At 53.1% G+C, this 124,557-nt stretch overlaps 6 protein-coding genes and 1 non-coding gene across 16 annotated transcripts in view; 4 read left to right on the forward strand and 3 right to left on the reverse strand.

Annotated features, from left to right (window-relative positions):
• Window positions 1-7,518: 7,518 nt before the first annotated feature.
• LOC121045216 (small nucleolar RNA SNORA61) lies at window positions 7,519-7,651 on the forward strand. Its single transcript, XR_005797643.1, has one exon. It is a non-coding gene; the product is annotated as a small nucleolar RNA SNORA61 (small nucleolar RNA).
• Window positions 7,652-8,305: 654 nt separating this feature from the next.
• NAGS (N-acetylglutamate synthase) lies at window positions 8,306-13,696 on the forward strand. Of its 2 annotated transcripts, none has more exons than XM_040497737.1 (7): window positions 8,306-8,840; window positions 9,406-9,680; window positions 9,796-10,009; window positions 10,279-10,459; window positions 11,001-11,172; window positions 11,264-11,446; window positions 12,053-13,696. In XM_040497737.1, exons 1-7 carry the CDS (start codon window positions 8,424-8,426, stop codon window positions 12,204-12,206), a joined length of 1,596 nt encoding a protein of 531 aa, XP_040353671.1. In that variant the 5' UTR covers window positions 8,306-8,423; the 3' UTR covers window positions 12,207-13,696. The 2 variants fall into 2 exon arrangements, with proteins under 2 accessions (XP_040353671.1, XP_040353670.1); XM_040497736.1 differs by lacking the exon at window positions 12,053-13,696 and adding an exon at window positions 11,715-12,044.
• On the reverse strand, window positions 13,672-17,171 carry TMEM101 (transmembrane protein 101). Its single transcript, XM_040497738.1, has 4 exons — window positions 16,980-17,171; window positions 16,501-16,681; window positions 15,477-15,623; window positions 13,672-14,700 (listed from the first exon to the last, which is right to left on the reverse strand). The coding sequence occupies exons 1-4, from the start codon at window positions 17,114-17,116 to the stop codon at window positions 14,392-14,394; spliced, it is 774 nt and encodes a 257-aa protein (XP_040353672.1). The 5' UTR covers window positions 17,117-17,171; the 3' UTR covers window positions 13,672-14,391.
• Window positions 17,172-29,779: 12,608 nt separating this feature from the next.
• Window positions 29,780-48,824, reverse strand: LSM12 (LSM12 homolog). The gene is made up of 5 exons (XM_040497747.1): window positions 48,632-48,824; window positions 46,724-46,857; window positions 32,629-32,738; window positions 31,098-31,224; window positions 29,780-30,313 (listed from the first exon to the last, which is right to left on the reverse strand). Exons 1-5 carry the CDS (start codon window positions 48,753-48,755, stop codon window positions 30,221-30,223), a joined length of 588 nt encoding a protein of 195 aa, XP_040353681.1. The 5' UTR covers window positions 48,756-48,824; the 3' UTR covers window positions 29,780-30,220.
• Window positions 48,825-51,350: 2,526 nt separating this feature from the next.
• On the forward strand, window positions 51,351-55,746 carry G6PC3 (glucose-6-phosphatase catalytic subunit 3). Of its 2 annotated transcripts, XM_040497745.1 has the most exons (6): window positions 51,360-51,732; window positions 53,613-53,719; window positions 54,100-54,190; window positions 54,390-54,508; window positions 54,703-54,844; window positions 55,078-55,746. In XM_040497745.1, exons 1-6 carry the CDS (start codon window positions 51,515-51,517, stop codon window positions 55,439-55,441), a joined length of 1,041 nt encoding a protein of 346 aa, XP_040353679.1. In that variant the 5' UTR covers window positions 51,360-51,514; the 3' UTR covers window positions 55,442-55,746. The 2 variants fall into 2 exon arrangements, with proteins under 2 accessions (XP_040353680.1, XP_040353679.1); XM_040497746.1 differs by lacking the exon at window positions 54,390-54,508 and having other exon boundaries at window positions 51,351-51,732; window positions 55,078-55,226.
• A 1,899-nt stretch (window positions 55,747-57,645) lies between these two features.
• Window positions 57,646-94,695, reverse strand: HDAC5 (histone deacetylase 5). Of its 5 annotated transcripts, XM_040497742.1 has the most exons (28): window positions 94,555-94,694; window positions 89,052-89,262; window positions 82,651-82,808; window positions 81,377-81,448; window positions 69,957-70,216; window positions 69,707-69,851; window positions 69,489-69,603; window positions 69,058-69,188; window positions 68,780-68,926; window positions 68,578-68,690; window positions 68,130-68,261; window positions 67,681-67,903; window positions 65,673-65,884; window positions 65,114-65,407; window positions 64,231-64,396; window positions 63,234-63,367; window positions 62,510-62,630; window positions 61,989-62,038; window positions 61,712-61,819; window positions 61,251-61,306; window positions 61,015-61,102; window positions 59,942-60,061; window positions 59,587-59,684; window positions 59,289-59,407; window positions 58,529-58,662; window positions 58,143-58,227; window positions 57,847-58,012; window positions 57,646-57,767 (listed from the first exon to the last, which is right to left on the reverse strand). In XM_040497742.1, exons 4-28 carry the CDS (start codon window positions 81,441-81,443, stop codon window positions 57,728-57,730), a joined length of 3,324 nt encoding a protein of 1,107 aa, XP_040353676.1. In that variant the 5' UTR covers window positions 81,444-81,448; window positions 82,651-82,808; window positions 89,052-89,262; window positions 94,555-94,694; the 3' UTR covers window positions 57,646-57,727. The 5 variants fall into 5 exon arrangements, with proteins under 5 accessions (XP_040353676.1, XP_040353674.1, XP_040353673.1 ...); XM_040497740.1 differs by lacking the exon at window positions 82,651-82,808 and having other exon boundaries at window positions 94,555-94,695; XM_040497739.1 differs by lacking the exon at window positions 82,651-82,808 and having other exon boundaries at window positions 81,377-81,451.
• Window positions 94,696-109,687: 14,992 nt separating this feature from the next.
• Window positions 109,688-124,557, forward strand: part of HROB (homologous recombination factor with OB-fold) — a 15,738-nt gene continuing 868 nt past the window's right edge. The window contains exons 1-10 of one of the 4 annotated variants that reach the window (XM_040497749.1): window positions 109,688-109,933; window positions 110,911-110,961; window positions 115,235-116,410; window positions 117,833-117,916; window positions 119,584-119,724; window positions 120,316-120,424; window positions 120,612-120,697; window positions 121,044-121,169; window positions 122,532-122,649; window positions 124,057-124,557. The exon at window positions 124,057-124,557 is cut by the window's right edge and continues 45 nt beyond it. In XM_040497749.1, the coding sequence (XP_040353683.1) occupies window positions 109,931-109,933; window positions 110,911-110,961; window positions 115,235-116,410; window positions 117,833-117,916; window positions 119,584-119,724; window positions 120,316-120,424; window positions 120,612-120,697; window positions 121,044-121,169; window positions 122,532-122,649; window positions 124,057-124,133 (1,971 nt within the window). In that variant the 5' untranslated portion in view covers window positions 109,688-109,930 and the 3' untranslated portion in view covers window positions 124,134-124,557. Of the gene's footprint in view, window positions 109,934-110,910; window positions 110,962-115,234; window positions 116,411-117,832; window positions 117,917-119,583; window positions 119,725-120,315; window positions 120,425-120,509; window positions 120,698-121,043; window positions 121,170-122,531; window positions 122,650-124,056 lie in introns of those variants that run through there. The other 3 variants (XM_040497748.1, XM_040497750.1, XM_040497751.1) reach the window with 3 other exon arrangements.

Here is a 124,557-nt window from a genome sequence, read left to right on the forward strand (position 1 = left end):
ACTGAGCCACCCAGGTGCCCTTGTTTCTGCCATCCTAAGTGAAGATGAGGAAAATAATTATAGGTGCACAATAACACAGCCATATTTGTTTGTTTGTTTAATGTAGAAGAAGAGCTTGGAAAGAAATAGACCAAAGGCAAACAGCAGCTATATTAGTAGACTAGGGAGGTTTTATTTATCCAGTTTTCAGTAATTTTCCTAGATTACTTACAAAAAATGCTTTTAATGTTTATTTGTGAGAGAGAGGGAGCGCGCAGGGGAGGGGCAGAGAGAGGGAGACAGAGGTTCCAAGGCGGAAGTTTCCACGTGTGGACAGCAGAGAGCCCCATGTGGGGCTGGAACTCACCGACGGGGGAGCAGGCTCCAGGTTCTGAGCTCTCAGCACGGGGCCTGACACGAGGCTCAAACCCACAAACCGAGAGATCATGACCTGAGCCAAAGTAGGCTGCTTAACCGACTGAGCTACCCAGGCGCCCCCTAAATTACTTTTATGATGAAAAAAAAAGAAGTGTTTGGTTTGTTTGTTTGTTTGTTTGCTCTTAAGTATACCCTAAACACGTAACCACCAGCTCCTCTTCCAGCCCCACCCTCAGGCCTCCAGTCTCTGCCTGGGGTCCCCCACCTCCGCCCCACCCCTGAACTTGCAGGAGCCCAACTGAGGTCGGGCCACTCTGCTCCTCCAAGCCCTGGTCTCCTCAAGCCGCACCCACACCACTGGCCTCCCTTCCCTGGGCTTTTCCCTTCCGTGCCCTGGCCTGGCCCTGCCACGCTAGCGGGCTCAGGAACGCTGGTACTTTCCCTGGGGTTTCTCAGTCCCACAGGCAAAGACCAGCGAGTCACCGGTGAATGGAAGGGAAGCCAGCTTTCTCCCCACAGAGAACAGGAAACAAAAGATCCCTGCAGTGGGAGGGACCATCTTGCTCTAAGCAAGCCCGAGGCCACTCTGTGAGGCTGGGACTCCAACGCATGGGGTCTGACCCCAGATGAAGGCAAGGGGGCCCGAGCCCTGCCCCCGGATTCACTCACCCAGCACCCTGCCCAGTCCATACTGGGAGAGCCCTTCGTGTGTCCCGACTGAGGACGGCTGAGCCCCTTCTTCCCACCTTTGCTCCCGGTAAAACCTCCCCCTCCTCTCAATGCCTTTACCCCGACTCTCCCTTTGGCTGCACCCTCAATCGCCCACCCTCCCCTACCCTCCCCACCTCCCCTACCCTCCCCTACCCTCCCCACCTCCCTTGCCCTCTCGGGCAAGTGCCCACCCCGGCTGGTGGTCTTCAAGCAGGAGGGTTGGGGTTTCAAGATGCGATGCAAGAGCGACGCGTGAAGATGGGGTGGCTCTGGAAGGGTGTTGGCTGGGATGGGGGCAGCCAGAACCCGGAGGGAGGGGCGGCAAGCCTGGGCACCAGGGAACCAAAAGTCAACACCCCCCCCCCCCCCCCCCCCAACCCGCTGCCCAGGGCGGGTTTTCACTCGCCCCCTCGAGCAGAGCGGATCGCTGTAACTTCAGAAGGAGCGCACCTCGTGCCTCCAGGCCGGGCCGACACTGCCCTCTCGTGGCAAGAGTGTGTAATTACAATCTGCGGGCGCACGACGGAACCCGCGTCCTTATCCACTGAGGACAGGTGGGGTACCGCCCAGAGTTCCCTGAGTCCAGGAGGCTGGCTGTTCAACTCCAGGACAGTATCCTAAGCCCTGATACCCCACAATCGCTGCCTACACGTTAACTTCACCTTGGGACATGCGTATATTAAGATGAGCCATATGAAACGTCCATTTGCTGACTTCTGGCATATAAAAACACAAAAATATACAAAAGTCACACATGAACTCTGCCCCACACCTCACCCTTCACACATGCTAAACCCTCAAACACACACACACACACACACACACACACACACAGAGCGCCTCTACACATTCCTCTTTCCTCTGGGGGACACACACATGGGTATCCCTCCAGAGCTCTCATCCGTGGGCCAGAAAGTACCACCCAGAACTACTGTCTCACCCACGAGCCCCACACAACACCCAACCCCCACAAAGCCGTAACCACGTCACCCCTGAGTCCAGCTCCTCCCCAGCGTCTTCACCTCTTCCTTGGCCTCAAACTCACCAGGGACATCCCCATATTGAATGCCACCTCTCTTGACCTCTAGGGGCCAGCCCACATCTCTGCTCCAAATACTTTTCAGATTTTAATGCCCATAGAATCCCCTGGGGACCTCATTAAAATGCAGATGCTAATTCAGTAAGCCTAGAGAGGGCCCCAGATTCCTCATTTCCAACCAGCTCCCAGGTGATGCCGTGAACCATACTTTGAACAACGAGGTTCTGTTTCTTTCTCCAGCCACAATTCCCCCAGAATTTCCTATGGACTCAGCCTAGGCCCCTCTCCAACCAGTTGCTCCCTGGCTTTCCCACCCTATGTCCCCTTCCCATCCCACTGAAATGGAAAAGTCACGTGTGAGTGAAGCCAATAGCCTTTTCTCAGGATTTGAAGCATCTGTGCCCCTTCCTTCTTGAAACATCTCCCCCTATGGATTCTGGGTGATTTCTGGTGGGCCCCCTTCTACCTCTCCATGTGTTCTCCCCTTTCTACAGCCCCTCCCTGGCAGCTCCTGGCCACACTCAGGGCTTCATCCATCACCTGCTCCAGGGCCTCGCCAGCCCTGACCTCTCTCCTGAGCTCCAGGATCCTTTTCCACCCGTCTGCTAGGAAGCTCCACTTGTGCCCTGAAAGCATTTGACCTCCACTTGTCTAAAATCCACTCCTAGGATCTCTGTACTAATGGTAACACCTACTTCATGGTGTTAGTGTGGGAATTAAATTACGTGAACATGTATCATGGGCTTAGAATAGCACCTGAGGCAGGGTTTGCCATTATTACCTTCAAGACAGTAGCCTTTTCTAAATACCCCCAACCCCCAGAGATGCTAAACTGTAGGAAGACTTCCTATCATAGGGTTATCATAAGGTATGGACAAATTCTCCCCCCGCCCCCGCCCCTGCTTTCTGTGTGTGTGTGTGTGTGTGTGTGTGTGTGTGTGTGTGTGTGTTCTGTCACCTCAGAGGTCTCAACGCTAACGGGTCTGCAGGTCTGCAATAACTCCCTCACACTGCTGATGGTTTCCTCCTTTTAGCAACCCCCCAGAGCAGCAGCCACAAAGAGAGGCAGAGAATAGGGAGCCCCCTGCTGGACAAGAGGCTCATGGCACACTTGGAATTGAAACACTCATAAATTATGTATTTGTGGAGTATTTACCATTTCACACATTTGTGCCTTGAAGGCAAACTACTCATGGAAGAAGCAAACTAGCTTTTACTGAGTGTTTATGCATCAGGCTGGTAACTTGCGCATATGGGAATTCACCGAACTTTTTTTTCATCCGTCTCATCATACATAGGAGTCAAGAGATAGTATAATGAATCCCCTGTGCCCGCTGTCCAGTTTCAACAGATATCAACTTCTGACTCATAGCCAGCCCCGTTGCACCTGTTCCGCTACCCTGCCTTCTCCCCTCCAGGGGTATTTTCAAGCAAATGCAAGACATGTTACTATTTCATCTATAAATATTCAGTATGCACGCTAAAATCCTTGGAGTAGTTTAAAAAAAACATAACACACAATCATAGCACACCTAAAAATTAATAGCTCAAATATCCTATGTGCAAAAAATTTTTCCAATTGTCGAATTTTTTACGGCTTGTTTCAGTCAGAATCCAAACATGGATTAAAAGAGACTTTTTTTTTTAAGTTATTTATTTTGAGAGAGAGAGAAAGAGAGCCGGTGTGCATGAGCAGGGGAGGGGCAGAGAGAGAGGGAGAAAGAGAGAATCCCAAGCAGGCCCTGCACTGTCAATGCAGAGCCCGATGCGGGGCTCAAACCCACACACCATGAGATCATGACCTGAGCCCAAATCAAGAGTCAGATGCTTATCCAACTGAGCAACCCGGGTGCCCGGAGACTTTCAAAAACATCTTTTTGGGGCACTCAGCTGGCTCAGTCTGTAGAGCATACAACCCTCCATCTCAGAGTCGTGAGTTCAAGCCCCACGTTGGGTTTAGAAATTACTTCATTGAAAAAAACACATCTTTTCATCCAATTCCACCTTTCCTACTCTTATAATTTACTGGTTGAAGAAACCAGGGCGTTTGTGTCCCACAGGGGGGATTTTGCTGACTGTATGCCCACAGAGAACTTTTCGTCTTCACTACTATGTAAAGAGACGAAGCTTTGTTCTCTTCCCCCCTTTTACAGGTGACAAAAGGGAGGCTCAGAGAAGTCAAACCTTTGCAGCCAAGGAAGTGGCAGATCCCAGCCTCCTGAGCCAGGGCAAAGTGGGACTACATCTTCAGAGCGCCCCGCTCACTACCTGATGCATAGCGCGTGCTCACAAGACTGCGGCTGGTGCAGGAGGCCTTCGTACATTCCCACTGGGCTCGGCCCCCTCACAGATGGAGAGCCACCTTGGGGCCACCTGGGCAGTCCTGGGGCCAGTCCCATGACACAGACTCCACAGAGCCAGGTCTCCCTTTCCACAAGCCCCCACCTCTTTTTTTCTGCCTTCTGCTTGTTCATTCATTCGTTCGTTCGTTCCATAAACGTCTACTGGACAGTTGTCCCGCGCCAGGCACCATTGAGGCCCGTGAACGAGTACGGCTCTGTGCCTCTGCACGTGGGTGGATGGATGTGCTCTCAGGAAGGGTGTCTGTTTCTACCTCTGTATGGGGTGTGTGTGTGTGTGTGTGTGTGTGTGTGTGTGTACAAAAGTCTGTACATTCATGTCCCAGATCTGAGTGTCCCTGTAGCTGTCCATGACGACAGCTGGGTGTTGTGCTCAAGGCTGAGGGCCCCCCGCTGAGGGGAAGTATCCGGAGGGGTCGGAAGGTTGTGTCTGTTCCCCAGCATCTCCAGGACCCAGGGCCTGGTGGGGGAAGACCGGAGCCCGATTCCGGGCACGGTGACAACATTTTTTGCCCGCTTCAGAGGGGAACAAAGAAAATTCGAGCTGCGGGGAGCACCTGGGTGGCTCAGTCGGTTGAGCATCTGACTTCGGCTCGGGTCATGATCTCACGGTCTGTAAGTTCGAGCCCCGCGTCCGGCTCTGTGCTGATGGCTCGGAGCCTGGAGCCTGCTTCGGATTCGATTCTGTGGCTCCCTCTCTCTCTGCCCCTCCCCTGCTCATGCTCTGTCTGTCTCTCTCTCTCTCTGTCAAAAATAAATAAACATTAAAAAAAAAAAAAAAACGTAAAGAAAATTCGAGCTGGAACCCCAGACCGACAGTGATCCTGCAGGCCTTCTATTCAGAGCGGTAGGGTCAGGTAGGGGTGTTGACTTCATACACCCACATTCATCCCCCCCCACAAAGCAGGGCCAGTTTTCCAACCAGAGGCTGGCCTTACCCCAGGGAGAGGCAGTGGGGACACAGTGGCCCCAGGGTCATTGGGCCTGGAGTTAATCATCTACCCAGGGTATCCCTGGGCCCATTGGCTGCCTGGGGACACGGCCCTCTGGGCTAACACCCAAAGCAGTGGGAAGCAGCTCCCCAGCCAGGGTCTGCCCCACTGGCCCAGGGGCAATGGGGTTGATGCTGTTGGCTACTGAAATGAGTGATCCCCAGTCTGAGGAGGGAGACAATCATCCCTGCCCTCAGGGGAGCCCCAGTCTGAAGGGAGAAACTCATCCTTGACCTCACATAGGCCCTGAGTTGGCAGGAGGCAGGCCTCAGCTGCAGCGCGGCGGGGAGCGGGGGGCCTGGAAGGGGCGTACATTTGGGAGGAGAGGAATGAAGAGAGGCCAGGGCTCAGGCGGAGAGACCCAGCCAGCGTAGCAGAGGTGGGAGAAATAGAGAAGGAGGAATCCTGTGCGGGATGGGGCCAGGGAGGGTGGGAGCTCAGATGAGGGGCTTGGAAAATGATTAGGTCCCCTGGAGCTAGGACCACCTCTTCTGATGGACTCTGGGAAGTGTAGGAAAGTAGGGAGTGGGCAGCAGTAAAGTGGGAAGAGAAAGAAGGCCCTAGAGGTGACCCCACAGTAGGGGGTACAGACTCTCCATGCTTCACTGTCTAATGAAACCCGGAATTTCCAAGTAGAAAAATGGAAAAGTCAGTGGAAGAGGTCACAAGTTCAACTCCGACCCCTCTGCCAGGAGTCTCCTGCCTGGGACAGTGCATGCATGTGCTGGCCGTGCACACGTGTTGGTGCGTGCATGAGGGTGTTGGCAGGAGATCCCGGGAAGGGTGTGCTCACCCAGCATCCTCCGGGATACTCAGGAGAGAAGCAGCTCAGGCCACGACTCGCCATTCAGGAAGCACCCCGAGAGTCCTGACTCCCGGCACCGGGAGCGTAGAGCTGGGTAGAAGGAAGGGAAGAGCAGTGGTGAGAACTCAGGATGACTAGCCTCTGGCCATGACACTAACAGCTGGGTGACCTTGGTCAAGTCACTGCTCCTCTACAGTTGGTGTCCTACTCTACAACAGCAGAGAGTGGGACTCCCAGTGTACCTGAATGCAGATGTGTCCAACTGATAGCGTACCCCGAGCTTTCTCGGGCAGGGGGTGGATACAATATCAAGTAACAATGAATCATACTCTGTGAAAGTTTTCCCTGTCCTTTTCAACTCTTAAGAGCATGGATCTGGAGCAGACCTGCTTTGTTTGAAAGAGCAGCTCCACTGCTAATGAGCTGAATGACCTTGACCCTCACATATTTCTGTGCCTTGATTTTCTCATCTATAAAATGGGCATTATAATACCCATCCTGGAGTCATTGTGAGGACTACATATGAAGCGCTTTGCCCAGTGCCTGCCATTCTACATGTGTTGGCTGTTTTTCGACCCAGGAGAAAGTCTCTCAGGGGCCCAGGGGACCTCTGACATTGGGCACCTGCCAGCCTTCTGTGTTACCAGCAGAGCAGGAAACACTATCCAGCTAGAATTTAATAATATTTTATTCTGGCTTTATTCTTTTTTTTTTTTTTTAACGTTTTATTTATTTTTGAGACAGGGAGAGACGGAGCATGAACAGGGGAGGGTCAGAGAGAGGGAGACACAGAATCTGAAACAGGCTCCAGGCTCTGAGCTGTCAGCACAGAGCCCGACGCGGGGCTCGAACTCACGGACCGCGAGATCATGACCTGAGCTGAAGTTGGCCGCCCAACCGACTGAGCCACCCAGGTGCCCCAATTCTGGCTTTATTCTTAAGGCTTTCTTCTGTTTAGAGCAAGTGATACTGGCCTTCTAGTTACAATTTCAATAGGGATAAATTTTAAACTTGAAAACTTTAAAACTAAGGGTGCCTGGGTGGCTCAGTTAAGCATTGGACTCTTGGTTTTGGCTCAGGTCATGATCTCGTGGGTTCAGGGGTTCCAGCCCCAAGTAGAGCTCCACGCTGGCAATGTGGAGCCTGTTTAGGATTCTCTCTCTCTCCGACACCCCGTTTCAAAATAAATAAATAAACTTTTAGATAGATAGATAGATAGATAGATAAAAACTGTATTACTAATAGGGATAATTTACCCTCCAGTTCCCTTTCCCATCAAATCTGAACACTGGTTTTGGTGGTCATAAGAGGAGGAAGAGAAACACTGAAGCTGGCCTCACAGTGCTTATGGTCTGGTATATAACCCATGGGCTAGTTTCAAACAAGGTAAAAAAAAAAAAAAATAGGGCTGGCTGAGTCGGTTGAGCCTGGGACTTTGGGTGGGAGGGGGCACTTCGGGTCCTCGGTCCCCCTCTCTCTGCCCCTTCCCTGCTCCCTCTCTCAAAAATAAACGTGTTTTTTTTTTTTAATTTAAAAAAATAAGGGGTGATCTGAGGATATGACAAAATTCTTCAAAGTGGTACCCAACGTCTGGAGCTTGGCATACCCTGGTAATCCCATAATTCCTGATCTTCTTTGAACTCAGAGGACAGGACAGAGGCACACCCGACCTCCAGCAGAGAGCTGGCACTCCCCCACTCTCCTTCCACTCTTCCCCACCTCTCCTTCAGGTCTCCTTCCTCAGTCCCACGGTAACTGCCACTTTGCTCTCCCCTCCTGCCCTCATCGGACTCCCCTTTAATCATCCAGAACCCCGCAGACTGCCAAAGCCACTCAGGGTCCCCCGAGCCCTTCCTGGAACCGGCCTTGGCAACAGATTAAAGACGCCCCACCACGGTTTATCTCTGCCTCGTGACCCGCACTAGTGGGTTCCGTCCCCCGCGGGGGCGGGGGTTTCTGTTGGCCCCGCCCCCTGACCCATGGCCTGACCCTCTTCAAAGGCACCCAGAGACTACTCTGCGCCCCCAGTCTGCGCCCCGCCCCGGCTGGTCCAGCCCCTCCTTGTAGCAGGTTAAGAGCCCCCCAGAGCCGGGAGAAGCTGTTCTGCGGACAGAAGCGCACTCGTTGGGGGGTGGGGGTGGCCAGTCGTTCTCGTTGTCATGGCGACGGCGCGGGTGGCCTGGGCCCTGCGAGCCACCTCTGTGGGCGGAAGGCTGCGCGGTCCCCGAGGCACCGGGGGCGCCCGGAGGCTGAGTGGCAGTGCGCGACGGCGGGCGGCCAGGGGCACCAGCCCGGGGCGCCGGCTCAGCACCGCCTGGGCGCCCGCCCAGCCCGCGCGAGAAGCGGCCGGGTACGACACCCACTCGCCTGCCGCGGAGGAGCCTGAGTGGACACCGCCCCCCGCGCCCCCGCTGCCCTCCGAGCCCCCCGGGCGCGCGGCCGGCCGCTCGCTGGTGCAGCGGGACATCCAGGCCTTCCTGAACCAGTGCGGGGCCAGCCCCGGGGAGGCGCGCCACTGGCTCACGCAGTTCCAGACCTGCTACCACTCCGCAGACAGGCCCTTCGCGGTCATCGAGGTGAGCGGAGCCCGGCGCCGGCCGTGTCACAGCGAGGGGATCGGGGTTGTGCGGCAACGTGTCACCAGGCAGGGCGGGACCGACCGCAGACTCTGCGCAGCAGAAGCGGGAAGGGGCGCGACGGAGCCGGGACAAGTGCCCCGCGGACTGGGTGAGGCTGCGCGCTCCTCCAGCAGTCTCACGCCCGGCCCCGGGTGAGGAGCCTGAGGCCCCTGATCAGCCAAGTGTGATGCGCTGGAGAACTCCCCTTCGCCGCGGGCGCAGTTAGGGGTTCAGATGGCAAGTGGGGAACCTGGATGGGAGCCGCCTGTGTTACCCCTCCCCCCAAGGAGTCCTAGAGTCCAAGGTCGCAGGGAGGCACAGAGGGAGGAACACCAGTGTGAGATAAGAGGATGGCAAGACCCAACAGGGCAAAGGGCGGAGCAGGTGCTCGCCGTTGGCCAGAAATGGGACCTGACTGCTCCTGGGCAGGGAAGGGGCACCACGGGCCCCTGCTGCTGGAGTGAGCAGGTTCGGCAGGAGTCGGGGCCAATGTCGCGGCTCCTGAACGCTCACTCCTCCTCAGGTGGACGAGGAGGTCCTCAAGTGCCGGCGGGCGGTAACCAGTCTGGCCTTCGCCCTGGCATTCCTGCAGCGCATGGACATGAAGCCGCTAGTCGTCCTCGGGCTGCCGGCTCCCACGGCGCCCTCTGGCTGCCTCTCCTTCTGGGAGGCCAAGGCACAGCTTGCCCAGAACTGCAAGGTGCTGGTGGATGAGCTGCGGCACAACGCTGCCACTGCCGTGCCTTTTTTTGGTGGCGGGTCGGTGCTGAGCGCGGCTGAGCCAGCCCCACATGCCAGGTTAGTGCGGGTCTTCCCTGCCCGGCGTCTTTAGACCTCGCTACCCCGCCCGCCCGCCCCTGCCAGCCCGGCAGGCCTGGTGGGAGCCTTCTTGAGCACCACGTCTGGCCCACAGCTATGGCGGCATCGTCTCGGTGGAGACCGACCTGCTACAGTGGTGCCTGGAATCGGGCAGCATCCCCATCCTGTGCCCCATCGGGGAGACGACCGCACGCCGCTCCGTGCTCCTCGACTCACTGGAGGTGACCGCGGCTCTAGCCAAGGCGCTCCAGCCCACCAAAATCATCTTCCTCAATACCACAGGCGGCTTGCGCGACAGCAGTCAAAAGGTGTGTCCCCTCTTTACCGGCCCCATTCTCACGATTCTGGGCCTGGCCGAACCCCTCTTGTGCTCCCTGCTCGCCTCCCAGACGGTCCCCAGAGTCATTCTCCAGCCGGGTGGGTCGGGAGTGGAGTGGTGCTCAAATCTGAGCCCTCCCCGGCCTAGGACTCCGAGAGGAAGGGAGGGTAAAGGGGTCAGTGAGGAAGGGTCTGTGGGGCAGGAGCACAGTCGTGGCCGGCTACGGGCCAGAGGCTCACCCCCTGGCCCTGGACGCAGGTCCTGAGTAACGTGAACCTGCCCGCCGATCTGGACCTGGTGACCAATGCTGAGTGGGTGAGCACCAAAGAACGGCAGCAGATGCGGCTCATCGTGGACGTGCTCAGCCGCCTGCCGCACCACTCCTCTGCCGTCATCACCGCCGCCAGCACACTACTCACCGAGCTCTTCAGCAACAAGGGTGAGGGCCTCGCCTCGGAGGGGGGGGGGGGAAGGGGGGCTGGGTCCCAGGAGTGAGCAGGGGAGGTGGCTGTCTGCCAGTCAGGAAGCCGCAGGGGGCCGCCACCCCACAAGCTCTCCGCTCTGGCTGCACCTGGGGGAGGTGAGCGCGGAGCAGGTGGGCAGGGTGGATAGACACCGGCGCCAAGTGGGAGGACCAGGCTAGGAACCTGGGGCGGGAACTGGAGGAGGGGTGGGGAGACCAGGGGCTGGAGACAGGGTTTCCGCGAGGTAGGCGGGTCTAGGGGAAGTAAGTGGGACCACAGGCGATGGACGGACGTTGAGGGACAAACTGCCAGGGAAGAGCATCTCCCAGTGTGAAAATCACCGACGTATCTATGCAGTCCGCAGAACGCATTTCACTGTGGAGGTCTTCCAAAGAGGGTCACTGTCCCACGAGCCCCTGTCCTACCTGGAACCCCCGCCAGGACGCGCAAATGCAAGAGCGGATGGGACCTGGCTCTTGGGCGAAACTAACACCTCCTCTTCCATCCCACCCCCAGGGTCCGGGACCCTGTTCAAGAACGCCGAGCGGATGCTGCGAGTGCGCAGCCTGGACAGCCTGGACCAGGGCCGCCTAGTGAACCTGGTCAACGCCAGCTTCGGCAAGAAGCTCCGGGACGACTACTTGGCCTCGTTGCGCCCGCGGCTGCACTCTGTCTACGTCTCTGAGGGGTGAGCCTGCGAGCCCCAGAGGGCGAGGGACAGAGCTGGGCAGCTTGGGGCCGAAGGGAGGTCCCAGCCTGCCTCTCCCCTGCTGCGCCAGGTACAACGCGGCCGCCATTCTGACCACGGAGCCCGTACTGGGGGGCACCCCCTATCTAGACAAGTTTGTGGTGAGCTCCAGCCGCCAGGGCCAAGGCTCCGGGCAGATGTTGTGGGAGTGCCTGCGGCGGGACCTGCAGACGCTTTTCTGGCGCTCCCGGGTCACCAACCCCATCAATCCCTGGTAGGTCCCGCCCCTCCCGCCTCCGGGCCGCCCCACCCCCCGCCCTCCACAGCCACGCCCCAGAAGGCCGGGCTTCCCCCAAGGAAAAGGCCCCATTCTGTGAGGCCCGACATTCCCCAAGGGAGCAGACCACACACGGAGCCTGAGCTTTCCCCCTCGAGCAGAGCACACTTAACCCCGCTCTGCCCCGCTGCAGTGGATTCCTTGAAGACACTCCCCGACTCTCCCGGAGTCTTGAGAAATCCTGACCCTCCAGGCTTCATTCTAGGTCCAGTTGCCAAGCTCTGACCCCAGGCCCACTGCATCTCCAGCGGAGCATTTTCTCCTCTTTTTCCTTCTGCAACTATCCCTTCACCGGGGTCTGTGGGCACCAAGAGGTGAACAAGAACCCCACCCCTGGGGGGCGCCTGGGGGGCTCAGTCAGTTGAGGGTTGAGCGTCTGACTCTTGGTTTTGGCTCAGGTCATGATCGTGGGATAGAACCCCGCCCTCAGGCTCAGATAATAGCAGGGTGTCTAGCATGTAGTAGGTCCTCAAAATAACCAGTGAGTAGTGAGCACTGGCCTTGCCCTAAAAGATCCTTCCTCCCCCCCGCCCCCCCAATCAGGTACTTCAAACACAGTGATGGCAGCTTCTCCAACAAGCAGTGGATCTTCTTCTGGTTTGGCCTGGCTGACATCCGGGACTCTTATGAGCTGGTCAACCATGCCAAGGGGCTGCCCGACTCCTTCTGCAAGCCGGCTTCTGACCCAGGCAGCTGACCCTCACCACCAGCCCCGCAGGCCCTGGGATAACCAGGGTGAACCAAAAGCCATGCCTGCTGGAGGTGACCCCAGGCAGCCGCAGGCTGGACCAGGCTTGTTGGCTAAGGATCTGCAGAGGAGGAAGCAGCCCCTACTCTACTCTGCCCAGAGGGGGGCACCCAAGTGGGGACAAGCACAGGAAGAAGGGTGTGCCCAAGACACCCCCCCCCCCCCCCCCCGCCACTGGCTCCAAAGCTAGAACCAGACAGCCTTCAATTTTCAGTCTAGAGATCTTGGGGCGGGGGGGGGGGGAGTGGGGGGCTTGCCTTCCAGGACTCCACTCAGGGCTAATCTTATAGGTGGGCCAGACTTCTGGCCGCTGTGCTGTCTTGAGGCGCCCTTGCCCACAATATTACCCTCATTTGCTTGATATTCCACCACTTATTTTAATTCTTTTGGGTCTTACAACTTTCCAGGAGGCCTCGATTAAAACACAAACACTTGTCTTGAGAGTGAAGTAAAACACACTTGAAAAGAAATGAGCAGTGACCCTCTGAGAGCAAGATCCCGAGGGCCGGGGAACCAGGGGACTCCCAGGGGGAAGAGGAGAGCTCAAGGAGACGGGGTGCCCCCAAGATCAATGCTGCCACCGTCTCCCTCAGCTGGGTGTCAGCAGCCCCCCAAGGGGCTCCCTTACTCTGGAGTTAGGAAGCGTCCTCCACCCCACAGACCAGACCGACAGCAGCCGCAGCTGTCTCTCCAAGCCAGGCTCTGAGCCAAGCGCAGACTTGCATGTTTTCCCCTAGGCCCCACTGGAGGCTGTCTGCATCTGTGCGAGGGGAACACCTCAGCCTCCCGGAGCCCAAAGTCAGAGGTTTCATTCCGCATTTTTGGCCCCCACGATGCACCAGGCCCCAGGCTGGCCGCCAGGCTACTTTCAATCAGGAAGTGCATGGACAAGTAGGGGAAAGACCACCACGGCACAGCAGGGGCCACGACAGAACCAAACCCCCAGAGCAGCCTCTGACTTCCCTCGGGAGAGGGGTGGCGTGGGGGGCACGGCTGTGCATGGGCATCAGACAGGCCTGACCTAGAATCCAGCTCTGCGGTTGGAGGCAAGCTGCTTGCCTTCTTGGAGCTTCCATTTCCTCATCTGTAAGATGTCAAACCCTCATAGGGGAACCTTAACGTTAGCTCTCCCCCTCTCGTTGCCCTCCAAGAATTCTTCAAAAGAAAGCAGGAGGACCGAAAAGGGGAGGACAAGACAACCTACAACACAGGGACCGAGGGGATGGGTCAAAAGCAGACCACAGGGAGGGTCTTGACCAGACAGCCAAGGATTGTGGGAACTCTCAGAACAGGGCAGAGATCACGGGAGGACTAAAGTGGGGCTTAACCAGATGTGGTCTTTCAAGAAACCCAAGATCAATCCCAGCCAATGGCAAAGTGCCCTGTGGGGAGAGCGGAGAAGCAAAGCCAAACATCTATATAAAATGTTTATTTTTGGAGGACTGTGTGGTCTGGTGTTTGGGAGGGCACTCACCCCAACCAGGCCAACCGTACGGGTGGAAACAGAAGGCAGGAGGTGGGAAGTTGGCCGATGCCCACCCTACCCCTGCACACCCCAGACTGGGGCCTGCTCTGCTTTCAAGGTGGGGCAACAGCTAGTGCGGTTTCTGCCCCTGGCATACCCTGAGAACTCACGTGACTCCTGTGGTGCCCCGCCCCTCAGCATCTCCCGGCCCGAACCACACATCAACACACATATATGCACTCTCAGTCTCCAAAAAAGCACTGTAGGGCCCAGCTGCTCTTGCCAGGTTCGAAAAGGAATTTTTCACATTTGCTCACTTCCAGTTCGTGAGCAGTCTTCCTTCCTCTGTCTCCCACTCTCGGTACCCCCACCCGAGCCCTGCCTTACTCCCTTCTCTGGGACAGCAGACCCAGGGAGCAGTCGGCCTCAGCTCTCCTCCTAACGAACAGGAAAAAACAACCCCGTAAGGCATCATCCTCAGGGCTCCCACCCCCAAGGGCTGAGCCCAGGCACTGGGGAAGAGACCTGCGTCTTACCGACACATACACACATAGCAAAGAACCAAACCAACAGAGCAGAAAGCATAAAGAAACAACTGGGCCAGCAAGGAGGAAGGCAGGGTGGCCCTCAGTGGCTCCCTGCACCCGTCTCAGCCTCTTGTCGTGCAACTCAGCCATCAGTGGCCAGGATGACAGCGGCCCCGAAGATGCCCACGCTCTCTCCAAGGAGCTTCATCTGGTTCCAGAACTCAACGCGCCGTGTGTTGTGCCAGTAGGCAACGTTGCCGTCAATGAGCAGCATGACTGGGGGTAGCAGGACAGCCAGGATCTGGGCGGCCAACGTCACGTAGTAGCCCGACAGGAAGGCCAGCGCCAGGACGCCGTAGAGCACAAAGAACAGCTGGATCATCAGCTCCCCTCCCGGGAGATGGTTCAGATACGCCAGCCGGTCCTCCTTGCTGTGCTGCAGTGAGTAGGCCTAGGGACACACATCTGCTAAGTCTCTCCAACGGGCGGGGGAGCCTGTCTGGGGAGCGCTGCCCCTGAGATGGCACCTGAAAGTCAGCCTCTGCAAGCTGGGCTCCTGGCTCCCATCTCGGACTTGGGGCTCTCTGAAAAGTAGGACCTGCATCTCCCTCACAGACTCGGGAGCTCACGAGATTAGGGCCTGTCTCTCCTCACCCTGGGGGGGTGCCGCTCAGAAGGACGGAAGTGTGTCTCCACAGCCAGACTGGGGCTCTCACCTCTGAATACACAGCGCTGCGTGTGGAATATGGTGCCCAGTAACTGAGATGGGGCCAAGCGACCCGGAGCCTGTCCAGGTCCCCACCCACACTGGCCCACCCCTAGGTCCTCCACTAGTACCATAACTGGCTACCCTAGTCAACCTCCATCAACTCTGAGTGGTAGAGCCCCATCTGGGGCCTGGACCCCACCAAACCTCTCCTTGGCCCCCTCTCCCAGCCCTCTGGGGGCTGAATCCACGAGAGGACCGGTCCATCTCATTCTCCTCACTCTCGGGCTTGGGACTGACAGGTCAAGCCAATGTCTTCTCTCCCCAGTGCAACGATGTTGGAAGAAGGGACTCTCAGCCAGGTCTCAGGCCCTGGAAACCTGAGGCCCAGAAGCTGACTGAGGCAATTCCCAGGAGGCAGACCATCGGGAACTACATGCCCACGTCCCTGGGCTCTGCCAGGCATGGGCTCAAACCTCACGCCCAGGCAAGCGCTTCCAGCCAGCAGTCCCCCAACCTACCACGCAGATGAGGTAGATGCCCAGGAACACCTGGCCGGTGGACTGGAGGGAGCGGCTGCGGGGCTTCCGGCGGTACAGCTCCCCAGCGCCGCTGGCCAGCACGAGAAAGCCGCCGATGATAGCAACCGTCCGCGAGTACATACGGACCTAGGCCGAGGTGAGGGGACCCAGTCAGAAACTGCAGCCACCACATTTCTCCCGGCTGTCCAGAGCACTGAACTGCCCACCTCTATACACCCCATTCCATCTGATAAACCCTTTCACCAATTCCAAGTGTGGTGGGCAGGTGCAGCAGACAAAGATAACTCTTTTAATCAGAGTGGAAACTGAGGCCTGGCAGGGTTCATAAAATTGGCCAAGGTCCTACAGAAAGTGGCAGAATCCAGATGCCAAGTGTTGCCCCATCCATCTCTACTCGCAGGTGTGCAGACTCGAATCCCAATGTTCCTTCTCTTATATAGTACAGAGTCTGTGCCATTAAGAAAACCATTGGTCTCACTATCCTGTTCACACTTCTGCCTCCTCTACTGGATTGACAGTGCATTCCTTAAGGGTGGGTAGTGCCTTTGTCCAGGCTTATCTCCAAGGCTGCATTCTGGCGTTTTAAGGTTTAAATGCTGCACGAAGATTAATTAAACTTCATAAAAATCAGATGGTTGCAACCGGTTACTCTCCAAGGTCCCTTTTGCCCTATAGTCTGAAATTACTAAACTAATGCTTTAAAGGGTTCTGGGAACTAGGTGACCTGGGTTCTGGTCTCACCTGCAATGCTATCTGTGATGTGACCCTGGGAAAATCTGTTTCTCATCTTCCCACCTCGGTTTTCACACTCTGAAAGGCAGTCCTGTGTGGTCCCTAAGTTCCTTTCATTCTTCCAGTCTGTAATAATGTCCACAAGCCCGGGGGTTCTGCCTTCCCAGGCTTCACACTGTGCACCTAGCTGGCACCATGCATTACCCAACTGCCCCGGGGGCACTGGCCTCTGGCTCCCTATCCCCATCTCCCCTTAGGCCGAGGTGCTCACCTTCAGCCAGTCCCCGTAGTGGACGTAGCCCCCGATGTAGGCGGCGTAGGTGCTAATGGCCAGCTGGAGTGCGGCCCCCAGCGCGAACCAACGCCGCTTCACTCCAAAGGACATGAAGCTGGCGCACAGTACGGCCGCCCCCAAGTCGAAGTACAAGTAGGGCACTGGGATGTCGGGCTTCCTGCGAGCCGGAGAGGAAAAGAAGCAACGGGGACAGGATGAAGCGGGAGAAGAGCCTTGCGACCCCTTGAGTTCCCACAAGCTCCAAGCTCCCCGAAACCGGAGACCCTTCTCACGGCCAGGACCCCGGCACTACGCCCGATGCCCACCTTGCCCCACCAGAGCCCTTAACAAGTCTAAGGTCCCAATCCCTCCCCAGCCCAAGGGTCCCAACTTCTTCCCCACCTCACCGCACCCCTGTTCCTGGGGCGGGCCGTACCGCCCCCCACCGCGTTCGGCGGCCGCGTGGGCCCGCTCACCGGCGCGCCTCGGCCCTTTCAGCGTACAGCATGAGCTGGCTGAAGCAGCCCCAGAAGGGGCAGCGTGTGAGCAACACCGAACCCAGCTGCATGATCAGCTGCAGCATCCACCGTCGCGAACCCATCTTCGACGCCATCTTGGAGAAGGGCAGTCCGCTGCGGCGTCACTCCCGACGGGGAGGCCGGCGCCGGGATGCGACACGCAGCTTCCGGGTCCCGAGGAGCGGAGGAGGGTGAGGGGGCAGCATCTTTCCCTTCCGACGGGAAACAACGCTCTCGCTTTCTAGTTCCGGACCGAAGGAGGTGTTCCAACTGGGAGTTCGGCCTTAATCGCCGCTCATGGAGACTAAAGGATCCCTTGTGTGGCTGCAAAATTGAAAACTAGACTAGAGGAAGGTCCCTTATCAGAACCATGGGCAATAACTTGATGTAATGAAGCGAACTAGTCTTTGACTGATGCTAGACCTGGGCTCAATCCTAACTCCCAACTCTGTGACTTTGAGTATATCACCTACACTTTCCAAGACCCGTCTCTAAAATGGAGAGGACATCTACCTCAGGGTTGTTCTGATGTGTACATGTGGCAGTGTGGGTACTAGCTCATAGTAGGGTGCAACACACACACACAAAATCTCTCTACTTTGGTTTAATTTCAGAGTAAGGTGTTCCCTTGGCTAGGTCACTTGTAGACAAGTCTGGCTTTCCCTCTGTCCCCTGAGAGGAATAAAATCTGATGTGGATATATGGGACATCTTAAATCAGTGTATTCTCTCTAGCTCCAATGCTCCTGCTCTAGCCCAAACTACCATCTTTTGTTGGTTTGACTGCAGCAGGCTTCCAACTGGCCTCCTGGCTTCCCCTTTGGCCTCCTTGTTTATTCTCAGCTCCTCTATGTTTTCATAACTATCAGGTACCCTTCTGCTGAATCCCTGAGCACATTGTTAATTATATATTTGGGATTCTTTGCTAATGACCAGATTAACAATAGATTGTGAGTTTCATTAGGGCAAGGTTTCTGCTCACAGCCTAGTGTAAGATGCATTCAGGAAACATGTGCTAAATAGATACAAGAACAAAGGATGTCGCCACTATGTCTCATTCATAGTACTCAGTGAGTATTAGTTGAATAAGTGGGCAAAATTTCCCGGCCCTCCAGGATTGCCACCACAAAGCCACCCCACTCATCTCTCTGCACCCTCCTACCACGCTGCAACACAAATTCTTCTTCCCATATTGAAGTTAAGACTCTACAAGCACTCCCACTAGACTGTTTAATTCAGGTCTGATTGTTTCCAGTTCCCTGGGGTCGGGAGAGGGGCCTCGTGTCCAAACAGTATTTCTGACAATGTGAATTAAAAATTCCCAATCAGCCAGTGAAAGCTGACAAAACACCTCTCACATTTTTTACAAAGTCACTGGGATAAACAGTGGGTATAACAGAAATGTGATGGAGGGATAGATATATTCATGCAAAAAACAAAAAACAAAACAAAACAAAACTAGGGAACAGGATTGTGTATGTGCATGCTGGGATTGGGGGTGGGGGAAAGGAATCTCCAGGCAAAGGGAATGAGAAAAGGCCTGGATTAAAGGCCATTTTGTCTATCTCTGCCCACGTGCCAGTGACAAACACATGACGTTAAGTTTTCCACAGGCACATAGCATAGAATCAAGTTTTCAATTGTTTTTGTTTTGTTTTGTTTTGTTTTTCCCAGGCTCCATCCTTGAGTTAAATGTGACAAGATGCACAGCCCTTGGAAAGGAGCTAAGGTATTGAGGACAACTGGAACGGACTGGGGTGTTGCCCACGGGAGCAGTACCCCTACCCCATCCCACCATCCTCATGACTTTAGCAACAACAGAGGCCAAGGAGAGGTGTGGGGAGGGGCAGGAGACCAGGATTAACCAAGCTTCCCTTGGTTCCCAGCCCACCCCCCAGTTCCCTCTGGTCTTGTCTCCACCTTTTACTGCCCTAGTCCCCAGAGGGTTGTTGAGAAGCACTAAGGGCCAAATCCTTCTTTCTCGGGTTGAGAAAGATGCTGACATTGTGCTAGGTCAGAGAATAGATGAATGGGCGGGTCAGAGGCTCTGGGAGAGGAACACAGCCATTTGTCCCCCTGCCCCCCACTCCTCCCACTCCTGCCTGGGGTGGCAACTGAGCTGTAAAGACTTCTGAAGAACAGCCCTTCCCCATCTCTATCCGCTCTCCCTCCTCCAGCTGCCTCCACTTCTCTCTGCAGCGCCCCTCCCCCACCTCTCCAGAGGGCTCTCCCACCCCCCAGCTCCTCTGAACCCCTGCCTGCACTTGCGCTCTGCCACGACCAGAGCCACAGTGGCCAGCATGGTGCCCAGGATACCCAGCATGGTAGTCGTCTCAGCCAGGCAGAGCCGGGCCTCCGCGCTGCTCAGCACCACCCCTGACTGCCAAGGGCCAGCATGTATCAGGTTGCCCAGGTCGGCCACCCATAAAAGTGCCACAGGTGGACCAAGCTTCCCAAAGGCCCACTGCACGTCACAGTCGTGCAACCCAGTTTTTGGCCAGCAGCAGCTGCGTGCCCACCATCCAGATGTCCGCTGTCACCTTGAAACCAAAGTGCTACAGCCAGTCACCTATGAGAGGGGACGCCCAGCACCAACAAGGCCACAAAGGCCTCAGCCTCTAGCTCACTGATGTTATCCCCAGTCAGAGAGAGGACCTCCAGGCCTGGCATGGTGGCCAGGCCCCAGATAGCGGTTCCCAGCCTGCAAGAGTCAGCGTAGACAGAAGAGGCCCCCGAGCCTGGCTGTGCCCAACTTGGTCAGCCAGTCGTGACTCAGGTCCAACTGCTCTAGGTGCCCCAGGCCCCACAGGCTGCAGGGGTCCCGGGTGACAAGCAGGTTGCGAGAGCAGTCCAGGCGGCGTACAAAGCCCAGGCTGGCAAAGAAGTCCAGGGGCAGGCAGGCCAGCTGGTTGTGGCTGAGGCGCAGCCGCTCCAGGAAACCCAGGCGCCCCAGGGCTCCAGCAGCTGGATCCCACAGGACACTGTGAGAAACAGCAGCACCCGGTCACCACAGGCTCTGGAAGGAGCCTCCTGGCAGGCGACTCGGATTATCGTGGCGCAGCTACGACAGCCACTCTGCCAGGGAGCCTGGGAGGGAGCCTCAGAGGGTAGAGGCCCCCGCAGTCCACAACACTGCCGGCAGCTGGACGGGTGCGTGGTGCTGGGCATGCTGCCGCCGGATACCCAAGGAAGGCCGATGCCACCACCGTGGCCATGGCCACTGTGAGGAAGCGGCCACACCAGCCCCAGGCACTCGTGGATGCATCGATCTTCGTGCCTCACTCCTTCACCCAGGACTCTGGGGAAGCATGGGCATGCTAGGGGGAGAAAAATAAAGGCACCATTCAGGGGTCTCACCGTTTGCCACGTGCCCCAACATGGTCTTAAGGACACCTGCCTCCATCTCCCACAAATTTACGTGCTACTGAGGCTTCTGGCAAGAGCCGTCACAGCCTGAGACCCCAGCACCCTGATCCCCCACCCCAGCCACTTCTCATTCCCTTCTTCCTACTAGAATGAAAAGCAATCAGGGAAGATGGCCTTTTTAATCCCCGGCGCCCCTTCTTTACTCCCTCTCCATACCCACCCTCACCCCCACTTATTTCCCACACAGCCCAGGAGCTACTCTGCCTTCTCCTGTCCCTAAACATGCCCTTGGTCACTCAACCAGCTAACATTCGCAGAGTCGTTGTTCTGCAAGAGGACACAGCCTCGCCGAGATCCTGGCCCTATCTGACCACCTAGATGCTGGCCTAATCTGACCACCGAGGTCAGGGCCTCAGGCCACGGAAGTTCAACACACTCACCAGTGTTCCTGGCACCACCGCCTGCCGAGCGCAGCCCCAGCCCGGGAATGACAGTGGAGAGGTCTCAGCTCTAGTTACCTGCCCTCCTGCCCTCCCCCCAGCCCCAAGCAGTAAGGAGATAAGCTCTCAGGGTAGCCACAGCGCTGAGCGAGGATTGGGGGGCGAAGGGGGGGTCAGGTTGAGGAAATCTCCAAGGCCTTGTGGCCTTATACGCAGGGGAACAGGACTTTGCCCCGCTTTTCTAAGAACGCCACTCTCATGCCACCGTATAGCCTTCTCCCCGAGCCCCACACCCTGCTCTATCTCTTGTCCAGACGGCAGCTTGGAGGAACTTGGAGGCCTCAAGTCACCACATCACAGGTGCACAAGTCAGGAAAGAGCCAGGCATCTCCTCTTTCATTCTATATATACTATACTGTCTGCCTAAGACATCTGCCACCATCTATAATTCAGCTAGGTCTTGTCTAGACACAAAGGAAGACGTTCTCTCTTGTTCTCACTAGGCCGAAGGTTGAGATACCCCGTTCTGGTCTTCGAGAAGTGTCCAGCATCACCTTCTGAAATAGAGAGGGATCTGGGGCCAGGTTGTCTGTACCCAGCTCTTCTGCCTTGCCCTAGGAGGCCAACCAAACAAGTTACTTTCTAGGTTTCCTAGTGTGTGTGCTCACCAGCCCCACCCAGCAAACTCTTAAGAGAATCATAATGGCCATATGGAAGAGCTGGTTACCAAGGGCCTGGCGTCTCATTAAAGGCTTCATTTAATCCTCAACTGAGACATTCATTTTACGAAGGAAACTAATGCTTGGCAAGGATACAGAAGTTGCCAAGTCATACCGCTAATTAGTGGCTGAGGTGCAATCTTCTACAACCTCGACCTGTCTGAATCCAGCCATGCTCCTGACCACTTTGGACCACTGCTCCAAAGACTGGGCCACTGTCCCGCATGCCAGCCAAACACCCCTCGAAGAAGTTAAGGTCTACAGGTGAATAACACAGACGATCTTCAGAAAGGGAAGAAGAGCTGAGCCACCATCAACTTAGGATATGAATCTGACCCATCGGTTGATCAGATCTGAGCCCCTTTGAATTAATTCAAGGGATCTGGCTCAGAGAAATTATGGTGAAAATTTTGAAAACTGTCAATAATCTTTGAGGGGTGCCTGGCTGGCTGAGTTGATAGAGTTTGAGCCCCACATTTGGGTAGAGATTACATAAATCCTTTTTAAAAAAATTAAAAGGGGATTCTGTCACTCTCTCGCACTCCCCCCACCCCTGCTTGCATGTGCTCTCTCAATATAATTTTTTTAATGTTTAATATTTTTTTAAATCTTTTTAACATTTATTCATTTTTGAGAGACAGAGAGAGACAGAGTACAAGCAGGGGAAGGACAGAGAAGAGAGGGAGACATTCCAAGGCAGGATCCAGGCTTTGAGTTGTCAGCACAGAGACTGACATGGGGCTCGAACTCACGAACTGTGAGATCATGAGCTGAGCCAAAGTCAGACACTTAACCAACTGAGCCACCCAGGCGCCCCTCAATATAATAAACATTACAAATTTTTATAGTAAGAGTGCCTGGGTGGCTCAGTTGGTTAAGCACCTGATTTCAGTTCAGGTCACAATCTCATGGTCTGTGAGTTCGGGCCCCGCATCAGGCTCTGTGCTGACAGCTCAGAGCCTGGAGCCTGTTTCAGATTCTGTGTCTCCCTCTCTCTCTGACCCTCCCCCATTCATGCTGTCTCTCCCTGTCTCAAAAATAAATAAACGTTAAAAAAAATAAAAAAAAAAATAATAAAGTCTCTCATCATATCCCTCGGGATAATGAAAACACAGAAGACGGTTTATACAAATTGGAACTAATACAACACTGGGATGGATAAATGCTAAATTACAGAGTTAAGATTTTTTAAAAACTCTTAACAGGTTGGAAAAGCTGGCTGAAAAAAAAAAAAGCCATTTCACTGGAGAAAACAAGACAGCTCCCAGTCACATCTGTGTGCCCCTTACCCAGGGGCTGCGAGGAAAAGGAAACCTCCTGAAGAGCAAGGGCTAGCATGCAGGAGACCTAAGCTCCAGCCACAGTTCTAGAAATGAGCTGCTGCTTAGGACAAAAGGGCAGAGTACCATGTGTTGCTTCTCAAAGCAACTGAGCTCCCCCATCAAGGAAAGTGTTCAAGTAGAAGGGTGCCTGGGGGGCTCAGTCGGTTGAGCGTCCGACTCTTGATTTTGGCTCAGGTCATGATCTCACGGTTTGGGAGTTCGAGCCCCGCGTCGGGCTCTATGCTAACAGTGCAGAGCCTGCCTGGGATTCTCCCTCCCTCCCTCTCTCTCTCCCCGCCCCTCCCCACTTGCGTGCACACATCTCTCAAAATAAACTTTTAAAAAACGTTAAAAAAAAAAAAAAAGCGTTCAAGTAGAGACAAGTTGTCAAGGATGCTACGGAGGAGGATATTTCAACTGGAAGGCTGGACTATTCCATATGAACTCTAACATCCCTGGTGTCTCTAAGTGCTGAGCTTCTGATACTGTCTGGGCCATCCCTGGCACTGGAAGCATCCTCTATTTGCACAATATTCACACACTGACTTCTGGATTTACACGGCTGCATATCCTTCCTATAGCCAGGACCTGAGGATGACAGCAGGACGCTTTCAGAAAGCCTAATCTGAACAAAAACCAAAGTGTATCTGATGACAGCCTCCATCTGTAGGGGTGAAGGGTCCCATTACTATAACCACTCCCTTGCAGATATCCTCAGCGGAACTCCCGTCTCCCTCCATCGTACAGACCTGAAGAACACCCTTGGTTGTACCCAGCTACCCACCTTCTGTGTCTGCACCTAAGTCACTTGACGTGACGAACATGAAGTCACACAATGGGCATCTGGTTAAACCCTAAATGCACGAGTACGGACCTGAGCAATCATGGCATTACCCGTGTTTACTGAACTACTGGACACGTGCTCCTTCACCCTCACCTCCCTGCCAAATCTACGAACCCACCAGCAACTGTATTGTCTTCTCCTGCCTTCTTCATGGTGGGAGAAAGGCACCCTCCTGTCAGAGACCAAAACATCTTCTGTGGCCACGGTTCTCACCTCCCATCTTCGCGGAGTTTGCAATAAGACAGTAACTCCTAAACACCTGGCTCCAGCCCAGTCCTCCCCACTGGACGCCAGGCTTGTCATTCAGCTGCCCATCTGCCAGCTGCTCTTTAGTTTCATGGGCAAGACAAAAATGACAAAATAAGGCTTGATTTTTCCACGAACCTCTTCCTCTCCCACCATTCACCATCCACACACAAGCCACTCTCCGTTCCTCTCCCCCTCACCACCTTGGCCTCAAACCATATCCATCAGCAAGCCCTGTCAGTCGTGAAGTCATCTGTCACCACCGCGTCTTACCTGGGTTTCTGCAACAGGCTCTTACTGCAGCGGTCTTTCTGCTTCCCTTTGCCACCTGACACCAGACTAAAGCCTTCAGCAGCTTAAAACCCCCTTACAGCTCCCCATTGTGCCCAGGACAGACTCCAATACCTACAATGGCAAGAAGGCCTTGCATGATCGAGCTCCTGCCAATTCCTCCTTCTGGCTCACTAGGCTTTAGCCAACCTATCTTCTAGCATTTCCTAAACACCCCAAGTTCTTATCACCTTCAACTTAGCACTAGCTCTTCCCTCTCTCCAAGTACTCTTGGCTGGCACCTCATTCAGATTTCTACTTAAATGGTATCTCAGAGACCATCCCAGAATACTCTCTTCAGAGCAGTACACGTACACCCCTATACTAGGCATGAGCAGCTGCTCGAAACTCCGATAGAGACCAGAAAAAAAGGGGCCGGATTAGAAAAAGTAGGGGCCAGCCACTATAGCCCCTCTGCTAAAACTAACTGCTAGAAGGGCACCTGGGTGGCTCAGTCAGTCGGGTGACCCTTGGTTTCAGCTCAGGTCATGGTCCCAGGGTGGTGGGATTGAGCCCTACGTTGGGCTCTGCGCTGAGCATAGAACCTGCTTAACATTCTCTCCCTCTCTCCCTCTCCTCAACTGACATTTGTGCTCTCTAAAATTAAAAAAAAAAAAAAAAAAAAAAAAAATTTTTAATTAGGGGCGCCTGGGTGGCTCAGTCAGTTAAGCAACCGACTCTTAATTTTGGCTCCGGTCACGATATCATGGTTGGTGAGATCAAGCCCCGTGTCAAGCTCTGCACTGACAGTATGGAGCCTGCTTGGGATTCTCTCTCTTCCTCTCTGCCCCTTCCCCACTGGTGCTCCCTGGGTCTCTCTCAAAATAAATAAACTTAAAAAAAAAAAACAAAAAACAAAAAAACAAAACTGTTGAAGTCAGCATCAGAAGGGTTAATTGGGAGAAAAGGAAGAGAAGTTAGTTGAGAGAGAAGTCACTAGAAATCTACTTCCCCCTCACCTCTCTTTGCCTGTTTAGGAAGAGATTTAGTTCCACTTTAGACCTTTCAACAAAATTGAGAGTTGCAGGGAAAATGGGACAGGAAGGCCACAACCTGACCAGGGCTGGTCCCAGCTGCCAAAGTTTGCTCTCCATAAACCTGAGGGACAGCCCTGCTGCTTCCACCTCGCTCATCTCCCACGTCCTTTACTGGTCCCTTGTCCTCTTGCCATGCTTGACTTCAGGCGTTCCTCAAATCACGGTCAGTCCTGGATCACTTGTCAACATGACTCAGGCAACTCATCTAGTTATTGAACTGGTAACTTTCAAAGGTCTACCTTCAGTCATACAATGGCTGGGTGCTGGGGAATAATACAAAAATGAGTTAGTCACTATTTCTGCCTTGGAGCCTCAAAATCCCCCCATTAGACCACTCAAGAGAAACCTGAACAAGTTACTATAAGTAAGTCATACATGCCACATGAGTGCTACAAAACAATTCTAGGAATAACTTTCTACTAATTAAAAAGTCAAGGATGACTTCACAGGTGGCTTTGAAGCAAGGCATTGTAGGGTAAGACAGATGAGATAAGATAGGCTGGGAGTCATCTGAGAGATCACCTAGCCCCATACCTTTCCTAGAGAACAATTCCTGAGATGCTAATATTACAGAGCAAGGCAACCAACTGGCAAGTTTCTTCTGACATTGTGAAGCACCCCGCACTGTCAGAAACACAAGGGGCAGGGAGAAAGAAGTGTCTTAGAATCCGGAGGGCATGAAAGACGTTAACAATGGGGGGGAGGGGGCTGCTGGAGGGAAAATGTTTGCCTCATCTTCTAGTGTCCGTATTATGAGCCAGGTAAGGCTTTTAGAATATAAAAGAACAAACTCGTTTTGAAACTTGATTACCTAGCAGCAGTCTACGACCAGTGGATCAGCCCAAACTGTTAGGCTGTTTTCACCTGTTAAGTACTTGGGGCTGTTATGTCAAACCCCTTAAGTTTACGCAGTACATGGCGGTGACTTCGAGGTTCTCAAAGGGGAATTCTCTGGCACGAGCAGACTCCAGCAGCGATGAGAAAGCAAATCCACCACGCAGAGCAGACAATGGCCAATCCCAGTTCCCAAACTTGCCCCTGCCACTCTCCCCACTGCTTACCCTGCAACGTGGCAGGTCCTGGCCTTATACATTCTTACCACAGTATCCTCTCAACGGACAGCCGAGTCTATCCAGGTGTAGGACTGAAAGCTCTCTACATCTTTTACTAACTAGTAGGTCTTGTGGAAGAACAGATTGCGACACACACATTCTTAGCTTCAAAAACGTCAAGGAGCCTTTACCCTGAATCACTGGCTCCGGGCTGAAGCCCCTGACCTAATACTGAAGTGCCTGAGCAATTTTCAAAGCAGCCAAGAAGCTGCTCAGACTCTTAACAGCACAGACTCAGTATCAACTCACCACAGGAAAGCTACGTATGCCCTACAGACAGTTCTACGCAGCAGTAAACTCAAAGGCATGTGGCAGTGGGAGGTCATCAGGTGCTGGGGAGGAGAGGTCCGTGTGCACTGGGGTGGGGGTGGGGGTGGGGGAGAATGCCACAAAACCAAGGAGACATTGCAAAACCTGTACATGTGTCATCAGAGACGCGAGCCCCCCGCACTATACTCTTCAACAGTTCAGGGTGCTTCCAACCTAGCAGGCAACCTCACCCAGTCCTGTGTTCCATCCTACACCTGGCAAACAAGTGAGCGACGCACAAGCCATCAGTTTGGAAAGTCACAGAGCAGTGACAGGAGTCCACGAGTGGATAAAAGGCTGGGGTTTTGCTCCAGCTCCACCACGACAGGCAGCAGTCATTTAACCCTGCGAAACCCACTCTCCTTTTGTAAGATGAGGGCTTTTCAAAATACGATCAAAGGAATTCCCTGGGACTCCAGAGCAGCGATACAGTAAGATCTGTGAGAGACAGAGGGCAGAGCTCTGAGACCCCTTCCCCACTTGCCTGACTGCTTTATGTATTAGCTTCACTTAAAACGCCATCTAAGAAAGACCTCAGGGGAACCTAGGTGGCTCAGTAGGTTAAGTGTCCGAAATCTTGATTTCGGCTGAGATCATGATCTCACGGTTCATGAGTTCAAGCCCCGTGTTAGACTCTGTGCTGTCAGTGCAGAGCCTGCTTGGGATTCTCTCTCCCTCTCTCTCTGGCCCTCCCTCCTCACTCTCTCTCAAAATAAATACTTAAAAAAATTTTTTTTTAATAAAAATCAAGACTTCGACAGCAAAGCTGGAGCCTCTGACAATCACCTAGTCCAAACTCAACCCCAGACTCAACCATCCCAGGATCCAGCTAACATTTCTATTAACATTTACCCAGCACCTTCTAGGTATCAAGCAGTTGAAGTATCTTTAACTTCCACACCAATCCTAGGAAATGGGTAGGTGTTCCATGTGTACAGTTGGGGAAGCTAAGGTTCAGACTCATGAACTGACTTACCCACAGCCTCAAAGTGAAGAATGGGAGGTGTGGGGATCTGAGCTCAACTATTCATGCTGCCAAAGCCCTTGTTCTTTCTTCACCTCCCTGCCTTTCACTCGACCTTAATTCCACCTCTTGAAGTGCTTCCTACCAGAAACCGTTGCTACCTACTGTCTCCCATTCATAGACCTAAAGGGGAGGAAGTGATGGTGTGGGACATGTGACACGGAGCTTCCTTCCAGCCTTCCAGTTTCCATGATTCACACTACTTTAACGGCATCTCTTAGCATTTCTGGAGCTTACAAGGTCCCTCTCCTTTCTCCCTTTTACCTTCTCCAGAAGCTTATACTTCTGTGCAGACTAAATTGAAGGCCTGGTACTTTAAATCTAGCTCTGGCCAGGGGCGTCTTGGGTGGTTGATTCAGTTAAGCATCTGATTTGGCTCAGGTCGTGATCTCACGGCTCGTGAGTTCAAGCCACCCATCGGGCTCTATGCTGACAGCTCAGAGCCTGGAGCCTGCTTTGGATTCTGTGTCCCTCTCTCCTCTGCTCCTCCCCCACTCATGCTCTGTCTCTCTCTCAAAAATAAACATTAAAAAAAATAATCTAGATCTTGCCAATGGCAAGCGGGTATGCAAGTACACGTATCAGTCTTCTCTTTTCTTCCAAACAGCCGTAACAAACAGCCCTGCATACGTGCCCACCCCTCTGTGCCCCTACCCCACTCACACACACCTCCCAACCCAGGATCCCTTTCTTAAATTATATCCTTTGCACTATATCACTGGGAGAGCTCCAGGAGATGGAAGGAGAGAGAATAAAGAGTAGGAAGCAGAGAATCTAAAGGGAAAGATTACCACTTACTCCCCCCTCACACCGCTCCCCCCTGGGGTCTCTAAAGCACGTACAAACCTGAGACATGAGTGATGGTTAAAAAAATTTGGGTTTTATTGTTTTTGCTAAACAATACTAAAAAAAAAAAAAAAATTCATTTTGAAGGCAGGGCTTGAATTATTTAATTTTGATCCATTTATTTAATTAAAAAAAAAAAAGGAAGGGGAAAGAGATCATGGCCAAAAAGATAGTAGTTACCCCCCACCCCACCCCCAAAGCTCTAGCCAGTCACATGAGCATCACCCACTTCCCACTCGGTGCCTGACATTCAGCTGGTGGCACACTCTGCCCCCCTGGGCTGCCCTGAAGGCATGGGGGCAACAGGTGCCAGTTTTAGCACTCAGCAGGTTAGTCAAACCAGACAAACTGGTGGGCTAAAGTCCAGAAATTCTCTCCAGGTTTTCTGCCCATTGGCTGAGCACATACAAACTATCATAAGCTTGTAAAATTTCAGGGGGGTGGGGAAGGGCATAAAAGCAGGAGGTTGGTGGAAGCAGAGAAACTACAGGTCACCCAAGCTTTCTCCTGGGCTACTGGCTCTGGATACAGACTCTGAGAGACTGGGAGAGGTGGGCTCCAGGTTTCTTAGGAAGAAAATCATCCTTCGAGGAGGAGCTGAGACGTGCCATGCAAAATAGTTCTTCCTGCAGAGGGCACAGGAGACAGGGCAGCTGACTCTCCCATCTAGGAGACAGGAGTGTGGTGAGGAAGTTCTTCTAGTACCATGAAGTAAGACAAAAGGCAGAGGGAGAATCCTGAGGTTTTGGCCAAATGTGAGACTGGTACACACACACAGTTAAAGACTAAAAAGCCATCAGGAACCCTCACAGCCGAATCCCACCTGCAAACACCGGCTCTAGAAAGTGCTGCAGAAGATTCTTGCTGTGAACCAAGTCAAGTTAGTTGCCTGGCTATAGGTGGTGGGGAGGGGAATACATTTTTTATTTTCGAAGGGAGGAGGTGGGAAGAGCGGCCATGATCTAGTAAAAAGAGACCTGCAAGAAGCAGAAAATATTTAGAGAACATTTTAATATATATTTTCATATATATATTTAAAGTTAAGAAAAATAAAACTAATTCAAGCCATGCCCTGTGCAAAAAAAAAGAAAAAAAAAAAAAAAAGAAAAAGAAAACCAAAGACAAATTTAAAGTGAGACCTCTGTCTGCTGCTCTAGTCTCGACTTCAGTGTCACAGTCAACTTGTTACTTTTATTTTGGAAGAGATGTAAAAGTTTCTTTCAATCACTCAGAAGGCAAGTGAAGCCACTTATAAAAACAGAATGGCAGGGACAGACTAGGAAAGTCAAAGGTGAAAGGGCAGAGCAGGAAAGGAATTTTCAAAAATAAAATTAACAAAGTGACTGTTCCAGAAGGGGACTGTGAAAAGGACATGGTGGACCGAAGTCTGTTAGTCAAGTAATGATTCAACTTTTAAATTATTCTCTTGTTCTTTTTTGTTGGGTGTTTTGTTTGTTCAAGTCTAAGATTTGGAAATGCTGACCCTTTGTTAACAAGAGCCAACAGGAAATATAGGATCCCTTCCCTCCCCCGGCCTGCCTCCGCCGAAGCCACCACCATCGCCTCGCTGGCTGGATGCTGGAAGAGTCCTCCGTGTGTGTGGACTCAGGATGACAGGGCAGCCTCCTTCTGTGGTTGCTGGGCTTGTGAACGCTGCAGTATCTTTTGGCTTTCCACGTCTCTAAAATGTTTTTCAACCTGAAAGAGACCAGTTCAGCCTAGGTCAGAACAGGAGATGGGCACCGAGGCCTCCCCAACAGTTCACTCCAGGTCTCCACAGCCTCATGGACTATTCAGGCATCTCTGCCCTTGCTGTCTGCTGGTCTTGCCAGCCAAAGGTAGGCAGGGGCCTCTTGTTTCAACCACATTTGTTGCAGCTTTGGCCAAGACTATCTAGAAGAAAGTGAGTCTGTAAGCTAAAACACAGTAGGAAAGGAGATTATTATGTCCCAAACTGCCTCGCCCCTCTTCATCTAAGTGCAGAATGAAAAGCTAACAGGGAATTAGCAGTCTTGGACTTTTTACATCCACAACATTGGTCCCTCAACCCTCAGAGCGTTTTTTCCTAAATGCTACAACGCAACCTAGATAGTCATGTGACATATGCAGGGTCAGAGACCCAACAGCAACTGACTTATACCAACCAGCTCCTCCCGAGAGGAACCCAGACTGGGATGAGAGGAACTGCTCAGGTGCAATACCACAGAATGGTCTGGCTAATTCCAAAAAGCCATGCCAGGGAGGACATGGGGCTGGCCACTTGCTTTACTGCATGCTGCCCAGCGGGTTCCATCCCCACAGAAGTGGCCAAACCATAAGCTCCAGAGCACTGCAGTGCAGGGGGCAGGTGGCTAGGCAGGGCTGCTCTCAGGCTGGTAGGTCGGAGGCAGGGATCTCAGCACAGTGTCCTGCCCTGATGCTGGGGAGGGGTGAAGGTCAAGGAATCATCCTCTCTCTAAAGGTTCATGGCTCCTTTACTTACTATTTTGCGTACATGGCTCAGTGCACTCCCCTCTTTGCCTTTACAGTTTTCCACTTGATATGGGGGTGTAATAACAACTTCTTCCATGACTACGATGTTTTTTTCTTGCCATTTACAGTCTTTAATGCTGGAAGGAGAAGAGAGCAGGTGAAAGTTGCCTCTTGCGGCATCCCACACCTCCTGCCTGATGAATAAGTAACTCCAGGAAACTGACCCCAAGTTCTCAGCTCACAACTCAGCCAACAACTAGATGCCAGCAGCCTACAGGGAAGAGTAGCCACGACACATTTCCTGGGCACCAGTGGCTAGGAAAAGCAATGACCTGACGTGTACTTATTCTGAGAAGGGCCCAGAAGAGGCACTCTGAAGCATCAGGGACCTGGAAAACCAGAAAAAACTTGGTGGCAGCCTCAGAAGTCCAAACCAAATTGAATTCAAATAAAGAGCTAGGCTCAGGCCACTAGATGCAACTTAAGTAGCAGCCTAGGGCAGGGGGTTGGCAAACTTTTTCTATAAAGAGTCAGCCAGCAAATATTTTAGGCTCTGAGGGTCATACAACCTCTGTCACAACTACTGAACTCTGCTGCTGTACTACGCAAGCAGCCACAGGTAATACAATACATAAACAAATGAACAGATGTGCCCACTACCTGGAGTTTGCCAGCCTTTGGCCTGGGGGGAAACAGCACCTTTAGAAAGACAGGAAAAGAAATCCCCCCCATCTTCCTGTGATCTGTACTCTGCCACCCACCTCCTGAAACAGTAACTGCTCCTCAAACTGGCCCCTCTCAGTTATCAGACAGCTGGGCACTTGCCAGACTGGGAAAACCCATTCCAGTTCACACTCGGGGAAACACAGGGCAGCTGATATTCCTAAGAGTTCCTTCACATACCTGTAAATGTTCAGATACTCATACCATGGCCTCGAACAGCTCTGATGCCAGCTGCCATCTGTGCACCAGACCCAGGTGGTTAAATAGGGTAACAGAAGGCAGCAGGGGGGAGGGGGAGTGTCAAATGTTTCAGTGTTTCGGCAGCTAGGGAAGCTAGTGGAGAGTCAAATGACTTCTGCTGTGACAAAATGTCTTTTAGGAGGTGGTAATAAGGTGGCCTTCTGCTCTCCCTAACTCCTTATGTTTCTCCCAGTGTACAATCAGAGACAGACTTGTAACTCCCTTAATAAAACCCCATCAGCTTCTGGAGAAAGGCATGACAAGGTCAAAATAATGAAAGAGAAAGAAGCCCCGTGTTCTAAATTATGGAATACCAGTTCTGAAAGGGACTCAGGATAATCTAATCCCAAACCAAGTTTTACACATGAAGAAACCGAAGCCCCAAAAAACCAACTTGTCCATGATTACACCATTCTCCTGTATGGAAGGGCAACAGACACCCACATCCCTGGACACCAAGGTGCTGCAGACACACTAACCAGCATCTCTGCTGACTTTCGGGAACACAACTACCCACACAGCACAGCCTGGCAGCGCTGCCCCCGGGGACAAGGGACCCCTATGCTCCCCCAACTCACGTCTTGTGTATGGTCTGGAAGAGCTGCTGGCCCTCTAGGGAAACACCAGCGCTGATTGCATAGGCCTGGCTCAGCTTCTCCTCCTTCTCTGTCCGTGCTTTGCTGGCAAGCTAGGGTGGGGGAGAGGAAAGAGACTCAGAAAAGCATTCACCTTCATTCTTCCCAACAGTCAGGACCTGTTGAGGAAAGGAGGCTGGAAGAGACTAGTTTGGTAGATTCAATTCTCTCAGAGTTCAAAAGCGAAACATACACATACATAATATGCCTGAGGGGTTATTGCCACTGCGGCAGACATTCCTTCCATCCAGTACTTACTAAGTGCCTACACATACCAGACATGCACTGTGCTGAACTAGGTACAGCACTGCCGCCGGGACTGGACAGACTACGAACTACAGATAGTGCCAAGGAGCTGGGAAGAAAATAAAGCAGGGCAACCTTACACAGTGGGACTGGGAAGTGACCATCAGATAAAAGGTAATGCACACATCTCTATGAAAGGAGAGAATGAAGACCTTTTATCAGCCACTGCTAGTCTCAGTTTTAGAAATCAACGTCTACAACACCTTCAGAGACCAGAATATGAGGTTCAAAAGACTATCTTTCTGGTACCACACTATCTGTGCTCACATGGGGAGCCAAGACCCAAGTAAACCTAACCCAATACTGTCCACCTTCAACTTGAGCTACCGTTACCCTGCTCTTTAGAAAAAGGAATGGTCCACATTCTACCTTATGTCTTTCCCTAACTGCCCTCTAGTGGAATGCTCACAGACTGATCAAAAGAAATTCTAGTAAAATCTAGTACAGTAGTCACTCCCCACCCACCCCCGGCCCTGATCCAGAGTCAACCTCGGTCTAGAAGCAGATGATCCTCCTCCAGACATATCATCAGGTCAACAGTAACCCAACGCTACACCACAGCTCCTACATCATTCACCTCACTTCATCTCCTCACGTAGGCATTTTATCACCTCACATCATCACAAGAAGGGTAACTAAGAACAGTACAATGAGGTATTTAGAGAGAGACAACCATATTCACGTAACTGTCAGGACAGCACACGGTTATAATTTTTCCATTTTATAGCTATTGTTGTTGATCTTTACTGCGCCTAATTATAAATTAAACTATCATAGGTAAGTATGTACAGGAAAAAAGCCAGTAGATACAGGGCTCGGTACTATGCATGGTTTCAGGCATCCTCCAGGGTCTTGGAATGCACACCCTGCAGGTAAGGGGGGAATACCGCAGTCTACTAAAATCTAGGAAATCCCTCCCAACAGGGGTGGGTTGCCCCATCAACCCCTACTGCCCCTCTAACACACTTCTAGTCCCCACCCTACACTACTGGTTGCTAGAGACTCCAGAAGGGCAAATTCGCTAGAGCATAAGACACAACAAATATGCTGGACAAGACAGTTAAAATGAAAGGCAGACAATGCATCTGAAAGTCAAACAAATGAGTTAGAGATTTTTCAGACCCATTAAGGGCTTAGTATACTGATGCTGCAGCTCACCAAACACAGACACACAAACACACACGTGAACACACATAATTTGTCCCCAAATACCAGCTCCTTAAGATAGAGATCATACCTCTTGCACATCCCCAAAGTACCTAGACATTTGGAATTCTTAAACATTTATATTCCGCCTAACAGTGACCCTTCAAACCACAGATCAAATTTAGTTCTACAGGCAAAGTGTCTAATTGCTTGTCAGCAAAATGAAGCACTTTATTAAGGTGTGGGTTTGACTATGAAGAAGAGAAAAGGAGACCTTCAACTGGGTCATGGGGAGCCCTGTCTCTGAGCTTCAAAGATCTGAGGGGGGGAGGGGTGTGAGCACCGAAGAGAGAGGTCACACGCAGGGTCATTTCAGTCTCCCTAGGGCAGAGAGGGAAGAAAGGCCAAAACTACAGTGATTGGAAGCTGGAGATCCTTTCTCACATGGTCCCCGGTACATGGAGAGAGAGAGATAAAGCAGGAGTAAATAAATAATCTTTCAAGCCTGGTCCTGCCAATCTGGCCTCACCAGGCCAGAGTCTGCAGAGAAATCAATGCACAGGGCTGACAGTATCCCCTGGAGCCTGGGCAATCCCAGCGGCAGCAAGAAAGCACACTCGGTCTCTCTGCAGAGAGAGCTGCTGCCGGTGTGATTTAAGCAGCAACAGGCAAAACTTACTCAATCACCAAGAAAACCCTGATAACAAGGAGGTTCCTTGACTCTCATTTTTCAAACACCCTGTACAAATCTGAAGTCTCCAAAGACAGAAGGTAAAACCAGGGGCAACAAAAGCTCCCCTGGATTAACCACACTGCTACGGGGCTCCTGGGAAGCACAAGTGACCAAGCAGATGTTTATCTTACCCCATGAACAAGCAGGAGGGTCTCACATTTTGAGGTTTTTTTTAAAAAAAATGTTTATCCCCGAAAACCAAAAACATCTCCCAGTGTTGGGTCTGACAAAGCTGCGTCTATAAAGCTTGTGTTGACTAGACAATACGGATACCAGAGCAAAACATCCTTGTCATCCACCTAGTAGATAGATTAAAAACCTAACAAGACCCATTCAGTGGGAGGAACTGGCTCAGGGAAACCAGGCACCTATGCAGAATGGTTAAGAATGGAATGGACAAATTAAGCTAGAAGAGGAGGTAGAAAGGCTGGGAGCCACTTTTGAATTTTTGCCAGAGGCATAATGAAATACATATGAATCTTAGCCAGAGTGATTCGTTTGGACAGCCTGAGTAATAGCAACACAATGACTAGAGAACAATGATTTCAAAATACACTTCTAGCCCCCCAAAACACCTCTTCTAAAGGCTCTGCAAGCAAAGGAGAATAAACTGGGCAATTCTCCATTTCAAGTCACAGTGCAAACAGATCCCAAATGCTAAATGATATACAAACCTCAGAAAAGTCAACAGAAATCAGAGTAAGCTGTTATTTCAATTTGCCCCAATATCCTCAACTACTCTACCTGGACCTGCAATTGTGCTTTGGGGGGGTCTGGATGCACTGCAAACCCTGAATCCTCCAGCTGTCAGTTTATGAACTGTATTTTCACGGCAATCTGAAAAAGGCTTAAATCTGACATTCAGCTCTACAGATATGCTTTCACCAGGAACTTGTACAAATGGGGTAAATTTCTTCTACAAAGGATCCAATCGATTAGGCACAAGGAAGGTTACCCTCACAAAAGGAATCTAGAAGTCTTTCTTCTCTCAAAATTGGAGTTGAGAAGGGAAGAAGATTACCTTGTTCTTTTTAGGCAGGTTCCTTAAAACCCATGAAAAGTATAGATAAGCGTCCCTTTGTAAAGCAAATAACTATCACTCCACCCTCAAGTTAGCAGTTACACAGATGTAAATTTCCCCACATTTTTGTAAACTAACGCATACGTATAGATGGTCCAGTTATTCCAAGATAGTAAGTTTACAGTTTTTGTCAAACCACTAGAGGGAACCAATGGAAGCTGCCCTCGGTAGAGGTGGAGAGTGTGCCTTCTCAGCTTGGGAAGGTTAGCAGGATCATGATTTTTTAAATTCAATGCCCGTCACCACACTACATCTATTTTCAATGCAAACATGCTAGCTGCTGGCCTCTCTTCCAATCAAATCTGAAGCACTAACTGGTTAGAATCTCAGAGAATACTAAAGGCACCACTTTACAAACACTGGGTTCGGGCAAACTGAGAAGCAAAACCCCACAAATATGTGTCACTAACATGCATGTGGCTTAAATGAAATGACTGCACAAGACAACCTGTGCTAACATGCCTCTCCTTTTATTTTGTACGAGACCCGGTGAAAAAGTGATTCCCTGTCTACTAACCAGCACTTCCTCCTGTGGCCATTTTATATATAGCAACTTGACACGGGCTACAGAGAGAAGTACAGGAACTTGACACCAGAGCACATCAATATTAAAAGGCATCCAGTCACGCCTGCTGTTGGGTAACCCTTGAGTGAGTGAACTAATGAACACCAGTGACACACACCTCCTGCACTCAGTGACACGGGGAAAAGGAAGCAGCCACAACAACAAAATCCAAGCACCATGCACTTCATCTTGTTATTCAGTCACCAGCTGGGCCATCTTATTTCCACACACCCAGACCAGGAAAGCACAGGTGCTGTGGGGAACCCAGAGGGATTCCTACCGCAAGTATTTAACAGGCTGTGACAGCTGATACAACAAGGGAAGCAGAGTCCAAAGGAGGAACATGCTGGATGTGACCTACTGACTCCGATGAGCCACTCTCAGTTTGTCTTCTCTGTGTACACGGGCTTTCCAACCAGCTGCCCTCACAGAGAGGTTAGGAAACACCGCAGCTGCTGCCCGCACAGCCTGGTGGAGGCTGAGGGAAGACAGACTGCAGCAACGAAGGACAATTGTCATCAGGAGGGCCCACGCTTGTTTCTGTGGCTTCAATTCTGGGGTGCACTCTTAGAAAGCCCTCCTTCCTAGCCAGCAATAAGCGGGCTCGCAAAAATATTTCTTCCAACTATCAAATCAATATCCCCAAGTTTTCTTGTTCCCTAGCTGAAAGCTCCTGTCTGCTGGTTTCAATAAAATACAGTTCTTTACAAACAGTAAAGAAGAACCGTACTTTGCATGGTTGGGAACTCCAAAAATAGAGTATCCCACTTGCCGTTGTGTCCTAGAATACATAATAATGAATCAAAACACTGAATCAAACAGGAACCGCAGAGCCCAAGAGGCCCGGCAGTGAATATTAAAATTCTAAGAACCAACTTGTTGAGTGAGAGCTTACTCCGCCCTAAGCACCAAGCTACACACTTTACATGTATTCAGCATTTAATCTGCACAACAAGCCTATGAAATAGGGACTAAAATTCCTCCTACTTAATAGATGGAGAATCTAATCACAGCTGTTAAGAAACCTGCCCAGGTCTACCAAGCCACAAGTGGGAGAGTGGATTGGAACCCAGTCTGACTCAAAGCTTGCATTCTTAACCCTGTCACTATAAACAGTTCCACCTAAGGAAGTCTAAATGACTGCTGAAAATATAAATTTAAATGCAAAAGAAAGTATTTTCAGAAAGGAAAAAAGTTTTTTTTCCAGAAAGGAAAAATATTTTAAAACTTAGCTGCCACCTTCTCTTTTTGTCAGCGCATTCTGGCATTTCCATCAATGTCCCCAGTGCAGAACACAGCTGTCTGCTTTCTAGTAAAGGGTATCTCTTCTGAAAAGGGCCTCAGTCTCACCCTAAACTTCAAGGACATCCTTTATTTCTTTTGTTAAAGGTAACTTGCAGGAATGCTTTTCAGAAAACAGACATTATATAAGAAAGCAGTTCAGACCAATAATGACAGGTATTCTCTGGATCCATCTTTTTTTTTTTTTTTTTTTTTTTAATATTTAAGTAATCTCTACACCCAATGTGGGGCTTGAACTCATGACCCCAAGATCAAAAGCTGCATGCTCCTCTGACTGAGCAAGCCAGCCAGCCAGATGCCCCATGGACCCATCATTTTCTGACTGGGCTGAGACTAGGGAAGCTAAGTCAAGCAAGTCTCTTGTACTTGCACGTTAAGGTATGTTGAGTGCTTTGAACTACGAGGAAAAACAACGTGCAAATCCAGGGGCCGCAGCCCCACCTAAAATCTCCAAGCTTCAACACCATCCTTGTTACCATGATGTAGCTGCTGCACAATACAGACCAGCCTGGAGTCACAGTCCCCTCCATAGGCAAAGCTTTTTCTTTCACTGGGTTTAAAACAAACACCAGTTGTCAATAAGTCAAGAGTTTGTCAGCTATTTCTAAGTTATGTCACCAAACACAATTCATAGCTACAACAGAAAACTAAACCTCCAGGACAATGAGTAATTTCCTAGTCCTGAGACCCTGAAACCAGCACTGCCATGGAACCTGCACATGGCCCTGTCAGAGAGAAAACTGGCTGGGATATAGGCTGAAATTTGATCTCAACAACCCATCTCTGAGAATGTGCGCTCAAATTAGCCAGCTCACACATGGCAGTGAGGATTAAGGGAGACAGTCTGGGTGAAAGCACTAGGTGTAAAGCACTGGGCAAATATTAGCTGTTAACATTGTTATTAAAACATCATTACTGTTAGCACAGAGAAGGTGGCCTGTGGGTCATTTCAGGAAAACTCATACAATCCAACCTTCCTTTAGCCAATGGGCTCAGTGCTTCCCTTTCTGGTTTCTGTAAGAGCTGCTAGATAGGTTGTAAGTCCTAAAGAAGACATCTTTCAAAATATAACTGGAATAATCTATTGGAAATCCCTTTCCCCTTCACATGCCAAAATGGGTGCACTATCTAGTGAGTAAAGAGTTGATCTTATTCATGATAGTGAAAGAGCCATGCACTGTTCTTTCCTGGGCTCTGAAAAGAGAGAAAGCAGAGTAAAATAGAAGAGCCACCCCCTTACGCCTAGATTCCAGCTCAAACCCCTGCCTACCACGCCCTAGCTGCACGAACCTGAGCAAGATGCATAACCTCTCCAGAGCCTCAGTTCATTCATCTGGGGCCCATCCTGAAGGGTTACTGTTGGGAGTTCAGTAAGCATGGAAAGCACCTAACACCAATATGGCACACAACTCATCCCTTTACTCCCTGAGAACAACCAACCTCCGGGTTAGCTTACTAAAAGAAGTTTCCCAATTGCAGAGATGGACAAAGTGAGCACCTTCCAAATCCGCTGGATTCCATTTAACTTCCTTCCTTTTATCGAATATTCTTCAAGACCCTACTCCATTGTTACATCAGAAAAGCCTTCCCTAAAATGTTTACTACTCTATGCCAGGGACTGGCAAACTATAGCCTGTGGGCCAAATTCAGCCCAACACCTGTTTTAGTTATGCTTTATTGGAAAGACCATGACCATTTGTTTACATATCATCTATGCCTGCTTTTGCTACAAAGGCAAAGTTGAGTAGTTGTGACAGAATGTACAGCCCACAAACCTAAAACATTTGCTATCTGGCCCTTCCAGGAGTTTGCTGCCCCCTTGCTCTATGCTCTCACAGCACCTCGCTCACACCCCCACTAACACTGACCCTGCTACATTGTCAGCACTAGTTAAATGCAGCTCTCCCTCACCCTGCCAACAAACAGGAGATTCTTTTTTTTTTTAATTTATTTTTGAGAGAGAGCAAGAGAGGAGGAGGGGCAGAGAGAGAGGGAGAGAGAGGGAGAGAGAGAATCCCAAGCAGGCTCCATGCTGTCGGTGCAAAGCCTGACACGGGGCTCAATCTCATGAACTGTGAGATCATAACCTGAGCTGAAATCAAGAGTCAGACGCTTAACTGACTGAGCCACCCAGGCGCCCCCAAACAGGAGATTCTTGTGGGCAAAGGCAGTGTTAATCATCTTGACATTCCCAGCACCTGGAAGGAAGGGGGAGCAAGAGGAAAGGAGGATAAAAGGAACAGAAACTATTAGACTATTAGAGATTCATAGAACTAACAGATCCAGGTTCCAGTTAAGTGACTAACACCGGGTCACACAAATTACTAACAGCCCAGCTGCAAAAAGAACCCAGTTCTTTAAATTCCCCACATTCTACCACACATACTGCTAGCTTCTGACACAGCGTGCAGATCCTTTCATTTCCCACCTCAGGTACAATTTGCTTCCCTCTCCAGGGTAGTGTCTGGTATTTACCTAAGCTAGTCTCAAAATTCCAATGCTAGAACTTGGCTGCATCACCTTTCCCCCCAGCCTTTTCCCCTCAAGCCTGTTCTGTAGCAGGAAGACCAAACCAGTTAGAATGCCCCTTTCTTAAAGCAGAAGAGATACCACCACTGACCCACCAGAAAAATCCTTATTGCCAATCATCTCTGTGTCAAAGAGTGCAGACATGCCTTCAATAACACACCTGTGGCACACCTCCGCTAGTCACTCGAGCACAGCAATTTGTCTTTTCAGGTGGACAGCGATTGTCCCCACACCCTGTAATGTCAAGAAAGCCCCCTTCCAAAGCAAAACCGTAACCTAACGAGGGCTCACAGAGTCAGCTGGCAGCCATGCACCCTAGCTTGAATGGAGTCATGAGCCCTCGCCTAGAGCACCGCATCCCCCACTAGGGGGGTCAGTCTGACCCCAAAGTTTAAATGCCACAGAACGTGACATCCTTCAACAGACTAGTGATTTCTGAAATGGTAGTCAATCATTCTACCTCTCTGACTCCATCTGACACCACTCACTACTTAACATGTCCCGTCACTCAGCAGTCACCCCCCACCTCTACCTTCATGACACTTTCATGAAGAACAGCTGTGTCTGTTCACAGCCAGGTGCAAAACTTACTGGTGGACTCTAACCTAATACTGGGCACTTGACAATATATTCTAATCGAGGAGCCAATAGGTTAGTCGCGATTCCTAGAGGCTAGAAAAATTTTATCTGACAAAAAAATCCTGCTTTCTCTAGAAAAGTAGTTCTTTCCCTTCCCATTTACACATACTATGAACACCTTCTACCTCCTACCAATATACACATAACCTAAAATCAGGCCATCTGATTCTTTTTTTTTTTTTTTTAATTTTTTTTTTTTCCAACGTTTATTTATTTTTGGGACAGAGAGAGACAGAGCATGAACGGGGGAGGGGCAGAGAGAGAGGGAGACACAGAATCGGAAACAGGCTCCAGGCTCTGAGCCATCAGCCCAGAGCCTGACGTGGGGCTCGAACTCACGGACCGCGAGATCGTGACCTGGTTGAAGTCGGACGCTTAACCGACTGCGCCACCCAGGCGCCCCAGGCCATCTGATTCTACTTGGTGTGAACTCCATACCCCAATACATTAGGGTCACAATACGGTCAAGGACCTGGCTAACAGGATAGGTCCATGAACGCAGGCCACAATGCAGTAGCTATTAACTACCCCAGGAGTTTACTCACACTGAGAATTAACCCTCACATCACTGGAAAGTCTATGGTTATGCTAAATATTAGCTTTGAACTGGGAGAACTCAAAACAAAAAGTCAGCGTCAGGTCTTCCCTCAGTGTGACATCATACCTAAAGGTGAGCACTGAGGTCAGGTTTAAAAAAAATTTTTTTTTTTAATGTTTATTTACTTTTGAGAGAGAGACAGAGTACAAGCGGGAGAGGGGCAGAGAGAGAGAGATACGCAGAATCGGAAAGGGCGGGGGGGGGGGGGAGGGGGAGAGAGACAGCGGGAGGGAGGGATACACAGAATCGGATGCAGGATCCAGGCACTGAGCTGTCAGCACAGAGCCCAACACGGGGCTCGAACTCACGAACCCTGAGATCATGACCTGAGCCAAAGTAGGATGCTTATCCAACTGAGCCATCCAAGGTCCCCGAGGTCAGTTTTTTTAAAAAGTCAACTTTGTGACTCTTCCATTTTCTCAGCCTTTCTTTCCAGACCTCCCCACAATCACCACCAATATCCAAATACCCTTCTTATTCAAAGGCAGCCAACTCATTCTTCATTACCAAGGGCTAATGATAAGCCCTTTCAATCTCTTTCTTCTTCCTGGTTGCATCAGATAACTCACTGCTTGTTAGTAAGGTATAAATGGGTAATAAATGGATAAAAGAAGCTAAAAAATTAGTCAGTGGTCTGGTAAGGGAGGTGGACACCTTAACTGTGGATTTCAATTTTTGATGTTTTGTCACTTTCCCTGCCTCCCCCCACAACATACAACTATCTCAAGAAAGTCTTCTCCGACTCAGCAAAGTGAGAACTTACATCTCATTCAATGCAGATGATTTATTTAAACAAATACATACACGTGCCTTGGCTGTGTCGGTGAGTTCTTTCCCAGGAATCTCAGAGGCTAAAAAAGCACAGCCTCCTTCGCTGTGTGACTGCTCACTCTAAACTCCAGTACTCGGCCAAGTGTTCACTTAACTATGCCACCTGATAACACTGCTCTGGAAGTTCAAGTTAATTCTGGTCACCAAGAAGACATCTCTTAAAAACACGTTTTAACTACATTACATATTAATGGTATTCAATACAATTTTGATTTTCCCCAGTCCTGGCTTGGCAAGTTTGGATATCTGAATGAATGTCAGACCAAATCCAGGCTAGAATGACATAGCAATGGCATTCATGTTCTTAGCTGCCTTCCCGCTGTCATACTGCCCCTTTTTCCCCATCTTGCACCCATGCCATAATTCAAGGAACATCAGTTGGCTACACAAAGCTAATACAAAAGAACAGAACTAACATTTGCCAATTCCAGTCAACGTGACCTAATCCCCATAACAACTCTATGAGACAGACACTAACATTATCCCATTTTTATCATGAGAAAACTGATGTTCAGTAAGGTTAAGAGGCAGAGAAGTGACTTTTAAAGACTTACCCATGTAGCCCGTTTTTTCTACTAGACCGCACTCCTCCTGACCACACAATACAGAGGTTCTCTCTACGTAGAAACGTTACTTAACATGGGACTTCGCAGTCAAAATATTAGACCCGAGTTCAAATGCCAGCTCCATCACAAGTTGCAGGACACTGAGCTAGTGACTCATTTTCTCTGAGCCTCCAGTTTACTCTTCTCTAAGATGGTGATGGTAGCCACACCATAAGAACTATCGTTAGCATTAAATGAGACATCTACCAATTGCTAATTCAGAGAATGGCACATAAAAACATGAGCTCCCACACTACTGGCCATATAACCTAGACAAGTCACTTAAACTAATAAGCCTGTTAAATGAAAAGGAAAAGAATATACTACAAAGATCACATGGTGGTGGTGAGAATGAAATGAGAGGTGTCAAAGCTCTTTGTAATCTGTAAAGCTCTAGAAAAATAAATGTGGTCCCCGACAGAGCTTACCACAACACCTACACAAAACAGATTTCAGGAAATGTTTTATAATGCTACATAAAAGAGACCCTTGTTAATGTTGACATGTCCCAAATCATCTCCTGAGAGCACTACTAATCCATGGGCAGTCTTCATCCCCAGGAAACAAGATGGTGAGTCAATGCAAAAGAACTTGTTAAGAAACACCCAACTTCATTCTGCCACAGGGACCCTAGGGTTCTTCTCACCCTAAAGCAGTATTTAAGTTCCTCATGACGGAATAAACTAATAAGCCACATAGTGAGTAATCTGAACCTCACTTATGACTGGCTTTGATGTGCTTTTGTATTTTTGCTGAAATGCTTCTGTCTTATAGTCAGGACACTCAGAACACTTTAAAAGTACAACAGTACCGTGGAGTAGATCGAGTGATACTCATGAACTTCAGCAACCCCACTGTCCTCTTCCAAGCTGCCTCTCACATCCCACATCCCTGTAGACACAGGACTTCTTAGCCTGCAGTACACTGTCAACTGAAAACAAAACAGGCTCATCTCTAAGAACTGCTAGTTCGTACCTTCTCTAGTTGGGCTGGAATTAAGTATTTTCTTTTATTGAAGGACCTTCTCTTCCAGTTCCTGCTGGGTCAGAGTAAACAAATACCCATTTTATATCAACAGGATTAAACAGAGCGCTTACTATGTCAGCAACATGAGCCAACATGTGACGGTATCTTCCACTGGAAGTGGTACACACAGGTGGTGCTTCCCCACACTGTGAGCAGCAAGTTTTCTTCCAGGGATCTCTGAGCACTTTAGTTCTAACATGCTTAAACAATCCTCCATCTTTAGAAAAAAACCCAAGTCCATGCTCTTCCATGGGATGAACTTTCCATGGCATTCAATCAATAGGTAAACAGCTGCCCAGATTAAGTTTTCAATAACAGTGCAGAAGGCTCTTCTAACTGAATCCAGGGAGGAATCGCAAAGCATCCTCAAACGCTGGGTTTCAGAAAGCCAATATAAGCTTACTCATAAACATCTCTGCAAATGAAAGAGGGAATAAATGAAATCCAAAGATAGCCCTCCAACCTAATTTTAGTTTTTAGTTTGACTCCTCTCCCCAGAAAACAAACCCTTTTCAAGACTTGGCAAGCAGGCCACAAAGAAAAGTAAAAATTTCTGATATTCCCCAACCTATGACACAACCACTTTCTTGAAAGAGTGGGTAAACAACTAGTTTACAACAATGCTAATAAGCTAAAACTGAGCAGCAGAAAGCAAAACCCCAAAGGTAAAGATTATCTGCAAAATTAAATAACCAAGAACTATTTCTATTTGAGGTCAAACATAAGAGAGTAACCTTTAACAGTCCCACCCATAACACTCCAAGCCCTCTCAGATAAATGGTGGCACTTACTGGTCACAAGAGCAGAAACTTATTATGTTTTACATTAGAGAAAATCATCCCTTTCAGATAACCTTTCCTCTACTACTCACTAAAGATTTAGTTATTTAGTGACAGACTTCTCCTACCCTATAAAAACTAACTCAGAGCCTATTTTCAACATATGAGGAATAAACTATTTCACTTGAATCTTTTAAAATCTCTTCAGCCAAAAGAAGACGATGCAAAAAACTCCTACACTCTAGAAGGTACCTAAGCCAGGGTTTCAAAAATCTACAAGTTTCTAAGAATGGAAATATTTTTTTATGTTTATTTATTCATTTTTAAGGAGAGAGAAAGAGAGAGAGACAATTCCAAGCAAGCTCCACACTATCAGTGCAGAGCCCAACACAGGGCTCGAACCCACGAACCGAGAGATCATGACCTGAGCCAAAATCAGGAGTCGGACACTTAACTGACTGAGCCACCCAGGCACCCAAGACTGGGACGTTCTATATGCAATAGCCTTTAATACGGAACCCAAGACCTTTCTGAATCTGTCCTCAGCCATCACTAAAAAAACGAGTGGCATTTCTCTGGAACCTGAAAGGGAGCTCCCAATCTGAGGTAAGTATATTCTGCCAGCCTCAGTTACCCTCTATTGTTTCAGCTGCCTGAGTGTTTCCTTGCTTTGCTGAATTGTAGCCAACACACCACATTCCCAAGAGAGGTAAGAGAATATACATTATTACAAGACTCCTCTAGAGGGAAAAACTTCCACCATACGAATTCAAGAGACTAAAGGAAAGGCAGCTGCTATTAAAATCAAAGGTCTTACTTATTTATTCAAAGAATATTAAGCACCTATCCTGTGCAAGGCTCTGTATATTCAGCCATGAGCAAAACAGGTATGGTTCCCATCCTCACAGAACAAAGTTTGGTGAGATAAAAAAGTAAACAAATGACACACAATTATAATTATACAAAGACTACGAATAGGTAACCTTAAAGTTCCAATTTGCCCAGGATACACTGATCTATGCTTGTCTCAGTGTAAAACAAAAGCACTCTGCTTTCCTCTCAAAAATGTTCCAAGTTGGACTATAAATGCTATGTCACCTGAACTCTGGAAGATAAGGTACTGTAAAGAGAATGGGGGCAAATTCCTTTAGCCTCTGTGATCAGAGAAGACTTCTCAGAAGAGGTGCCATTTAACTAAGTCCTGAAGGATGAGGCTCCAGACACTCTGGAAGAAAGAGCATTCCAAATACAAGGACAGCAAAGACTACAAGGCATGGAGTGGTATTATTATTACAATACGTGAACTCTGGCTGATAGAAGGGAAGAGTCAAAAAAAGTGATTTGAGGGTTCCCAGATATCAGTACGTACATCCAAGATTAAAATATCCTAAGCCTCTAATTTTATCAGACCTCAAAATGCAAACATAAAGACAAAAATGAAGCTTGAAGGCAGTAGTTTTCAATTTTTTGTATGTCATGAATTGAGAATCTCCAAAATACTCCATGTGTTCACCCAAAACCACATACACACATACACACAATTTCAGGAGGTTCACAGGCAACGCCCCTACCCAACCCCACAAACACCAAAAGTTCGCACATGGACTCCAGGTTTAAAAAAAAAAAAAAAAAAAAAAAAGCCCTCTTTCACAAAGGACAAAAGCAAGCTTGCAACTTTATTTCTTTATTTGGGCATTAAAAGGTTTCTTAAATTTTTTTAAGGCATGCAGGAATAAAAAGAAAACTTAAATTGGTGTTTCTTCAAAAAGGTTATCAGAACAAACCGTTAAGTCAATGAAAACGTGAAAAACAATGGACAACGTATGTACCACCAGGGGTCAATGAGTCTCAATTTTTCCCACCATTTTAAAGAGCCAGAACTGCCCTCAAGTCCTTACCTTACTAACATTGAGTGAAGCTAGGGGAGGAGGGGTTTCTGTTCGGTCATTAATTATTTCCACTTCTGAAACATACTGTAAGTTTATGAGCAAGATGTCTGCATGGTTGGGCTTTCCACTGGAAGAGGGACATTCTGGTGAGAAAATAAAGTTAAGGAAAATAGGGGCATGGAGAACACAACTCACACAAGGCTGGTGTAAAAGGTATGTCACGAGCAAGAGGGGGGCAGGGGAGCCTCACAAGAATCACAGCTCTCCTCAGGAAATCTCTGCCTGTCACCTTCCACCCGCTCAAAACCCCAGAACCAAAAGATCTCAAGCTTTTCAAAGCCAAGTATTATCTAAAATTGGAAGCCTCAGAAAGGGTTTCTGTCACCTCTCTACTGGTCGTATGGAGGCTTAATGCTGTATATATAGTTTTTCTTGAACCTAAGGAATCACACAGGAGAGGCGGTACTTTCTGTTCCTGGTATAATAGGTCTTATATCTAGATACTGCTCTTTTCACTTTTTTAGATTTCAGATTTCCCATTCTGCAGAAGAGAAAACTACAGCACTGGGAATGAGGGTCACTCAAGGTGACCCAGCCAGTTAACCCACTTGTTTATGTATCCATTCATTCATTCACGCACCCATCCTCCGACTATTTATCAAGAGCATATCACATGCCAATTAAAAGTAATTCCTCATTCCAAAACCCTTCCACTAATGTAAAAGGTCTCACAGGATCTAGGTCTGTGTTTTTTTATTTTAAAAAAAAAAAAAAAAAAAAAAAAAGATGTTCAGAGGACATCTTCCTAAACTGGAAATCTACAACTAGTGGTTAAATAAATTAAAATACTTGCCACTCAAATGCAGCACTCAGTAGGAAACTTCCTTTTGAAAGATGCCATAAAGGATTACGCCTCAAAAAAAAAAAAAAAAAAAAAATCCAAATAAACCCACCTGTGGCTTAAAAAGAAGGGGAAAGGGTGGCACATTTATTACAACCAGGAAGTATTTTGTTTCCAAGACTGAGTTTCCTGGAGTAACTCAGAAATCATTTCCACCCCCAAAGAAGCAGGCCTTCTCTTCCATTCTGTTTAACACCGCCACTTCCCAAAGGGGAGGCAACTACTATGGAAAAGTCAGGACTCCATGTGCTGGGCTGAGCAAGAGAAGATTAACTTACTCTTTCACCTGTAACCCACACAACCCCACATAAGCCCCTAAAAAACGTGGTCTTCTCTCTGGACCAGGTTTCCAGTGCAAACATCCTCAAAACAGCAATCTTCAAATGACTGAGGAACCTAATTCAGTACTCCCCGCCCCCAACAGCACCCCGCATACACACGCACCAGCAAAACAAGCCCCTATCCCCATTTCAAATACAAACTGTCCTGCAGTTAGTCTTCCCCAAAGCAGGCAAGGCCCATTTGATCACCACCCCACCGCCCTTCCTTGGACTAAATCCCACCAGGAGACACCCCCTCGTAAACTCCATAGCCTTGCCCCACTAGCAGATCCTTACTCTACACACCCCCTCCCCACATGATCCTACCCGCCCCCCTTCCATCCGGGCTCCAATCCACCAGCCCCCTCCCACGACCACCCTCTCTCCTGATGACTGTGTCCCCTCTCATAGCGTTTCCCCCCAAAAAGCATCCGCGTGTCAAGCCCCCCTCCACCCACTGACCCTCGCTCGGGGCCCAGCTCCCACAAGGGGTGGGAGACAGGGTCCCCAAAGCGGACCGAGGGACACACGAAGAGGGGGAGGGGAGCTCAGGGCCGTGCGCATGCGCTCCGGGCGCCGCGGTAGCCGGTCGCCCCTAGGCCCGGAGAGGGCCCCAGCCGCCGCCGTCGTCCCCCACCCCCCCACCACCGCACATACACGCCGGCCCGGCCTCGGGCTCCGCGCAGCGAAGGATACTTAAAGCCAGCATTTTGGACTGGTAGTCGAAGGCTACCACCTCGCCCTGCAGCCGCTGCTCCTGGCACGTCCGGCACGACACCTGGCTCCCAACGCTGAAGTACTCGCCCGGAGGAGCCGCCATCTTGGGAGAGCAGCCGCGGCCGGCGGCGGCGGCGGCAGCAGCGGGCGAAAGCCGGGCCCCCAGTGAGCGCCGCGACGCGACGCACGAGGCGTGCTGACGTCACACGCCAGGGCGTGGCCTGGCGCTGGGTGGGGCGGGAGCCTAGGTGGAAAAGGAAAGAAGAGGAAATAAAGGAGAATCTGAGTGTTTGTGCGAGTGCGCCCGCTTGGTAAAGTGCTTGCAGAGTCCATTTTAGAAGTTAAAGATGAATAACCTACGTTGAATGAGAAGGGGAAGGTGGAGGGAGCTGCAGTCTCCATTATGTGCCCACGTTGACACAAGAGTTTAATGAATGAACTCTGTATTTTACATATGAGGAATCCCAGACCCGGGGGACTTAAGGAAATTTGCTCAGAATGATTATACCCAGTTACAAAGTGGCAGTGGAAAGAACACTGGCTATAGGATTAGCTAAACTGGGATTGGGATCCCAGGTCTGCCACTTTATTAAATTCTATGACCTTGAGAAAATTACTAAACCTGACCCTGTATCTTTATTTCTTCTGTATTATCACTTACTGATGATCCAACGATCTTTTGAGGTAGGAATCAACATCTTCCTTTTACAGATGAAGAAACTGAAGTCTTAGACTAAACTTGGCCAGGGTCGCACAACCAAAAAGAATTCGGTCTACCTGTTCCCCAAGATGGTTCTATTTGATGCTTTACTGTATTAGATAATACCTTCTAGAGTCGTTAGGTTAAGTGACATAATGTGTACAAATGAATGGCATGTAGTAGGTCTTTAATAAATGATCCTCCATGATCACCCATCACCCTTGGAACTCAAGATGCTTCCCCATCTCCCTTCTTGCCCTCTCTAGAAAGCCAGGCAAAGGGCAGGAATTACAAAGATGGCCTTGGGGCAGGAGTTTTGCCCCTCCCCCTACTAGTGTCCATTCTGATCTGTGACAGTTTTAACACGTTAAGTGTATTTTCCAGCCCTGTCACGACCAGTTTCCATCCCTAACCCACCTACCTGCCCACATCCCACCCCCACCACCCCCCTAGAAATTCTGGAGCCTCATATATGAGTAACAGTAGGTTGAACTTTCTCTAGGTGGAGGCAAAGACCAGCCCTGGCACTACTTAACTTGAACACAGTTCGAAAGTGTTTCCTTGCCCTTCAAGAGACATCAACTTCCTGACGTTGGGCATATATTAGTCCAATCATTTAATAGGAATAAATATACTGATGCCTCTTAGTTGTGGTATTTCGGAGAACTTTCAACTCTGACCCCCACAAGTCACTTGTAACTGCTGCTCCACTTTTTATATGGCATTGTGATTATAGTTTTCATATATATGACTGCCAGGTACTGTTAGGGAAAGCTTCCTGGAGAAAGTGAAAAAATCTGAGACCTGAAGGACATGCAAGATCTCTAAAAGGAGACAGAGCCTGTGGATTTCAAGGAACATAAAGTAGCTCAGAAATATTATGAAATGGAGTTGTGGGGGTAGGCTGGTAAAGGTTGTCTGGCTAGAACCTGGGCAAACTTTCAAAGACCTAGAAAATGTAGGCTTTCTCCTTGGGACAAATGAAAAACAGCAAGGGAGTGAAGTGACGTTTATATCCAGCTTCCGTTCCCCACACCTTTTCAATTAGTGAAATTAATTTCTCCCCAAGAAGAACCATATTTACATTCTCATTTTCATTCACCCAAGGAACAAAGTTGCTTGAGGTGGGAAGGAACTGGGGAGCCACTCAACAGTCTCCTCCCACCCCAACTCTGCCTCTAGGCAGGACCTCACCTAGAATAGGTGAGGATTCTATTTCGTGTGTGTTCCCAGAGAGGATTATTCCAGATTTTGCCGTGGGTGTGTGCCCTTCCTCTTCCCATACCAACCCAGCTACTACCTCATGGTTTACCTGCCCAGCGGGGTTTTGGAAGGCAAGGAGGGAGGTAAGGCAAGCTTAGAAGTGGAAGTGAGACTTGGACTGCTTGCTATGTGTAAGAATTCGCAAGCGTTTAGGTTAGACGCCTCAGAATCAAGAGGCTTATCTGTCAGCTTCCAAATCAATAGCGGACGAATTCGGGCGGGAGATTCTTGGGCTGGGGGAGAAAGGCAAGGGCCGATTAACGGTGTCTGAAAATGTAGAGCCCCGCTTCAGCGCCGACCGGAGATGCCTGGCTCCTCGGAGGAGTCTCCGTAGCGCTCTCTCCAAGAAATCTCAGAGTATCTTTGGAGGGCAGCGATACTGGAGAAAAGAGGTCTGGTCTGGAAGGAATCCTGACCTTGGAGATTACACATCCATCTTCGCAGTAGCAAAGCAAGAACCCTGGGCACGTCGCCCACCCGCAGGTTAGTCCTTCCCTTGACCCGGAACAGCAGCGGGAGCCGACTCTGCGCCCAATGCCCACGTGCCGGCAACAGCAGCCACGTGGGGCTTTACGGAAACGCCTTCGCAAAGATTTGTCCCCTGCGCTGCCCAGTAGAAAGGAAGACCCGGGTGGAACACCAGAGGAAACGGTACCGGCTAGAGGCCGGGCTCGCGCGAGTCAGGGACTACCGGGGGAGGGGGGAGGGGGGGGACGGGGGAGGGGCGGAGCTTGTGCCGGTCGCTGGCAGGGGGCGGGGCCTAGGGCTCCGAAAGGTGGGCTTTTGGACGGCAGCGGGGAGAGCAGCACCCTCGTCTCCGAGGCGTCTCCGACGCGTCTCCGACACTCCTCGGCTTCCACCATAGAGCAAACCCCCGCCCGGCCGGTCCCTCGGTCGCCATGGAGTCCACGCTGGGCGCGGGCATCGCAATGGCCGAGGCGCTGCAGAACCAGCTGCCTTGGCTGGAAAACGTGTGGCTCTGGGTCACCTTTCTGGGCGATCCCAAGAGCCTCTTTCTGTTCTACTTCCCCGCGGCCTACTACGCCTCCCGCCGCGTGGGCATCGCAGTGCTCTGGATCAGCCTCATCACCGAGTGGCTCAACCTCGTCTTCAAGTGGTGAGACACCGAAGCCCTCGGCGTCCTGGTCCCCCACCCCCAAAGGCCCTGAGTCCTGGGCAAGCCCTGATCTCCCTCAGCAGGTGCCTCAAAGGCTCGGACCTCCCCCACCACCCCGCCCCACTGAACCCATGGCCTTAAGATCTCTTCACCCCTACCCCCGGGTCCCTGACTTTTTCCTTTGAGCATCTTCATGCATTTTGGACTCAGACCTAAGAGTCCCCATCTTCTCATGAGACCAGTGTTTCTCAAACAGGCCTGATGGGAGAAATCACCTAAGGGGTGCAATGCAATATTTAAAACGCAAATACCTCATCCCACCGCAGACATACTGACTTAGAAATTTAAGGGAAGGGGTTGGGAATCTGTATTTTAAGAAGCATCTGTGGTGACTTAAGTAGCAAAAGGTCCTGCTTGTCAGCTCACTCTTTCATTCATCTATTCATTCATTTGACATAGTTGTTAAGAAGCATGCTTTGTGCCAGGCTTTACACTAGCAGCTAAGGGCAGAGGGCTCAAAATTTAAGGTATGTTTCCCCAGACCATGACCAGCAGCATAGGAAGCACTTTGACAACTTGCGAGAAATGCAAGATCTCAGGCCCCAGGCCAGAGCTTCTGAATCAGAATCTGCATTTTAACAGGGACCTCAGGTGATTGCAGTGCATAGTAAGACTTGAAAAGCACTGCCTTCCAGGGAACACTTTTCTTCCTTCTCTCCTTCATTCACTGGTAGACTTCACACAGACTTAGAAGCCAGGAATCCCAGGCAAGTGGGTGGGGCCCCCAGGCCTTATCTCTTTGTGACACCAGGTCTCTCTTGGGTGCAGCGGGGAGCTGTGCCTCCCCTCACCTCAACCTCTGCTGCCTGGGGGAGGGAAGGGAGTTCATAGGAGACACTTGAATGGGCTGGAATGACTTTGCTGAAAAACAAAATAGGAATTACCTTCCCTCCCACTCTTCCCTGCAAAGGCTTCATTCCTCCTGAAAATGGAAAAACAGCTGTCTACTCATTTCCTTCTTGCCTAATTGCCCTTTGCTTTGTGCTCTCTCCCCGCTCAGAGTCCGTATAAGCCTCCCCCTCTACTGTTCCCGACAGGACAGACCACTCCCTTGGGTAGACATTCTCAATGCCCCCCCCCCCCCCCAACAAGTGACAAAGCTCCTATTCATTTCCTAAGTGTGTTTTGAGCACCTGGCGTGCGAACCTAGTGGTGAGGAGAGGCAGGTGCCTTTTGTCTCCCTCCCCAGCAGCATCTTTCGGCTCTCCTGCCTTTCCTCTTTCTGGCCACAGCAGCCTCGCCTCTTCAGGATGTGGTTTCCCAGGGTCCAGTGAAGTCACCAGCCAGGGGACTTTGAGCTTTTTGTCCTCTTTATTCTTTCTCAGCCTCCTCTGTCCATTTCCCACTCCCATTCTCAAACAAGAGAGTCTCACCCAAGGAGTTCACGTGTGGGTAATTCAGACTGGAGTTTGGGAACTGGAGGGAGGAAGATTCAGGAGGGTCAGTGGGGAGTCTGGGAGCAACAGAAAGAGTCAAGTCCTGGGCTCTCTAGGAAGAGCAGAGCTGGCCCTGCAGTGGGAGGAGTAAGAGCGGGACTAGTGAGCATTTCAGAGCATTTCAGAGTGTGCATGTGCATACGCACACACACACACACACACACACACACACACGATCTCTTTCCTCCTTATCACTTCTTTAAAAATAGCATGTGTTCTTCTGTTCCAAGGTGAAAACTCATGGCAAGGTAATGCACAGACTTGGACTCCCTTTCCGACTCCACCCTGCAGGCCCTCCAGAGTACTCCCGGGGATCCTTCTGCTCCCGCCTGTTCCCCTGGCTGCGTGCGCATATAATGTCATCTTCTGTCTGTTCTCTTCTAGGCTTCTGTTTGGAGACAGGCCCTTTTGGTGGGTCCATGAGTCTGGCTACTACAGCCAGGCCCCAGCCCAGGTCCACCAGTTCCCTGCTTCTTGTGAAACTGGTCCAGGTGGGAAGCCCCAAATCTCCCTGTCCCAGTGTGGTTAGTGTTCAGTGAGTGTTTCAGAGTACTTTTCAGCCAGGGTGGCCTAACCAGAGGCCCAGCCTCTCAGTTACTGACCCAGAGAACTAAGAAACCCCAGGAAGAATGATTTGAATTCCAGAGGAGGGCACCCATGCTAGAGTGCCAGCTGCCCACCTTGTTTAGAGTAGATCCGAGAGACAAAGCAGAAGCCTGAGAGCAGTGGCCTCAGGCAGGGGTGAAGAAGGCTTCAGGGCAGAGAGAGCCATGGACCAATGCAGGGGGTGGGCAGCGGGGTTCAGCTATTGCCAGGGGCTCCTGGGTTCCACTCTCATCCTCTCACCTCAATCTTCTGGATCCTCCGGCAGGCAGCCCTTCTGGGCATTGCATGATCACAGGAGCAGCGCTCTGGCCCATAATGACGGCCATCTCTTCCCAGGTGGCCACTCGGGCCCACAGGTACACGTTGGCATTGCCTACCAAGGAGGAGAGGGGTGATGGTGCCCTGGACCCAAAAAACGCAGCAGCAGGGCAGCCTGGGAGCTGGAGGTCTGGGGACCCTGGGGGCATTTGGTCAAACCATGAAGTGCTTGGGTGCTGAGGGAAGCCAAGCTGTGTGTGGACACCCCCTGAACCATTTTGCTTTTCTTCTTTGTAGCCGCTGGGTGAGGGTGATACCTAGTCTGGCTTACTGCACCTTCCTACTGGCGGTCGGCCTGTCCCGGGTCTTCCTCTTAGCACATTTCCCCCACCAGGTGCTGGCTGGCCTAATAACTGGTGAGCAACTGGGGCAACATGGTGGGCCTACGGGGTGCCACTGGCAGTGGGAGGACCCGTATAGGATCCTCCCATCGTATAGCTGACCCCAAGGCCCTTTTTTTTATACCTGTCTATTCTGCCGAGCTGTCCTTCAGCTCAGGGGGCTCATATCCCCCAAACTCCCTGAAGCTGCTGTCACCTTACTTCCCTAGGTGCTGCGCTGGGCTGGCTGATGGCCCCCCGGGTACCCATGGAGCGGGAGCTAAGCTTCTATGGATTGACCTCACTGGCCCTCTTGCTGGGTGCCAGCCTCATCTATTGGACCCTTTTTACACTGGGCCTGGATCTTTCTTGGTAAGTCCTGCTTTGAAGTTTGGGCAGGCCGGAGCCCGTTCTGCCTCACCCGTACCCAGCCCGGTGGGTCCCTGGTTTGTTGTAGCCAAAAAGGAACATGTGACCTGTTCACACAGACTCTCCTGGGGTCACAGCACAACATGGGGGTAGACTCCAAAGGGGCTGAGAGCCATTGGCCCTCTAGGTTCCAGAGGGGGGAGGTCTCTCCTGCAAAGACCCCCTCCTCCCCACAGGTCCATCAGTCTGGCCTCCAAGTGGTGTGAGCGGCCTGAGTGGGTGCACTTGGATAGCCGGCCCTTTGCCTCCCTGAGCCGTGACTCAGGGGCCGCCCTGGGTCTGGGCATTGCCCTGCACTCTCCCTGCTATGCCCAGGTACGGCGAGCATACCTGGGACATGGCCAGAAGATAGTCTGTCTTGTGCTGGCCGTGGGGCTGCTGGGCCCCCTGGACTGGCTGGGCTACCCACCTCAGATCAGCCTTTTCTATATCTTCAATTTCCTCAAGTACACCCTCTGGCCATGCCTCGTCCTGGCCCTTGTGCCCTGGGTGGTGCACATGTTCAGTGCCCAGGAAATACCACCCATCCGCTCTTCCTGATTTCAAGTGCCTCCTATTGCCACTTGCCCCGCCCCCCCCAAAGCCAACACTCCGTGATCTGTGACCTCCCTCCCCACTCCAGGAGGCAGCCCCATCCCCTTCCAGCTCCCACAGGCCCTGGTCATCCTCAGTCTCCCACTTCCCCAGCATCTGGTCTTCACCCCAAAGGGCCTTCTTTCTCCCAAAAATGCTGGTCCTTTTGCCTTCCCCTGAGTCCCCGGAGAGCTAAGGCAACATCAAGACCAGTGGGGTCCTGTAACACTGTGAGGGGTTCACAGAGGCCCCAATAAAAGCCCTTGAATACATCTGGATTTCTTTTTTGCCTATGCGCACATTTCTGTTAAACTTGCCTGTGTGTGTGCAAGTGAGACCCTTGCCAGGCCACCTGTTGTACACTCCCCCTCCCCCCACAACGCTTGTTTCCAGAGACCCTCAGCCTGGGCCCAGCATCATTGGCTAGGCCACAAGAGAGGTCCCATGAGATGCTATGGCTACATTCAGTGACACCTTGTCTTTAATCTACAGGACAGAGACTCCACTCCCTCCCACCTCAGCCTCCTGTTTCCTAAATTGGCCAGTCCAGGGGCTGGAGAAAAGAAGAGCCGTTTTTTTGGCCAGGGTGGGGAATGGGAACCTCTACTCCATTTGGAAGCCCAGAGAAGAGAGACATCAGCCCCAGAAGGCACTGCCAGAAACAAGTTTATTTACATAAGGACACACAGTTTAACAGATTACAAAATACTTAACTGAAATCCATATCCAGGGAGACAAAGCAAGGAGTGGGTTTACATGAGAACCAGACCAGCCATGGGAGAGAGAGAGAAGGGCCTGGAGCTGGGGCTCGGCACGGAGAGGCCTGGTACACTGGGCCTAGCCCCATCCACATCCCCCAGGAGGATCTAGAATACACTAACAACACACAGGACACAAGCACGCAACGAACCAGTGGTGGTGGGGCTCCTGCCCCTCCCCTGGCTCCCTCAACCCTACTCAGGCCCCCCGTTAGGATAATATGTAAACAGACGGGGCGGGGGGACCCTCGGGATGGGGCAGAAAAGAAGTGTATGTGGTGTTGACAGGAGGACCGAGGAAGACGCAGCCCCCTAGGAGCCACTTCCCATCTTTGGTTTCCTACAGGCTAGACGGCATTCCCTAGGCCTTGAGGGCCCCCAGCCCCTCCTGGTCTTAGCTCCCTTGGGCTAGTGGCCAGGAGAGGCAGCCCAGGAGGAAGGGAAGCTACGGGTGAGGGCAGACTCCTGCGTTCTGGCCCTGCCCCCTTCTAGAAACCCCACTCTCACCATCCCCAGGCTTCAACGTAAAAGGCCCCAGAAGGGAGGTGGGCCAGTGACCACTGGATAGCTGGGGAAATCTGGTCCTGAACAGCAAGGGGGCTCTCACCAGCCTGGAGGCTCCACCACCCCCGGCCCTTGCAGGGACCACCTGCCCATCCCCAGGCTGTGCCAGCAGAGGGGCAGGGAAGCCCACAGAGTAAGGCTGAGAGCAAGCCTGGTTCTAAGACTCCTCCTGGTCCCTCCGAACCCAGGAGTCCAGCCCCATCCCTCCCCACACACTTTGACCCTCTCCAACCCCTGGGAAGGGCAAAGAGGTCCTGAGGAGTACGAGGCCAGACAGCCCTGCCCACAGACCACAGGCCCACATTCTAGGGCACAAGTCTTCCCCCGGTGCTGAGGCCAGGAGAAAGGAGGAGGAGAAGGGGTCTATGCAGAGATGGTGAGGACAACAAAGAGGGAAAAGGGTGGGGAATCACGGGGTGGGAGCCCACCTCCCCTCCACTCTGTATCTTAGACTATAGAGCAACCTTCCGGATCTTCCCCTGAGGTTGGAGAGGGGAGGAGGGTGAAATTAAGGCATTTCCCCCAGTTAGCTGAAGCCAAGGCACCAAACTTACTGTTCCCTCCTCACTTAGCGAGACTCCAAAACTAGAAGGTACTATCTGGGCCCCACACCCACTTTAAGCCGGCCCAGTCTCCAAGGTAGAAAAGGACAGAATGCAGAGAAGCGGGTACGGGACACAGCATGGAGGTGAGGCTGGAAAGGGTACCTCCGTACCTTTCAGGGGGAGCAAACTTCTAGAGTGGAGACGTGGGTCTTGCTGGGGGGAGTTGGGCAGGAGGCCTGAGGCGGCTTAGAGGAGCGGGGGCCGCGGCGCCCCCGAGGCTGAGAGACCCACACAGCACACGTTGTTGAATGTGTGACTTTTTGTTTTTAATAGAAAAAATAAACAAAATCACAATGATGAAGCCCAGAGGGACGGGGGCCAGGGTGTCACAGGGCAGGCTCCTGTTCCATGGGCTCCTCTGCCGGCCTGTGGGAACAAGCACAGGGAGGGGCATTGAGGTGGGGGCACCGGCTTGGGTGAGGGCAGAGGTCAGGAGGAACCTTACCTGGGGCTGTGCTCCCGGGCTGCAGCAGCCTGGGCCTGCTCGGCCCCCACCGACAGCAAGGCCATGGCGCTCACAGTCTCAGCCTCCTCCGTCTCCCCTGCCTGGGCCTCCCGCAGGGAACGGCCTAGACCAGCAGCGAACCTCTGTACGCAGCTCCAGTGTTTGCCTGTGGACGAGGGGTAGACGGGGATCAGGCAGGACAGAAAGCATACTACATCCCCAGCCCTGGCAGGCCCACAAGCTTCTGCCCCTTTGGCAAGCCGAGGTCTGAGCCTCTCTGCCTTGTCCCCACGCACTCTGGATCTCGATGACTTTCTCTAGCGTGGCCACTGCGTTGATGTTGGGCTTTTGTTGCAAGACTGCCTCGTCCAAGGGCTGCAGCTGGCAGGGGAAAGAAGAGAAGGCGTACGGCTTATGGTGGCGGTGCCTGGCCCTCTGAGCACCCCATTCAGCCCCAACCATCTCCCGTGACAAGGGTAAACAGCAGAAAGGAACCCAGGAGGAACCCTGAGTCAGAAAGCCCTCCCTAGCCACCGGGTGTCTTTGGAACCCAGGAAAACCTTCCCAAGGGCGCTCAGTGCTGCTTAATCAGGAAAGGGGCCCTCCCTTACTGGCCTCTCCCTGGGCCCTCACCCCCTGGCTTACTAGTCCACTTCCCCCGGTGCCTCCCTGCATCCCTTACCTCCACGCTGAGCAGGGCTGAGACACAGGCCTCAGAGGCATCACAGATGGCGGTCAAGTCGTGGCCTCCCTCCAGGGCCAGCACCACCCGGCCCCCTGCCAGCGTCATCAGCTGCCTGGTTAAGTGGCCAAAACCTTTAGGGATGGGCGAAGTGAGGAAACCAAAATGGTTTGGAAAAAAAAAAAATTCAAGAGAAGATAAGAAAGGAGAGAAAAAGCAACGTGAGAGGCGGAACAAACAGTACAAAATAAAATAGTAGATTTAAACCCAGATATACATCCACGATAAAATTCAATGTCAACGGACTAAATGCTCCGTTAAAAGCAAAAGAGAACAGGGGAGCCTGACTGGCTCAGTCGGTGGAGCATGCGGCTCTTGATCTCAGGGTCGTGAGTTTGAGACCCACATTGGGTGTAGAGATTGCTTAAATAAATAATCTTTTTAAACATCTTAATAAATAAATAAAGACAAAACAGAACGAGTGGGCTAAAAGAAATTCCATTTATGTCCTAAGGAGCACCACCGAAACATAGGGATCAACAAGTCCCACCCCTGTGACTCTGGGAGGAGATCTACCCTCTGTTACCCCACACCCACATGCCTGCCCTCCGCCCCAAGGCCAAGGCTGGCAAAGGGAGTGGGAAGCCCCTGCCAAGACGATTCCACGTCTTGGACCTGCCCCTCCGCTTTCCTCCTCCCAACCTCCGCAACGCCAGTCTATTCCTGCTCCACGCCCTCCCTCAATCCCCCAGCAGCTCACATCTGGCGGTGACAGAGTAGCCACCCAGTGGAGACAGGTGTCCCTCAACAGCATCAAACCCGGCAGAGACCAGGACCACGTCAGGTGAGAACTCGTGGGCAATGGGCATCACCACTGTCCTGCAAAGGGAGGGCCCAAGCTGACCCTGGCAGGTGGCTAGGCCAGGCCTCCCCTCACTCTGTGCTCCCCCCCCCCCGAGACAAGACCCCTCACCCACACCAACCTGAATGCCTTCTGCCCCTCCCATGGCAGGGCCCAGGGGGCTCCCACCCTGCCCTTGGCCCTTCTCAGTGCCCACCTGAAAGCTGTTAGGTACTCCACATCTCCGATGGGGGGATCCACACCTCCTGTCCATGCCACGTTCACATTGTACCCCACACCTGGCCCTCCGCCAACCTGGCAGCGTGGTGGGGAGGGGTTATTCTCACTGCCTGGGGATCCCAGACATCGGCCCCGCCCTCAGCCCTGATTCCAGCCCTTACTCCACTCACTGCTGCTCTTGGTGGAGGGACAGTTGGCCTGCGTGGTCCTCCCGCTAGAAGCCCGGACTCCCTGGATATCAGCACCACCACAGGCCTCCCTGGCTCCCTGCTAGGTCCCATTCTGCTACCTCCCCAAGGGGCCCTATATTTGATTGAACCCAGGAACTGTACCTCTTCAGGAGCCCCAGAGCCTGGAAAGAAGTTCCCGTTGTCATAGCGATGCAGGGAGATGTAGAGCACAGACGGGTCATTGTAAAAGGCTTGTTGGGTGCCATTGCCGTGGTGAATGTCCTAGATGGCAGAGTCGTGGGAGTGTCAGAAAAAAGGCCCAGTCTCGGGCCCAATGGTCAAAATTCCACTTGCTCCCCACCTCCACCCTATGGTGAACTCTGGGGGTGCAAGGCAGCATGTTCTGTCCGCAACAGTATCGCCCCACACTTCTCTACCCAGGGTCTGTGGGCCAGAACGTGGCACGGTACAGAAGAGATACAAAGCCGTGGGACGAATACGGCGGGTCGCCCTGCACCATTGTCCTCAACAGCGTGGAGGGAAACCTTAAGGCTAGTAAGGAACCGAAAGCAGATACACTCCGAAGGACCCAACTTACGTTGAGTTTTTAAGCCAAAGTTGGGCTTCAAAGAGTCCTCATCTTTGATGAGCACTGCTCCTGGCTACTTCCCAGTTATGGGGGAGTGGAGGGTGCCTTTCCCTCTGCCGTGAGAGGCGGGGTTTGAGAAGTGGCGCCCAGGAGCAAGAGCAGAAGTGCTGGGGCCAAAAGGTCTCATCCGAAGCACAGTGCCAACATCCCAAACTCTGTGACTTTGGTCGGCTATTTCACCCAACGGCTCAGTGTCTCTCCGTTTATAGAAATGCACATCCTAACTCCTACCACTCGATACGAACCACGAGCAGTACCGTGTGTCCTGGCACACAGCCAACCCCAGTCAAGAGTACCTCTAGCAACGGTGGCAACAGTCTACACTGTTCACAGTAGAAAATCTTGGTTGCTTGAGGCTACAAGGTCGGGGCCAAGGTGGACTGGGGCTCAGGCCACTTTTGAGTCTCTCTTAGCAAGGAGGGAGGCCCATGGGAATGGGAGGGCTGGGCTGATGCTCCAGCAGGAAGATACAAGGTAAGTCATCAGGCCCAGCAGCAGTGTGGGCACCTAAGGAATAGGTGGCAGTGTTGGGGGGGGGGGGTGCCTTCCTGAAGGCTGACCCTGGTCCCACCAGCCCCCTGCCTACCCAGTCCACGATGAGAACCTTGCCCACGTTCAGCTTCTGCTGTAGGAGTTTGGCTGTGATGGCTACAGAGTTGAAGAAGCAGAATCCCCTGGTGTGTGGGGGGAGAAAAGGATGGGGGAGGTCAGCTTTAGCAGATTGTTTGCTGCATGAGCAAAAGATACACATCAGCTCAGCTGAGAGGGAGAGGGGAAGGGAGGAGGGCCGCGGGTCTAGGGCAGGGCGGGTGTGGCACTCACATGGCTGTGGATTCCTCTGCGTGGTGTCCTGGGGGCCGGATGATGGCAAATCCATTCTGAAGAGGTGCAGACAGGAGGACGGGGACGACAGATAGACAGGCAAGGTGGCCACAGAAGGGGTGGACGCAGAGGAGAGAAACACAAACCAGGCAGGGAAGAGAACACAGGTCAAAAACATGTAGCCCGCGCACTAAGAACACAGCCGCAGGCCCCGTGGGCAAGTAGACACCACCTCTGATCTCAAGAGACCCACGAGAGCATCAGATATTAGTGCCTCTTTGCCAGTCCCTCTTTACCACTCACCCCCCCGGCTGGCCCGGGAGCCATCACCTCCCCCCCACTCTGGCACCTGAGAGTTAAGGTTGCCTGCTTGCTCAGGGGAAAGCCAAGGCTGCCCCCGTCCTCCACCCGAGGATGCAGGACCAGGCCACGTGATGCCGAGGCCCCAGGCACACACTCACCTTGAGCTCTCCTGCTGCCACCTTGAAAGCCAGCTCTACCAGGCAGCCCACTGCCATGCGCACAGCACTGGAGGAGTGCATCTCGTTCCACACAGTGTCACTGTCCACCTGCGGGGGCAGGAGAGCAGGCTTCAGCGTGCCCCCTGCAGGGGGAGGGCAAGAATGGGGGTGGGCACCTGGACAGTGGGCCAGCGGCCATGCTGGGCGGGAAAGGGGGGTGGGGGGCAAGAGCTGGGAGTGCCGCCCATCCATCCCTACTGGCAGGTGCCCTACTCACCCCAATGCCCCCACAAGGCAGCATGGCATACATCTTCTGGCTGATGGGGCCTGCAAGGAAGAGGGACAAAGCTACTCTGGAAGTTGCCTCAAGTGCCAAGGCTACAGGCGGGGGCCTCCAGAGGGCAGTGAGCTCCAGCACCAAAAAAAGAAGGCCAGACCCAAGCACAGGACAGGCCTCTGCACCCCACGCCAGTTGGGAGAGGTCTGTCCCCTGTCCTCAGGCGGGAACACCTTACCTCTGGGGCAGACGGCAGGGAAAAAGGGGCATGGATCGATTAGGGAGACGAGCAAAGCCCTCCCCCATCACTAAGCCTGACCTGCCACCCTCCACCCTCCTGCAATGCACCCCACCCACACGGTGGTCTATGTGAATGGCGCCCCCTGGAGGTGTGCAATGTGGCGGCTGTGCCACCTCGGCCAAGGGTATGATCTGTGCCCACTGGGACCCACTTGTCTATGCTGACAGCTCCCTATCCCCCAGGGCAGCGCACGCAGCCTGCCCCATGACTGCTGGCTCACCAAGCAGCTTCTTGCTGTCAAGCTTCTGTCGGTTGAGGGGGCTGGTCCCATAGAGCAGGGTGTGGTATTCGGAGTGCACCGTCTGGATCTCGTCCAGTGTGGCTTTGCGACCCCGGATCCGCTGTACGGGGAGCGCAGAAGAGGCCAGTAAGGGGATGCACTGAAGGCCCAGCTCTCCCTGATGCCCAGACCCTCTCTCTGTCCTACCGCCCGGGACACATGAAGCTGCTTTCTGGCCTTAAGAGATCCAAAGGATTTTGAGAGACTACAGTAAGACCTTGCTTTGGGAACATACTTTGTTCCGGAAACATGCTTATAATCCAAAGCACTTGTATATCAAAGCGAATTTCAAGAACCATTGGCTCAGTGGTGATCATGTGACGTTCGGCGTCCCGTACCACTCGTATTGCAAGACATCGCTTGTTTATCAAGTTCAAATTGATTAGAGGCGTCTTGTGGAACACTCGCAGAACAAGTTCCTCACAATCCCAGGTTTTACTGTATGCCCTGGCCCCCCACATACCCCAGTCCGGGACCACCCCCGCTCAGCAAAATGCGCTATGAGGGATGGAACCGAGAGGTGGCTGAAGGGACTGACCCTGAGGTCAGGGGTTGAAAGAAAAATGAGGAAGACACAGAGAGAGGCCTCATGGACACAGAGACACAAAGGCCTTGGCTGGGTTTGGGGGGAGCAGGGAGCTGGAAGAAGGAGAGGCTCCCTCACCTCACACTTGCTAAGCAGGCCTGTCTCCTGCAGCCGAGACCAGATGCTCTGGATCCGGCCGGCATGCTCAGGGTGCACGTGTGTGTTCCCGCACATGCACTGATGCTTCAGCATGAACGTGTCGTAGACCACACCTGGACCGGAGACATACCCATCAGCCAGCACCGCTCTGGGCCATGGCAGCCTAGCCACTGCCATCCCCGGCAGAGCACACCAAGCTCTCCCCAGTCAGCCCTGGCCCCAGTACCTCCCCATGGCCACCCCGGCCCCACCCCAGCCGCCTTCCCACACACCGGCCCCTCTCCTCTCCTCCCGAGGTTCCTTTCTCCCATTACCGCCCATCAAAAGCCCCCCCACCCCTCCTCAAGCCTCAACCAGCCTGCCCCTGAATATTTATGTATTTATTTGGAGAGAAGAGAGACAGAGGGAGAGAATCCCAAGCAGGCTCTGTGCGGTCAGCGCACAGTCTGATGCGGGGCTGGATCTCAGGTGAGATCATAGACCTGAGCTGAAATCAAGAGTCAGACGCTTAACTGACTGAGCCACCCAGGCGGCGGGGGGGGGGGGCGCCCACCGCCACTGGTTTTGATTTCTGCACATCATGCTCTCAACACTCTACTCCCTTCAGGGCACATCCACCTTTCCCCCTTCTGTCACAGCCCGTGTGCCGTTCCCCCAGCCCCCCACACCCCACTGGTGAGGCAGGACCATCCCCAGGCAACTGTGCCCCCTCAGAGCCCAGCATAGGGCAGCTTCATGTGGGAAAGCTTTCTGGAATGGACTGAGGCCTCACTTTTGACCCCACAGGGAGGAGGACAGGAAGCTAGAAGGGTAGGGACCAACTGAGACAGTGAGCTCTCTTCACCCAGGGCCCCAAGGGCTTATGCGGCCATGGTGCGAAAAACAGGTGGTCCCTCAGCGGGTCGCACGAGGCTAGACATGATGCACAGGCACCCTGGCACACGGTGGAAGGACAGCTGGCGGGGGTGGGGCTCACCTGTGGTGAAGAGGTGCTTGGTGGGCTGGTCTGGGGGGCTCTTCATGCCCCCAGGGGCAGCAGGTGAGGACTGGGTGCGGCCCAGGGCCTGGTGGGGCACAGTGGCCAGGCTGAGGGGTGCCTGATACACCTGAAGGGGCTGCAGCTGCTGGGCATCTGAGAACACCTGGGCAGGAGGAGAGTGGGAGGGAGCGTGAGACGCAAGTGAGGGCAAATGTCCCGGGCCCCCCAAAGGGGCCCCTGTTCCAGTCCTTCTCTTCCAAACCTCCCCCTTCCCCCATCTCCTCCCACCAGGGACAGGAGGCACTCCAGCCTTCACCATCTCCACCTCCCAGGAGATAGGGGGGTGGGGGGAAGGGATGAGTCACGCCAGAGTAGCATTGAGGTAAGAGGCTGGGAGGGACGGGGGCGTGGGAGGGGGCAGGATGAGTCAGGCCCGGAGGGCTCGGCTGTGTCCGCAATGAATGGAGCGCGTTCTAGGTGCAGGGGGACTGTAGTAACAGCGGGGGTGTGTGTGTACACACGCGCATGCTCGCAGAGACCAATGCGCAACCGGCCCTACGCAAGCAGAAACGCAGATACACAGGCCATGTGCGCGCGCGCGCGCACACACACACACACACACACACACACACACACACACAAGCAGCCTGTGGCAAGGGCAGACACAGACACAGGGAGGGGCTGGCAGACTGGGGCACAGATGGCTCTGAGACCAACACAAGCAGCGCCCCCTTCCATAGCCCCTTGTCTCTTTCCCACTCTGCTTTGGCTCTCTTCAGAAAGCCTGGGAAGTGCAGACCAGGGAGAGGGAAAGGCAAAGATGGGAAGGGGCTGCAGGGGACAGAGGAGTGGCGATCAAGGGCCGGGGTGGAGGGAGCACCTTCTTGTAACCAGCACTGGACTCCTCCGAGTCGGGCCCCTCCTCGGTGCCACTCTCGCCCTCCTCGTCCTTGACCTGGATGCAGTCCTCCTCCTCCTCTTCCTCCTCCTCCTCCTCCTCCTCTTCCTCCTCCTCCAGGTCTTCCTGTGTACTCTCACTCTCCGTGGAGCCTTCCCGGGGGATGGTCAGGGCCCCCTCCCCAAGCAAGGCCTCCTGCTGCTCAGTCAGCTCCTCCTCTGTCTCCTCGGGGTGGGTGGTGGGCTGCCGTGGCAGCTCCCCAGTCTTGGTGAGGATCTGGGAGCAGAGCAAAGGGACACGCCAGCTGGGAGGGGGAGCAACCAGGTGGCCCGTGGCCCAGGAGGGTCCGTCCTCCCCTTGCCTCTCCCTGGTAGCCGCCCTGCCTGTACAGAGCTTCCGCGTGAGGCAAGGTGGCAACTCGGAGCAGATACGGCGTGGGGAGTGGCCCCGGGCGTCAGCCCCGGCTCCCTGCCTGCCAGCCCGGTGCCGTCCGGTGTCCTGCCCCCAGCACAGCCCTGGCCATTCGCCTCCCCCAGCTCACCTTGCCCAGCTGCAGCTGCTGTTGCTTCTGTTTCTCCAGGAACTGCTGGTGCTGCTGCTGCATGACCAGCTGCTGCAGGGCCTGGGGGCTCTGGGGTAGCGGGGAGGACTGAGTGCGGCTCAAGGGCCGGTGCCGCGGGAGCTTGCCCACTGTCCGCATGCTGGTGGCCACACGTTCACCTGTCACCAGCGGGGACTGCCCGTGGAGTGGCACTGTGCAGTGGGGAAAGGCGAGTAACCATCACTGTCGGGGCTCCGGGCTGCCCCCCCCTACCCCGAGGCTCTCCCCCTCCTGGAACACCACCACCGATATGATCAGGAGAAACCTTGGAGGGGCCTGGGGCACCCTGCCCCCAAACCTGAGCCCCCTTCTTCCTCCTCCCCACAATGCAACAGTTTTGTAGCTCAGAGCCACTGCCTCCTGCAAGCCATCCTGGATTCACCACTCTCTCTCTTTGATTCCCTTAGGACTACACATACAGTCTTAGGCCCTCAGTACGGCTGAACAAGGACTAGCTTTCTCCAATGGCAACGAGACCCCCTCTGATCATAGACAAGGATCCCATCAGGTGGGGAAGTCTGGGGGCCAGGATCACTTGTCTTTTAAGCAGAACCTCTTCTGATGCCACCAGCTGCTTATGGTCTGACTGCCCAAAGCCGTGCCATCCAATCCCACAGCTGCAGCCACATGCGACTCCTGAGCACTTAAAATGTGGCCTGAGTTGAGATGGGCTCTAAACATGAAATACACAACTGGATTTCCAAGACAGTATGAAGCACAAAGTAAATGGTCTCATAGGTAACCCTTTATACTGATTATATGTTGAAATGGTAATATTCCAGACCTAGCGAATTAAACATATATCAAAGTTGGGGCACTCAGCTGGTTCAGTCAGAGGAGCGTGAGACTCTTGATCTCAGGGTTGTGAGTTCAAGCCCTTCGCTGGATGTGCAGAATAACTAAATAAATAAAATTTTAAAAATATGTATGTGTACGTATATATATTAAAGTTAATTTCACCTGTTTCCTTTCACAATTTTTTTAAAGCTTTTATTTTTGGGGTGCCTCAGTCGGTTGAGGGTCTAACTCTTGATTTCAGCTCAGGTCATGATCCCAGGGTCATGGGATCAAGCCCCATGTCAGGCTCTACACTAAGCATGAAGCCTGCTTAAAGATTCTCTCTGATTCTCTCTCTCTCTCTCTCTCTCTCTCTCTCTCTCTCTCCCTCTGCCCCACTTGTGTGCTCTCTAAAATAAAATAAAAAAAAATGAAAAATAAAAATGAAAAGATTCTGGGGCACCTGGATGGCTCAGTTGGTTAAGTGTCCAACTCCTGATTTTGGCTCAGGTCACGATTTCACGGTTCGGGAGATCAAGCCCTTCACTGGGCTCTGCACTGACAACATGGAGCCTGCTTGGGAGTCTCTCTCCCCCTCTCTCTCCTTCTCCCTCCCTTGCTCACGAGCTCACGTGCACACCTGTGCATGTGTGTGTGCTCTCTCTCTCTCAAAATAAACTTTAAAACAATGAAATGAAATGAAATGAAATGAAATGAAATGAAATGAAATGAAATGAAATGAAATTCAAATTAAAAAAAGATTTTAAGTAAGCTCTACACCCAACACGGGACTCAAACTTACAATCCCGAGATCAAGAGTCACATGCTCCGCTGATCGAGCCAGCCAGGCGCCCCTCTTTTTATATATATTTTTAACGCGGTTCTAGAAAACTTTAAGTTGCACATGTGGCTTGTGTTGTATTTCTACTGGATGGCACTGCTCTGGAACCTGAGCACATCGCAGCAATCGATGTCGTCGAGAACAGCACCTGGCGGGCTGGAGGTGCTCGATAATGTCCGAGCAACGCGATACAGAAGAAATCAACGATGCCATGGAGGGGAGCTGTGGTAGAGCTGAAGAGTGTCCCCGGCTACTCCCTGGTGGTTGCCTCGCACCCTTGGAGGAGGAGCCTGACACCCACTCCCTCGCACAGCTGCCGCCCCCACTCACCAGCGATGAGGGTGCTTTGCTGCCGAGCCTGCTCCAGCAGCAGCACGTGCTGCAGCAGGGAGGCATGCCCGTGGGGGCTGGTGTCACCCTCCAGCGCCACGCCCAGCAGGCAGCCGGGGATGGAGGATGTGCTCATGAACTTGCCCGTCAGCGCGCCACCCTGCCGCAGGGACTGGAGGGCCTGCCTCTCGGCCTCCTGCTGCGTTGACAGCTTCGGGGAGGCCTGGGGGAGGGAAAGAGAGACGGAAATGAAGGAGAGGCACATACCATCCCCAGTCCCGCCAACTTTGGATCGGCATCCCTCACCCACCCACCTCCCACCCCCCAACTCTGAGGAAGGCCATCTGATCTCCTTCGGGGCCTTGTGAGGACAAAAACCCCAGCTGGGGGCACCCAGGACCACAAACCTAGACACCAGAGGGAGGATGGGGCGTGTGCCTCATACTTACCGTGAGGTGCGAGTTGGTGACAGTGACTGTGGCCTGCAGCCCTAGGGAGATGTTGGGCAGAGAGGGAGACGTGTAGAGGCTGAACTGGTTGGGGGAGCTGTCCAGAGGGAGGGCCCGGTGCTGGGGGAGCATCTAGGGAGCAGTCGGGAGAGACAGGCATGAGAGCAGGCAAAGGGGGGGCCACCTGGGGCCGAGGGCTCTGAATGGTGCCTCGCTCCCCGCTCCCCACACCAAGCCCCACCTGGGCAGTACTGAGAGATCATAGTCCTTCAGAGGCCCATGGGACAAATCCCACTTAGAGGCAACAGGTCCCTCTAGCCTGTCCACATGGGCGGAGAGGTCCCTGCCGGGTACTCTCAGCAAGACAGACAGGAAGGAGCTGCCCTCCTTCTTCCAAGGGAAACAGAGCAGCTCTGGCCCGCCCGCCCAGCCCTCAGCAGGCCTGTACCTCAGTGGGGATGTTGGGGACTGAGCCAGTAAAGCCATTCTCAGCAATGGTGCTGTGGGAGCTGTTGGGAGAGCTGGGGCCGGAGCCTGGTGCGCTGTTACACACGGACGACACTATGGGAGAACTGGCTGTCACCTGGGCTTGCTCAGAGCCACCCCCCACTCCCAGGACCTCAGAACAGGAACAAAAGAGGAGCCCTTACCTCCAGGCCCAGCACCAGTGATCTCAACAGCTCTCTTCTTAAAGGTGCTAATGACTGTCCCATCCTTGCGACGCAGGAGGGGACTGCTTCTCCGCTCAGCCACCTTCTGCTTTAGCCTCGAACGCACTTTCAAGTTGGGTTCAGAGGCTAGGGAGAAGGCAGGCAGGGCTCAGATACAGCTACACGGATGCGCACACACCTGCAGCCTGGCCCCTTCACACTCCCACCCCTACGTCCAAGGAGCCATACTCTGGGAGGCCAGGTTGGGCACTGCTCACCTGTTTTGCGGAGGGGGAAGTCATCGCGGCTGTCATAGGGCCCAAGCAAAGGCAGTTTGTAGGAGGGAGGCGTCCCAGGGGGGCCACTCTGGGGAGGGGAACTCTGGTCCAAAGAAGCATGGTGGGCTCCCCTGGGGGGTGTGGGGTGGGGATGGAAACAGACCTAGGTTATTACCCAGCCAGCTGGGCCTGCCACCTAGTGGCAGTCACATTTAGGAAATACCCACTGCATGAAGGGACAGGAAGTGGATCTGGGGAGGGGAACAAGGAGGGAAGCCAGGGGTGGCAATCTCGTCTTCCGAGAGAGATCGCAGGGCCTGTATCTGGCTTCCGGCCAGGAGCCCCCTGCCATCCTGCAACCGGGCAGCCCCTGATGGGGGGGGAGGAGGGGGACGCACCTCTGAGACCCATGCCCGCCCAGGGCCTATTACCAGCATTTGGGATGCTGTGGGAGGGAATGGTTGAGGCCGCCTGGCGTGGGCTCCTTTGACTTCGACAAGAGGAATTCCTGGAGCCTCAGCTTCACCTCAGTGCTGGCGATGGCACCTGCAGGACAGGGCGCCGCTGACCTGGGTGCTCAGGGCCAGGAGCCCACAGCTCGGGGGCGGGGGGTGGGGGGGCGGCAGGAGCGGGAGGCCCCAGGCCTTACTCTCTTTGCTCTTCTCCTTGTTTCGCAGGATGAGCAGCTGCTGCTCCAGCCGCTGCTTCTCCAGCTCTTCCTGCCGCTGCTGCTCCCGCTGCCGCTGCTGCTCCAGCTCCTGCTGCCTCTTGGCCGCCAGCATCTCCTGCTGCTGCTGCAGAGGCACAGGGAGGGGGGCAGGGGGAAGGAGGGATGGGGTGAGCCAGGTCCGGGCGGGGGTCGGAGGTTTGGGCAGCCCCCCCGCGCCCCCCTCGCTCACCTTGAGGTGCTTCTGCAGCTGGACCTCATGCTGCCGCGTCAGGTGGTCGTGCTGTTTCTGGAACTCGGCGAACAGGAGCTGCTTCTGCAGCTGCTGCTGCTGCTTGAGTGCCAGGAGCTCCTGCTGCAGCTGCTGCTCCCTCAGTGAGGGGTCCACAGGGCCCGCCAGGGCACCCCGCAGCTCCGCGGGGCTGGGGCTGCCTCCACCCCCGCCCCCCATGGAGCTGGGCATGGCTCCCGGCAGCACCGGCTTCACCTCCACTGCAGGGAGAAGAGACAGGCGTCAGTGAGCCCGATCCTACCGCTACTAGGCCGCTGGGGGCCCAGAAAGCTCCCCGGCAGGCCCACTAGACCCACTAGAGAATAGATGGCAGGCGGGGTGGGGGGTGGAGGCAGTCAAAGCCCTCTGCTCCACAGAATCAGTGTTCTTCCGTAATTGAGGTCCAAACCATGAACTTCAATAAGAAAATACGCAAAAGCGTGAAGCACGCCACCTGGAAGATTGTGAGTGCTCAACGCGTAATAAATTGTCTTGTATTGTTAACACCACTGGGCATCTTACATGAGTTACCTTCCTAACGAGAAAGCCGGGCTTTAGAAAGGTTCAAGTACAAGAACACCTGGGTGGCTCAGTCGGTTAGGTTAAGCGTCTGACCCTTGATTTCAGCTCAGATCGTGATCCCGCCGTTCGTGAGATCAAGCCCCGACTCGGGCTCCACGCTGAGTGTGGAACCTGCTTGGGATTCTCTCTCTGTCTCTGTCTCCCCACCCCCCAAAATAAATAAATAAACTTAAAAAGAGAAAGAAAATAGGTTGTTGTGGTTTTTAAATTTTTTAAAAATATTTGTTTATTTTTGAGAGAGAGAGAGACAGAGAGACACAGAGCGTGAGCAGGGAAGGGTCAGAGAGAGAGGGAGACACAGAATCCGAAGCAGGCTCCAGGCTCGGAGCTGTCAGCACAGAGCCTGACGCAAAGCTCGAACTCACAAACTGTGAGATCGTGACCTGAGCCTAAGTTGGCCGCTCAACCAACTGAGCCACCCGGGTGCCCCGAAAGAAAAAAAGGTTTAAGTACATGACCAAACACACACAGCCAGGTGATCAAAGAACCAGAATGTGAATCCAAACCCTATGCTTCTAACCACTATCCTTCCCATGCCTCCTCCCCACCTCTCAGCATCACACATTCCCTGCCAAGAAACCTAAAGAAACTGAAGCACAGAGGCTGGTTCTAGAACTGATGGGGCTGGCAGCCAGGGCCCTTGGGAAACCCAGGAGAAGCCTGTGGGGACCTCAGGACACCCGTACCCTCTCCCCTTTTCTCTGCCCCACACCCAGCTAGGGAAGATGGGGCCCAAGGGAGAGGCTGTAAGAATGGGGCGGGGGGGGGGGGGTTGGAGCAGGAGGACTCAGGGAAAGGGGGTGCAGGGCTGCAACAAACCAGGGACAGGAGGGGGCTGGGAGTCAGACTCTGCTTCCTTTGCTGGATTATCTCCTTTCAACAGTTTTATTGTAATTACCCCGAAAATGCCGCTATATATAGAGTGAGCCAAACAGCAGCTGTGCCTGGGGGGAGGGGGAATGAGAGAATGGGCGGGCAGGCGCAGGGAGGAGGTGGGAGGAGGAGACAGGAAAGGAAAGGGAATCAGACAGGAAGAAGGGTAATGGCAAGGGGGGCGGAGGCTGGAGCTCAGGCAGAGATCTCAGAACTCTGGTCTCAGGGAGAACCCGCTGGGGAGGGGAAAGGGGTGGAGCGGTCTGCTGGGTCCCAAGACTTCGGGTCCAGGCCCCCATGTGGGCAATGGGCTGAGGGGGCCCCAGGGAGAGGCAAATGTTCCAATGGGCTTATGGGAAGCATGGGTCTCGACCTCTTGATCCCTGTACACTGTCCTCTGGTCACTGAATGTCACTCCCCACCACTGCCCCGTGGTTGCCAGGGCAACTGGGCAAACACCACCCCAGCAGGGAGCCCCAAGCCCAACCCACACTCCACAGAGCCTCCAGCAGGAAGGGGAAGGCAGGCTACCCACTGCCTAGGAAGGAGGAAGTGAGAGAGGCAGGGCCGACCCACCTTGTTTCTTTTCCATTTCATTCTCCAAAGAAAGCCCTCACTTTTCTCACTCCAGCCCAGGGAGGCCACAGGGAGCTGGGAAGACCTTCCTGTGGCAAGGAAGGGCCTGGAGAAGGAAGGACCCCAACATCTTGGTGGCTACCAGTGTCTCCTCCCCTCGTAAGCAGGGGTCTGCCCAGGCCCCCATCATCGATCCTCATCGGGAGTGGAGAGGGAGCTGGGAGAGGACTAAGGGCTGAGCTAAGAGAGGCTTCTAGACCCTGTGCAACTCATGGGCCTGGATCTCTCCAGGGAACCTATACTGAATGAGTGTCACCCAGGCAGGGGCAAAGCCTGCTGAAGGCTAAGGCCCTGCTACCACCCTTATGCCTGAATATGGCCCCTGGGACCCAGTGGAGGTGGGGATGGGACGGTAAAGCCTGAGCAGAGTATCTCGGTCCCCACCAGCCCCTTCTCCGCCCAGCACTGCTAGGCACATTCCTCTGCGGTTTGCCCGCCAGCCACACTGACGACTCTGTGGCCACGAGGCCAGAGCCACATGTGCAGGAGTGGCCAGATGTGGCCAGGAGGGTGGGGTTCCATACACAGACACACACACACTCGCTCACTTTCCCTCCCAACCCACGTCCTGCCCCAGCACCAGGAGGAAGCGCCCTCGGAAAGGCCCTGCAAAGGGCTTTTCTGGAGGTGGCCGACCCCACCCAGGGTGCAAAGCAGGGTGACAGCAAGGAATCAGCAGCCAGCCTCAGGTCTCCCCAGTGCTAGAAGTGCTCAACAAAGCCCCAAGCCGGCTGAGAGTTATCTATTCCTCAGTGAGGCTGGCTTGGCCCGTGGCACTCTGACCACTCAGCCAAGAGGAGGACAGGCTTCAACCTGCTGCTCCCGGCGGTGCTGGGGCTGCTGGGGCTGCAGGAGCCGGATGCCTGCCAGCCTGCCCGCCCAGGGAAGGGCAGGGGTCCAAGCACTCCTGGCTCCCAGCAGATAACCCTGCTAGGGATGGAACTACAGCCAGCAGTGCTGGCTTCCCTTGCAGGAGCCCTGCAGAGAGGGCACGGGCTCAGGCAAGGGGAATCTCCCACCAGGGCTGCCACGCAGCCTCCACCACAGCAGAGATGCTAGGCCCCAATGCAGTGGGAGCCACAGCCCCATTGGTATGCAGGTGGCAGGACGGCCAACGGGCTCCGGGAACAGCCTTGTTCCCATGCAAGCAGGAAGCACAGCCAACTAGAGAATGTTAACCTGCAGGCCCTGGGAGGGCCTCGACAAAATGCAGCACCCCAGGGCTCTGCCGGGTCATAACCTGGCTCCATCTATGATGGAAGGGGTGACGGCCAGGCAGCTGGAGTCAGGGAAAGGATGTGGGGGAGGCACAGAACCTCCTGGGTGAAGTCTGCTGGGCACAAAACCTAGAGCCCGGCTGGCCTTGCACCCCCTAGAGGATTTGTGCCCTCTGCCAGCTTGGCATGAGCAGAGCAGGTGGCAGTGGCTGCCATTAGAACCAAGCACCTGGCAGGAGAAATGGGTGTGTCAAGATAGAAGGCTCTCGACCGCCTCCTGGTGGACCAAGAAAGTGGGAGGACGTTGGAAAGGGAAGAGAGGGGGGTGGGGTGGAATTTTCCCTAAGAGGAAAGGCTGGGAGCTCTGGCTAGCAAAGAGCCCCCTGAAAGGCCAGGAGAGGGATCAGTTGGGAGGGCAAGGCCCTGGGTCCTTCCCCCAGCCCCCATGCCTCCTTCTGACAGAGAGCTGTAGAGAACAGAGTGGAAGCCAGACAGCCCACACAGTAATCTCTCCTACAGAGGGAAGCTAGAAGGGTCCAGGTCTACCCTGCTCCATACTCTACTCCTGAAGGACTCTGCCCCCTCTGCCTGGGAGTGGTGGCCTTAGGAAAAAGTGGCAATACCATCCTGTCCTCGGCCTTCTGCAAGACTGACTCACACTGCCTCCGTGGAGAAGCCCCAGCCCAGGTAGGTGAGTGGGCAGGGCTGCGTATTTCTAGCCATCAGAGTGGCCCCACACATACCAGGCGCTGGCTCAGAAGGGGCCACCCTGCCTAGCTCACAGGCACACCTGGGCAGTGGCGAAATCTTAACGATGATACTTCTCTCCCATCCATCTGGGCCTCCCACCTCTCCGTGAACCCTGGCAGCCCAGTTGGGGCTCCCACGGCAGATGGTTCGGGCGGCGCAAGCAGAGATAGCCTGGCTCCTCAGGGGGAGATAGTACAGGTGCTGACGGGACAACTTCTGGGACGGCCACCAGCACAGCCTTAGACCAAAAGGAGCGTCCAGACAAAGAGGGACACTGCCCCCGAGCGGGCAGGAGCTCTGGGACAGGAGGAGCAGGTTTTCGCGGTACTTTGGGAACAAGGGTTCAACGGAAAACAAATCTGGTTGCTCTAGGGCACGGCCAAGCTGTCCTCCTGCTCTGAGCATACTGCAAGCCATGCCCCAGCTCCAAGCCCTCAAATGGAGAAATCACCAACTCCAGAATACCTGTCACCCAAACCCTGGCAGCGGAGAGATGGCACCTTTCATTCCCCCTGGAGAAGATGTAGATGGAAGGGGCCAGCACAGCGAGTAGACCCGTCCAACAGACCTAAAAAGCTTAACGCTGGGGGCGCCTGGATGGCGCAGTCGGTTAAGCGTCCGACTTCAGCCAGGTCACGATCTCGCGGTCCGGGAGTTCGAGCCCCGCGTCGGGCTCTGGGCTGATGGCTCAGAGCCTGGAGCCTGTTTCCGATTCTGTGTCTCCCTCTCTCTCTGCCCCTCCCCCGTTCATGCTCTGTCTCTCTCTGTCCCAAAAATAAATAAAAAAAAAAAAAAACGTTGAAAAAAAAAATTTTTTTTAAATAAAAAAAAATAAAAAGCTTAACGCTGGGCTCTAAAAAGACCCTGCTCCCAGGAGCCACCAGCCACAGGAGGCTAGGGGAGAAGGAAGGGACCCAGGGTACACAGAGTGTGAGAGAGGGGCGTGCTGAGCTGTTTGGGACAAACAGGACCAAAAAAAAAAAAAAAAAAATGAGGCCTCTGCAGATATGCCCTGGATCTAAGGAGCTACCCTATCAAAAGAGGGGAAGGGGGGAAAAAGGCCTTTGAGATCATTTGTTTCGGCCCCCTCTTTTGCACAAACCTCTTAGGCCGCTGTGTAGAAGATTCCACCGGCTAAGTAGCAGGGAATCACACCCTCTGAACGCTAGCCTAAACAGCCTGGCTCCAATGCAGGGCATCCCGGGCCCTCCACACCAGCCAGCCTGGATAACTGGCCCCACTGGAGAGCAACGTGCGGGCGGCACCTTCCACCAGCACCCCGTACCCTCAGGAGCTCCCTCTCCACGCGGGGCAGTCAGCAGCTTCCTTAAATGGCTAATGCCCTCGTTCTGTCCCTCCGGAGAATGGGAAAAGGGGTTTGTCCTTTCCCCGGCCTTTGGGAAGGAGGCAGGGAACAGCCTTTCACACTCCTCCCCGTGATGCCGATGACTCCTCCCCACCGAGGACGGTTTCCCATGATCTATTTCTGTGCTCTTACGTGACTAGCGAGGCCAATTTAGGCTCAACAGGTTCTACCACAATTCAGACGGTATTTCCACATGTGCGAGCTGGGGAAGACTCTCACCTAGCAATCGTCACAGCTCCTCATGTAACGCAAGCAGACACATCACATAATGGTTAAGAGCCAGGGCTCTGGAGCAAGAGAATGCCAGGGTTCAAGTCAGGCTCCGCCACTTCCCAGGGCAAGGCACCGAGCACCTTCTCGGTGCTCCGTGCGGGCATCTGTGAAATGGGAGTAAGACTAGTACCTTCCTCCCAGAGCGCTTAGGCTCAGGGGAGGACACGCCGGGGAGCTTGGCGCTGTGCCAGGGAAGATCTCAGGAGATGCCAGTCAGGGCTGTTACTAATGGCTCCTGGTATCTGTTTCTATCCTCGACCCCTCTGGCAGTCTAGGTGAAGATTTCGGGACCACTTCTCAGAATGTTTCTAAAGTGCATGATACAAAATACTTCGCGCTACGCCAAGCTCAGACCTCCGCCAGAGCAAGGCCTCAGCTCTCTCATTTCAGCCCGCTGCAAGGTCACTCTGTGGTCCTGTCCCGATCAAAGCCCTGCCTGTGGGGCACAACGTGAACTGGACCGGCCAGCGGCGAGAGATCCCAGCGCCAGAGAAGGAATCCTGGGAACGGCCTCCTCCCAACCACAGCACATCCAGGCTGTTTCTGCTGCTTTGCTACCTCCAAGAAGGGCCGCTCTGTCCTCTGCGGCTCAGCCCACGGCCGTGGCATCCCTCTGGTCCCTCAAAAGCATTGCTTAGCACAGAGGAGCAAAGGTTTTGATCCCTGCTCTGGGGGTCCCGACTCCAAGCAGTCAGAAAGCCTTCTCTGGTATCTAACCTCACTCCACTGCAGGCTCCAACTGTCTCCCCAGTACCATCCCACATCTTCCTGGGCCCCTCTTCTGGAAAGGCAGAAGCAACGTGCAATTGACTTCAGAGACTCTCAGAATATCAGTGCAGGAAGGGCTCGCAGATCAGCAACTCAACTTCCCAAAGTGACAGAGGACAGTGAGGCCACAGATCAAGGAGATCTGTCCAACATCATCTGGAAGGGAGGCAGGGGAGCTAAGGCTTAGCTCAGGTCTTCTGGCTCTCCATCTGCCTCCCACTAAAAAAGAAGAAAAAACAAACAAACAAACAAACAGGAGAAACCTTGAGGGCTGTTCCTGCACTTAATGAGAGATGGGGCGAGGAGCCAAACTTTGCATTAAGGATGCAGGGATCTAGACGGGGCACCCCGTTGGCCTCCAGAACACCAGAGTCCAGGAGCACCAGTGAGAACGGGGCTGAGTGGTTGGAACCCCCAGAAATCTTGAGGCAGACCGGGCCTCTGATGGACCTTAAGCCTAGGGGGTGCAGAGAGTCCTGGTGCAAGGCACGAGCATCTCTCACTGGTGAAGAGAGAGTTACTCGCTCATCTCAGACGGCTATCTGGAAGAGAAACAGACTCACTTCTCCCAGCCCCACCATTTCCAGGAAACACTGGGGCACCAAGCGAGAAGCAGTTAAAAGGCGCATTAATCGCAAAGCCTGCAGCTGTCGCTGGGACTGCTCACTCCACACCTGGGGTGGACAGCAGGGGCCCCAGGGCAGGGGCTCTGCCTCCACCCCCCCCCCCCCCCACCAACCCACCGCAAGTACAACGCAGCCCTGAGCCTCCAGCGGGGTGCCCTGCCCACCTGGCCACTTGCCATAATCCTCCACCCCAGCTGGGGTTCACACACCTGCTGCCCAGCGTCTCAAGACATACCCCCTCCGCAGACCGCCAGGCGGCCGGGGGCTGTGTTTGACTCTGACCGGGGCCACAGCCTTCCTCCCGGCGCGGTCAACCCTTCTCCGAGGAGTCCCAGAGCCCACTGAGGCCTTCCGGGGAGGCTGGTGACATCCACAGGCAGGCTGCCGGGCCCCACGACCCCGTCCACATGATTCCTGTCCACACAGCCCTTATTCCAAGCGTAGGCCGGGTCTACACACATCAGAACCATTTGACATGCGTCCCAAATCCTGGTTCCCGGGTTGCCCTACAGAATCCAAACCCTTCAGTGGCGGGGGGCAGGGGCGAAGCCTTGGAGCTCTGCATTTTAATATATTCCCTTGGTATTTTGGATACGACTGAAAGTTGGAGAACTACTTTTTCTCACCGTGTCCCCGGTCCGGCTACACTCATTTCTGCTGCAAACCTGACAGCTGTTACAGCTGTGTGTGTGGACACAGTTAATCTGATTTCCTGTCTGGCAGCTGTGCAGCAGGGAAGGGACAGCTGAGGGTCTCAAAAACAAGAAGAGGTGATGAAGTCGGAGGGGCTGGGGGGGCGGGGCGGGGGAGGGGAGGCTGTCTGAATGCTATGGAGTGTTCAACTTTGTTCCTGAGCCCGCTTCTCTCCTGAAATCCCTGCAGGGAGGGGGAGAGCTGCCCAAGTGGCTCCCCACTACTCACAGAGAACAAAGTCTCCTCTCAGAAACCTCAGAAGTCCCCCCAAAGCCAGACTGGTCTCTTACTCTCCAGGAGCACAAACTGGAGAGGCACAAAGGCAGGTTGTGTATACACGCTGTGTATACAAAGAGCAACCAACTTAAAAGGGCAAGTTGGGGCTGAAATCTAGCCCACGCTCCAATTGCTAAGCCACGTGCCCTGGCATGAAGATGTATCCACCTGGAAGAAGGGCCCCCTCTAAAAAAAGGTGCACAAAGGAACGCTTGTGTGGGTTGGCCGCAGCCCTTCACAGAGACCTGAATCTGAATCCCAGCTGTCACTTACTCTGTGACCTTGGGCGAGTTCCTTAACCTCTCTGATCTTTCTCAATCGTACAACATGGCTAATGATATCTTCCTAAAAGAGACGAGGCAAGGAAAGCACCTGATACTCTTGTCACTTAGTGCATTATAATATTAGTTCCCTTCCCACCTGAGCCTCGCCCTTCCTACCTTCCCCGCACCCCTACACCTACACACCCACACACCCAGCCAAGCTGGGAATGGCCTGAAGAACGTGAATAAGAATATCCAGGGGAAACCCCAATACCAAACCCCAACCCCATGGCACTTCCCAGCATTCAGAGCATCCCTTCCTGGCACAGGCAGGATTCACACCCTCCCTCACTGGGTAAAGGAGAGTCCTCTTCCATGCCTGCTCAGAAAATCCGGCACGATGCCCAAGCATCAGCTCTGTCCAGTCCAGGCCACAGGGGAATCCAGAGCCCACAGAAGGGTGACGGGGGATCCCCCAGAACCGCATCTTTGGGAATCCCACACAGGGGTGCAAGCTCCAAGGCTCCCCAAGCTGCAACCAGGCCTGAGTGAGGGGAGTGCCCACTGTGGGCTGGGCTATTGTAGAGGGGCCAGGCAGAGACCGCGCCCATCAAGGAAGACCTCTGATGGCACCATTGGCAACTGCAATCTGTGCCCCTCATCAAGCAGCAACAGCAAAGAGTGCCCTGCATCCCCCGGGAGCACCCCCTGCCAAGGCTCTGGCTCTCCCATGGGGGCAACTCACCGTATCTGTCTACTCACCCAGAGGGCCAAGCCCCAGAATAGAACCCAGGAATCCTGACATCAGCTCTGGACACCAGCCCTTCAAGCAACATTCATTCACCCATGTGCCAGGCACTGTGCTAAGTGACGGGGAACAAGACAGCCCACGGAGCGAAGGATAGCCCTAAAATAGGGTTCCCAAGATTTGCCACTGGAGTAGGCAGAGTCCAGGGTAGACAGCTACCCCGGAAAGTCCTCTTCCCCAATCCGTCGGGCTGGGGAGGCCTGGCGACACACACTGCCCAAGAAGCGTCCCTGGACACCTGCTTTTTTAGCCACAGGCTTTTGCATCCTGTCTGGAGACTGATCAAGAGATGGGGAGAGGAGGCGGGAGGGGGTGGGGGTGGGGGAACACCAGGCTGCCTGGGCCCTCATGGCCGTGTTTATCCGGGGTGGATTTTTTTTAACCCAAAGGTTAAAGCGTTTCTATTTGAAACATCTATTTACATTCCAGAGTCCAAAAAAAAAAAAAAAACAAGGCAGCCGAGCTCCAGGCCTATATCTGTCCCCAGCCGCGTCACAGACACAGCATCAGAGCTGCGCAGGGGGAACATTCTTAGCCCTCTCCCCGAGCCGCTGAGGTGACTCACACCTCCCTCCTGCCAGCATGGACCACACCACCGATCAGAAGGCCAGGCAGTGCGCGTGTGGCGGGGGCACAGGGATCTAGAGAGAGATGCTGGCAGGGGGTGGGGGGGGTCTATGCAAGGACAGGAGGCTCAGGGAAGGGATAAGAGTAGCAGGGTTCCAGCCCGCAAGGATTCTGAGGTCTAACTTGAAAGAAGGTAAGAGAACATGCTGAGGAGGAAACTTCAGGCCAACCGCCAGCTGCTGCTGGGAAGCAAGGGACAGCGGGAGAAGGGCAGGATGGGTGGACCGATATGGCATCTGCCTGCAAGCAATGCTCTACACAGTCAGTCCTCTGCTCTCCAAGAGACCAGCTCGACTCCTGGGGGCTTCAGGCCGGGTCTTCAGTTAGAGCCGCCGGCTCAACCAGACCAGGGTTAGAGCGCTCCTCTGTTCATACTCCCTCCCAGTGTAGGTCCTCTGCACGGCCAGCCCCCAGGGTCATGCCCCCAACCCAGGGGCCTGCGTGGGCACCCTGCAGGGTTGGTTCCCAGGGTTATGCCCCTTCCCTAGGAAACACTGCGGGCATCACTGCCCAGGCAGATGGCAGGCCTTATCCCAAAGATTTTCCAAAACTTCCCAAAACATTCATCCTCTCACGTATCCTAGTTCAGCTGCAACCTCATCCTTGGACAGCTTAGAGCCAAATCACAGGTACCCACGGAGGCACACAGCTCCCACCTTCCAATTCAAAGCCTGGGACCCACACCCACCTATCCAAAGGCAAAGACTCCTGATACATATGCACACAGACACCCACACCCAAGCACCAAGGCACTGCCAGGAGGGGCCAAGCGGGCATGGGGCCAGCAGGCCCCTCCCTAGAAGAAGCATCTTGTGGTGCCGGCCTGGTGGGAAGGCTGTGCCAGAAAGGCCTCATGCTGCCAACAGGTTCCTGAGAGGGAGGGAGGGAGTGGCCCAGCTCTGGGGGACCCCACCCCCCGGCAAGAGCCAAAAATGTCCCTGCTGATAAAGTGGCAGTCCTAGGGGGTCCTCAAGCCCATAAGAATCAGAGTGACACGCCTTCGCCGTCATGAGATGGGATGAAATCAAGGCCAGACGGAAGGAGAGATGGGGAGCTAAGGAAGTCAAGACCCCCGACACCCCAAAGCTGCCAGCCTCTACCCAACCCTACCACAACTGCCTCGCATCTGGGGAACTCCTGACTGGGGACTTGCAGAAGTCACCGCCCCCAAGAACTCAGTCACAGGAGCTGGGGTGGCCTTTACTCTCGTGAACACTCAGCCATGGCTCATGCCCCTGTCCAGACCTGGGGAGCAGGCCGCTGGGAGGCAGGTCACTGACCCACTTCCTCCCCTCTGACCACAGTGCCAACTAGGCCAGGATCCTCCAGTACTCCACAGCCCCCAGCAGCTTACGCCGACCCTGCCACCCTGCCGGAGGCCAAAGAGACTCCAGAATGCAGCAGAGTGCAGCTGGAGGGCACGGCGGGAAGGCAGGTTTGGGCCAGGGAGGGCAGGGGAGCCGACTTCAGTGAGCACGGCTCCCCTGATGACACATTCTCAACAAAGCCCTCCGAAAACATCTAAGCAGGACCCCGTCTGGGCGATGCTTGGAGCCAGGTGCTCAGCCCCAGGGACAAGGATGCCCAATGGCAGAGGGCAGGCGGGGACAGCAAAGCACTTACCTGCCACAGGGATGCCGTGTAGAGGGGTCCGAGGCAGGATTTCCAAGGATGGTTCCCGGCCTGACATCCCATCTGCTGAGAAACAGGATTCCGTCTCATAGATGGTCTGCAGCATCTCCACGAGCCCCTGAGCCTTGGGCACCAGCAGCATGCCAGGGAGGGGGCCGCCAGAGGCGGGAGGCGGCCAGAGGGAAGGTGGTCGGGCGGGGCCCTCACTGCTCAGGGGCTCCCCTAGGCCACTGCTGCTGGGACCCGTGCTGTGGGGAGGTGCCTCATCCGGCCCGGGCACTCCTGGCGGCAGGAGGAGCCAGGAGGCTCTGGAGCTACAGGCCCGGTTCTCCTCTAGAGGGGCATGGGACCACTGGCCTTTCCCCAGCTCCCAGGAGCCGGGGTATGGCTGGGCGCTCAGGGGACAGGAAGGGGAGCTCAGCAGGCAGGCGGGCTCTCTGTGTTCCCTCCCAGCCCTGGGTGACAGCTCTGGGCCTGGCTCCCTGCTCCTCCTTCCCGAATGAGCCGCCGGCAGCTGGCAGGAGACTGAAATAGCAGTTGGGGGAGGGCCCTGTCTATAAATAGGTGGAGCATGCTCAGGGAGCCGCCGGCCGGCTGCCAGGAGCCCGGGCCTGGCGGAGGCCCCATGGGGGGGGGGGGGGGAGGCGCGTTCCACCCCAGGAGGAAGCGCCAGGCAGGGGGATGGGAACAGGGGAGGGCCTGCACTCAGGGCCAAGGCCACAGAACCGGGTGGCCAGAGGCTGAGCTGGAGAAGGGCACAGGCCAGAGGACCCATGTGTTCAGGAGCCGCTCTGGCACTATTCTTGGCAGGCGAGGGGCTGGAGACCAAAAAGCCAGATTCCATCTCTATGTTCCCTCTTGCCATCAGAGCAGGTAAAGAAACCAGAAGGGTCTGGGAGAGGGTGGCAGACAGGGCCACCTGGCCTAACCTCACATCTTCCCTGGAGTCCTTCTAACAGCCAGATGGGAGTTGATTTAACTTCCGCCCTCCCTCGGAGCTGGAAGGTGCCTCCCCACCCCCTCAACCAGCAGGGAGACCCCTGAGCAGCAGCTAAATGGCAGCTCCCTCCTACCCACTAGGGGTGTCGCCTCCATGGGCTGCTCCACTTCCTTCTAGGGGGCAGGGAGAGTTCCTCGATAGGCCTTGCCGCATCCATGGAAGGGAGCGGGTGGGGGGGGGGCAGGGGCACCTGCCCACTCTGGGCACACGGAGCTCCTCCCTGGCTATGTACCAGGTGCAATGCTAACGGCAGCACATACATCACCTCGTTTACTCTGCACGATGACCTCACGAGATAGGTGCAGATGGGGAAACTGAGGCAGAGATGAAGTCACTCACTCTAGGTCATACAGCTGCTTAAATGGTAAGGCCGGGATGTGTGAGGCTCCAGTCTGAGTGCTAACCACCACAGCCCACTGCCTCCTACACAAAGGAACACATGAAGCTGCCCCAGGGTTTCCATTCACAGGTACGATGACCCCCAGTACCCAGGGAGGAAGACACGTGAGGACAGAGCCCCTCTAAGAAGACTCCAGAGGCTGCCAAGACCCAGCCCTTCCCGACCGGCTCCAGGCCTGGCACGGCAGCCCATGCTCCTGGGGCCTTACTGGGACCTAGGGCTAGTGCACACGAGGACCTGTGACACCCGCCTACCCTGCTCACTGCTGGCTCATCCCTTCTCCTCGGGTTATACCTCCCACTGGTACAGAGATCCCACTTGGCCCCCTGACCTCACTGGAGCCTTTTAATAGCCTGGTTATTCCTGGGTCTCGGTCCCCCTCCCCCTTCCTGATGTCACGGTTGCTATTTTGGAGCCCCCTCCTGGCCCCTCCTTGCCCCCAACTCCAGGCACGGAGCCAGGGACACCTGTCCTCTCCCTGGACTGGATGACCTCACCCTCCTGTCAGGAGCCCTGAAAGAGCTGGCCAACCAAGGACATGGTAGCCGTGGCTCCTGCAGCCCGGTATTCTAGCCAGCTTCTGCCAAGCAGGGATGACAGCAGAGGGGCCTCCTGCCCTCAGGTGGGGGAACCATATAGACAGGGAGGTGGCAGAAATGGGCTTTCCCAGGCACTAGACGAGCTGATCTCACACAATAAGACGGACACTGGGGTGGAGGGCGGGAAACAGGACCCGAACAAAGATCTGGAGCTTCAGCTTCTCTGCCAAGGCAGACTCTAAAAAAATGGTGATGCGGCAGCGCTCCCCGCAGGGGTTTGGCGTTGGCAGACATCTCAGGGTGGGTCTGGGGACCTCATTCACCACCTCCTGCCCTAACCTCATCCTGGCCAACCAGACTCTCTAAAGAGGAAGGGAAGCAAAGACCCAAAGTCCCCTCAGTGAGGGGATGGGCAGCAGACTCAAGGCAGCCCAGAGAGCCAGGGGCAGGAGCCCCTCCCAGCTCAGGACTCCACCCACCCACGCTGGGAGCAACCAGAAGGGCTGGCTAGCCCTGTCCTGGCTCTCTCTGCCTGCCCCAGGCACAGGAGAATATGGTCGGGGAGCCCTGTTCTGGAGGAAAGGAGGTCCTCAAAAGCAGAGCCCCCAGAACTTGGAGCAGCCAGAAACCTAAGGAAAGACAACTCCTTGCATAGGAAAGATACAAGCACCCAGGAGACTGGGCAACCAGAGGTGGCCACAGCCTGGGGCTCGGGGCAGTTCCCAGCACTGTTAGGACTTCCTGTAACAGCACGAAGTGGGAAGGAAAGCGTCAGACAACCAGACAATCCTCAACGCACTTCCCAGAATCCTCCGGGGGAGCTGGAGACGAGGCCTGGGGTGAGAACAAGTGTCTTTTCTCCTTCTGAGATTCAGGTGATGCAATAAGGTCTTCCTCATGTCCAACCCTCAACGTTTCCCACTCTACAGCCCCTCTCCTCGTGGTTCATTTCTCTGTCTCCAGGCATCCAGCCCCCCCCATGTGTCATCCCACAAACCTCACAGAGCACCCACCAAGCCTAGGGTGCGTGAACGCCATTGGCAGCTGGCACCATCCCCTCCAGACCACAACGATATCATTCCCTCCCTCAGAGGCCGGCCTCAGGCCTCCTAACCTTCCAAATCTAGAGGAGGGGAAGAGGCCATTGCTGGCTCCTTGAGTTCCTCCAGGCTCCCATTTCCTGGGCACAAAAGGTTGGGGTAGTGCCCTGACCTAAGAGAAGAAAGCAAATCTTATTCATGCACAGTGAAAACCCGAGGGCTGGCTCAGGAGCACCCTGGATCGAGGGAGGGTACCAGGTGCCCTGCGGCCCTGGGGACATCAGGCTGGCCTGCCCTCCAGCTTTCTCCTGCCCTTTGAGCCCCTATCATGCTGGAGCCCGTCAGCCCATGGCATCAGACAGAGCTGCGTGTGCCAGGTTCCACGCTAAGTGCTGGCTGAAGCCTCCCATTTGAAACCAAGTCCCGGAAAAACGTGAACACCTACTTTGGCAGCTTTCACACCCCCTCAGGGTTGACCCTGTCGTCCCATCTGAGCCTTCAATCCCTTTCGACTGATGAAGCAGGGAAGAGGAGGGCGGAGCAGATCCCAATCTACAGTAAGCACAGGTGTGCCAGGGGGCATCTAAGTAGAGAGTCCACTTCCCAGACCCCAGGCCCACACCCATACTGACCCACTTTCTCCTTCTCGGGGCTGGGTGCCTGCCTCCCCTTAAGGGGGGGGGGGGGCGTCAGAGGCAGAGCCTGAGCCCGAGGCTGGGAGGCAGGACGCCGAGGTTCCTGGCTCCACCCCACACCCATGCCCCAGTTTCTCTGGTCACCCGGAGGGGGCAGCTGCCTTCCCTCCCTCCTTCCTGGGAAAGGGAAGGAGAGAAAGTGTGGAGTGTGTTGGGAGGTGCTGGCCAGGCAGGTGTTGTCATGAAGCTTGTCTCCCCTCCCACGCTGGGGATAAGGAACCTGGCCGCCTCCTCCTGGGGCCCTGCCGCCATCCAGACTGGCTCCCACGGCGGGCCTCACTCTTGCCCTCCCTTCTGGGCAACGGCACAGAGGACGGGGCAGGGACCAGAGCAGGCCTCGGTCCCAGGTCCCAGGTGCCAGGGCATCTCCTCCAACCTGGCCTGTCTGAGCCCAGACAGGCGGCAGGTTCTGTCAGTCCTTCAACCCCACTGAGGGGAGCGGAAGCGACCAGTTCCAGAAAAATAAAGAAAACCTCGATCCTTGAGCCCCCTTTGGCCCGAAGAGAAGCCAAACACCAGGGAGTGGCCTCCTCAGGGAAGCAGGCGGCCCCATCGATGGCCTCTGCCTGTACTCCCAAGACGGCAAAAGAGGCAAATCAGGTCAAATGCTGGCGTTCAGCCCAGCCCAGAGGTAAGTCAATCAGCTCCTACCCCCGGGGGAGGAGGGGTGAGCCCCAGAAGCAAACTGCTCCCTCTGCCTGCCGCCCCTCACCCAGGAGACTCTCTCCCACTAACTCGTTTGTTAGGAGGGCAGGGATGGACCATCTTCTGTTTTCCTTCTGTGTCCCCTCCGCAGGCTGAGCTCAGGGTTGGGCACGCTGGGGATACTCAGCAAGCACTGGTCAAATAGGAAAGCTCCCACCCTGAGAGAGTGGAGGGAACCAAGGAACAGTGCTGTTCTGTGCCCTAAGGAGAGAGGAGGGAGTCTTCGGGGATTCAGGAGAGGGGGAGGGGTGCTCAGGGGCCAGGGCACCCAGGTCCCGGGCACTACCCGTTCTCATCATTCCTACCTCTGTCCCCAGCCCCAGGGCCCCACACTCTTTCTGGGGCTCCCTTCAGAGTGTCCACAGGCCAAGTGGACACCCACCCGCCCAGCTACAGTTTCATTTTACTTCTGCGGAGCCAAAGGCACGTGCTTTCCAGGCCCGTGCCAGGCACAGGCACCAGGAGCCCCAGCCCAGATACCACTCTGAGCCCTGGGAACAGGAGACGCGGGGGCCCCTCAAAAAGGAAGAGCTGTGTGGAGGCGAGCCATCCCCCCCACCCCCCGCCCCCGGCCCAGAGCAGCTCTTCCTCCGCAAGGAGAGGCAGCCCCGGAGCCCCAGGAAAACTGGACGGGAAGAGCCTCCGGGCGACGATCCCCAGCTCTGAGGCCTCTCCACAGTCCTGAAATGTGGTTCCCAGCCTCTTGGCCCCCTCCTCCTCTAACTCCTTCCCAAACATGAGAAGACAGCATCTCCCCCTGCTGGGGGGATCTGGAAAACCAGCCAGGAGGTGAGGCCAGCTCTCCAGGCCCCAGAGGCCCCTCCTGGCCAGGCTCAGCTGCCACTCCCAGGCTGCCTGCCTCCTGCGCTGGTGGACACCTCCATCGACCACCACACTCCTACCAGCCCCGGCAGAACCAGCTGCCAGGGGAACCTGGGCCACCAGCATCTGGCAAGGCAACCTAGTGACCGCATCTAGCCAAGGGTGATGTTTTTTAGCCTTTCGCCGTAAGGGAATAAAATCCCAAAGCCGGGAAATGTCCTTCCCAAGCCACAGCCAGATGCCTCCGGGCAGTTTCTGTTCCCTTGACCAAGGGTTTGACCCAGGCTCGGTGTGACTGCAGGTGGCGCCTAGATAGGTCAGCACAGTAGCTCAGAGGAAAGGAGCAGCTGGGCCCCGCTGCTGGGCACAAGCGACCAGGGCACAAGCGACCATGCCGCAGCAGGGCCCAGCTGAGGTGGGCCCGGGACTGTGGAGAACCCACCAGGCCTCTCCCTTCCCTTGGCCAGCCCCACCTCAGAGGAGGAAGCAGGAAGTCAGAGCCTCCCCCAGCACCAGAGTCACCCAGACCTCTCCACGTCTAACTCCCGCCACAGCCCCCAAAGGTTGAATGAAGGCAAAGACAGAGACTAGAGGCTCCAAAGGGGAAACAAAAACCCCGCAGGAGGGGGCTCAGCAGGCAAAGCTGATGTGGGGAGTCTTAGGAGTACAGCTCTCACCAGCCGGGGCCCTACTCTGCCAGCGGCCCATGCCCTGAGTATGTCATGTTGGAAAGGGGAAGGGGCACAACCTTGACCAAAACAAACGGCGCAAAGCCAAACAATCCCCCCAGCTGCCAGCTTCCCTAAGTCTACAGAACCCCCGGGACCCTGGTCAGGACCTCTGCCACAGAGCGCCAGCACTGGGTCCCCACAACAGAAAGCCAAGGTCCAGGGCGCCTGGGTGGCTCAGCTGGTTAAGCATCCGACTTCGGCTCAGGTCATGATCTCACAGTTTGTGAGTTCGAGTCCCGCATCAGGGTCTGTGCAGACAGCTCAGAGCCTGGAGCCTGCTTCTGATTCTGTCTCCCTCTCTCTCTGCCCCTCCCCCACTTGTACTATGTCTCTCTCTCAAAAATAAACATTAAAAAAACCATCTTTTTAGGGGTGCCTGGGTGGCTCCGTAGGTTGAGCACCCAACCTTGGCTCAGGTCATGATCTCACGATTCATGGGTTCAAGCCCCTCATCGGGCTCTGTGCTGACAGCTCAGAGCCTAGAGCCTCCTTTGGACTCTGTGTCTCCCTCTCTCTCTCTGCCTCTTCCCCGCTTGTGTGCGCTCTCTCTCTCTCTCTCTCTCTCTCTCTCTCTCTCAGAAACAAATAAACAAAATAAACATAAAAAAATTTTTTTTTTTCTTTAAGAAAGCATCAGGTCCAGCAAATCAATGATCAGCAATGAGATGGGAGAAGCCTTGGATCCTGATGCTGCTTCCATCCTGCAAATGGGTTTTCATCTCTAGGCCCTAGTTGTCTTGCCTCTACAAGATGGGGAAATATCCCTCTACCCCTACGGAAAAATGTGTGGGGGACAGGCTGGGCTGGGGTGGGGGGGGGGCGGTAAAATGGAACATGATGGACTCTGACCCTCTAAGACTGTGCCGAAGGAGACAGCCAGGGAAAGAAGGTAGTTATTACTCTGACCACACTGACCCATGACCCTCCTGTGAAACTCCTGAGGGTCCAGCTCGGGCCACTTGGACACATCCTCATGGGCATACACCCAGACCCACCCATCCATAAATCTGCCTGGAGACTCACCCATAGACTATTTCTGGCAGTACTAGGCAGCCTCCTAGGAGCAAAGGGGACTAGGAAATTGCAGGGCCAAAGACCCCAAATTAGGAACCCACCATGTCCAGGGCCCAAGAAGAGAGGGGGTACCCAGACTCAAAGGAGAAAGCCAAGACTCCTCTACCAACGCATCACTGCGCCCCTCCATCCCGGTACCACACATCCCAGCAAAGGCTAAGGCCAAAGGCCCTGCGAACCTCCACTAAGAAAAAAACAAGGAACACAGAGAAACTCTCCACCAGGAGGAGAAACACCACCACAAAAAAGGCAGCTGCATTCGGCTGCTGTAGGAAATCTTCCAGTATCATCCTCAGATGGCCCAGAGACATTCAGGGATACATGTCTCCTTCTCAGGCCTGCCTGTCTTGGCAAACAGGGCAGGGCAGAAGGGGGACTGGAGGCTCCCTAGTTGAGAAGGTAAGCATGGGGACAGAGTTGGACCCATGTCCTCCCAGGGCCAGGCTGTACTGTCAGCTCATCAATTTCTAGCTCTACCCCATGGTCAATAACTTCAGGTTTGCCTCGGTCTTTTTCTCCAAAGGCTTCTCCATTCCTGACCCCCCCTTGTTCCTTTACAGCTCAGACCCCAAAGGTCAGCTGGCCTTGGCTGGAAACTCACACAAGCTCATTTAGCCAAAACCACCCCAGGGTGCCCTTCTCTGGCCTCCCAGCTCTTACCCGACTCGGTGGGAGAGTTCATGCCGGCTCTGGGCCCACAGGAAGCTGGCGTTGGGGGCTGGGACGGGAGGGGGTGGAGCTGCGGTGATGTCAAGAGAGACAGACGAAAACAGACAGACGGACGGGACAGGAGCCCGGGGCCGCTGTGCCTCTAATGCCCATCAGAGGCCATCCTTCGGGGCGAGGCAGTCAGGCACTCAGAACGGCATCCCTAGGGAGAGACGGAGCAGGGTTAGAGGCCCCCAACTCAGGAATGAGAGTTGAAGGAGACCTCAGGGCTTGTGAGTTTACACCTGGGGAAGAGAAGGAGGGACATCTGCCCCAGGGGCCCAGAGGAAATCAGCAAAAACAGCCAGACCCTCGCTTCTTCTCTAACCGGTGAGGCTGCCAGCACTCGAGGAAAGGGAAATGGCTACAGAAGCCACACCCAAACTCCTTTTCAGGTGACAGTGCCCACTACCAGGTGGGGAGACCTTACAGACTCGTTCGCTCGGGGGGGCCTGATGTGGGACTGGGTGTACACGAAAGGAAAAAAGTGCAGGGAGGCTTTGAACCGTCTACGGCGGTGGGGCGAGGCAGGCTGATCTGGAGTCTCTGGCAAAAGTTACGGGAGAAACTGGTACCCCAGCCCCAGAAGGCGGAGCTGGGATCGGAACGCAGTCACTTTCTCCCTCCTCTCTGACCCTCGTGTCACCCGACTCTGGAATCGTGAAGGGTTTCTGTCTTGGTCTCCCCCATTCAGCAACAGGTCCGGCAAAGAGGGTAGCCGCCTCTTCTACCCATAACCCGTGCTGTTTCCAGGGATTTGGAAAAGCAGACACACGCACCCCACATCTAGCACTCCCCAGACTAGGGTCCAGGGCCCAAACCCAGGGCTTTGCGTGACCAACCTGTTCTCTGCCTGCCAAGCAATGAGTCAGCCAGGCTGAGACCACCCAGAATAAGGGACACCTTCTTTCCAGTTTGTACCAAGGCACCAAAGACCCCAATAACAGGTATGCCCAGACCAACACAATAATGGAGGATAGCCCAGTATTACAGGACCGTGAGTTTTCCAACCTGGCCTCACTCCTTCAGCAACTCGCCACCCCCCTTCCAGCCCCACAGGTACTCTTCAAGCCTCAGACGCTACACAGGCACCCACCTGGGCCCATCCCTAAACAGCCCATGATCCACCCCAGACATGATCTCATCCATCTGATCCAAATGAAGGCAGGTCTTCCAATACCCAGTGAAAACTAGGTAGCTGAGTGATCCAGTGAGGCTGAAAGGAGGTATATGTTTAAGCCCTCACCTGGTTCCCCCAGCCAGGGACAAGCAACCAGCCCTCCCCCCTGGACAGCCCCACCTCCTGGCAGGATTAATTCTCAGTAAGCCCTGCACTGTCATCAAGGATTCCAGGAGAGGGGTCCACTTGGAGCCAGTAGCCAGGGAGTCAGGCATGGCCCGGACACAGGAAACACACACACACACACACACACACACACACACACACACACACACAGAAGACCTCAAGTCTTCCTAAGCCTGCTGTCCCCTGCTTTCATCCACAAGCTTTGCACTCTATAGCTGGAGAAAGGTGCACTCAGATGGGGAGTTAGGATGAGGCAGAGTAAAGGGGCTGAATTGTTCTCAGCAGGCACAGATGTGGGGCAAGGACAAAAGAGGCTGCACAGGGCTCAGGCCAAGCTCAGGAATGTAGCAGGTGGGGCTGTTGGTGCCCTGGCCGGGCCCGCGTGGGCAGGCAGCTCAGCCCGTGCCCACCCCAGGGCTGGCGCCCAGTCCTGTTCACACCCTTTCCCGTGGGCTGGGGAACACACGTTCAGAAATTCCCACGATTCCCAGCAGCCCGAGTGGCCCAGCCCATCTCGGCACCTCCATAGCAGGGCACACTCAGAAGGGGCAGGACCTCAACGGTACAAAACCTAAGTTAAGATCAACTTTGAGTCCCCCCCCTTCCCCGCCCCGCCCCCGCCCCCATCCCTCTGTCAAGCCTCCTCCTGAGTGAACAGGGGCCTCCCTGGGAAACAAAGCAGAGTTCACTGCCTGATCCGGACAGGCAAAGATTCTTGTCTGGGGTGGGGCATGAAAGGGAAAAAGGACAGGGGAATGGTTAAAACCTGGCTCTTTGGTCCTTCCTCTGCTGCAAAAACTCCACTGTTGGCTATAGTTATACGAGGGTCTCGGTGGGCAGTGAGGGACCGAGAGAGGTGTCACTTCTGGGTAACAGAACACTTTGATGCCTGACCAGTGAGCAGCCTGGCTTCTGTGACATCAGCAGCAGGCAGACCCCCAGAGCCCAGTCTCCAGCCCATCAACTCTCTCTTGTAGTGAGACCTCTGTCCCACTCCAGGATCCAAACCCACCTCCCACCTCCAGCCAGGATGGCAGGGCGTGGGATGAGGGAAACCGGCCCCGCCTCACCCCACAAGCTCATGGCTAAACCAGGGGAGGTAGGGCAAAGACTCCCCCACCCCATTCATGAGTAATAAAAACTCTGGCAGAGGGTGGGAGGAGAAGGGCAGACAAATAAGGGAGGCATGGAACAATGTAATGACCCCAAGGCCACAAGTTCACAGGGCTGCCCTGCAGGGATCTGTCCCTCAAACAACCCCCTCAGAATTCCTGGGGAGGCAGGTGTCCCTTCAACAGCCTCTCTGGAACCTGGACTCCAGCACCAACAGGCAGCCTTCTCCCAGGTCCTGAGCACTGCAGCCTGGGGTCCCCTCCCCAGGTCACAGACAGTTGGGTGGAGCTGTCTGAACCAAACCCTGTGAACCTGAGATTACCCAGAATCTGAGATCAGTTGCAAAGACCTCATCAGGAAGCTGCAAGCCCAGACATCCCATCCCGCGGGCACAAAAGACCTATGATCTTGACCCCTGCTGACTGTGGCCCTGGCAGATCACTTTCCCCAGCCTCCAAGAGCTCCCTCCACCTTGTGCCTCCCCCAAGCTGGGCCACCAGAAACCCAGGATTATCAGAGCCAGGAGGGGTGGCTGACTTGGATCTCTAGGCCCCAAACTAAGGGAAGGGGGAGAGAACAGGAAAGGAAAAAAGGCACCAGGCTGACAAATTCATTTTTGCAATCGGCCCATTTCTGTTTGTCTGCTCAGACGCAGCTCCAGGCATCTGCACAAGCCAGATGGAGGAGGCTGCTATTTCTAGAAAAAAAAAAGGGGGGGGGGAATGAGAGGGGAGGGAGGGAGGAGGTGGAGGCAGAGGGCAGAAGACCGGGTCTGTTTGCCCTAAAACCTCAGGCAGACCGATACCCCCCTCCCCAGCACTACCAGACAGGGTCCTCATTCAAGAAAGGGCTGAGGCGGGGGCTGGGGTGAGGTGGGGTAGGGGAGAAGAAAGGCAGAGAAAGTTTAATTAGCCAAAGTCGACTACAATAGGCCCCCTCATGGGCTGCATCAGGTTTTCATTCATGAGCAAGCGACAGTGCTCCAAAAATGCCAAGAACCGCCCCCCCTCGCAGTCTCTCCCCCACCCCCCCCCAACAGGAGTGCGTCCTCTAGCAGGCTGGCTGAGCCTGATGCCGTGTTCCAGACATCCCTCCTCAAAGGGATGTGAGTAGGAAGAATTAATTATTAAAGAGCAGCTGGTATTTCGGCACCGACTGCACTCCCCCCAGCTCCTATAGCTGATCCCCCTCCCCCTTAGGCAGAAACACAAACCACACCACCCCCCATCCCCAGGCCCCATTTCTAAACACATAGCTAAGATGCCACCCCTAGGGAAAGGAAAGCAAACCTTTGTCTCTGCTGCTACTTGGAGTGGGTGGGGCATGTGATACCGCTGCCCCCCACCTCCATTACTAGGTCCAGCTACTGGGGAGGATATACTGGGGAGGAAGGGAAGGCTGGCACAGAGTTAACATGTCCTCCAGCCTTGCCCCCCAAGTAACTTACACCTGGTCTCTGTCTCTCTGGCCCCAGACATGCATATACAGGACAGAGTAGGGATACTGGGGGCCCACCCCTCTAACTCAGAAAGACCTCCGCCTGCCTTATCAAGACAGAGTCCACATTTAAGTCCAAGGGGAGACAGAGCAAAGAGAGGATTCAAAAGGGGCAGGGGGCAAACCAAGATGTCCCAAGCTTTGTGTTTTAGGAAGGAGAGAAGACTGGAAGGAAGAAGCAGGCAGCCCCCAGCATGGCTCACCCACCAGCCCCAGCCCAGCCCAGCCCAGCCCAGCCCAGCATCTCAACAGCCAGCACAGACTCCGGGGCCCTCGCACCTGAACTCGGACTGAGGATCCTTTCTGTCTAAGTCCTCGGAACCTGAAGAGGCCCAGGGCAAGACCCAGTCTCCAGCTCCAGTCCTGCAGGGCAGTCTGGCCAGGAGTCCCTCTGGCCAAGCCTCCTGGATCTGCCATCCCCTGCCTCCTTTTGTTCCTCAGATCTGGCATCATCCTCCCTTCTCAGGTGAACCCAACCATCACCATCATCACCCCAAATTGCCAAAACTAATTCCAGGCCCCACAAGCACAGTGATCACTGTCAGGGTGGTGGGTCTCTTGAGCACCCCCCCCCAAAAGTAACTGCAGCTACTACTACCCCTTCCTCTTTGGGGACACACCTCATCTCAGAAGGCCAACAGTGGAGGTATCAGATGGTCACCTCTTCCCCCAAAGGAGGCACCCCCACCTTCCCCTCTTCTCCCCCCAACAACCAGACTCCCAAATCAATTCCTTATCACCCAGCCAGTTCTCATCTTCCCCAGGGCCCCAGAGAAGGGTGGGGTAGGGAGGCAGCCTCCCTCAAGTTAAAAGGCAAGAGCAGACCCTGCCTCTATGAGATACAGATCCAGGATTAAAAACGGGGGGGCATCCACCCCAGACAGGAAGGAGGGTAGCTTTCATCTCTCTCTGGCCCCAGGGTGTCAGACGGTGGAGAGGGTGGGAACAAACGCAATAACGCCTCACGGGGGAGGGGGTGAGAATAATGGAAGAGAGAAGTAAGGTGGGCCCACAGACCCCCTCCTCACGCACGTAAGTCAAGGACACAAAATCAAGGATGCGTTCTTAGGTCTGGGTGGAAGCGCTGCGGGGTGGGCAGCGCCCCTCACCTCAGAGTACCAAGAAAGGAGTGTCCAGCGTAGAGGGGTCTGCATAGAATCCGGGTGCAGGGCTCAAATCGCTCTGCAACGCAACATGCGCCGCCTGGGAAGGGGCAAATCAGGAAGCCCCGGCGGGTCTCCGGGCCATTAGGGGGTGCGGGTCGCGGGGAGGCGGGCCCCTCCCTCACCTGCAGGGAACGCGCCCCTGCACGGGAGTGGCGGGGAGGGGCGCGCGCAATAACCCCGAGGCCCGGCTCCCGGGCTGGCGATGCTCCCGGGGGGCGCCGCCGGGCACCGGGAGCCGGGAGGAAGGAAGGGGGGCGCGGAGCTCGGCGCGCGCGCGGGGAGCCCGCGGGCAGCGACGGCAGGAGGAGGGGGCGCCGCCTCGCGTCGCGGGCACCCGGGGAAGATGGGATCCGGGGTGGTTCGGCGGGCTCACCCCCTGCGGCTCGAGCTCCGGCTTCGCGGGCGGCGGCGGCAGCAGCGGCGGCGGCAGCAGCGGCAGCGCCTCCTCGACGGCTCCTCCATCTTTGCGGCGGCTCCTCCGGCTCCGCTCGCCGCCGCCACCAACAACAACATTCGGAGACGTCACTCCCGTCACGTGACCCGACCCAGAGCTAAAAATAGACCCAGACCCCCCCCCCCCCCAACACCCTAGCTTCAGCCACCACCAACTCCTCCCCTCCCTCTCGGCCCTCCCCGCCGGGCGGGGCCAGCAGCGCCACCGGGATAGGTTCTTAAAGGGCCGACACCCAGCAAAGGGTTGGGCTGGGGAGGGGGTGGAAGGCAAGGGATCCGAGCCCTGCGAGAAGTGGTGGAAGGAGCGCTGCAGGGGACCCGGTCTGACTCCTGGGCCCCGGCCTTTGGGACGCTCGACTTTCCTCCCTGCGCTCCCTCGACTTCCTTTTCAAACCGTGGATGGTGCAATCGTTGCCTGCCTAAGCTTCTCCCTGACCCGTCCTCCCGCGGTGGGGGAGGGCAACTGGAGATGGGTTCCTAGGGACTGGGAGAGCCGCCGAGACCCCACCTAGGGGGCTAGGCTGGAGGCGGAGGGCTGGCACAGGTCCCGAATCCGCCAGATCCCACCGCCCACACTGCATCCTTGCCAGGGAAAGGAGAAACTGAGAAAGGGCAGAGTATGGCTGTAACAGTTCAAGGCCTTCAAAAGGAAGACTTCCGGTTCCCGACTTTGATGCCCTGCTCCTCTACAACTCCCCTTAGGACACTCTATGAGTATGTGTAATTAAACCTAGACAGTTTGTCAATGACCGGTAATTTCACTAACAAAAGTTTTTTCTGAGGAAATGGGAATTGCGTTCAAAAATAAGTACAGAGGTAAGAAGGTTCTTTATAATAATGTGAAAAGTTGGAAACAACCTAACTAGTCATCAGTAGGGAACTGGCGTACACCCACTAAGCAGCATACCATCCAGACATTAAAAATTATGCACGTCTATATTGACCTGAAAGATGCACACGATACACTGTTCTCTTGAAAATGATTGATCCGGGGATGCCTGGGTGGCTCAGTGGGTTGGGCGTCTGACTTCCGCTTGGGTCATGATCTCCTGGTTTGTGAGTTCCAGCACCCCCCCCCCCTCCCGGTGGGGCTCTGTGCTGACAGCTCGGGCCTGGAGCCTGCTTCGGATTCTGTGTCTTCTCCTCTCTCTGCCCCTCCCCTGCTCATGCTCTGTCTCTCTCTCAATAATAAATAAACGTTAAAAATTTTTTAAAAAGAAAAAAAAAGAAAATCATTGATCCAGCATTACAGAACTGTTTCATTATTGTACACGACAAGCTAGATCCATATGTCTGAATATGTATGCATATAAAAAAGCCTAAAATAATATATACCTAAATATTTACCTTTGCTTTCTTCATCTTTTTCTGTATAGCTGAAGTTTTTCTGTATATCTGATTTACTTAATCAGAAAAAGTAAATGACTGAAATAAATGTTTCTGCAATGAATGATAAAGGTTCTTCCTACAAAGTGTCTCAGGAATCAGTCCACTCTGACCCATCTCTAACCCCACCCCTTGGTCTAAAACAAATCATACCTCACCTGAAATACTAGCTGCCTCCATGACAGGTCCATTCCCTGCCTCCATCCCAGTGTTCTTCCAAAGCCAGGGTGACCCCTTCAGAACACACATCTAATAGAGGGAGGGCTTAAAACCTTTCCATTTTTGTCACTGAAATCTGTATCTGGCCCAGAAAAGTGGTTTCCAAACTTTGGGGTACCTACAAATTACCTTTTCCAGTGGGGATGGGACCACAAATATTATAAGTACCCCAGGGGATTTTGCTGCAGCCAGCTCTTTTTTCATACTTGGAGAAAAAAACAAACAGCCTAGAAGCTTCTACATGATCTGGTCCCTACCCACCTCACCTTTCTTCCTTTAGCTGGCTTTCTCTTATGTTCTTGAACCGTGTGCCCCTTGCTCCTCAGGACCTTTGCATACGCTATTTTTTTTTTTTTTTTAATTTCTGGAATGCTCCACTCCCTTCTTCTCTTTGCCTGACTAACTCTTACTCATCCATAGAACTCAATAAAATATCACTTCCTGAAAGTGGCCTTCTTTGGTTCTTAAGCTAAATTAATTCCCCTTGTTCTATATGCTTTAACTGACCCTGATAGCAACTTGCAAACATGTACCTATTTATGGCATTGTTGGTTCAGTGTCCGTGTCTTCCCCTAAACTGTAAGCTTCTTGAGTGCAGAAACCCTACATTTCCTCTCAGCACAGTGCCTGGAACAACAACAAAAAGACTTAATGAATATTTGTTGAGTGAAATGAATGAGTATTAAAAGATTAAGCTGGGGTGGCTGGATGCTCAGTCAGCTAAGCCATCAGATTCTTGATCTCTGCTCAGGTCGTGGTCTCACGGTTCATGAGACTGAGCCCCACATGGAGCTCTGCACTGACAGCTTGGAGCCTGCTTGGGATTCTCTCTCTCCCTCTCAAAGTAAATAAACATAAAAAAAATTGGGGCACCGGGGTGGCTCAGTCCATTAAGTGTTGGACTTCAGCTCAGGGCATGATCTTGCACCCCGTGAGTTCGAGCCCCACATCAGGCTCTGTGCTGACAGCTCGGAGCACGAAGCCTGCTTCGGATTCTGTGTCTCCCCCTCTCTCTCCCCTCCCCCACTCGATCTCTCAATCAATAAATGTTACAAAAATTAAAAAAAAAAAAAAACATTAAGCCAAAGGAAGCACATTCTGACTAGACAATGGACTCTAGGCAGAAAGGCACCCCCCCCCCCCCCCCCCCACCGCCCAGGTCATCCCCTGTGGCTCCAAGACAGGGATCCTCTTGCCTCCACCCCATAAAGATGGTGCCACCCAATTGCTCACTCTTTTGTGAGAAATTGATTACTCTTGATCAACCTTATGTTGTCTCTAGGGCGGTTGGATTGGGTTGGATTGGGTTGGGATTTTGCTTTCCCAGTGCATGTTTTGCCTACCCAAAAAGAGTATAAGCCACTTGAGAGAAGAGATAAGATCATATTTCTTTGTGCTTTCCCAGTACCTAGCACTTCACCCTGCACATAGCAGGTACTCAGTCAAGGCCTCGGGATACTGAAGACTCTAGAATTTCTTTTCTCAAGATCTCAGAACACGGGGAAAGAATCTCCCCATGTGGGATGATAGATGTCAATAACTGTCACAGAGCACCTTGGCTAGGCCCTTCCCATTCCAGAGACGAGGGGACTGAGGCACAGCAAAGCTGAGCTGACTCGCCCAACGTCACAGGGTTCACTCAGGCAAGAACTGGGATTCAAACTCAGGTCCGTCTGTCTCCCAAATACAAGGGACAGGGCCCGAAGGGGCTGGGCTCCCAGCACTCTAGGTGTCTCCTCCAGATGCCCTGAGATTATCACCTCTGTTCCCCAGGGGCCAAATACCCCAGGGGTTATAAGAATTCACCATGAGGCGCCCTGAGGAGCCCTCAGATTTCCCCTTCTCAGGTAAGCGGGGGTTAAATAATCCTGCACTCACTCTACATTATGTTTTTGAGTACCTGTGGTAGGTGCTGGGGATACAGAAATGAATCTGCCTTTAAGGAACTTAGAGTTCCTCACAGAAAATAAAACTGTCTTTTGTTATGAGTCCCTAGAGTAGGCCCTTGCTAAGACCATTCACCATGGAAACAGGGATCAGGGGTCTGTCTCAAATGCTGCCTCAGTTTCCCAATGTAGAAGGAGCCTGCAGACAGAACCTAGCAGATGATTAGGGAACTTCTGTCCCTGGGATCCAATAGTGAATTTGGCCCCTTGGTAGGAAGGAAATCAATCTTGGAGGAGAGCTGGACATTTAACCTATTAGCCTGACAGGTTGGCAGCGCTACTGGACTTTAAGCAGAAGCATCAGGGGAGAAGAATCAGGATGGCGAACAACGTTGCTAAGGACTATGGGAGTTGCAACTCCCATTTGGAATCATGAGAAATGCCCTGGCCAGTACCTGGACCAGGAGACAGAACAAGCTTCCTCCCCGATCAGTGGACACTCCTGAACTGATAGCACCCGTTGCTGCCACACCCCTCTGGCTCACCCGGGCCCAGGCCCTCCAAAGTTAGCATAACCTAGGGGCACCTGGTCGGCCGCTCAGTCAGTAAAGCAGATGACTTTTGATCTCAGGGTTGTGAGTTCAAGCCCCATGTTGGGTGTTGGGATTACTTAAAAATAAATTAAAAAAAATAATAATACAAATTTAAAAAGATAAGGTTAGCATTCCTGGGGAACAGACAGGGCACCCTTACCTCCAAACTCTCACCCAGAATTTCTTACGCAGTAGAAATCCTCAGATCCACAGACAGGATTCCAGAGGCTCTGGTCAGTTCCAGTCTATGGTGGCGGAGCACTTAAGTGGTCTTGCTGGCCTCCAAAGAGTGCCTGGGGTGGAAATAGTCCAATTGTGCCTAAATATAGCCTCCGGCAGAAAATAATATAGAACAAGGGAAAAGTGAGCTGATAAGCCCAAGCAATAGATATTTACTAGATATTTATCAAAGGAAATGTACATTCTGTAAGTCTTTTGTCAATTACCAAGGGTGATTTGTACATAAGGCACCTTGTTTCTATTCCATCCAGCAAGAACTTATTGAGCATATTGAAAGGTTATGAGGCTAACACAGTGCAAGGTACTGTGGGGACTGCACAAAAAAATAAGAAAACAGGACAGGAAGTGAGACAATCTGGGTCCTACAGCTCTATCCCGGTGTGTTGTTGGATGAGTCATTTTCCCTCTGGACCTTCGTGTCCTTATCTGGGAAACAGGACTTGGACTTCTGTTCTCTAAGGTCTCTTTCAGTTCTGACATTCTGTGAATTCCAAATTAGATGTGATGGCAGATGTGACCACATCCAGCATAAAGCTGGACTTCAAAGTTTGGGCTGGACCTTCATTCCCCGAGATGCTTTAAGTCCTGCCCTTGGGCTGTTTACAATGTGTTCTAGGGGCAGAAGAGTTTATTTCAGGGCAAACAATTCGTGTGCCCTGAGGCACAAAGCAAAGGCGTCACTGAGGACCGAGTTGTGCAGAATATAATGAAAACTGCCCCCAGGATGCCTGAGTTTGGCTCAGGTCTCTCCGTGTGACCCTGAATAAGTCCCTTCCTCTCTCTGGGCCTCTGCTTGTGTATCTGTAGGATTAGAGGGTTGGACTGGATTCCCTTCCTTCCAGCTAGAGACTTTTCTGGATGGTCCAACAAGGTGAAGTTGAGAAGGAAGGATGGAAAAGGAGTTCCTTCTTCCTGCCCTTCCTTCCTCTCCCCTAGGGCCCTCTCCTCTGGGCTTAGGGCTGAAGGGAACTGCTTTCAGGCCAGCATCCAGGAAGAGTCATCTTGACTGAGATGTTTTGGGGGAAGAGTGACAGGTGCCTGGCAAGCTGCCATTCCTCTGCCAGTTTCCTCATCGGTAAAATGGTATGATTGGATGGCTAACTTCCGAGGATTTTTCCAGCTCTGCGAGCCAACAATTCTACAGTTGTAGCTCACAAAAACAAAACCAAAACCAAGAAGGCCTGGCTGGAGGTGAGAGCCTCAGTCATTCACTTGAGTGTTACCTGGCCCTCAACACTGTCTGTCCCTACCTACGCCACCCAGCTCCTGCCTTCCTGGACCAGAGATCAGGAGCAGGTCCCTGTCTCCATACTCAGTAATGACCAAGCCTGGGGAAAGCCAGCCAGCATCATGGCTCATAGATTAAGGTATGAATTTTTTTTTTTAAGCTTCTTTATTTATTGTGAGAGAGACAGAGACAGCGTGAGTGGGTGAAGGGCAGAGAGAGAGGGAGAGAGGGAGAATCCCAAGCAGACTCCGCATGGTCAGCACGCAGAGGCTGACGTGGGACTCAAACTCACAAAACCACAAGATCATGACCTGAGCCGAAATCAAGAGTCAGACACTTAGCTGACTGAGCCACTCAGGCCCCATGAATTTGCTTAAAATAGACTGTTCTGGGGGCGCGTGGGTGGCTCGGTCAATCGTCCAACTTCAGCTCAGATCATGATCTCGTGGCTCATGAGTTCAAGCCTGGCATTGGGCTCTCTCCTGTCAGCACAGAGTCCACTTCAGATCCTCTGTCCTCCCTTTCTGCCGCTAACCCCTCTCAAAAATGAATAAACATTAAAAAAAATAGACTGCTCTGGGTGCAGCTACCACAATTTGTCATGGTGCATTCACACACACACACACACACACACACACACACACAAACACACACACACACAAAGAGAACGAGCAGAGGGGCGCCTGGATGGCTCAGTGGGTTAAGCGTTTGACTCTTGATCTCTGCTCAGGTCATGATCTCATGGTTTGTGAGATCAGGTTCTGTGTCGGGCTCTGTGCTCACAGCACAGAGCCTGCTTGGGATTCTCTCTCTGCCTCTCTCTCTCTCTCTCAAAATAAATAAACTTAAAAAGAGTGGGGGGGGGCGGAGAGAGCAGCTTCTCTGCCAGTCCTCTGGTTACATCTACCAAGAGCCTCCCACAGCAGCCAGGTAGGTACCTGCTAAGGGACAGCAGGTGACCAGAAGGCCTAGCACAGAAGACAATGCTTCTTAGCCCAGATCCCCCCAGAAGCCTGGAGCGGTTCACACAGAACCTTCTTACCCCTCTAACAGCAAGAAGAGCAGGAGGTCCAGGGGGATGGCTGAAAAGGAAGCCTATCCTCTCCCCCACATCCCTGCTGGGACCTGGAAATGAGGCCCGGGATTTCCTGGACTATACAGGGCTCCTCTCTGCCTGCCCATGAGTCGAGGCCACATGAACACAAGACTGGAAGCAACAGCTGTGGTCAGTCACATCCCACATGTCCGCAGGTTCCTCCAGAAGCTCTTCTCTGGGCAGAGCATGGGTGTTTGGGAAGGAAGAGAGTATGCAAATGTGCCTGCCCTCTCAGAGCTTTATGATCCTTTGGAAACAACAGAGCCCCAGAAAACAAGATGGAGCAGGGGGGAAGGAGGGAGTCTGGGAGACACAGGTCAGGTTGGCCTAGAAGCTCACGCAAATCATCTGCTCTCTCTGAGCCTCAGTTTTCCCTCTGTGATTGGAGGGTTGGACCCTCTAATTCTGGAAGACCCTCTTGGCCCAAAGGTCATAAAACAAAAGAGAACAAGACATGGACTTACATGCTACGTGGAGGGGCAAGGACTATCACCACTCAAAACCCGGCCTAATTGCCTTCCCTCCAGCAAACAGTCTTCAGGTGACACATGTTTTGCCCCCCCTTTTTTGTAAATATTTGTCGAGTGACTTCCTTTTTGAAGGGCCTTGTCTCCTATGTTCTCGTTCTCACAACTCTACAAGGTCGATATTATGAACTCCATCTTCTAGACAAGGAGAGGAGGACCGGGGAGGTTGAGCAACCAGTATGTGGCAGGCCAGGGCACAACCCAGGCTCTCTGGGTACAGCACCAGGTGAGGTCTCCCCAGCTTTGAGGGGGTCTTCCCCAAACGGGCAGAGACAGCTCTGTCATCTTTCTCCAGGAAACTCCTTGAGGACCCAGGACCTCCGCAGGAAATCCTTGATTCATATGTCTGGAAGGCACATTCCATCATCCTTAAGCAGCAGGGTCTCTGGCACGTCCATCCTGCCTGGCAGACAGAGCAGCCGACAACAGACTTTCCCTGTACCATTCGGTGTCATCCTCTGACCCATAGGTGGGTGTGATTGTTATTAGCTCCCTTTTAAGATGAGGTTCAGGAGGGGTGCCTGAGTGGCTAAGTTGGTTGAGCATCCGACTCTTGGTTTCGGTTCAGGGCATGATCCCAAGGCTCCTGGGATCAAGCCCCGCATCGGGCTCCATGCTGAGCGTGGAGCCCGCTTAAGAGTCTCTCTCACTCTCGCCTGCTCTCTATCTAAAAAAAAAGAAAAAAAGATGAAGTTCAAGAGACTTAACAAACCTGCCAAAAGCCACAAACCCAGTAAGTAAAGATGCCTCCCTGCCCCAGACCCCTGTCTCTACACTCAGCAACGGCCACGTCTGGGGAAAGCTAGCGTCATGGCTCCTACGACAAGCTAGGCATTTGTTTAAAAACAAAGACTATTCTGGGGCGCCTGGGTAGCTCAGTTGGTTAAACGTCTGGGTCTTGATCTTGGCTCAGGTCATCTCACTCAGGTCATGATCACTCAGGTCATGATCTCACTTGATCTTGGCTCAGGTCATGCGTGATCTGACAGTAGGGAGCCTGCTTGGCCTGCACGGACAGTGCCGGGATTCTGTCCCTCCCTCTCTCTGCCCCTCCCTCGCTTGCTCGTGCTCTCTCTCTAAAAATAAATAAACTTAAAAAAATAAAATAAAGTAAAAACAAAGGCTATTCTGGGTGCAGCTATTGCCCAGGTTAGTGGAGCCCAGAGCTTGCTTGTTTTAACCACTGGATTCCATCCCAAGGACGGAGTATAAAGACCCAGTTGGCCACTTCTTAGCCATGAACTTGGAAACGTACTTAAAACTCTTCGAATCTGTTTTATCACCTCTAAAGATGGACAACATCCTCCTCACTGCGTCCTTGGGGCCTGACACCCAGTATTTGTGTGAAAGGCTGGCCGGCTAGGCTCCAGGAAACCCCCCCCCCAACCTTGGTGTTACCACTCCAGGGTTCTGAGGTGGTTGATAGGCTACTGGCCACTCCCATTCCCTGGGCAAGGTACTCACCTTCCTCACCGGAAATGACTCCTTCCCCACCCTCTCTCACCTTGCTGTTTCTGGCTCCTGAGCTCCCCATTTCACACTCCCAGGCTTTATAGAATTGCCCTGGGGATGGGTGGGGGTGCAAGCCCAGATATCCTCCCCCAAATCTGTTTCCCTGCTCCAGGAAACCTGCAGGAGCAAGGACTCCAGGCGAGGGTAGCCAGAATTAGCAAATAAAAATACATACAGGATGCCCAGTTACATTTGAATTTCAGATAAAGAAAGAATAATTTTGTATACTTATTATATTAAGTTCATAACTTTTTAAAACTTATTTGTTTTTATACTTATATTAAAAGATCATTCCTTATCTGAAATTCAAATTTAAGTGGGTGTCCTTTATTTTATCTGGCATCCACGCCCCAGATCCCCTTGGAAGACTGACCTTAATGGCAGACAGCCCAGGAAATGGCTTTTATCAGGAGTTTTTAAGCACTTTTAAGTACAATTTGCATAACATAACAGTCACCCATGTTAGGTGTACATACAAGTCAATATTTGTTAGTAAATTTACCATGTTGTACAACCATCACAAAAATCCAGCTTTAAAACATTGTCATCACCCCAATAAGTACCCACTTACAATTAATTCCCATGACTGTGCCCACAAATTGCTTTTTTAAACATTTAATAAATCATTTTTTCTCCTGTATAAAGCCACAAATTCTTTTTTTTTTTTTTAAGTTTTTAAAATTTATTTTGGGAGAGACAGAGTGTGAGCAGGGGAGGGACAGAGAGAGAGGCAGAAAGAGGGAATCCCAAGCAGGCTTCTCGCTGTCAGCAGAGAGCTGAAATCAAGGGTCCCACGCTTCACCAACAGAGCCACCCAAGCGCCCTTCAATTATTATTTTCTTAGGATAAATTCTTAAAAGTGGAGTTGTTTTGTCAAAGGGTCTACACATTTTTAAGGCTTTGGATAGTATTTTCCGACCCAGTAAGGGACACTACCATGGAACCCGTTGTCCAAGTCAGAAGCCTCAGGTAGGGGGTTCAGTACAACAGAAGACGACTGACGGCTGAAGGCTGACATGGGAGTGGCGGTGTATAGGTCATAGGGGGAACAAGCGGGGGGGGGGGGGGGGCAGAGGAGAGAAGCTACCAGGCATTGAAGACTGCCAGGTACTGGGGATACTGGGGAGACACCATGTAGGGCTTCCTTGGAAACCAGAGGAATACTCTTGCCCCCCCCCCCCCACCAGCCACAGGTGTTCGAGGCAGCACACTTCAGGAACTCCTTCCCTGCCACCCCCTGTTCCTCTTGAAGCTCCTCCAAGCAAGCTGGATGCCAGCTCTCCAAGATCCAGCCAGCTGCAGCCTGCCCAGAGTCCTGCCCACCCCCACAGCTCTGAGTGGGTCAGTCTGGCTTCCAAAGGCGGACCCTGGCACCCCACCAGGGGTCCAGCCTCCTTTCCCCTCCCCCTCCCCCAACCTTGGAGGAAGACCAACTGGGAGAGGCTAGAGCAGGTGGGTGTCGGATTGGGGGCGTAGATCTTGAGATGACTCATAAGGCCACCCGCCACCCGACGGGAGAAAGGGGCTGGGGGATGAATGGATTGCAAACCAGAGGGAGGGGCTGAGGAGATGAGCTTTGGTGCCTTGATTCGCCCGCGTCAGTTTCTTCAACATCTGCAGTGCGTGGGGTTGAGCGATCCCACTGGGGGGTTGTAGGGGGTAGGGCTGGGAGGCTGGCTGACGTTTGCTTCCCGCCTGCTGGGTCGGCCGAGCAGTTCATGAATGACTCACCTTATTGTCAGGCTGATTCACTGCTCTCCTGGGGACTTGGAGGGGGGGGGGGGAGGCTGCAGCAGCCCCCACTGTACGACTCAGACTGTCGCACACACACGCACACGGGCGCGCACACGGGCGCACACGCGCGCGCGCGCGGGGGCGGGGCTCCAGCGGGTCCACTTACCTGCTGGGGTCAGTTCCCCATAGATGGGTTTCTGGGATAAGACGGAGGGGGATGCACACCACTTGGTCTGTGGAGAACAAGTCTTGAGGTTTCTGTCTAGTCCACCCATGGCTATTTTCATTCAAATTAATTAAAATTAAATACAAAAAACTTCAGTTCCTCAGTTTCACTAGCCACATTCCAAGTGCTCAAAGCCTCAGGTTACTAGTGGCTACTCCATTGCACAGAGTGGATAGAAAACACCTCTATCAACACAGAATGGTCTATCAGTAGCGCTGGTCTGCACAACCTTCACGCACACAAAGCCACACAAACAGATCAGCCCTCCCCCAGCCCAGACACTCAGCACCCCCACCCACTATGCAGCACGCAACAAGTCATTTCATTCCATACACACGCTCACACAGCACCCACCTGCCAACGTGGCCACGCGAGACTCACAATGTCCATACCAAGGAAAATCTAAACATAAACACACACACACACACACACACACACACACACACACATCAGCACACCGATTCACATACAACTGTTGGTACAATAAAAACACAAGTTAGGGGAAAATGCATTTGCAAACATGCTGAAATAGATACAAACTCAAACCATGTGGTTCTCATAACAAATCTCAGCACATGTTTGCCAACTCAAGTAGGGGGGAAGGGAACCCACATTGTTGAGTCCCTGCCAACGTGCCAGGCATGGAGTTAGCCATTTCAATGCGTTAATTCAGTTAATCTCACAGCAACTTTGCAAGGAAGGTATATTGTCCCATTTTTATAGGTGAGGCAGCTAAGTTTCAGAGAAGAAAAGTAACAACGCAAACTGTCACACAGTCAGTTAGCAACAGGGTCAAATACAAACCAAGATTTGTTTAACTTCATAGTCAATGCAGCATGCTGTCTGCAAACACACATGCACTGGCATTGATGCACGTGCACACACACACACGCACACACCCATACACACACACATACACACTCAAGGTGCGTCCTCCTTTGTACCTAAGAAGGTGAGTCTCCTCATCCAGCAACTGCAGGATTTGGGGAAGTAAGCAGATTCATTTATACTCCCTCTTGACAAATGGCATTAAGTCATTCAACAAACACTTGCTAAGTGTCTTCGGTGTTCAAGTCCTATTCCAAGTACCAGTTCACAAAAGGAACGCCACAGTTGTCGCCCTGAAGGAGTTTGAAATCCAGCAGAGAGGTGTGAGGGAAGCCTAAAGACAATACAAGGTATATAAGAGACCCAAAGTCATAATGGAAGTAGGCCAAAAATGCAGGGAACCAAAGAGAAGGTAAGCTCTCTTACCTTCTCGGTAAGATCTCCTGGGGCTGTAAGGAAGGCTTCTTAGAGGAGGCAGCCTGTGAGCCAGGGCATGAAGAACGAGTGGGGTGGAGAAGGATTGGTATTGATTAGGAGATTGGTTGAGAGATGAGCTAGGGCAGGGAGGCACACACCAGGGCATTGCAGGCCCTGGGGATTTTATATGTCATCCCTCAGCAACTGAGAGGACTGAAATTTTTTTATGATGGAAAATAGTATCCCATTGGCATGTTAGAAAGAATGGACAGAGGGAAGAGAGCTTGGACTAGGGAGACCATGCAGAAAGCTACCACCATAGCTCAGGTGGGAGTTTGTAAGCCCTGATGCACATACAGTTGGAAGGCATCTGGACAAGGTGAGGGATAGACAGGGATGGGGGAGTTGGGGTGTATCCTAGTCCCAAGAAAGAGCAAGGCAACAGGTTTCTGACCCCTGAAAATGTGATCAAAGCCATGGATTCTCGCTCAGAACAGGGCATATAGGCATAGGTGCACAGTTTTTGCGCATAATTATAATTATAGGGGGCTTATATTCCCTGAAGCCCCAGGTTAAGAACCCCATTCCTTGGAATTCCAACAGGCAGAATGACATAGTGGTTAAACCTGTGTGGAATCAGACTGCCTGCTTCCTCATCTCAGCTCCACCACCTATTAACTATAGGAGCTTGGGCAAGACATTGACCTTTTCCTCCTCTGTAAGGCAGAAGTAGTCCTAGCACCTATGTCGAGGCTTGTTACAATGGTCAAGTGAGCCAATACATGGAAAGTTCCAGAACAGTGCTCAGGAAGTACTGGCTGTTATAACGGGTTACATCAGAGTGCTACTAAGACCCTCTCACTACACTCACTCCTTTTTGTACCCCACTTCATAGCTGGGGGGCTGGTGTCTTCTCGTGTGGCCCTCTAGTCCAAGTCCGGGCAGCCCACTTTGCCCTTTCCCGGAACCCACCCCTTCCTTTTTGGCCTGAGTCTCCATTATCCTCAAGGCTGGTTCTTAGAATGAACACTAACCTCTCTTCTAGGAGGAGGGAGAAAAGGATCGAGGTCCCATCACCATGGAGACCCAATCCTTGCTTTTCCCTTAAGATGACATTTGATTTGGGAGAAGGGAGACCCTTCAGTATGGGGGTCCTTCCCAACTGTAAAATCGCAGACCACCTCCTCACTGTGTCCTGCCATCTCCTCTCTAAAATGTCACAGGTCCACATTTTCCCTTTGCTCCAACCACCTATCCCCAACTCCATCCAGGTTCTAACAAGAGGTGGGGCAGTAGATGGCCAAGTTCATTTAACTTAGAAAAGTGATGGAGGAGAAAATAGGATTTCCCATCAGAAGATCCACCACTAAGTGATTGTGTGACCCTCAGGGGGTCTCTTATCCCCTGGACCTCAGTTTCCTAACCTGTAAAATAATACTGGCCCCTCACTCTTCATGGGATCTTTGTGGAGACAAAATGAGCTTGTGATTAATACTGGAAGCCTCAGACTCCGGTGTGGATAGGAATTGCTATCAGTCCTCTTGGCCTTTTGGGGTCTGTGATCCCCCTTCAGCTGGAGCTGACAGAGCCTGGATGCCTGAGGGGCCCTGAGACTGGGTCTCCAGGATCATCCATAGCTGTGCCCAGGATTCCAGTAAGGAGAGGAGGTCCCAGGTCAGACGAGGCACAGAGGCTATGAAGGAATTCCCAGATTGGATGAGAGGAGTCCAGCTTTCACCTCCCATCGCCATTTTGGCTTCCATTCTGACATGTGATGGGTAAACTGGTCCATATGAAGCTATGACGGCTGTCCAGAGGTGAGGCCAGTCCAGGCCACCCTAGAGAAGATCCAAGATCACATCATTAAGAACTTGAATCAGCTACCTTCCTCCTGCCTTTTGAGTCCTCAAAACTATGCAGCTCTAGGGGCACCTGGGTAGCACTGTTGGTTAAGCCTCAGACTCTTTCTTTTTTTTTTTAAACGTTTATTTATTTTTGAGACAGAGAGAGGCAGAGCATGAACAGGGGAGGGGCAGAGAGAGAGGGAGACACAGAATCTGAAACAGGCTCCAGGCTCCGAGCTGTCAGCATAGAGCCCGACGCGGGGCTCAAACTCACAGACCGTGAGATCATGACCCGAGCCGAAGTCGGACGCTTAACTGACCGAGCCACCCAGGCGCCCCTTGCCTCAGACTCTTGATCTCAGCTCAGGTCTTGATCTCAGGGTCATGAGTTCGGGCCCCATGTTGGGCTCCAAGCTGGGTGGGAAGCCTACTTATAAATAAACAAACAAACAAACAAATGACTATGCGGCTCTCATGTCACTCCCTATAGTGACAAGCAAGAAGGAAAACAGGAGGACTGAGGACTGGCTCAGTGATAAGAGCTAACTAGCTATGCCAGCTCACTGGGACCCTGTGCATCTCTCTGCACAACTATCCTAGACTGTTTTTTGACCTATGTCTCCTTGACTTGTGAACTTGAGGGACAAGGACTCTTCTTAACGTCTCTATCTCCAGTGTTAAGCATTGTGCCAGATACACGGTAGTCATTGTGTCATTCATTCAATAATTCTATTGAGCGTTGTGCTAAGTGCTGGAGATACAAAGCTGAACAAGCCAAAGTCCCTGCCCACACGGAACTCATATTTTTTGCTTGTTTGTTGTTTGTTTGGTTTGTTTTGGTTTTGGTGCTGAAACCCGAGAGCTCATATTTTAGTGAGGAAGACACACAATAAAGATGTAAACCATGGGTGGAGGGATGTTACCTGAGAGACCAGTGACAGGGAAGATCTGAGATCTAAGCTGAAATATGAAGGGTAAAAAGAGCAAGAAGATATCTTTGCTTAATACCTACGTGTTGCAAGGATGGATGGACAGATGAATGGATAGACAGACCAATGGGGCGGATTCTGATGTGAATGAGACTCACGCTCTAGTGCCAGGTCCCTGGTGTGCTTAACTCTAGAGAGGAGGGTGTGGGCGGCACTGGGGACCCAGGATTCCCAGCCTGCTCTCCCAGAACTCCTGTTGAAGCCGCCGACCTGACCCGAGGGGCCGCTGGGGGGCGACCGAGAGCCCATTCATTTCCCTTTAAGGCCGAGGCGGAAGACTGACGGAGGAAGGGCCTTTGTGTCGGCGGGATAGAAATAGGCCAGCCCCTTTAAGAGGGCGGAGACTCGGGAGTCGCGGCCGCTTCGAAAGTGGCCTCGGGCGCTGGTGCTCGGCTTCCCGGGTTTGTCGGCCCCCGCCAGGGTCGCTGAGTAGCCTTTCTCCGACCTCGCCTCAGAGACCGTGCGGCCCGGACTCCGACGCTCCCACCGCAACCAAGACCGAGGCCCCGGCGACCCCTCGAGTCGGGGGCTTCCCGGCCACCCCCCTCTCCGGAGCCCTCCGGCCGTCGCCATGGTAATGCCGCGCCCGAGGCCGCAGAACTGCCTTCCGGCTTCCAGCCCTTCTCTCGTGCTAGCTGCAAGGCCGGCTAGGGTTTGGGTCAGAGCTTGGTGGCTTCGGGAGACCTAGGTTCTAGTCAGTGCTTGCCCGGAGACCCTTGGGAAGGTCCTCGCCACACACGTACCTCCCTCTGGGCCTCAGTTTCCCTCCTGTTGCCTTCCATCTCTTCTTGGAGAACTCCTGGTCATCCTCCCCGGTGGGCTCAAACGTCACGCCTCCAGAGCCCCCACCCCCTCCCCCTAACCCGGACACTCTGATCCTTGGACGCTTGGGGGTGGGGGTGCCTAACTGTAGCTCTTGCTTTTTTGGCAACCGGGGTTTAGGCACAGCCCGCTGCTCTTGAGTTTGACGCCAGTCTTAAGAGCTGGCCACAGTAGCCCTGCTGCCTAGAAAGAAGGAACCGTGGACTGGGACATCCTACCCTCCTGGGACGCTGGCTTTGGGCATGGGATTAGATAGAAGGAAACCACTGGTTTGGCTTTCAGAAACAAGGCCACTAGCACCGCTGGGCATGCTTGGATTTATGGTGGCCTCTCTCTTATTTGACATGGGTTCCCCAGGCCAGGTCTTTGGGATGTTGCAAAATCCTTAAGCCCATGTGCACAGCGCGGAGTCCAAAGAATGACCCAGGTTCCCTCTGGCAGCCTTCCTCTTGCCTCCTCCCCCCTCTCCCAGGGCTAATGCAGCTGGATCTGCGTGGATTATTTTACAAGAAGGGATTCTAAATCATCCAAGCCTTTAAGTAAATCCCATCTCCCCCCTCCTCATCCCTTATTCCTCCCTCAGCACTAGCAAAAAAATAAAAAATAAATAAAAATAAAAAACAGTACACCTGGTGGTCGTGTTAGAGTTGGAAAGAAGCGTAGTGAGGACAGAATGTACTTGGAAGCAGAATTTCTCCTCCAACCTCAATTGCTTTGTTTTCCTCTCAGGCATGCAGTTTGCAGAAGCTGTTTACTGTGGAAGAGGAGTTTGAAGATGAGGTAAGGAAGTGGTGATGAGGAAGAAGAGGTGATCAGAGATAGCAGAGGAGGTCTTGAGTTGTAAACACCCAGACTCAGAACATTTCGAAGCAGCCTGCCCCAGCCTCCTTTCTTTTGACATGTATAGCTTTTGTGTCTGCGAGAGGCTGAGAAAACATGAGACATGTAAACAGCCTACTTAACTGTTTTAGAAACACAAAGCCAGAGACGGGAGGTGCCTAAATGGTAAGGGCCCTGGCCTGGAAGCTATATTATGTGGATGATTCGATTCACCTTTATGATGACATACTTGAGGTGGGAAAGAAAGTTTATGGAGAGCCAGCGACAACACAGTGACTGGATGATGGGAGGCCTGAGGTCGGTCGCCAAGTGGCTATGTGAGCCAGGGAAAATTACTTCATTCTCTGGCCTTCTGTTTTCTACAGTATGAGGGATATTCTTTTGCTCCAGAGGCTCTTCCCTTCCCTCTTTCTCAGAAGATGAGGGATTAGACTGGATCGGAAGCCAGCACATTAGAATCACCCCTGCTGAGGCCCTAACACATACCAATTAAACCAGGACTTCTAGGGATGGGCCCAGGCAGGGCTATTTCTAATCTGGGGGTATAGTCAGAGATCACTGAACAAGCTAGCCATCCCCACAGCTCTCTTTCTGCTCAGATCCAATGGATATAGTTTCCTCTGGGAGGCCCAAAATTGCTACCTGAAATCCTTTTCAGAAAGAGGTAGGATTGAAGCGAGTAAAACCCAAATAGGTAAATTAACCTGCTTAAGGATACAGCACCAACAATCCGGGTGAGGTCCTTGCTTCCTGATTCCAGTCTACATATATGGAAACTATTAAGCTGCATTTATAGAGTAGAATTGCTTTACTTTATCGGCGACAAGCCATTCCAGCCTATTTTTTGTCTCCCAGCTCTGTGCTTTAAAAATCATGTTTAGGAATGGGGCGCTCAGTCAGTTAAGCATCTGACTCCAGCTCAGGTCATGATCTTACAGGTTCGTGGGTTCAAGCCCTACATCAAGCTCTGTGCTGACAGCTCAGAGCCTGGAGCCTGCTTCAGATTCTGTGTCTCTCTCTCTGCCCCTCCCCTGCTCATGCTCTGCCTCTCTCTGTCGAAAATAAACATTAAAACAAATTTTTTTTTAATCATGTTTAGTAAATAAAATAAAAATCACGTTTAGAATTTGTCCAGATGCCCAGTTTGTACCTAGTATGGTGATGAATGCTGCACCAGGGGCCCCACAGTCCTTTTCACAGTTCTTTTGAGGCTTTTGGAACCTGAGGTTTGAAAGGGAAAACAGAACTTCCTTAGACCCCTTAAAAATCAGTCTCTGGCTTTGCTCATTCACAGAAGCCCTAAGACATAGTGATAGGGGCACATATGAGTTCTAATCCTGATTCTGTGAAGGTACTTAACTTCTCTGAGTCTCCATTTCTGAATCCATAAAACAGGAATAATAATATCTATTAGGGCCATTGTGAAAATTCATTGTGAGAATTCCGGTAAAATGTTTACATGGTCCCTGGCACCCGGCATGGTTTCAGATTGTTACATGTTTTTGTTATCACTTGGAGACTTTAATTCGGTTTTTAAAAAAATTCAAAATTGCCAGCTTTGTCGAGGAGATGTGTCCTTGTCCTTGTCTTTCAGCTTTGTAGATGTGTATTTACAGGCTGCAAAAGTGGCTAAGTGCCCCACTTGGTTCTTACCAGGTGATGGTAGGACGTCTGGGCCAGCAATGGGATTAAGGATGAAGGTCTCAGGACACCTGGGTGGCTCAGTCACGAAGCGACTGACTTCAGTTCAGGTCTCATGACTCACGGTCCATGAGTTCAAGCCCCGCATCAGGCTCTGTGCTGACAGCTCAGAGCCTGGAGCCTGCTTCTGATTCTGTGTCTCCCTCCCTCTCCACCCCTTCCCCACTCATGCTCTGGCTCTCTCTGCCTCAGAAATAAATAAACATTAAAGTTTTTTTTTAAAAAGAATGAAGGTCTGTGGGGTACCTGGCCAGCTCAGTGGGTAGAGCATGTGACTCTTGATCTTGGGGTCGTGAGTTCAAGTCCTACATTGGGCATAGAGATTACTTTAAAAAAAAAAAAAAGAAGAGTGAAGGACTCTGACAGTTCAAGTTTCTGTTCCATGGCCAGTCCCTTTCCCCCTTCCCAAGGCAGATGACATCATGTCTGAGAGTGAGCTCTTTTTTTTTTTTTTTTTAATGTTTACTTATTTATTTTGAGAGAGAGAGAGACAGAGCTTGAGGGTGGGGTGGGACAGAGGGAGAGACACAGAATCCAAAGCGGGCTCCAGGCTCAGAGCTGTCAGCACAGAGTCCGACGCGGGGCTCAAACTCACAGACGTGAGATCATGACCTCAGCCAGAGTTGGAAACTCAACCGACTGAGCCACCCAGGCACCCCTGTGAGTGAGCTCTTTAGGAGAAAAGGGATCTGTTAACCTCCAGGATCATCAGGATTTTATTGCTGCTGTAATTCTAATATTGTTATTATTGCTAAATCCCATGATAGTCCTGCTAGAGTATGCTACACCCCCGATAATACACAAAGCCAGAAAAAAACCTTTCTCTGGCCCAGACACTCCAATGCAGCAGCACGGGTTGGGGGTGGAGGGGACCTTCCTGTCAGTTAAATCAGCAGTTCTAACTCAAAAACACCCTCAGAACAGGTCTGTTGCTCTCGAAGGTGTCAATCTCACCTTGCTTCCCAACTGGAATCCATACTTAATTTAACTTGCCTGAAAAGCTATATTTAACTTCTGCCTATTTTGCTGGATCCAAGGCCTCTGGCTTAGTGAAGGCTGTGTGTGTGTGTGTGTGTGTGTGTGTGTGTGTGTGTGTGGTGGAGGAGGGGGGAGGAGTGCGTTGAGAACAGGCAGCATGACCAGCTGGATAGACCCCTGTTGCACAGGCTGGACACCAGAAACCTTGTTTTCTTTAGATGGGTGTGTGGCCTTGGGTGATTGGATTCCTTTGTGCCCTGGTATGTTTGCTTCTCCTGCCACTCCCCTGACTGCCACCGCTTCCCTGTCCCCCCGAGAGAAGCTACCTGAAGACTTAGCCTTAGAATGTTTCTTGGTGTGCCTGGGTGGCTCAGTCGGTTAAGCGGCCGACTTCGGCTCAGGTCATGATTTTGTGGTCTGTGAGTTCGAGCCCCGCGTCGGGCGCTGTGCTGACAGCTCGGAGCCTGGAGCCTGTTTCAGATTCTGTGTCTCCCTCTCTCTGACCCTCCCCCGTACATGCTCTGTCTCTCTCTGTCTCAAAATAAATAAACGTTAAAAAAAAAATTTTTTTTTAAAAGAATGTTTCTTTCATTCCTTATTTCCTTTTTTTTTTTTTTAAAGATTTTATTTTTAACTAATCTCTATACACAACGTGGGGCTCGAACTTACAACCCTGAGATCTAGAGTCCCATGCTCCACCGACTGAGTTAGCCAGGCATCCCACCACCTCCAGGCTTCTACCAGAAACATTCTGGGGCACCTGGCTGGCTCAGCGGGTGGAACATGAGACTTTTTTTTTTTTTTTTTTAACATTTATTTATTTTTGAAGGAGAGAGAGACAGAGCATGAGCAGGGGAGGGGCAGAGAGAGAGAGGAAGACCTAGAATCTGAAGCAGGCTCCAGGCTCTGAGCTGTCAGCACAGAGCCTGACACGGGACTCAAACTCACAACCTGTGAGATCATGACCTGGGCTGAAGTCAGATGCTTAACCGACTGAGCCACGAGGCACCCTGTGGAGCATGGGACTCGATCTCTAGGTTGTAAATTCAAGCCCCACATTGGATATAGATATTACTTAGAAATAAAATCTTAAAAAAAAAAAAAAGTCTGGAGGTGGGCTCATGGACAAGGTCAAAGATGGTGAGAGACTCCACCGTTGCCTTTCATGGCTTGGTTTCTCACTTGCATATATCTGTGCTTATATACACGCCACATACATGAAAGTAAGAGCAAGAGTGTTCCTTTGGGGCACCTGGGTGGCTCAGTCGGTTGAGTGTCCAGCTCATATTTTTGGCTCAGTTTCACAGTTCATGAGTTCAAGCCCTGTGTTGGGCTCTGCTGACAGCACGGAGCCTGCTTGGGATTCTCTTGTCTCCCTCTCTGTCTGCCCCACCCCCCACTTATATGTGTGGGTGTGTGCTCTCTCTCTCTCTCTCTCTCTCTCTCAAAAATAAATAAACGTTAAAAAAAAGCGAGACAGAGTGTGTTTCTTGATTTCCAGATGCCAAGACCCACTATCTCTGCTTCTTTGTAGGATTTTTTATCTGCTGTGGAGGATGCAGAGAACGAGTTTGCTGGCCCACGGCCTTTGAATGCTGGATGCCTGAGACCTGTCTCTTCTAGGCCACAGGAGACCTTGCCGGCACAGTCTTCTGGGCAGCTGCCGTCATGCCCCACTGCTCCTTCAGAGGCTTTGGGCCCGTCAGCCCTGGGACTCCGCCTTCCTACCTCCAGCATGCCCAGGGCCATCAGGGACCCGCCTTCCATAGGAACAGCCCCCCTAAGGCCTGTCCCGACTTCTAGCAGCTGGACTGGTCATCAGAGACGAGTGTCCCTGCCAGAAGTGCTCAAAGAGCCAGCGAGACCCCAGACATCAGCCTCCCGCCCCCTGCTCACCTTTGAGAGCCAACAGCAGACGATTGGTGGCTTTGAGGGTCCTGAACAAGATGAATTTGATAAGGTCCTGGCAAGCATGGAGCTGGAGGGGCCTGGCGTGGAGCTGGAACTTGGAATCAGCAGTGAGGCCACGGGAATCCCGCCCACCTGGCAGCAGGAGGACTTAGCTTTGGCTAAAAAGGCTCGCGTAGCTGAGCTGAGCAGGTCTTGCCAAAAGGGGCCCACGCCTGCCTCCCACATAACGAGTGTCATGTCAGCCGACGATGAGCCCCCAGCACCTGGGGTCCACTGTAGGACTGCACAGCCCCACCTGAGACCCGGTGCCGTGAGCAACCTTCCTACCCCAACTGCCTCAACAGTTCCTGCTCAGCAACCCCACTCGGAAGCCTGCCCTCAGGGGCCCGCTCTTCGAGCGGCACAGCCTCTCCAAGCTGCTGGCCGGCCTGTTCAGAGCGGCCCGCAAAGTCCTTTCCCTGGTCAGTCATTCCAACGTCCAAATGCCTGCTTGCGTGGCAAATCTCACCTTCCTGGTCCACGAACTCCCAACTCGATCTGTTCTACTCCCTCGAGGACTATCTCTGCGTTATTTCCTCGGAGCCCCTTACAACCCCGAGCTCCAGCGGCTTCCGTCAAGTGTCCTGCCGGCACCCCAAAGAGCCCCCATTCCTCCCTGGTCCCCCAAGCAGTTCTCCAGCCACCCATAGTCACCAACCACCTGGTGCAGCTGGTCACTGCTGCCAACCGGACACCCCAGCGACCCGCCCGCACCAAAACCCGCCGCTTCCCCGGCCCCGCAGGGATCCTGCCCCACCAGGTGAGTGACAGGTTCTCGTTGGCAGAAGGGGTCCAGGACGTTGCGGGGACAAGGGGGAGAATCTGGTCCCAGAATATCTTCACTCCTGGGGGAGGGAGGGAAGGAGAAAGTGCAGATAGAGGGCTGTTTTGGTTTTTTTAATGTTTATTTTATTTGAGAGAGAAGGAGACACAGAATCCGAAGCAGGATCCTGGCTTGGATCTGTCAGCACAGAGCCTGACGCGGGCCTCGAATCCACAAACCGCGAGATTATGACCTGATCCGAAGTCGGATATTTAACCAACTGAGCCATGCAGGCACCCCAGAGAGGGGGGCTTTCCAAGTGGTAGAAGAAGTCAAAAAAAGTGGGAAGAAAGAATCAAGTGCTTGAAAAACCACAGGCGAGAGAGGTGCTTTGGCTCTGAGAACCTCACAACTTTTATTCTGTTGAGCACCTACTGTTTGCTAAGCACTAAGGCAAGGCAGATTAATTCACGTCTGTTTCCTAAGGACTTGTATGTGTTGGTCAGTTCACTTGGAACTGGGAATGCAGAGGTTAAAACAGAAGTAGTTCCAGCTCAGTGGAAGAAGCAGACGCGAACGAGGGATTAGACATAAAATGCGTAGTGTGAGTAGAGGTCATTCCCTAGGTGCAGGGGAGACACTGGACTCCTTGTGCTTACCGAGTGGGCTTTGGAGGGATGGCTAGGAGGTTAACAGGTGTGTGTAGGAAGGCTGTGCTCCGGGAGGCATGTCAGCGGTGGCAAGACCAGGAAGAGCGTGTGCGAAGGCACAGCGGCATAAGAGCAAGATGCCATCAGAGGTGCAGAGAACAGCTCACTGCGGCTGGTGTGCGGGGTCGGCGTGGGGAAGCCGGGCTGTGCTGAGAGTTTGAATTTCAGCGGTGGTGGAGGGACAGTATCCGTCAAAGCATCTTGGATCAGATCCCAGATAACGGGATTCTGCGGGTCTGATCTGGTGGTGATTGGTGTACTCCTTTTCTCACGTTTTAGGGCGGTTCAGATAATTTCTGCCTGTTCCTTGCTCTTCGCTGGCACTTTAAGGGAAATCCAAGGAGGCCATCTACCTTCCTCCTGGGCTAGATCTCTGCAGGGAAGGGTTCGGTCCCTGAGAAGGGATTTGGGGAAGGCTGCCCCTTTGCCTAGCCCAGGCCTCTCTATCCGGGTCATTGCCTCCTTCAGGAAGCCCTGGGTTTTGTTCCTGGGCCAGCTCCGGCTCCCTCACATTCCCAAAACAGTCCCCAAAGCATCTTTTTTTGAGCTGCCAACGAGGCTCCTGAGACTTCGTTAGGAGAGACGTAATATGTGTTAATTGTCCCTGATAGTTTCCTGAACTCATTATGTAACCCAGACAAGAAGCTGCAACTTGTAAATAACAGCTGCTGAGCTCGCTCTCGCCTTCTTCTTCTCTCTCCCCTTGCAGCACAGTGGGAAAAATCTGGAGGAGATCATGGTTTCCACACCCCAGACTCCGACTCATGGTGCCCTGGCTAAATTCCGGGCCGAGGTAACTGGTTCCCTGCGGATGTTCACTTCCTGGGCATCACTTAAGAGTGAGGGACATCCCTGCACGTTTTAGGAGTTGAGAAGCAGAGTCTATGCTGCTAGGCCTCCCCGCGGTGACGCACCAAAGGGCACGTGGTGAAGGCCGTTTGGGAAAGTCAGGTCTCCTGGCACAAAGTGAAGCCTGTCCTGATGCTGACCGAGGCCAGGGGTCCAGTCTTCCCTACTCCTCTAGGAAAGAAAGGCCCAGGGGAGGGGAGCGTAATAGGTATTAGGAAATTGTATCTCAGGAACCCCTCCTCTCAGGTTTCTGAGAATTGAGTGGGGAACGATCTGCCTTCATCTCGCCTCCAGTGAATTCCTCTTTGGTGGGGGAGACCCATCCTTCCTCCTCACTGGGATTCTCGTTGCCCTCCTCTGCCCTCACACCCACTTTTGCTTTTAATTCTCTAGCAGTTTTTCTCTTTGCTGTAGTTCCACAGATCTATCAGTCCGCTTCAGGTCCAAAGCAGCAAATACTCCTCTGGGTTCAAAGCATTTTTTTTTTTTTCTTTTTAACGTTTATTTTTCAGAGAGGACACAGAGTGCGGGCAGGGGAGGGTAAAGAGAGAGGGAGACACAGAATCTGAAGCAGGCTCCAGGCTCCGAGCTGTCAGCGCAGAACGCAACCCGGGGCTCGAACCCATGAACCGCGAGATCATGACCTGAGCCGAAGCCAGACGTTTAACCGACTGAGCCACCCAGGCGTTTTTTAATATGAGCATTTTTTAATATAAGAAGGTTAATAGTTAAACCAGAGGCATCCCAAATAAAATATGACTGTTTCGAAATGACTTAAGGCACTGTGAAAGCCTGTCAATGTAAGTGGGGGCTCCCTGGCCCTAAGACTTTTGGAGGCTGTTACACAAGAGACAAGCATGGATAGACCGTCTTTTGCTTCGGGACAACTAAAGTCAGGAACTGATTTAAAATTTTAAAAAAATTTTTGAGGGGCGCCTGGGTGGCGCAGTCGGTTAAGCGTCCGACTTCAGCCAGGTCACGATCTCGCGGTCCGTGAGTTCGAGCCCCGCGTCGGGCTCTGGGCTGATGGCTCAGAGCCTGGAGCCTGTTTCCGATTCTGTGTCTCCCTCTCTCTCTGCCCCTCGCCCGTTCATGCTCTGTCTCTCTCTGTCCCAAAAATAAATAAACGTTGAAAAAATAAATAAATAAAAAAAATTTTTGAGAGAGAGGGTGCAAGTGAGTGAGGGACAAAGAGAGAGAGAGAGAGAGAGGATCCCAGGAGGGGCAGAGGGAGAGAGAGAAAGAGGGGTGAGAGAGACAGTGGGGCTCACCCGAAGCGGGGCTTGTGCTCACCCAATGTGGGACTCGAACTCATGAACCGTGAGATCACGAGCTGAGTCGAAGTCAGATGCTTAACGACTGAGCCATCCAGGTGCCCTAAAATGAAATAAACAAGGAGCACCTTTGCTATTGCTGTTAAATGAAAGATGTGCTGTGCAACCAGATCTCACGTACCATTCTGAGACCTAGGGGATAAACGAAAGCAGAGACGGTGGCTACCATGTTGCAGGGAATGTGCCCTTCCCTCCCACCCCTCCATCCTGTCTTGGTCAAGGTCTGTAGCAAGGTGGGTCCATTAACACAGGCTCCCCCTCTGCTCTGTGGTGCCAGATTGTTACTAGTTCCCAGGCGTCGGTGGAGGAGGATTTTGGGCGAGGGCCCTGGCTGGCCATGAAATCTGCTCTGGGCCTGGAGGAGAGAGACCCCACCTGCTTTCTCTGTACCTATAGCATCGTCATGGTGCTGCGGAAGGTAAGGGTCCTGGGTGCTGAGATGTGCAAGAAAGACCGTTTTTACCCTTCCTACCAACCTGCTGTCCTACTCCACCTTAGGAAAGGGGCTGTCCGTTTGCTCCCTCTTACCCCAGGTCTGTCTCTGAGCAGCAGCACGGAGTCCCTTTTGGTTGTATCATCTTCCGCTCACCTAGCATTTCACCAGCATCGACAGTGTCAGGCACAGGCGGAAGCAGAAAGTGGGTTATGGCTATGTCTCTGCACATCCAGGCCCTGGATGAGGCGGGGGTAAGCACACTGTTACCCTTCGAGCTCCCTAGAGGTCAAGGGTCATATGCAGACACATTCTCGTGGCCTGCTGTGATGTAGCTCTCTATAAATACATATATGCTGGAGAAAGGAAGCAGGGGGCAGAAAGGACCTGCCAGCTTCGGGTCTGCTAGAGAGAGACAGGATGGGTCCTTCAGACGGCCCTTTTGCCCCCCACAAAAAGAGCATCACCACACCTGTACTCTCCTCCCCTCCTCCTCCCCTCCGGTTGCCCTGGTGCACTTGGGAACCTTACAGGTGGGATGTGGCTTGCTCAGCAAATGCCTCTCCTTGTAACCAGGCAGCCCTGAGGCAGCTTCCCAGGAACAAGGTCCCCAACATGGCAGTGATGATCAAGTCCCTGAGTCGGAGCACGATGGACGCCAGTGTGGTTTTCAAGGACCCCACGGGTGAGAAGTTAGGTCCTGGGGGTGTCTGATGAGTGGCCTTCGTGGAGTTCAGGAGATGAGGAGGAGTCACCCTCTTCATTTGCAGATGGGAAAATTGAGGCAGTGAGCAGCCCACTTCCCAGCCAGGGCCCAAACCAGTCACTGCGCTGTCCTTGACCCAGACTGATGGGCCGCGCGGTATTTGCAGGAGAGATGCAGGGCACGGTGCACAGGTTGCTGCTCGAGGCCCGGCAGAGTGAGCTGAAGCCTGGCTCAGTGCTGCTGCTGAAGCAGGTATGGGGGGCTCCAAATGCGGACCTCCTCTCCAACCCTCCCAACCCTGGAGAAGGCCCCTGAGTTGTCCGTCTGGCTCCCTTCCCTCCCCGGTCCCCAGGCCAGGAATGGTTGGGCTGATGCTAGACCCCGCCTCCTATTCTGTGGGGCAGATGGGGATGGGGGGGGGGGGTTGTGTTGTGTGGAGAGGAGGGTGTGGTATGTGCTTCTACAGGGTGGGGGCAGGAGCTGTTTGGGTGAGCCTGGTGCAGAAGCCAGAGAGGGAGAGGCAGGCGGGGACCAGGTGGCATGGGACAGCATCTTAGCGCCCCGTCAGGGCACTGACCTTCCCCTTCCTCGACCCCAGGTTGGAGTGTTTTCTCCTTCGCTCCGAAATCACTACCTCAACGTGACGCCCAACAACCTGGTCCATATTTACGGCCCAGATTCTGGGGATGGGAACTTCCTCAAGCCATCTCCGCCCTTCCCCAAGGTAAGAGGAGCGGGATGGAACGGGGCCCGGGAGATCCGCTTTCTGCCTGTATATTCTGGTGTCTTCCCCTCCTTCACCCTGGGGAGCAGAGGTGTGAAGGGGGCAGTTGCCCTGAGGTGAAGAGATGCCTCTGGGGACAGGGTCATCTCCTTCTGTTCCTGGTCCAGCCGCCTGCCAGATGGCACAGTAACAGGACCTAGAGCATCTGGCTTCTTGGGGATCGTGATCTGATGGCAGGCTTGAGCACTGGAGAGGATAGGAGTCACTTGAGAACTAAGCAAGTTGTGCGTCCCCCAGAGGGTGTGGCCCTCAGTAAGTGACGGAGGCTCAGATCTGCTACAGGTGGCAGAGAACAGTGAGCTACATTCCGACTGTCGGTGAGCTGGCACTTAGCCTGCATCTTCCCTCCTGGCCCCCACCTATGCTAGGTGAGGCGGCACCCACACAGAACCCAGGTGGGGACACCCCCCTTGGGAACTAAAGGAGCCCGGGGTTCCAGGCAGCTCCACTCCAGGCTAAGAGTGCAGAGCCTGGCCTTGACTTGGCACACAGTGTCCCCTCTGTGGCCACTTCCACACTTCCCGGGATCCTAGGTTGTTATCATGGCCCGGCCTGGAGGTCAGGAGACCTGGGTCATGTCCCCACTCTGCTGGTAATTTGTAACGTGACCTTGGGCAAGTCCCGTCCCTGCCCCTGCTGTTGCTTCATCTCTGAAGTGAAGGGTTAGACCTGATGACTTCTGCTCACGCTCCACCCTTGGCTCTGATGGCCTACTTCCATTTCTCTTATCTTTCCCCTTAACCTTCCACATTTTCTCAAAATCACCCTGCTTCCAAAAGATCATCTTTCTTTGTCTTTTAAGTTTCAAGATATCCATACCCCTTGACAAAAATCGAAATGGTACAGAGAATAAAGCAAAGCTTGTAACTCACTCTTCTCCGCTGCCATCCCCTAGGGCTAACCATAGTTAACAGTTTAATTACTAATTTCCACTACCTGCTCATATATCAGCTAGTGTGGGGATTATTAAAAGCTTTTTAATCCCAGGCTAACTCCTCAGCATATTTTTGAATGGCTTCTTCACTCTCTGCTCCAACTATATATAGATTTCCTAAAGCACCAGATGCCAACAAAATTAGGGAAGAAGAGTGCCCAAAAAGTGTTTTGTTTTTTTAATTACCTGCTGTTTTGGGTGTTGGGTATTTTTATCTCCCTCCCCTGGGTGACTGGCCCCTGCCACACTCCTCTGTATTGTCTTTCCTGAACCCCCACCTATTCCATTGAGGTCGTCTGGGTGGATGTGGAATTGTCCAGAGGGATATCCAGAGCACAGGCTTTGGTAACCAGGCTGTCTGTCCCCAGGACCCAGGGAGCTTCCCTGGCAGCCTCCACCATGAGACTGCGAAGTCTGGAAGAGGCCTCAGAACAGCGCGCGATGCAGAGGCAGGGGCATCCCCTGAGGAAGAACTCCCAGAAGCAGGTAAGGCAGTCAGCTCCCCAGGAGCAAAAGAGGTTCTCCTTCTATTTCCTCTTGAGTAGCACAGCCAGAAGAACCTGGCTGCGTCTTTCTCCTCCTCCTGTGAATCTTTGGGTCTTACGCAACCTTACAGAAATCGGATGTGGTGTCTTTTCTGGCCAGGCTGCAGGCCCCGAACTAACTACCAGGGTGATAGGGGCCACATAAAGCAGATACAGCGTGAGCCACAGGTCTCCCCCATTTCCAAGCCGTGTGCTTTTAGCCACAAGGAGGAGATGAACCGGCACCGTCCTTCTGCCACAGCTTGAGTCTTCCGTGGGCTGATGGCCAGACCCCAGAGGCAGGTTTCCGTATCCTGACCAAGCTCAGAGGCCCTGCAGGCGGTGCTGAGGACTCACACATCCGTGTGGGACCAGGACACAGACCCGAGAGGCCCAAATACTGGGTTAGGGTACAGCCAGCTTGTTCCTCGGGGGGCAGCATCCCCCAGATGAAGCTAGCACAATCCAAGTCTGCGCCTTGGCTTTTCAATTCCATAAATTCAACCCTGTCTGGCCTCACAGTTCATTGAGATTATGGGTAAGTGTCTCACGTTAGGGGCGCCTGACTAGCTCAGTCGGAACAGTGTACGACTCTTGATCTCAGGGTTGTGAGTTCAAGCCCCACACCAGGTGCAGAGGTTACTTAAATAAATAAATAAATCTTTAAGTGTCTCACATGAACCAATTTCTCGTTAGACCAACGGATAAACCACAGAGCCCATTTACTTATAGCCTATGAGAAGGTACTCCTTATGCCGGAATCTTCTCTGGAATGTCCTTGTAAGTAAGCTTGCTGACAAGCCAAACCATCCTCAGAAGGTCGCCGGTGGTCAGGGAGTGAGACTGAGGAGACTTGCCTGTACGATATTGTGGCTGGTGTCATGTCTCCACTGTAGGGACAGACATGCCGAGCGGACAACTACTCGTGGTGGCTGGACAGGGCCTGGAGACGCCAATACTCGTTCTTACTCTGATTCCCAGTTTCCTAGGCCCTCACTGATTGCTCATTCCCCTTCATTAAATATAGAGTTTCCCCGAACCGTCCTAATGTAGCTAGTGAGGGGCACCTTTTTTTGTTACAAATTTCAGTCCCACTTCCCCGAGTACAGGGCTGGTCACCTTAATCAAATTCTGAATGCCCCCAAACAGGCTTCTGTCCTTCCAGCAGCCATGTTTATCACATGCCCTGAGCCAGACCAGACTCGCCTCTGCAGGGGTAGTTTCCAGCCCGACTTACTCCACGGGCGGCCTGATCCAGTCCGTGGCGCGGGAGTTTTCTAGCTGGAAGCCGTGGCGCTGGCATGGGATGGAGCTTGAGTAGGCTCACCACGGGCAGGCCATTTGACCTCTTTGAACTCGGTTCTCTCAGATAAAGTGGGGATTCTAACAGGGAGCACCATGAACTGCCCCGTGAAGTATACTGTGAGGACTGGAAGGAAGGGGTGAGTACGGCGGGTGCGGCCCCGCACCCGGTACAGCACACGCTCAGTATGTGTTAGCTGCTGTGTCAGCAGTAACAGTACCAAGCTCCATTTCCAAGTTCTCAGACACAAGCACCCGTCTGAGAACTACAGTCAGGGTCAGTTACTTTCATTCCAAACGCCCGTGAATGCCCTTTGGGGAAGGGGATGATGTTGTCTCACGCTCTTGAGGTGAGAAACCAGATTAGGGAATGCTTCTGAATGATTAGGGAATGATTCTGAACACCTCAAATGGCTTTCCCCGCCTTTTTTCTCCCTCTGGCCAATGAGAGGGTAGCACTAGAGAACGTCTGTCTGCTCAAGCACTCTGGATGGAAAGAGAGGAACCACTGAGGCCCAGGCAAAGCGTCTTTCTTGACAGAACGGCCCAGGCATTTTGTCCGTACCCC

This window comes from Herpailurus yagouaroundi, unplaced genomic scaffold, assembly GCF_014898765.1.
Source record: "Herpailurus yagouaroundi ecotype Mexico unplaced genomic scaffold, PumYag 189, whole genome shotgun sequence".
Lineage (NCBI taxonomy): Eukaryota > Metazoa > Chordata > Mammalia > Carnivora > Felidae > Herpailurus > Herpailurus yagouaroundi.

Coding starts and splice junctions, on each gene's coding strand:
- NAGS (XM_040497736.1), top strand. CDS start 8,424: ATGGCGACGGCGCGGGTGGCCTGGGCCCTGCGAGCCACCTCTGTGGGC. Junction 9,681..9,795: donor GAGCCAGCCCCACATGCCAG/GTTAGTGCGGGT, acceptor TCTGGCCCACAG/CTATGGCGGCATCGTCTCGG. Junction 10,460..11,000: donor CGAGCTCTTCAGCAACAAGG/GTGAGGGCCTCG, acceptor TCCCACCCCCAG/GGTCCGGGACCCTGTTCAAG.
- HDAC5 (XM_040497739.1), bottom strand. CDS start 89,073: ATGAACTCTCCCACCGAGTCGG. Junction 69,604..69,706: donor CAAGGAGAAGAGCAAAGAGA/GTAAGGCCTGGG, acceptor CCTGTCCTGCAG/GTGCCATCGCCAGCACTGAG. Junction 57,768..57,846: donor GCCCGGGAGCACAGCCCCAG/GTAAGGTTCCTC, acceptor TTGTTCCCACAG/GCCGGCAGAGGAGCCCATGG.
- TMEM101 (XM_040497738.1), bottom strand. CDS start 17,116: ATGGCGTCGAAGATGGGTTCGCGACGGTGGATGCTGCAGCTGATCATG. Junction 15,624..16,500: donor ACTACGGGGACTGGCTGAAG/GTGAGCACCTCG, acceptor ACCTCGGCCTAG/GTCCGTATGTACTCGCGGAC. Junction 14,701..15,476: donor GCATCTACCTCATCTGCGTG/GTAGGTTGGGGG, acceptor GTGTGTCCCTAG/GCCTACTCACTGCAGCACAG.
- LSM12 (XM_040497747.1), bottom strand. CDS start 48,755: ATGGCGGCTCCTCCGGGCGAGTACTTCAGCGTTGGGAGCCAGGTGTCG. Junction 46,858..48,631: donor GTCCAAAATGCTGGCTTTAA/GTATCCTTCGCT, acceptor TTTTCTCACCAG/AATGTCCCTCTTCCAGTGGA. Junction 32,739..46,723: donor CTTCACTCAATGTTAGTAAG/GTAAGGACTTGA, acceptor CCCCCACCCTAG/CTTGCCAGCAAAGCACGGAC.
- G6PC3 (XM_040497745.1), top strand. CDS start 51,515: ATGGAGTCCACGCTGGGCGCGGGCATCGCAATGGCCGAGGCGCTGCAG. Junction 54,191..54,389: donor GTGGCCACTCGGGCCCACAG/GTACACGTTGGC, acceptor TCTTCTTTGTAG/CCGCTGGGTGAGGGTGATAC. Junction 54,845..55,077: donor CTGGGCCTGGATCTTTCTTG/GTAAGTCCTGCT, acceptor TCCTCCCCACAG/GTCCATCAGTCTGGCCTCCA.